This window comes from Labrus bergylta, chromosome 24, assembly GCF_963930695.1.
Source record: "Labrus bergylta chromosome 24, fLabBer1.1, whole genome shotgun sequence".
Classification (NCBI taxonomy): domain Eukaryota; kingdom Metazoa; phylum Chordata; class Actinopteri; order Labriformes; family Labridae; genus Labrus; species Labrus bergylta.
Genome location: NC_089218.1, coordinates 2,660,040 through 2,803,002, shown reverse-complemented (window position 1 = coordinate 2,803,002; position 142,963 = coordinate 2,660,040). Strand labels below are relative to the sequence as shown.

General features: G+C 42.3%; 6 protein-coding genes and 2 long non-coding RNA genes across 11 annotated transcripts in view; 3 read left to right on the top strand and 5 right to left on the bottom strand.

Annotated features, from left to right (window-relative positions):
- The window catches only part of LOC114921376 (uncharacterized), a 7,283-nt gene extending 5,419 nt beyond the window's left edge, over positions 1-1,864 (bottom strand). The window contains exon 1 of the long non-coding RNA XR_010665527.1: positions 1,602-1,864. This is a non-coding gene — a long non-coding RNA (uncharacterized lncRNA). The remainder of the gene's footprint in view (positions 1-1,601) is intronic.
- mcf2la (mcf.2 cell line derived transforming sequence-like a) overlaps positions 1-19,371 on the top strand; it is a 42,963-nt gene extending 23,592 nt beyond the window's left edge. Inside the window, exons 5-32 of the mRNA XM_065951901.1 lie at positions 5,503-5,616; positions 5,715-5,831; positions 5,944-6,093; positions 6,202-6,326; positions 6,400-6,514; positions 6,613-6,732; positions 7,485-7,676; positions 7,757-7,948; positions 8,442-8,595; positions 8,704-8,756; positions 8,885-8,964; positions 9,118-9,184; positions 9,317-9,432; positions 9,800-9,869; positions 9,991-10,083; positions 10,177-10,269; positions 10,361-10,486; positions 10,703-10,924; positions 11,539-11,631; positions 11,713-11,791; positions 11,967-12,039; positions 12,107-12,207; positions 12,401-12,493; positions 13,319-13,393; positions 15,259-15,368; positions 15,474-15,586; positions 15,702-15,805; positions 16,284-19,371. Coding sequence (XP_065807973.1) covers positions 5,503-5,616; positions 5,715-5,831; positions 5,944-6,093; positions 6,202-6,326; positions 6,400-6,514; positions 6,613-6,732; positions 7,485-7,676; positions 7,757-7,948; positions 8,442-8,595; positions 8,704-8,756; positions 8,885-8,964; positions 9,118-9,184; positions 9,317-9,432; positions 9,800-9,869; positions 9,991-10,083; positions 10,177-10,269; positions 10,361-10,486; positions 10,703-10,924; positions 11,539-11,631; positions 11,713-11,791; positions 11,967-12,039; positions 12,107-12,207; positions 12,401-12,493; positions 13,319-13,393; positions 15,259-15,368; positions 15,474-15,586; positions 15,702-15,805; positions 16,284-16,363 — 3,120 coding nt within the window. The 3' untranslated portion in view covers positions 16,364-19,371. The remainder of the gene's footprint in view (positions 1-5,502; positions 5,617-5,714; positions 5,832-5,943; positions 6,094-6,201; positions 6,327-6,399; positions 6,515-6,612; positions 6,733-7,484; positions 7,677-7,756; positions 7,949-8,441; positions 8,596-8,703; positions 8,757-8,884; positions 8,965-9,117; positions 9,185-9,316; positions 9,433-9,799; positions 9,870-9,990; positions 10,084-10,176; positions 10,270-10,360; positions 10,487-10,702; positions 10,925-11,538; positions 11,632-11,712; positions 11,792-11,966; positions 12,040-12,106; positions 12,208-12,400; positions 12,494-13,318; positions 13,394-15,258; positions 15,369-15,473; positions 15,587-15,701; positions 15,806-16,283) is intronic.
- Positions 19,372-20,263: 892 nt separating this feature from the next.
- On the top strand, positions 20,264-37,012 carry cab39l (calcium binding protein 39-like). The gene is made up of 9 exons (XM_065951725.1): positions 20,264-20,493; positions 31,075-31,201; positions 31,518-31,682; positions 31,943-32,061; positions 32,185-32,353; positions 32,436-32,495; positions 33,204-33,269; positions 33,491-33,634; positions 34,078-37,012. The coding sequence occupies exons 2-9, from the start codon at positions 31,100-31,102 to the stop codon at positions 34,255-34,257; spliced, it is 1,005 nt and encodes a 334-aa protein (XP_065807797.1). The 5' UTR covers positions 20,264-20,493; positions 31,075-31,099; the 3' UTR covers positions 34,258-37,012.
- On the bottom strand, positions 29,911-31,600 carry LOC136178135 (uncharacterized). The gene is made up of 3 exons (XR_010665489.1): positions 31,479-31,600; positions 31,307-31,392; positions 29,911-30,047 (listed from the first exon to the last, which is right to left on the bottom strand). It is a non-coding gene; the product is annotated as an uncharacterized lncRNA (long non-coding RNA).
- Positions 37,013-37,065: 53 nt separating the features above from the next.
- cdadc1 (cytidine and dCMP deaminase domain containing 1) lies at positions 37,066-42,627 on the bottom strand. Of its 2 annotated transcripts, none has more exons than XM_065951724.1 (11): positions 42,423-42,627; positions 41,236-41,339; positions 40,946-41,144; positions 40,555-40,834; positions 40,278-40,484; positions 40,086-40,192; positions 39,875-39,924; positions 39,218-39,387; positions 38,929-39,118; positions 38,670-38,718; positions 37,066-38,352 (listed from the first exon to the last, which is right to left on the bottom strand). In XM_065951724.1, exons 1-11 carry the CDS (start codon positions 42,520-42,522, stop codon positions 38,255-38,257), a joined length of 1,554 nt encoding a protein of 517 aa, XP_065807796.1. In that variant the 5' UTR covers positions 42,523-42,627; the 3' UTR covers positions 37,066-38,254. The 2 variants fall into 2 exon arrangements, with proteins under 2 accessions (XP_065807796.1, XP_020511031.2); XM_020655375.3 differs by having other exon boundaries at positions 40,946-41,123; positions 42,423-42,626.
- A 488-nt stretch (positions 42,628-43,115) lies between these two features.
- rcbtb1 (regulator of chromosome condensation (RCC1) and BTB (POZ) domain containing protein 1) lies at positions 43,116-50,408 on the bottom strand. Of its 2 annotated transcripts, XM_065951722.1 has the most exons (14): positions 50,330-50,384; positions 50,206-50,235; positions 49,274-49,562; positions 48,635-48,785; positions 48,197-48,363; positions 47,475-47,633; positions 47,269-47,376; positions 46,532-46,674; positions 46,332-46,395; positions 45,623-45,749; positions 45,408-45,534; positions 45,103-45,254; positions 44,872-45,002; positions 43,116-44,726 (listed from the first exon to the last, which is right to left on the bottom strand). In XM_065951722.1, exons 2-14 carry the CDS (start codon positions 50,220-50,222, stop codon positions 44,586-44,588), a joined length of 1,776 nt encoding a protein of 591 aa, XP_065807794.1. In that variant the 5' UTR covers positions 50,223-50,235; positions 50,330-50,384; the 3' UTR covers positions 43,116-44,585. The 2 variants fall into 2 exon arrangements, with proteins under 2 accessions (XP_065807794.1, XP_065807795.1); XM_065951723.1 differs by lacking the exon at positions 50,206-50,235 and having other exon boundaries at positions 50,330-50,408.
- Positions 50,409-56,978: 6,570 nt separating this feature from the next.
- On the top strand, positions 56,979-111,702 carry LOC110000187 (fibroblast growth factor 14-like). 2 transcript variants are annotated; one of them, XM_029281513.2, is made up of 5 exons: positions 56,979-58,299; positions 90,784-90,894; positions 93,667-93,770; positions 105,596-105,794; positions 106,036-111,702. In XM_029281513.2, the coding sequence occupies exons 1-5, from the start codon at positions 57,627-57,629 to the stop codon at positions 106,185-106,187; spliced, it is 1,239 nt and encodes a 412-aa protein (XP_029137346.2). In that variant the 5' UTR covers positions 56,979-57,626; the 3' UTR covers positions 106,188-111,702. The 2 variants fall into 2 exon arrangements, with proteins under 2 accessions (XP_029137346.2, XP_020511034.1); XM_020655378.3 differs by lacking the exon at positions 56,979-58,299 and adding an exon at positions 79,288-80,021.
- A 14,356-nt stretch (positions 111,703-126,058) lies between these two features.
- tubgcp3 (tubulin gamma complex component 3) lies at positions 126,059-141,315 on the bottom strand. Its single transcript, XM_020655379.3, has 23 exons — positions 141,126-141,315; positions 139,807-139,914; positions 138,485-138,552; positions 138,293-138,370; positions 137,863-138,071; positions 137,143-137,309; positions 136,624-136,736; positions 135,299-135,424; positions 135,156-135,224; positions 134,923-135,055; positions 134,643-134,809; positions 132,636-132,746; positions 132,043-132,151; positions 131,212-131,401; positions 130,984-131,119; positions 130,561-130,629; positions 130,303-130,438; positions 130,104-130,192; positions 129,307-129,438; positions 129,043-129,183; positions 128,843-128,959; positions 128,663-128,757; positions 126,059-128,478 (listed from the first exon to the last, which is right to left on the bottom strand). The coding sequence occupies exons 1-23, from the start codon at positions 141,199-141,201 to the stop codon at positions 128,412-128,414; spliced, it is 2,706 nt and encodes a 901-aa protein (XP_020511035.2). The 5' UTR covers positions 141,202-141,315; the 3' UTR covers positions 126,059-128,411.
- Positions 141,316-142,963: the final 1,648 nt, after the last annotated feature.

Sequence of the window (142,963 nt, the reverse complement as noted above, 5' to 3'; positions counted from 1 at the left end):
TCACCGAACGTCTGCACAGCTGCTGTAAAGATTCTCATTACCATACGTATGCTAATGCATGCTAATTGCCCGCTGATTGTCATCAAACCTGATGGACTTTCTTTGTCATCTCACAGAAAGTATCCCCACTGTGACAATAACTTGTTATGAAGCTTTGAATTCCAGCGAGTCTCTTTAAACCTGTGCAGACAAACTGCAGCGTGCTCCATGTGCCATGCAAACATTCAGGAAACAAATCAAATCAAGACAACATTTCTGCATTTTTCTATCAAACTATTGATGTTAAAAACAAAAAGTCCCTAAAAGAGCGTGTTAACTAGTAAGCCACTCGTGTTGATTTAATGCTCACCTTTTAGTGTTAATCTGTCTTTTCTCGTACATTGTGTAACAGACTTCCATCAGGAGAGCAGGGCATCTTAAATAGGAAGTGGCTACAAGCCTGCAACCAATCAGCCAATCAACAACTCAGACCTTTCCTCTCCTACACACCTATCAGCTAATATTGTCCTGTAGTGTTTATTTTTTTTTGCCTTAGATGGATATATCTGCTCTTTGCCTTTGCTTACCCCGACAAAAATTGAACTCAGGACGGACAAAAAAGAATAATGCTTCAGCTACAGTCGGGTATAATGAGTCTCACACCCTCTCAGGAGAAACCCTGTTACAAAGAGAGGGAGGTGGGAGGAAATCAGCAGGGTGTCCCACCCTCCTTTCACCTCTCCTCCGTCTGCTTCTCTGTCCATTACCTCTCCTTTCTGCTCTGCTTTGTATTTCTTTGTTTCCAGGGATACTTTTTTCTTTTGTCTTGGAGTACATCACAATGGAAGGTCAACGTAAAACAACGGGCAACGCTGCAGATTTATTTCTATCCTGTAGTTCTTTGTTGAAACGTCTGTTTGCTGTTCTTACTGTCATTTAATTTCTCTTAAAGATCTGTTGATCATGAGAGGACCTGAGAGGATCAAGGGCTTTTTTGTGAGGTGAAAAGGAAGCAGCACTTGACATTTTTTTTGGAGAAGAAGAAACAGTCCAAAATACTCTTAACGAGGAACTGTGAAATCAAAGAGAGAAAGCAAGTGAGGGATAATGAGCAGAGAGCGGTGATTATTACAGACATGAACGCTGAGTGGGTGATGATGCTTATTATGCATAATATACGTCTTATTGCATAAAGAACACGGTACATTCTTAGACTTTTCCTTAAATAGAACCATATGCAGCCTCGACCCTTTGCTGCATGTCGTCCCCTTCTCTCTCCTGCCAACACTTCCTGTCTCACTTCAGCCATCCTTATCTAACAAAGGCAAAGATTGCTCCTCTAAAGCGTGAGTTGATGTTGTATTTGCACTAAATAGAGCGCCACTCCTTCTTCAGTTGTGTGCAGAGCTTAGACTGACAATGCAGTCATTCTGATCCCAGAATAAGCAGATTACAGCGACATCTTGCTTACTGTGATCAAAAACACTTTGCAGCTGTATGAATCAGAACGTTCAGGTGACTAAAGACCTTTTTTTAAACTCTCAGTGTATCAGTGTTAAATCCTGTAGGAGGAGGAGGAGGAGGATACAGAAATGTGTCCGTGTGGTGCACTTAAACTTCACCTGGAGGCAGGAGCAGGTGGTGAGAGCGGCGTCCCTCCTCCTCCTCCTCGGCCCCCTCGGCTTTATGTTTCATGGTCGACCCGTCTTCTCGGGCATCGCCGTCGTTGTCCAATCCCGCGCAGGTTTACTGACGGTCGTTCGTCTTCCCGTGAGACGCCCGGCTCGTGAAGGCCGTTCAAGGTCGCCTGCTGCCATTTGCTGATTCCACGCTGTAAGAGGGAGAAGGAAAAAAAAGAAGAGGAGCGGGCAGCATTGTCATGTAGAGGCAGAGATTAAAGAAGAGCACATGTACGGACACAGATGGAGGCGGACATTTGACCTCTTGTTGAGACTTGTTGTGAAATATGCAACAAGAAGGGGATAATGAGATATTCTTGTGTTTCTTTCATGCTATGCGCCATGCTCGATTTGTTCTCAGTGTTGTTGTTTTTTACGATAAAAAATGCAGCTCACCGTAAAAAACAACCAAATACAGAATCTTTAGAGGGGGTTAGGTTTCTGTATACTGCAGTAGACACCCTGTATCCACAGACCAGTGCCAGACCAGTATGGGGGCCCCTGAGGACTCACAGACTTCCAACCTCAAATTTGTGCACATTAGGCAACAACAGTAGGAAACCTCCTTAAGGGGGCCCCATCTGACAGCAAGTGTTGCATGCATTATTTTTCTAAGTTTGTTCATGAAAGATGAAGAGGAACGATCAGTCTGAAGAGGAGTAAGCGTCTGGACGGTGGCAGACATGACGGTGATGAAGACTGGCTGGAGGGGCCCCGAGAGACTCCAGAATCACCACTGTTTGTATTTCTATCATCAGCATCCTGATAAGTGATTCAGCCCCAAAGACTAATTAACATTGCTGTGTAAAAAGTTGGAGCGAGACTTAGAGAGACTTAAATGAATCTCAGTCCTTTCTCTGCAACTTTATATTTTAGATGTAATGTCTTCAAAACATAACCGTTAAAAAGCTCCTTGTAAAACTTAAAGCTCCTGTGAGGTGTTTTCAGCTGGTTATGAAACAGACTGAGATGAGCAGTGTCCTTTGTTTCATTTCTCGCCATGCTACCTTTTTGTCACTCCTGCAAATCTGACCAACTCAGTGTAAAGTTCCTGTTTTTCTCAGGGAAATGATCGCTACTCTTAAGACTTAAACGTGCAGGCTCCCCTGTAACCTTCCACATTACAATCCAACCTCGCTCTACTGTCAGAATAGCAGAATTTCAGGAGGGTGAAGGGGGTGAATCCTCATGCTTTGTATCTGTTGCAGCCCGGGTTAGTGATTTATGATAAACATGCAGCCGTTCAGGCATTAAAGGCTGCAGGGTCAAAGCAAACTAACAGCTTAAAAAGGCAGAAACACTCCTCTTGTGTGTGTCTTTGTCAGAACTGGGACACATTTCATGTCCAGAAGCGAAACAGGAGGGTTGTATCCAGAGGCGGTTTGAGCGTTTTGAGGGCGGTCCCAGGGGAGCCACATGGACGTCATTAAAGGACACGAGTGGAGAGAGAGAGAGAATATAAATCACCCTGGTCAACAGAAAATCACATCCTAATCCTTATCATTTATTTATGTCTGCTTTTTTTAGAAGTGTGTGTGTGTGTGTGTGTGCTTCTCTTTCATGTTTGTCCAGGGATGTGTATGCGCATTAGCATGTCATCTGTCGGGGGATGCAGGGAGCAGATTGTGTATTGTCATGTTAATGTGGAGGTACAAATTAAACCAGGACCTCTCAGGGTTTATTGAATTTAATGGGTTGTAATCACAGATTTATTGCATTTATAATTATTCTCCAGTTTCTCCAGTTTTATCATGTCAGCTGAGGAGTCTTCTTAAAGCCGCCGTCGGTTTTGTTAGAAATTGGAAACGAGCTGAACGAGCGGTGAATTTTCCCGACCTGGCTCTCTTTCATCAACATCACAGCAGGTGGAGGGTATGCATATGTGAGTGTGTGTGTGTGTGTGTGTGTGAGAGCCAAAAATAAATGGCAGGAAGAGACGAGTGAAGCTGCAGAAGCATCGGCACTTTTAGAAAAAAAAACAACCTCTTTAGTTTGTCTCACACACTCTGTGTCTGTATCATCGCTCTCTCTTGCATGACGTTATGCACACTCTCTCTCTCTCTCTCTCTCTCTCTCTCTCCATGCAGTTTTTTTTCCAAGGAGAATGGTTTCCATGGCGACCCAGTGCAGGCATTTCATGACTGATGTATGTGTGTGTGTGTGCAGCGCTGTGTGAGTGCAGATTAAATTCCAGCCATGTAGAGAATTTTTATGATTTTTTTTAAAAGCATTCGTTTTGTTTCTCTTTTTATGGGATGTTTCTGATGCATTTCAGCTTTTTTTTATAACAATGATGGATGCAGCCAGAGGCCATTTTGTAGAGATTGAGGACACCCAGTGGTGTGGGAAATGGACTTGAGCTTGTTTAGATCAATCAGAGTCCATCAGAAGTAACTCATCCATTCATACACATTCATATGAAGCAGCGGGAGCAACTTGGGGTGAAGTGTCTTGCCCAAGGACACATCGTACATGTTGCTGCAGGAGCTGGGGATCGAACCCCCGACCTTCAGGTTGAGAGACGACCGACTCTACCACTGAGCCACATATCTTGAATATTTTTTACGTTTTCTATCAGACTCTTCAGACTTTATTTACAGCAACACTAAAGATTTCATGGGCTTGTCACACATCTCTGAGCATACCCCTGCTCCTGTGTGTGTGTGTGTGTGTGTGTGTGTGTGTGTGTGTGTGTGTGTGTGTGTGTGTACGTGTACATGTCGGCCTGCATTGATGTATGATGCCTAACAGGGTGGAGCAATCCACCCAGGGTTTTAGAGGAAGCTATAACCAATATATCCTTTCATCTGAGTGGCCTCCTGGGCTGGTGTCTGTGTAAAAGGCAATTCCACGGGTTAACATGCGTGTGTGTGTGTGGTGTGTGTGTGTGTGTTTGGAGGCGGAGAGTCCCAACAGTCATGTTGCTTATTTACCTTTTAGTCACAGCTGTAAAGAAGTTGCGGCAACAAGGGAGTGACTGTGAAGAAATGTGTCCGTTTAGTGGATATTAAATCCCAGAAAACCCTCTCTTCACGGTCGGTTCAGGATTGCAGCAGCGGGGCAGCTGATACACGTCTCAAAGCTTTATAGCTCTCCAGAAGGATTCACCATTCAACATGACACTTGTTGTTTTGACAGAGGAAATAATACAAGCTTGTGCTGCAGCATGGGACTGAGCCACAGCAAAGCGCAAAAAGAAAAATAGCCTTAATGTGCAGTCTATGGTAAAAGAAAACATCACTTTAGCTGAATTTAAAGGGTTAAATAATGACTTTATGATGTATGAGGGTATTGGTTAAGTGTTGTCCATATGACTAAAGATTCAAAGTGTCAACAAAAGTTTTGTTTTTAGGTTTTAGCAACACGTAGGTCAGGAGTTCAGCACTCACTCTGAGTAGTTATACACACTAACATTTTTTCTCATATTTCACTGCACAGCTTCTACATTGCACATTTTGTACATTTCGTTTTTTTTTTTTTTTTTAATTTAATTTAATTTAATTTAATTTAATTTAACTTTATTTATTTATTTATTTATTTTTGTTTTTTTTATATTTTACATTTTAAATTCTATGTTATATATTGTAATAGCTTCTTATTCTGTAGTATTTAAGTTGTTGCTAGTTTTGCTTTATTTCCTTGTTAATTGTTTAGCACCAATACACCAAGTCAAATTCCTTGTATGTGTAAATGTACTTGGCTACCAACCCTGATTCTGATTCTGATTCTGATGATAAGAGAGTTTGTTTTGTGCTTGTTTGACGATACATTTTGATCCTTTAATGAGGAAGAGTACCTGCACTAGATCGTCTGTGACCTTGTTTCTTTTCTCTGTGTTTTTCAGGGTTCATTTCCAGGGAACTTACACTTGGTTCTGGTGTTGCGTCCCAATACTTTGTTCCAGCGGACTCTGTCAGACTTCTTGTTCAAGTTCAACAAGGATGAGTTCAAGATGAAGGTGACGTCTGATTGTTCCTCATTTTTATTTGCTTTGATGTACTGTATTTATTTCCATCAGTGTCAGGCGTCTCAACACTCAGTTGATGATTTTATCAGGTGGTGATGCTGAGTTCAGTGACTGAGCTCCATGCTTATATCGACCCGGGACAACTGACCACAGAGTTTGGAGGCACGCAGGAGTACTGCCATGAGAGCTGGATCTCACATCGCACTGTATGTTCACGCAGAAAACTATCCATGCAAAACGTTTTATATAAATGTTCATATTCCTGCAACGTCTAGTGAGCGTTGTGTATTTAATCGTACCTGAATGTCTCCTCTGCAGGCAATCGAAGCGTTCGCCCTCATGGTGAAGACGACGGCTCAGACCCTGCAGGCGTTCGGCACGGAGCTCGCAGAGACAGAATTACCGAACGACGCCGAGGCCACCACCAGCCTGCTGCACACACACACGCTGAAGAAGGACACGATGAAGGTCACATATTTCACCTCTATATTTTCTGCAAAGTAGTAACACAGGTTTATCACATGTTCAATCAAATGCAGAGTCAAGACACTGAAAATAGTTTTGCTCACTTTCCAGGAGGACTTGCAGGTGGCGCTGTCTCAAGGGGGACGCCTGTTGGAGTGCATAAATGAGCCTCTGCAGACAGAACCTGAGTACAGCATGACCTACGATGAACTGGAAAACTTAGCGACTGTACAGAGGTAGAGGAAGGTTTACATGCATGATGCCTTATGAGGTGATAATAGAGATAATAATTCTCCTTTTCCTCCTCAGACTTCTGGGCCAGCTGGACGAAACAGAGACGGCGTTTGACGACTTCTGGGAGCGCCACCGCACCAAGCTGGAGCAGTGTTTACAGCTCCGACATTTTGAGCAGCACTTCCGTGAAGTGAGTTGAGCCGCCGACTGGTGGGAAATGTAGTTTAAACAGATCTAATGTATGCTTATGAAGCAGTATTGATTATGAGTGTGTGTGTGTGTTTGTAGGTGCGAGGCCAGCTTGACGCAACATCAGAGCGTTTGTCCGGCTTCTCAGAGGTCAGCGTTAACCCTGCGCACGCCGAGCACGTCCTCCGAGAGCTCAGCGGCCATGAGAGCAAAGCCTGTGTAAGACACACACACACAAAACACACAATGACACACACACACACACACACACACACACACACACGGTACAGAAAACACATACTCAACACTTTCATCTTTACAGCATCCTTGAAGCCGCATGGTTAATGACATAATCAATGTGATGCCCTTCGCTTTCCCCCACTCACAATCAGTGAACGTGGCGGAGACAGAGAGGTACAGGGAGCACACTGGAACACATTTTGCACAGTTTGCAAAATGATAAACATTTATTTTTAGTGATTTCAGCGGTGTGGGTCTGAACAGAAAAAGAAAACAAAAAAAGGTTCATGTTTCCAGATTTTTTTGCATCTTTATGAAATCTATAAATCTGTAATCCTAAAACTTAGCATCAGATAGTTTTTCTTTGTGTAACATTTAGCCTCTATACCTGTGTCAGCCTGCATGTCTAAACTTTAACACATCTACCAAGAAAAGAGTCTGAGTGAGAATGTCTTGCAGATAAAGCATCACAGGTAAACAAAGTCGATGTTTGTAGGACGTTTTAGTCATGCATCCATCAAGATAGTCGTGCAATATTTAGATGTTAAACATGGAGATTATTCTACTCTAAGACGGAAAAGGATCTGGTTTAAATCTGGACTTCTGGAGGAGAAGGAGGGGAGGATTGATTTATCGTCAGGTTTGACTGATGATGTGTCCACTATCTGATAAGACAGTATTCTCTTTTTATCCTGATTTTAAGAACAAACACCTTCACTGTGTTCGAACAGGACATACTCGACTGCGCCCTGTCGCTGGCCAGTGAGGGCGACCTCCTGATAGAAAACTCCCACTACGCCGAGGACTCCATCAGGCCGAAGTGCAGCGAGCTGAGAGGAGTGTGTGAGGAGATCGGCTCCACTCTGAGGAGCAAGAGGAACCTCCTGCTCAGAGCCATGGAGCTCCACCAAGCTCTGGAGAAGGTACGAGGACGCTCAGTGAGAGAGAGCAACGAGACACCAGATTTAAAAACAACACTGAATTAATTTTATTATCCTCGCAGGCGTCTCGGTGGTGTGAGGAGGGGATCTTCCTGTTGGCGAGCCAGCCGGTTGACCGCTGTCAGTCTCAGGACGGAGCTGAAGCAGCTCTGCAGGAGCTGGAGCGATACCTGGACACGGCTGCACTGCACACGCTCGCTGACTGCAGCGCCATCTGCTGCCAGTACGAGCAAGTGCTCACTCCTCAGCTCAGGGTCAGTAGGAAGTGGATTTAACAGATTCATAACATGACTTTATCTTTGCAGAAAAAGAACCATAAACAGCTGCAACATCATCGTCTTCACAGCAACCAGACTCAATTTAAAAAACAGTCTTTCTAGAGTGCAGAACACAGAGGTTGCTCAGCTGTCACTTCCTACAATTCACACATTAATAATGCAATCAAACTCACCCACTATGGAAGTGTTAGTACACACACTCCTCATTTCTGCAAGCTTAAATTGCTGTTTTTGTGAACGGAGTTTGGTTGCTTTGATGGGAGAAATAAAGCTTCTGTTTCCGGTTAAAACAGCGTTTAATTCTTTACCAAAAAGGTCATTTTCTGTCAAGATAATTTCAGTAATGTTGTCAGAAACTGAGAATAATAATCTGAACCTTTTAGTGGCAAAAATAAGCACTCTAGCCCAAATCTGAAAATCCTGGAATCCCCCTGAATTGAGCTGTTTTTGTCTGTTTTTGCACCACCAGGACCAGGTGGAGAGAGTTTTCCAGAAGCAAACCTCCGTCCAGGAGATGTTCGAGAAGAGACGCATCAGTCTGAAGAAACTCGCCGCCAAACAGACCAGACCAGTCCAGCCAGTGGCCCCCAGACCTGAAGTCAAGTCTCCTCTCTCCTCTCCCAGTAAGACACTGATTTCATAAAACCCAGCGGCATTTTCCACCTTCAGAGGACTCTTTCTAAACTCGTCGATTGTTTAAAAGTCTAAAAATATGACATTGTGTGTCTCAGATCAACAGAGAAAAGAGAGAAGATACTCTGCGGATAATGTCATCTGCAAAAAGGTAAATACAGGACTTCCCATTATTATGATCAGCATGTCTTCCTAGTGTTTTAAAAATCACTGAGAGGTTCAGAGATGTTTGGTTAAAGCTCAGCAGATGTAAAAAAAAAAGTGATCGTGTGTTTCCAGGCGGAGTCTCCCGTGGTTAACGGCGGCACCAGACATGCGTCCCTCTCAGAAGAAGAAGAGAATCTGGCTGTGCTTCGTCGGTAAGAAGTCCACCTTAAAGCCACACATAGGAGAGCAGTAAACAGGGCAGTGAGCGTGTCATCACTTTCTTTTTAAAGTTGGATAAAAAGTCTTAAAAACTGGGACCTCCTGTTTGAGAGTTTCTGTGTTAAAGCTTCTTCTTCTGTGTTCAGCCACGTGATGAATGAGCTGCTGGAGACGGAGAGGGCGTACGTGGAGGAGCTGCTGTGTGTGCTGGAGGTGACTGAGTTTATTTATATTAACCTCAGCTGTATGGAAGCATCAGGGTCGCACTGTTCCCATCGTTAATCGACTCAGAAATGTACCTCTTTGTGAATCTCTGTCATGTAAAATCTGAATCTGAAACTCCAGGGCTATGCAGCAGAGATGGACAACCCGGCCATGGCGCCCCTCATCCCGAACACGCTGCTCAGCAAGAAGGACGTCCTGTTTGGAAACATGTCTGAAATCCACCAGTTTCACAAGAGGTGATCTTCTGTCACACACACACACACACACATACACACACACACACTTCACCTCGTCAGTCATCCACACTCACAAACCTTTGAAAAATGACATATCTATGAGAAAAGACTTCACATGTATTTTTGGCTGTGGGGGAAAGGGCGCACACAAACCACCATGTCCTGAACAGACACCTTACAAATACTAACACAAAGTGATTTTTTGCAAGCTAAGCATGATGGGAAATGGAGGCTGTTGCGACAATATCTTTAAACACTACAGCTACAGAAAACAGGACACGTTTCTGAGCGTACAGTGCTGCTGGAATCGTCTGAAATTCTCAGGGTATAAGAGCATATTTAACTTGATATTTGTTGTTGTCTGCAGGACGTTTCTGAAGGAGTTGGAAGCGTACACCGACTGCCCAGAACTGGTGGGCCGCTGCTTTTTAGAGAGGGTGAGCACTTAACGTCCTACTCAGGTCTCGACTGTTTACTGAGAAAGAGCCAATAAACAAATCTCACTCCTCAAGAAGTCAAAGGAGCAGCTTGTTAATGACTGATCTGTTGCTCCTGCAGATGAAGGACCTGCAGATCTACGAGGCGTACTGTCAGAACAAACCTCGCTCTGAGAGCCTGTGGAGACAATGCTCCGACTGTGCCTTCTTCCAGGTCTCACCTTTAACCTTTTATCAGCTCCTTCTTGCTTTCATGTGTTTTTAAAAGAGCTATAAGAATGAAGTCATTTGGTTTTTTCATAACCAGGAGTGCCAGAAGAAGCTGGAACATAAACTTGGTTTGGACTCCTACCTCCTCAAACCCGTCCAGAGAATCACCAAGTACCAGCTCCTGCTCAAGGTAAGACGTGTGATGAAATATTTATTCAGTACGTCTCGGTGTGTTTATTTAAAACTCACCGTTTCCTCCACTTCTCCTCGTGTTCCTGCAGGAGATGTTGAAGTACAGTAAGGGCTGTGACGGCAGCGACCACCTGCAGGAAGCTCTCTCGTCCATCCTCGGGATCCTGAAAGCTGTTAATGACTCCATGCACCTCATCGCCATCACAGGATACGAGGTCAGAGACACTATCACGCTGTTTTAAATGATTTTTAGAGAAACCAAGAGGTTGTTATTTAACTGGTTGACTCTTGCAGGACATGTTTTTTGAATTAGTTTAGAAAAAGAAAGCAGATTGTTGCATTTGAATCCATTTTTCTGGGAGAATCTTTTGCAGCATCTTCAGTTTTTTTTGCAGCCATGACTATAAATCTCTGTCTCGTCTCGTTTCCAGGGTAACCTATCAGAGCTCGGTCGCCTGCTGATGCAGGGCTCCTTCAGCGTGTGGACGGAGCATAAGAAAGGGCACGCCAAGGTGAAGGACCTGGCTCGGTTTAAGCCCATGCAGAGGCACCTGTTCCTGCACCAGAAGGCCCTGCTCTTCTGCAAGAGGAGGGAGGAGAACGGGGAGGGATACGAGAAAGCTCCGTCGTACAGCTTCAAACACTCGCTCAGTGTAAGATTTTTAATGTGTATGTTTGGGTCTTAAAGATTTACAGATACCTCATTTTCTGAATTCCACTGAGCTTTGAAAACGAGCTGAGGATTCGGCTCAGATCAGAGATAGATCTTTTCATTACAGGGTTTAAAGGATGTTAGACCGCTCCCCTCAAAGCCACCAGACTCCACTGACAAAAACAGTAACTTTCCTCAGCCGAATACAGTCAGTGCTGCTCCCCTGCTTAGTTACACTCGCTGAGCCTTTAAAACAACATGGTCAAACAGAAATGCAAAAATAATCTCACCCCTAAAGATGCAGCGCTGATTCAGCGACTCCCGTTTCCTGCGAGGTAGAATGTCTGATTTTGTCACACACAGATTTTGTTACTGGATAAAGAACAAGCATCTTCACCTCAAAAAAAAAAGAATCCTCTCTCTAAAGCCGTGATAATCAATCTGAGACTGTCAGTGGAAAAATGGAAAAAAAGTGTTTTAGTTGCAGCCTGTTTTGTTGTGGTCCGCTGAGTGCAGTAAAAACATTTCTCTTAAATACTTCTATAAATTCCTGTTTGAAGACTTTTTTTTTTTTTTGGGTAAATAAGTACCGACTGTTCTTCATTCTTTTCACAGATGAGCGCGGTGGGTTTTACAGAGAACGCGAAAGGGGACAACAAGAAGTTTGAGATTTGGTGCAACTCCAGGGATGAAGTTTTTATAGTGCAGGTAAAGTCAACGCCCCTGACTACTCTTTTCCAACCACAGAAGAAGAATCCACCTACATTTTCCATTTCTGTCTCCCCTTAGGCTCCGACGCCAGAGATTAAAACAACGTGGGTGAACGAGATCCGGAAAGTTCTGACGCAGCAGCTCAAAGCCTGCAGAGGTAACACGGACACACACACACACACACACACACACACACACACACACACACACACACACACACACACACACACACACACACACACACACACACACACACACACACACACACGCCTGTTTGCACTTCTTCTTCTCTGTCTTTTACACACATTATAACTGAACTGTTTGTGTTTCAGATGCCAGTCAGCAGAAGATCTCAGACTCTGTCTCTCCAAGTCCCACCAGCAACAACACCTCCATCTCCCTCAGGTTGGTGTTTCACTTCATCAGTTCATCCTTATTTAAACTCTAATAACCTTCTTCTTCTTCTCTTCAGTCCCTTTCGTAGCAACGGTCAGAAAAACCAGAAGAAGCAGGAGGAGAAGAAGGCAGAGCCGAGCACAATATCAGAAGTCAACTCATCGCCCAAACACAGAGGTAAAAGTTTGATCCAATCGAGCGACCGTCTGCAAACATCAAATGTTTCTCCGTCCTTATGGCTCTTCTTCCCTTCATCACCTTCACCTCCACGTCTCCTCCTTCTTTTCTCTTCATCGGGCTACATGTGCGCCCTCTCTCTCTCTTTTCTATTTTTCCTCCTACCTTCCATTTCAAAACCATCGTTTTCCAGATGAACCGGTGACCAGCCCGACCACCGACAGGTCCTCAGTGGCTAAAAAGCGTTTTACTTTGCAGGGCTTCAGCAATCTCAAGAGTCCCAAAGGTAACAAGGGGGTCACACGATGCTTTATCAACACGTTCTATCCAAGTTTATCTTTCTTAACTCTAGTTATAATTCACACTTTATGAGATTGTCCCGTCATTCTTTATGTGGAGTGAAATCATAAAAGGAAGACTCTCCTCGTTGCATAATGGACCTGATGGAGAAAGTAGGGCTCCGCTGCTCTGCAAGCTGTGCAGGCAGTGCCTACGTGTCCCAGGATGCAGCTGCAGCCTCCTCCTCTGCTTCATGGGGAAAATCTGTTTTCTGGAAGTGCTGAAAAACATCAGAAACAGAGTTAATACTAAAATGCAAAAATAACGACTACTTACAGTTAATAACCGTCAAGACCAAAGTCTAGAAACGGCGACCTTATCTGGGCTTATTTTGAGTTAAATCGGCTGTCACTTTTACACCGCAGGTCACACCTACACAGTCACACCTACACATTCACACACTGATGGTAGCGGCTGCTGTATAAAGAGTCCATCAGTATTAACTCATCCATTCATACACATTCACACACCGCTGACGTAGCAGTGGGAGCAACATGGGGTTAAGTGTCTTGCCAAAGGACACATCGGACATGTGGCTGCAGGAGCTGGGGATCAAACCCCTGACCTGCGCCACCCATGATGATTGTGCTTTAATGTTGTTCACACACTGCCCCCTGGTGGTAAAAGCTTAACATTGCAACTTGTCCTGCTGACGACGAAATCAGGATGTGACATTATTCTCAGCGTGATGATTTCCTGCTTCTTACCTTTCTTCTTCTGCTTCTTCTTCTTCTTCCTTCTCTTTGCGTTCCTCTCCTCTGTGTCGGGCCAGGCTCCACCCTGAGCCCCGAGCACACCTCCAAACGCCACTTGGTCAAGAGTGACCCCACCCCGTTTGGGTTCAAAGGTAGATTGTTGTCCCGTCACATGGAGTGTTTTCATCACATCTGTGACTCACATAGAAGCAGTAAACATTAACCCAGAGACGACTTGTTCTTCATCGTCACCCTGCTCACACAGACAATCTGCAGGTCCTGGAAGTCTTTAAATCATGACTATTAAATTATCATTATGACCTCGTTTTACATTCCCTTTGTCCTCTGTGCAGATTCACAAAAAATCTGCATCCGACCTGTAAACATTTAGACCAATGAAATGTCTTCTAAAGTCTTCTTTGATTTCCTGAAACATGCAGATGATCTGTGGAGTTTTCCACCCATTAACACGTGTGCTTACAATCATTTGTTCACAGGTCATCATCACTGAAACACTGTTTATGTTTTGTGAATCTTTTAAAGTTATTGTGCATCGTTTTGGAGGAAAAGGCTCACCTGATTTCTTGCAGTGATTAGCTGTGCCTTCATGGGGAACACTTTGATGGTGTCTGAATATGAACTTTTTTATCTTCTGATCCACATCAAGGACAAAATCATCTCACATGTTCTCTGAAAACGTCCTTTAAACGAGCGATAAGCTAACCCAGCTAACACCTGTCTGACTGATTGGCCGGCTGTTTGTCTCCATGCAGAGTCGGCTCCTCATGTCAGCCTGAGCAAAGTGAAATGGATGAGTACTTCTAGTCTGTTACAGAGCAGGCGGCGAGGTACACAGCCGCTCTGACGACGAGCCACTGATAGATGTTTGCTGTGGTTTGTGGTGGTCATGAGTGATTTATCCTCGAGGTAAAGTTTAGTCAAATGTGAGCTAGAGGGCATGATCTCAAATCAGTCATTCCCTTTTCTTCTACATTGGGTGATTCTGATTGTGTGGCGTTGGGAATAATAAGAGCGAGTAGAGAAAAGTATTTTCCTGACTGGCCATCATATCGGCCTCGAGTACATCGAGATGATTCAGAACTCTTCGATGGTTGTTTTCGGGGATCTGTGTGCTGTCTGCGTTGATTTTCTCTGGGATTTTTGGAGGAGTCTGGTTCGACTTGTGTGTGTTAATCATAGACTGTATACAGGAAGTGGATGTAGCTACTGCAACACTGTGCTTTGGTTTGGAGGCCGCTATTTAAAGCCCCAAATTTTGCATATTGACCATTTCCACCCTGGTCTTGGTGGAGAGAGAATTGAACATATTTGGACGAGAAGCTGCAGAGAAAATAAGCTTTCAGGATGCTGATTGTACTGACCAGAAATAAGAATTTAAACGAGAACAGAAAGCTCTAAAGTCTGTCTTTGGACCCCCACAACTAATTCATAAGACAGGCACGTTGAGGAGGAGTGAATCCATCAAAATTGCAGGGAAACTCCTGCACTCTGCATAAATTGAACAAAAACATTGCCAATCTTTTTTCCTGCAACTTTTTGTGATTAAAAACAGAAAATAAAGCAACATTGCCCCCTGCTGGCCATTAGAAAGAATGCACGTTAAAGGCACTTCTTCATTTGCTTCACCTTTCAAACGCAGACGCTGCGTCCACTTCTTCTAAACAGTTGTTCGATTCACTTCAAACATGTTTTGTCAGGAACAAATCTTGTGTTGTTGGTGCGCCCCCTTGAGGTTTCTATGTGTTACTGCGGCTCCCTTTTCAAGTGGCATTCAGCTTCCAAACATTCACAAACATGTTACAACTCTGTGTTTCCGTCCTTTTGATACTGATAATAAACATCCTGTCTCACTCTGAGCAGCAGAGTCAAACATTTTAAACTAGTTTAGTCGATCAATTTAAAAGGAAGCGCTTCAATGCCACATGGAGAGGGAGTAACGCATTTTCTTTTTTTTCTGCTTCTTATTGTTTCCTTTTGCTCTCTTCTCCTCATGCAGGCTGGAACAAGGCGTCTCTCTCTGTGGACGCCTCAGAGGAGAACGATGGGTACTCGAGCAGTGAGGACCCCATCACGTCCGAGCCCGAGGACGACGTGGGGAAGAAACTGGTGAGTCTCTCTCTCCGCTTCATTTCACTTTATGTTAAATGTTCCTGACTCTTTAAACCTCTTACTTACTGAACTCCTCCTCCTCGGTGATCTTCGACTGTTCAGGCTCCGGGGAAGTACACGGTGGTGGCGGACTGTGAGAAGGCGGGACCTCAGGAGCTGTCCGTCAAGAGTGGAGACATGGTGCAGCTAATCAGAGAAGGAGAGGAGGGACAGTGGTAAACATCTTCAAAGCTTATGCAGAAGAAAAAAAATGTTCTTAACATTTTCTAATTTGCAAAAACAAGTAGAAGTATACATTTATCAAATCACAGTGTTTTCATTTCTGTGCAGGTTTGTGAAGAACCTCCGCACCAGTAAGGAGGGCTGGGTGGCAGCAGCAAACCTCCTCAGCCTCATCTCAGAGTCCAAGTCGTCGCAGTCGCTCAGCAGCTCAGGTATCTTTATGCACATCTTTCTCTTCCCCTGGAGTCACTAACAACAAGTTCAGAGCTTGAGGAATATTTCTACTGAATTTTCAAAAGATACAGATCCTCTCATCCTCGGAGTAAAACTGGGACCATACCCGAACTCCAGCAGAAACTGAATTATTAGTCTAATTTATTGGCCATTTTTAGAAGTCTTACTTGAAGAAACTTTTCCCAAAGGGTCATCAAATCAAGCTGGAATTAAATCAAAGCAGAAGGGTGTGTACATTTATAAACTTGTGTGGACTTGTGAAATTTAAAACAGACACATTCAGAGATAAAGGGCCGAATGAAGATCTTAAGTTTGGCTTAAGATTGTGTACCTTTCTGGGATGAATCCAATAAGATGTGTTTGATTTTAGGGAGGGTTACATTTGGGCAAGTCTTTTCCTTTTGCAGAAAAGTGCAACAGAGTGTGATGGTTGCTGTTTGTGTGTTTGTCCTGCAGATGGCAGCGTCTCTGGTAACATCAGCACTTCTTCCAGCTGCAGTGAGACTTACACCAGCTACTCCGACATCAAACCCTGACACCTCCATCCCTCCCTCGACTGAAAATAAAACAAACATTTTCCCCCCATGGATTTACAAACCCAGAGAGCTGACCCTGACAGGAGGAGGAGGACGGGGATCATCACATCCACCTTACAGTTTGTCAGAGTCAAGCAGAAAAACCAAAGCTGCCCTCATATCTGTGAATGTTCCCAGTGTTTCAGTTTAGACTGAATCCTCTTATCACCTCCAATGTCCCTCTGCAGCGTTACTCTCCCTTCTCGTTCAAACCATTTCCTGTACTTCACATATTTTGGGATCTTAATTTTAAAACTTAATTTTTGTACTTGTCATTTAGATCCCAATACATGTACAACAACAGGTTTAAAAATAACACTCTTTAAATCTATGTTAGGTATTTTTTCTGTTCATTCCAGTGACAGAAAATTCAGATTCTTTAAATACCAATGAATACTACTTCCTCAACGAGCACGTTTAAGTCATCCGCCGTGTTTCCTCCTGTCAGGCCCTCCTCACTTACGTCTGTAAACGCCACAGAGAAGCTTCAATAACCCCTCGGATCATGTAGCATTGAATCAGACAGATTGAAAGAGTATCTGCATTAAAAAAAAAAAAAAAGCGAGCTGTCAGCAGCTTAAAAAACTGTTCAAACCTCAACCTTCTTGAACCTTACAAGTGGACAACATCTCGGCAAAGCAGCAGGTTGTTGTGTGAAACATCCTCTTATTGGCTCTCGTCACTCACACACTGAAAAGTGGCAGCTGGCTGCAAAAAGAAAAATACTTCAGAGTGGTGTCAGTGGATTTAATGCGTCAGTGTTCATCCCATTCATGATAGTTAATTAGCCCCTCCTTTCAGCTTGGTGTGCTGGTGTTATCTGAACATACACTCCACGAGAACGGCAGCTTGGAACAACTTCTAAACCTCCTTTTGTTTTCGCTTAGTGATTTAGCAACTGGTCTCTGATTTGCTCTGGAGTCACCTCAAGCCCAAGAAGTCGTGTGGGCAGGCAGGTGTGACTGCATGCCTGCGTGTGTCACCTGAAATGTCTTTGTGTGTGCGCATTCTTGTGTGTGTGTATGTGTGTGCTGCCGAAGTAACCCAGCAAGATTATGTCCCTGAAGAGCCCGACCAATATTTTTGTTTTACGATACAGCTCAACCAGCCACTTAAACGTAGGAAAAATGTAAACAACAAATTCCGTTACCTGTCGGCCTCTAACTGCACATCTTTTCCAACTGTATTAAAGTAAAACACACTTAATTTATTTTCACATCAGACAGAAAAAAAAGCAGCAAATAGACAAATTTTAGAGCCGTAAAGTAGGTAAGAACTGCTGCTGTGCTTACACAATAAAAAAACAAACAAAGGTGGAGGATTAGAGCCTGAGTGATATTTATCTTGTAGCCCATCACAGGAATATAAGCATCATCATGAGTGCATCCTCGCTCGATTTCATACAATCATGGCAGCACTTTCTGCAGCTCATGTAGTGTGGTGTTTAATTCTGCAGCACCTTTTGCATCGTCATACTGCTGCACAGTCCAAATGCGAAGATATTCCACTTCATTTTAAATTGATGCATTTCTGCCCTCTGTATCCATGTGAGTCAGGCTCTTATCTCTTAGAAGTTACACTGAAGCTAAAAGTTCATTCTCATAAATGTGCATGCTGGATTTCTTTTTGAAAAAGGTCAAGTTTATTGCTGACATGCCTCTGCGCCCCGAAGACAAACGCACATAAATCCAAACCTCTGCATCGTGATCAAGTTTTATGTGACGGCCTCTCCCCTCACCTGTCTTTGCTCTGCGCTGCAGCAACAAAGGCCGTCTTTGTCCTCTCCCTGCGCTCCCAGCCCCGCTCAGGCATGTGACAGTATCTCCACCTCTCTCTCTCTGAGCTAACCGGGCCCTGTCAGACCTTCAAGACATGTTTGCAGTGCACCACCAGCCTGAGAACAATATTTGCTTACTTGACACCTCAATGTAGCCGAGTAATCTTCACGGTGGAAGGAAGCTCGATAGCTGTGTTGTAAAAAAGAGGATGTTTATATAGTTTGATAACACAACCAGCTGCTGTGACTCTCTTCTTTATACACAAAACTTGTGCTGTTCGGATCACTGAATGACACCTTTTTATTACATGTTTTTTCCACAGTAAACATGTTTTTTATACCACAAAATTTCTACTGAATCCTGAAGGCCGCTGTAAAACAATCTCCTCCTTTTTTCCATCTTAAATGTTGAATGTTTGACTCTGTTATGAACTCAGCCCCACCTGTGTATTCCTTGGTTCAGATTGTATTCGTCCACTGGATTTACAAACTAAGTCGAGCTGTGGTTTTGGCCTCTTTGCTGATGTAAAACCAGGGTTTTAATCGAATGTGGGTGTCCCTGTGGAAGGAGAGCGTTGTAGAAAAAATAAGAAACTACTTAACGGGCCTCTTGGTGTCAAACTGTGGCTGGTATTATGTGTCGTAAAATCTGTAAGAATGAGAAATGTGTGTTATCTTTGTACAGATCTTATACCTCACATTGTTTTCCTCCAGCGCATGTATATTGTGAAGAGGATTATGGGGTTTTTGTGAGTCTTCTTGTCTCTCTGTACATCTGCATGTTCTTCAAAGATATCATTTAAAACTCTCACGTTATCGCCCCTGAATGAGATAAGTATTTTTTACCAGGCACTGTTGTAATGTGTGAGAGTTTATTTTTTTTGCCCTCTTGTAAAAGCTGACACGGGCACTAAACTTGTCAGTGTTTTGTCACGATCACATAATATTGAATTATTTGTATTTTCGACTTGAAAGGCCGGAGAAATGAGAAGGGTTACTATATTTTTTAGTTTCTTTTTATGCAGCACATTGCAGCAACCACTGTCTTTATTTTCCTATTGTATCTACTGAGTATGGTGTTGATATAAATATATTATAATGAGACATATCAGTGTATATTTGTACATATGTAATTCTGAATTGTATGTAAAATAAAATGCAGCTTTAATAAAGTCTGAGACAGTTTCCTCTATACGCTTTAGTCTTTTTTTGTGGGAAATAAAATTATTTTATTGCATTTACTGTTTGATTATAACTTGGAACATCATTAAGTAGCTTATTTTTAAAATTCTAAAACCATCTATAGTTTATTTGTTTCATAATTTGGATGAAAAATTAAAGATAATTAATAATAATAATGAAATTAATAATATATATAATATAAAATAATAATAATAATATATTATATAATGAATATATAATAGAATATAGAATATAAATGAATACTATAATAATAATAATAATAATTAAAGATTAAAGATATATAGGTAAAGCGTCAATATTTTGAATTATTCATATATATACCCAGAAGTGTAACAATAACCACGTGGTTTCCAAAGTCCAATAAGCTTTGCCCAATTTGGACCGTCATAATTTGACTTGGGGCTCGTTCCAAATCGTTCACTATTCAACCTTCAATCTCTTTCACCCTTACCTATTTCCTCCTACTGTTATACACAAGTAGAAGTGTATACCGTGACATATTTAATATTCAAATCAGATACATTTCATGTAATTGTGTTTGTTTTTAATCGTACATAATATAGTAACACACGAGGAAAGGAGGGTGCAGTGAGGAGATATGACAAAAGGTGAACGACACCCAGCCGTTGCTGGAAAGATACAGATGTGTAAAGCTACCAAGAAGGAGACGGACGGCTAGCGGAAGTGACGCATTTGCTGCGTAAAACATTTTTTAGTGTATTACATTTTAATAATGTCGGAATAGGCCGTATTATTGTTTGACTTAATGAGTCCGAGTGGCGTTTCATTTTGTAGTTCAAAAGTGAGTTTGAATTAGACTTTTTTTTTACGAACAAAAAAAAAGTGGAACGTCACACCGGAAGTGCTTACGCAGCGTGTTCTCGCCAGCTTGACATCAAAACTGGAAAGCGACCAGATGGATTTCAGCTCTGCCTTCTTTTCAGATTCCTCTGCTTTTAATTGGCATCACAGACATTTTTAATCAACTTTCCTGCTTACTAACAACCCTGGCGTGACACCAGAAGCTGATTCGGGACGGGAGCGCTGTGCTGTGAACCGGGACGGGAGCGTTGAAGACCTTTAAAGACCCCTGAACGTCTCCTCACTGAAGGTTTCTATCACACACTGTCGGACAGCATGCGCTAGTTGTTATCCTAACGGGGAATAAACACTGCCCTTGACAGTGTTTCTAACTTAACTCGGGGCTCATATGTAGAAATGTTTCAGGCTGCTGTGACTAAAATCTGTCAAACAAAAAGGGAGTTTATCCTGGAGGCGAGAGGAGGGGTGTAGCCTCTTTAAATCACATTGTCTGGGACTGTTTATGAGGCCTTACCTGCTATTTTAATATCGTCTACGTCATGAGCTTTTATTCATCTAAAAATACCATGTGATCTTTCCAGTTTAGCAATATTAATACAGTTTGTGGTTTTCGTTTTAGTTATTTTTCCTGTTTGCTATGTTACTTTAGACGATAAGCGTCAAGCTGGCCGGTTAGGAAAAGTTTAGCTTCCGGTCACGTATTTCAAAATAAGATAAGATAAGATGTACTTTATTCTCTCCAGCACGGACATTTAGGTGTTCCAGCAGCCAGCATACAAACACACAACACAACACAACACAACACAACACAACACATATATACATACAAACAACACATATATACAAACACACAACACATATATACAAACACACAACACATATGTACAAACACACAACACATATATACAAACACACAACACAAACACGCAACACATATATACAAACACACAACACATATATACAAACACACAACACATATGTACAAACACACAACACATATATACAAACACACAACACAACACATATATACAAACACACAACACAAACACACAACACATATATACAAACACACAACACGTATATACAAACACACAACACATATATACAAACACACAACACATATATACAAACACACAACACATGTATACAAACACACAACACAACACATATATACAAACACACAACACATATATACAAACACATATATACAAACACACAATACAACACATATATACAAACACACAACACATATATACAAACACACAACACATATATACAAACACACAATACAACACATATATACAAACACACAACACATATATACAAACACACAACACATATATACAAACACACAACACATGTATACAAACACACAACACAACACATATATACAAACACACAACACATATATACAAACACACAATACAACACATATATACAAACACACAACACATACATACAAACACACAACACAACACATATATACAAACACACAACACAACACATATATACAAACACAACACATATATACAAACACACAACACAACACATATATACAAACACACAACACATGTATACAAACACACAACACAACACATATATACAAACACACAACACATATATACAAACACACAACACATATATACAATCACACAACACATATATACAAACACACAACACATGTATACAAACACACAACACATATATACAAACAAACAACACATATATACAAACACACAACACATATATACAAACACACAACACATGTATACAAACACACAACACAACACATATATACAAACACACAACACATATATACAAACACATATATACAAACACACAATACAACACATATATACAAACACACAACACATATATACAAACACACAACACATATATACAAACACACAATACAACACATATATACAAACACACAACACATATATACAAACACACAACACATATATACAAACACACAACACATATATACAAACACACAATACAACACATATATACAAACACACAACACATATATACAAACACAACACATATATACAAACACACAACACAACACATATATACAAACACACAACACATATATACAAACACACAACACATATATACAAACACACAATACAACACATATATACAAACACACAACACATATATACAAACACAACACATATATACAAACACACAATACAACACATATATACAAACACACAATACAACACATATATACAAACACACAACACATATATACAAACACACAACACATATATACAAACACACAACACATATATACAAACACACAATACAACACATATATACAAACACACAACACATATATACAAACACACAATACAACACATATATACAAACACACAACACATATATACAAACACACAACACATATATACAAACACACAACACAACACATATATACAAACACACAACACATATATACAAACACACAACACATATATACAAACACACAATACAACACATATATACAAACACACAACACATATATACAAACACAACACATATATACAAACACACAATACAACACATATATACAAACACACAATACAACACATATATACAAACACACAACACATATATACAAACACACAACACATATATACAAACACACAACACATATATACAAACACACAATACAACACATATATACAAACACACAACACATATATACAAACACACAATACAACACATATATACAAACACACAACACATATATACAAACACACAACACATATATACAAACACACAATACAACACATATATACAAACACACAATACAACACATGTATACAAACACACAATACAACACATATATACAAACACACAACACATATATACAAACACACAATACAACACATATATACAAACACACAATACAACACATGTATACAAACACACAATACAACACATATATACAATCACATATATACAAACACACAACACATATATACAAACACACAATACAACACATATATACAAACACACAACACATATATACAAACACACAATACAACACATATATACAAACACACAATACAACACATGTATACAAACACACAATACAACACATATATACAATCACATATATACAAACACACAACACATATATACAAACACACAATACAACACATATATACAAACACACAACACAACACATATATACAAACACACAACACATATATACAACACATATATACAAACACACAATACAACACATATATACAAACACACAACACAACACATATATACAAACACACAACACATATATACAAACACACAATACAACACATATATACAAACACACAACACAACACATATATACAAACACACAACACATATATACAAACACACAACACATATATACAATCACATATATACAAACACACAACACGTATATACAAACACACAATACAACACATATATACAAACACACAACACATATATACAAACACACAACACATATATACAATCACATATATACAAACACACAACACATATATACAAACACACAACACATATATACAATCACATATATACAAACACACAACACATATATACAAACACACAATACAACACATATATACAAACACACAACACATATATACAAACACACAACACAACACATATATACAAACACACAACACAACACATATATACAAACACACAACACATATATACAAACACACAACACAACACATATATACAAACACACAACAAACACACAACACATATATACAATCACATATATACAAACACACAACACATATATACAAACACACAACACAACACATATATACAAACACACAACACAACACATATATACAAACACACAACACATATATACAAACACACAACACATATATACAAACACACAACACAACACATATATACAAACACACAACACATATATACAAACACACAACACAACACATATATACAAACACACAACACGTATATACAAACACACAACACGTATATACAAACACACAACACATATATACAAACACACAACACAACACATATATACAAACACACAACACATATATACAAACACACAACACATATATACACACAACACAACACATATATACAAACACACAACACATATATACAAACACACAACACATATATACAAACACACAACACAACACATATATACAAACACACAATACATATATACAAACACACAACACATATATACAAACACACAACACATATATACAAACACACAACACAACACATATATACAAACACACAACACATATATACAAACACACAACACATATATACAAACACACAACACATATATACATACACAAACACACAACACATATATACAAACACAAACACACAACACATATATACATACACAAACACACAACACATATATACATACACAAACACACAACACATATATACAAACACACAACACATATATACAAACACACAACACATATATACAAACACACAACACAACACATATATACAAACACACAACACATATATACAAACACACAACACAACACATATATACAAACACACAACACATATATACAAACACACAACACAACACATATATACAAACACACAACACAACACATATATACAAACACACAACACAACACATATATACAAATACACAATATTTGATATATGATATTTGATATTTGATATATGATATTTGATATTTGATATTTGATATTTGATATATGATATTTGATATTTGATATATGATATTTGATATTTGATATTTGATATATGCAGCTCAGGCTAAAGTTTAAATGTCTTCTGTCCTTACTTAAAGGGGAGTTGTTATAAAGTGCAGTTGCAGTAGGTAAAAAAGTATTTCTAAATCTGAATCCCAACCCCAAAGATTATTTTGTTGGTTTGAGTATTTATGTTTGGGTTGTATTATCATCTGTATTAACTCGAAATCACATTTTTAAAATGACTGACACTTACCCAAGTTTTCTTAGATAATAAAGTCACACCTTTTGACCATAAAGAATCAATTACATGAATAATAAACAGATAAATCAATACAGAAATTGATTGCGTATGACAAACTGGTTCCTGAGTGTTTTGCAGAGTAGCTGTAGCTTTGTGTTTCTATAACAGATTACCAGTGTTGCAATTATACTAAATGCATAACAATTAAAATTATTCCAAAGAAATTAATTTGAACTTGCTGCTGGTTTCACATAGAAACAAGAAGCAGCAAGAAATTTTTCAAAATAAATATTTGGGGGCACTTCATCGAGCTGCCCAAGTCTTTCTTAAACGGTGACATGGAGCACCATCAGTCCGATATCCGATATGTAAATAACGATCTGACCCGATACCGATATTAAATCAGATCTGTCCCATCTCTACTCTTTATCCTGATTTTTAACAATTACTAGTGTTATTCAATCTTAAAAAGTGATACTTGTTGATGGATTTGTTGATTTTATCATAATTCAAAATTGATAAAACAAATACTTTGAAGTCAGTACGTTTTTATCATAATTCAAGAGGACGATTCATGTCCCATTCTGGTGTCTCATGTCGTTAATTGTAACTTTGTGGATATTTTATACGACTATTTTATTGGTCAAAAATGATCAATAAATGAATCTGTCGATCCTTCAACTGAAAAAAAAACAGTTTAAGGCATCGCCCATAATCTGGATAATTTAATGTTTTATTATTCATTCATGATAAACTGAAGAGTTTGAATAAGTTCGTCTGTCAGGGTTAAATATGTTGCTGCTCTGGTGTTTTATTTTGGAGTGAAAACACTGAACATCCTGCTTCTCTGGCGGCCTCTCTACCTTGACATACAGACAGACCAGAATCAGATACAGTAGAGTCTCATATCCTGACAGGACGGGCCTGTCTGTCACTGGTTCAAGATATTAACCCTTCATGATCCAGCACTAACATGGGCACTCTTACCTCAAAGCATATTTACCAGATTAGATCTGTGAGTGTGCGAGAGGCTGCTGCTAAAGGACCTTCATGTTCTGTCACCTGCAGGAACAAGCAAGTGAATAAGATCACAGGTTTATTCACCTTTTAACTGATCCCAAAGTTGTGCATTCTTTCATTTAGAATAATATTGTGCCTGAGTTGTCTTAGCGTTTTAGAGAGTTGAAAACACTGTGTGGCTTCCCCTGATTCCCCTCTGGGAATTCACCTGCGACTCTTCTCTCGTTGCCTGTGGCTGTGATCACCGCCTATGCCCAGGTGCACAGGTGATACAACAGCGCTGCAGAAGCAATGTTTACCCGATTTACCACACACACACTATAACACACATCAAATTGGCGACAACACCCGATATTGTGAGAATTTGACGTCTGTTTTTGTTGCTGTTGTATCAAAACAGGATCCTGTTTCATTCCATTTTTACTAGAATCATATCAAAGTTTAAATTCTGTTACCGTGGTAACCCTAAGGCTCTGAAAAAGTCGGTGGATTATAATCTAAGTGCTGAAAAAGTTCTAAATTCTAGCCTATCCCGAACCCAACACTGCTTTCCAGTAATAAAGAAACCCAGTCGAGATGTTTTTGTTATATCTATTTCTCTCTCAGACGTGCTCTTCTAGAAATACCAGATCGAATTAATCACAAACAGTCACCTCTGCCGGGTGTCTGAGTGAGTTTAGGAGGGTTAAATCTCCGCCCTGATCTCCTAGAAGACTTTAAATTCCAGCCACATGTGTTACAGTGCATCATGAATGGCTGCCTCTGCATTCCAGTCAGTCAGAAGAAGTAATGTTTAATTAGAGGCAGACACCTCTCTCTCTCTCCTGACTCCTTCTTCACATTCTTTAAACCCTTCAGGACTTAATGAAAAGGATTAGCGAGCGTTCCTTTTAGAAACAAACGTTATCGTCACCCTGAATACCCTGAGGAATAAAAAGTTGTCTGCAGCAGAATTGATCGTTTTTAAGCTCTGTGTCGAGTCTGAAGTGTGCGCTCTGTGAAACCAGTTTCTCTCCCAGTCTCTCCACAGGCTGATGTGAAACCTGTTCTCAGTGCGAGCCATGAAAATGCCCGAGTTGTATTCAGTACCTTGACACGTAGGTGTGACGGATCGCTATCGTACTACACTGAAATGATGAAGTCACTGCGTTGGCTCCTCAGACATGAACAGGAACAACAAATCAAAATCAAGTCATGATAAGATGTTAAGTTAGTGATTAACCTTCTGAATACAGACTGATTCATTCTATAAACCAAGGAAGAATGTCGGAGAGTAAACGTCCAGCTGTCAGTTTAAAAAAAAGCAGAAAGAGGAATGTGGAGTTCAGGATTGGTCGACCTGAAATATTTCTGAAATCCTAACTAAGTGACTGTTCAGTGGAGCTTGTTTAGTCTTCTAACTACTCAAAGATCTTTCACACCGCAGGTCACACCGACACATTCACACCCTGATGGTATGAACTCATCCATTCATACACCGACCAAGCAGCGGGAGCAACTTTGAGTCAAGTGTCTTGCCCGAGGACACATCGGACATGTAGCTGCAGGAGCTGGGGATCGAACCCCCGACCTTTCAGTTGAGAGACGACCAGCTCTACCACTGAGCCGCAGCCGCCCCTCAGTGGCGTTATGGCGATGCGTGTTACTGTATGCTGTTACGTTAAGCCGACATGTCACAGTAAAGGTCACGCTTACAGATAATCTGCTTCCAGCTGAAATATGTCATCACTCTGACATACACACACATGACATGTATGTGCTGCGGTTATGTCACCGACCGGGTTCTGTAAAGATCAAACTAGGAGTGTCACCGTTTGTAAGCTTCGGTCAAAAGGTATTGAGACGACGGCAGCAGGAGTAGAAGTCCTGGGCTCCAAACAGCTGATTTAACACACATTAACTTTATGGAAAGATTAGTGATGATAATCAAAGAATGAATGAAGAAGCGTCAGAGCGTCCTTTATCTTCATCCTGCGTATCGTTCTTTATTTCACTCGGCTCTCTCTCTCTCTCTCTCTCTCTCTCTCTCTCTCTCTCTCTCTCTTAAACGGAGCAGCTCTCTGTGTGTGTGTTCGATCCCACCGGGCGCCGCATTAATTCCATTACATAACATTTGCTCAGTCTTAAGTAGACTACAAGTTGAAAAAGAAGGCTTCTCAGTCACCGGGAGCTTAACGGTTTCCAACACCTCAGGAGGAATCATGAGGTGATTAAAAAAGGAACTATTAAGTAATCTTTAATAAACAGAAGTATTCAGCTCCAGCCCGACCACAGAGGACGGATATGAGACTTTATCGGACACAGCAGTTTAGAATGAGATGGATTACAAAGCAGAACGCTCCCCATGGACGGAGGCTGTAGTCCTCCAAGTGGACAACCCGGGTTCAAGTCCAGCCTGTGGCTCCTTTCCCACTTTTCCTATGTTTTGATGCACTTCGTCTCTGAGTCAGAATGCAAGACTTTGAAAAACATCACATTAAGTCATTGAAAAGTCGTTCTGAAGATGATTAAATAATCTTTTTACGTCATGGCTTTGGAATATTAAAACCGTTTAATCAGCTGTTATTGACTGAACTAAAAGGCCCTCAGTGTTTCAGCAGAACGAGCTGAGAGTTTGTCTCAGTCAGGTGAAAACCTCCTGATTCTTATTGGAGCTGTGTGTTTGTTTTGAGGGCATTTTAAAACTCTGTTAGAAGTCTGTTGTCCTCGGTGAACCCTTCAAGAAGTCTCCAGTTGATCATATCTGGTCAGCACGTTTGGTTTTAAGTCACATTGTTTGATTTTTATAATGGAGAAAAATGGCTGTAATAAATCTGCTGTACAGCTTTGACTTTACTACTTTGTCTGAGGACCATCGTGGGAAATATGTAGCGCTCCACTCCTCACATTGAGCTCTTTTATTGCCACAGATCTTAATTCTCTGTTGTTTTGTTGTTGTAAATCTGCAAGTTCAAGGGAACATACTAATTGACTGTTGTTTCCCCCTTAATCTCTGCAAATCTGTGTGATCGGTGGCGTTGATTGACGGGGATTCTGTTGGTTAGTTTATACCGATTAAGAGGCTATCAAAGAGTTGTTTAGATGTTCGAGAGATGGAGAAGTAGCCCTGACTGTACAAATGTGTGATCGCACCTTTTCATGCGTCTGTAGTCATGCTTACAGAGATTTGTCGTGGAGCTGTGTCATGGTCGCTTCTGCAGGAAACGACCTCTAAACCCAGCCAGTGTGAAGTCCTGTTTGTAACAATAGAGAAATAAAGGAAGTACAGGCGCTAAGCTTGGTAGTTTGATTTAATGCAAAGTGTAATATCAGAATCATTCTGTGCAAAAAAACATGCAGAAAGGCAGAGAAAGAGGACGATTAGCGGCGGGTTCATCTGCATAAAATGAAAGAAAAGTAATCTCCTTCTTACATTTTCACCTCAGAGTGTAATAAGCAGACATCCCTCTGCAGAATCACTTTTTTTTAATGGCTGCTCTGCTGTCTCCTCTGTGATGGTAAGAAGTCTATAACCCTAATATTCAAGCTTTTATGGAGCTACTCAGCGTGTGTGTGCAGTATTTATCTCTTTGTGCAGGCTGGAAGAAGTAGGCGAAGGTGGAGTGTTTGAACGGAGTAATGATCGCCGAGTCGGGTGGAGGAGAGGAATGAAGGTTGGAGTGTAATGCCCATTAACATTCCCAGATGAGGATTAGCAGTCACAAGTTCTCTTCCCCGTTCATGACCTGGCCTGGATTGTGAATGCCTCCACTTCCTCCAGGATCCTTTTAAATTCTCCACCACACTCCGGGTCCTGGACTGGAACAAATCCTCCTCATCACGCGTGTCCTGCAAATACATAGAAATATGCTTGGGTGTTTGCAGAGAGAGCTGGATTTGTTTTATACGGTCTGCACTGATGTGATGAAGACGGTGTTTGAGTCTCCTGCAGGTTGTGAAATGTATATGTATGGCTCTTACGTGATCGCGGCTTCTGTTCTTCTGTGCTTAAAGTCTGGTTTGAGAAGTAAGAATCTCCTTCTCAAACGAGCAGGATGTTAGAGGTTATAAAGTGAACATTTCATAAGCATCACAGTGTTATTTTCAGGATGTCAAAATGTGTGAAACAGCTTTAAAGCCTGATAGACAAACACTCCCTCTCCTCTGACCACATATCCTGCAGACATTGATTAGTTATACAACAAACGTGTGAAGTACCTGCATGATGTCTGTTGTGCAAGAGACAGGTGAGGCTGTTACTGGAGTCTGAGTCACTTAAAAAGTCAGTTTTTGTTTTGAGTCAGAGGCAGAAAATCAGTCATGCTTTAAATCCCTGTTTTGACCTCGAACTTTCCACAGAGAGTGTTTTTGGAGCAGCGCTGCCAGGTGATGTCACACGGCAGGATCACTATCAGACCTGTGTGTGTGTGTGTGTGTGTGTGTGTGTGTGTGTTTAATGCATGTTGAGCTGAAAAACATTGTGGTCTGAGTCTTGATTTATCTTGCATGTCGACGTCTTGTATAAAACAGGACAGCGGCCGAGGATACTATGAGTTATCAGTAAATCTTAATTACATTAAAGGAAACAACGACATGCTGAAGATGGTGAGTTTGTCTGACCTTTGACCCATCACGTTTCAAACAGTGTTGGCGCCACTTAGATAGCCTTCAGTTCTTTATCGGAGCCTTAAAAATACTGAAGCAAGAAATGACTGTAAAATGTTTCCCGACCTTAATGTCGTTCTTGAAATAAAAGCAGCACATGGTACACAACAAGTATGCAGGGTCTATAAACTACTGATCTTATTGAAATGGTGCCACCATAACTGATAATTTGTGTGTGTGTTGTTGTTGTTGTTGTTGTTGTTGTTTACAGGTCCCAAGGCGAGTGTGTGTCCATCATGCCGCTGTTTGGTAAATCCCACAAGAGTCCAGCGGACATCGTCAGGACTCTGAAGGAGAACCTGGCCATCCTGGTCAAACAGGACAAGAAGACAGACAAGGTAGAGCAAGACACTGTGTCCCTGTGTGTCCCTGTGTGTCCCTGTGTGTCCCTGTGTGTCCCTGTGTGTCCCTGTGTATGTGTGTGTGTGTGTTTGTGTGCATACCTGTGTGTCCAGGGGCCCAGGGGTGACAGGACTCTGTGAAATGGGATCAAGGAACAGCCTGGCCTCGGTCGTTTCCTGGCACTTCTCTGTCAGGACACATCACGCTCTCTCACAGTTCAGGATACAGTCACATTTTGTTTGGTTTTAGATGCATATTTATTTATTTATTTACCTGATTGTTCCTCGACTTCTCCCCCCATGTGTCCTGCAGGCGTCTGAGGAGGTGTCCAAGTGTTTGGTGTCCATGAAGGAGATCCTGTACGGCAGCAACGACAAGGAGCCTCACACTGAGACGGTGGCTCAGCTGGCTCAGGAGCTCTACAACAGCGGCCTGCTCATGTCACTGGTAGAAAACCTGCAGGTCATAGACTTCGAGGTGAGGAGTCCAGGGTCACAGGGGTCACAGGGGTCACAGGGGTGTAGGTTTCTGGATCTGAAACAGTTTGATTAGAGGGTTCATTTTACTGACATTTTGAACGCACAAATCTTAAGAGAAATTATGTCATACATCACACATTTTAGGGACGTGAAGTATTTGAGGATACTGCAAGAAAGGACATGAGAGGAAGGAAAAATTAGTGTATTTTTTATGTAAAAAAATACCTTGTTTAATATTGTGTGTGTGTGTGTGTTCAGGGGAAGAAGGACGTGTGTCAGATCTTTAACAACATCCTGAGGAGGCAGATCGGCACGAGGAGTCCAACTGTTGAATATTTCTGTTCCCACCAAGAAGTCCTCTTTATCCTGCTCAAAGGGTGAGAAAGAGACACGCACACGCACACGCACACGCACACGCACACGCACACGCGCGCACACACACACACACACACACACACAGGATGAAAACACACTGATGATGGTTTCCCTCTCGTGTGAAGGTACGAGACCCCTCAGGTAGCGTTGAATTGTGGGATCATGCTGAGGGAGTGCATCCGCCACGAGCCGCTCGCCAAGATCGTCCTCCACTCGGATCGCTTCAACAGTTTCTTCAGCTACGTGGAGATGTCCACCTTCGACATCGCGTCCGACGCCTTCGCCACCTTCAAGGTACCTGGGAGTTTTGAGTTTTGAGTTTTGGTCACGGCTGCTAAGTTGTTGTTCACTAATGTTCTTCGGTTTTTATTCACAGGATCTCCTGACGAGACACAAAGTGCTGGTGGCCGAATACCTCGAACAGAACTACGACGCTGTGAGTGATTCTTCCATTTCCCAACAAAGTCTGACAACACATGACGGATGACCTCACACATCACGTAGCATCAGCCAATCAGAGCCGTTTAGAGTCCCAAACGTAAACAGGGCTGACCAGGAGGAAACCCCAGAGAGCAAACACACAAAGATACACAACCAGATCAGGTGTCGCTCACTGCAGAGCTCAATGGCCCAGTCACAAATCCCCCCCCCACTCAAAAAAAAAGCTGTGTGTCATCGAACACGCTGCGGTCACACACAGCTCTTAAAGAGACGATTCAAGAAGCAGGAAAACAGGGCAGATAACAAATCAAGTTCCAGGAAAGTAAATCAGTGGAAAGACGTGTGAGTGTCACAACATGTCTGCATACAAAGATCCAGTTTGTGCGGTCAGAATCCAGAGAGGGGGGGGGGGGTCTCTTTCACCGGCAGAGCCCCCCCCCCCCCCCCAACGGGTCCCAGGCTTAAGAAACATCTCACACAAACCTGCCTTTTCACCCCGAGGTTAAATGTTGACAGATGTCAGGTCGTCGCTGTGAAGAAGCCCGTCAGCTCAGTAGAGTCGATGTAATTCAGGAGCAGGAATACTGAATTTTGATTGGACTAGAGAGGCTTGTCCGTTTACATTCGCAGCAGCTTCATTTGGATTCATTTACAAATGCTTTGACGTCCCTCCTCAGACTGCTCTTTCTTTATGTGCTTGCAGGTGTTTGCAGACTACGAGAAGCTTCTGCACTCTGAGAACTACGTCACCAAGAGGCAGTCACTCAAGGTTGGAATCCTCTACAATCCATGATTCTCGGGTGGGTCGGGACCCAAAGCTGGTTTTTTAGTGGGACGCAGATGTGTGCGGATAAGAAATTTAAGTCCATGCTGGGCTTTTCTTTGAACCGGATTCAGACTTGTGTCAGTAGTTAGTCTCCAGGCCAGCAGAGGGCGCTGTCACACCCTCACACAGTTTAAACTTTTTTTTTTTTGTTATCTCTCCTGCAGCTTCTGGGCGAGCTGTTGTTGGATCGACATAACTTCACGGTGATGACGCGCTACATCAGCAAACCGGAGAATCTGAAGCTGATGATGAATCTGCTCAGAGACAAGAGTCCAAACATCCAGTTTGAGGCCTTCCACGTCTTCAAGGTAAAACACACTCCACCCAAACGTACGGCGAAGACATTAAAAAAAACAGTGTTGGATCAAGAAGTCAGTACCAACAGATGTAAAAAGGTTTGGCACATCTGGCTGAGAGGATATGAAAGTGGACAATTTTATCAGAATATTTTGGTGGATTAGAGAAACAAACATCAAGAAAGAATTCAGCAATGCTCTAGATGACAAAGCTGCTACATCACTTGAGTTTGCTCACACACAGTTTGGTCATTTTCAGTTATACAGTTTCACCACTAGATGTCACTGTTGCTGTTCAGCACTAGATTGTAGTTTATGTCCTGTGTTTACTGATTGGGCATCGATGAGGTTGTATATTTGTACACCATAAACCTTGAATCAGTAGGTCAATCCTCTCGTTTAGTATCTGTCATGATGATTAGAAACATCTGCTCTCCTGCCTTCCCCGTTCTCAGGTTTTTGTAGCAAACCCCAACAAGACGCAGCCCATCGTCGACATCCTGCTCAAGAACCAGACCAAACTAATCGACTTCCTGAGCGGCTTCCAGAAGGACCGCACGGACGACGAGCAGTTCAACGACGAGAAGACCTACCTAATCAAACAGATCAGGGATCTGAAGAAACCGGCGTCCTAGAGAAGCCCCCCTCCCTCCCTCCCTCCCTGACTTTTTATCGATAGGAAGATGTACGGTAGAAAAAAAACACCTTAACAATAATATTTAAAATCTTCAAGACGTTATTTGTCTTTCTTCTCTTCTTTGTTCATTTGTGCAGACGTAGTTCTCAATCACTGATCGTTTCTTTTGTAATGATTTCTCATGGATCTTTTTGTTTTTTAATCTGTAGCATGTCGTGCCACATCTCTGCTGTTGGAGGCAGCTGATTCGCTCAGTTCAGAGAACCAGCGTTTAACAAAAAACAAAAAAAATGCTTCAGATAAAATGGTTTAAAGGCTGTCTGACGAAACAGACCTGACCATATCTGTGATCTGTCACTCACAGGCTGCAGGAGATCATTCCTGCTTTGATTAAGTCGCTGCAAATCGGAAAAAAAAGTATAAAGAACAGCAGCTTATTATTTTTTTTTTTTTAAACGTGCTCCTTGTGTACTTCATCAGTCAAAATGATGTAAAAACATTGAAGGTCAAACTAAAACACGCTCTCAGTGGTTACTCAAAGCTCAAAATCAGCCACGTTTTCTCTCTCGGGATACAGACATAAACGTGTGAGACAGAGATTTCAGATATAAACAGACGTGATCACTTCTTCTGAAGGTATGCCATCTGATCGGCTTCTTTCTAAGAAGAGGCCCCCAAGTGGGAAAATCAGGACCGATTCATTTGGTGTCAGACTTCCACAATGCCAATATTTTCTCTCACATTCGACCAAGAAAAGAAGTCAGAGTTTGTCCTACAGCTGACTTCAGAAACTCCTCTTCTCTGAATCAGCAGTCGGGTGAATTAGATGTCAGCATACAAGAAGAAGAGGAGTCAATCTGGATATAAGATGTACTTCCAGTTTTAGAATAACCCGTGTGTGCAGTTTGGATTGAGCTTTAGTAACGCTGAGATTCAACGTGTTTTTTTACAGAATCAGCTGTTAAATGAAGGGTTCTTCTTCTTCTTTGCGGTGTCGTTGAGCTGCTATTGGTACAGTCAGCTTCAATCTTTCACCTGGTTCTCATGGCTGGTGGCCGTTAGCACTTTCTGTATGATACAAAAATAAGGATTTTTTTGTTGTTGTTCAGCTGATCACTGTTTTTGCTCGATGGTGTTTTTTTTTTAAATATCTAGATTCATCTCTTGTCATGTACAGTTTCTTCTTTGTTCACCCTGAAGTGAGTGCCATTTGTGAGTGAGAAGAGGAGACGCGTGTGAAGACGGCTGTTTGTGTTTCTCTGTTCTGTAACTCGTGTTTTACTCTGATGTGTCGGTGTTAGACAGGAAACAGTGAGACGTTTCAGAGGTGCCTTTTTCTTTGGTTCTCTTCTTTGTTTTTTGTATTCGCAGTCTCTTTTCTAGGGGGAGCTTAATTATGACCTTAATGAAAATATGCTCTGAAGGATAGAACATATTTGTTGTTGATTAAGCAGTGAACCTCTTAACTCGCTATATTTGAGTTACGCTGTCGAAGAAACATTTTTACACTTTTTTTTTTTTTTTGCCGTTGTTTACGGACACGAGTCACAGTTTCACTATGAGATTTGTCGCGGAAGTAGCGGAGAATACGAGCTATGAACTCATGAAGAAACAATGACTGCAGTCAGGCTGGATGGTGAAATGTAACTGTGAATGAAAAAAAAATCCACATGTAGTTCAAAGGGAAGTCTGGTATTTTAACCCTGGGCTCTGCAATGTGATCTTCCAGGTAATAAGCACCTGATTCAGATTCTGTCCACTGAAAGTTGTTTGAGTCCTGGTCAGGCTCAGGAGGAGACCTCTCTGTTAACGAGGAAGTTAATTATAAAAACCAGAAGCAGCTGTCACGTTTCTCTTCTCAAATCCACACTCCATTGACAAAAACATTCATTTTACAGAGCAGAACATTTGAGTTTCTGTTGGACTGCGGCCTCGATTGGTTTAAAAGTTTGTATTGTTGTCCCACTTTTGTGTTTTAAATGTTTAATTCAGATCCAATCCCCTACTGGTGGAATACAAATCAACACGACCCGAAGGAGGCGACGAATGATGAACAACTTGAGCGAGTTAAATTGCTGATTTTGTGAATGGAGTCTGGTGTGTTTGAAGAGCGTGATGGAACAGCTGTTTCCTCTCAAACGAAGAGGCCTCTCTCTGTCATCACTTGTTGAGCATGTCAGCAACAAAAACAACTTCTTGTACCAATTCGTCTTCAAATGATGTAAAAAAAAAAAACAACGAGGGATTTTGAAAGTACCTGACTTCCCTTTTTTTAGAGTACGATAAAATGTGCAGAATCAATCATGTCAAAGCACCATTATGATAGTGGTGTCGGTTTTATATTTGACTTCAAATTAAAAGAAGCTTCCATTTTCTAAAAATGTTGCACTTAAGTCTATAAAAATGTAGAATTTATCTCCCAATCAATATTTGATTCTGGTTTAATGAAACGATCCTCTCTGGGTTTCCATTCGGCCTTTTCTTTTCACAGAGCGTTAAAGAAAAAACGTGAATAATTTCTTGTTTGGGTAAAAACTGTGACAGTATAAGGGCAGAAGTAACGTGTGGGGGGAAGACAGAGCGGCCAAACATCTTTGTTTCTGATTCAGCCAACACGTCTTTGCTGCGGCTGGACTTTAACTCTTCATCATCGTGGTCTCAGTTTCCCCTCTGAAAGCAGCAGCCACCACATCCTCTCCACAGTGATGCTATCAGTGTACCACATTCACCACAAATAAACGGATGGGAACGCACGCCTTGTGTGAGTGTGGTCATTTGTCGCATGTAGAACAATCACTGAGACCTCTTCTTTTTTTACATCTTTTATTTCATTTTGTGTATTTTTTATCTCGGCCCTGCCGCCTTTAAATGAACACTACAGCACATTCTGTTTTTTATTACAGAAACATTCGTACCTCCTTAAATTGTGCAGATGGTTTCAAACATTAAACCTAAACACAGGATAGAAAATGTGATTCTGACGCGAGTTCCTGCTTTCTTTAAGCTGCTGTAATTCAGCAGTGAAAATGAATCAGAAGTGAATAAGAGAATGAATTAGCTGCAGTGCAAATCATGTTTGTCGTGCTTACTTTCATTTAAAGAGGGGGCTAAAACATGATCTATACTCAAGAGATATCATCTTTTTTAGAAGTCTGGGATGCAAAAGAGTTATTGTTTTTTATGGTCCACATCAAGATTTAAAAGAACATTAAAATATAATTGAATAGTAAGAAAGATATTGTCACATGAAGCGCTTGTAGATTTAAAAAGTGCAGAGAGAGGCTGCAGTGTGCACAGCGTCTGCACCTTGTTTTTTAACCTGGAGTTACAAACGTAGAGAAAAGGTGACACAAACTCCCTGCATTCACGTGGTGACGGAATAAAAGAAAAAAAGAGTTTCAACGGGAATAATGTCTCAGAAATGTGGGAAAGAGAATCAGACAGTCGTCTCAGATTTATCACACAACATTGGAGCGATGGAGGAGCTCAGGGATCGGTTCATACATGAAGTATAGATTAACGTCTTCACACAACTTAAACTATTCAACATTTACATTAAAAAAAAAAAAAACACACTTAATATAACTCTTATATCCTATCTTAATCTATTCCAGTTTTTTTCCTGCATTTCTGATTGTGCAAAATCAACATGAGTTTATTACCTCTTCATTCATCCGTTATCTGGTTTTTCCTCCGAGGTCAGCGGGTTTCCCTCCCTCCACCTTACTAACAACAACTTCTTCAGAACTTGAAAAGAGAGAGAGCGTGGGATAAAAGCGTTTTAAATCGGGATTCTTTGATCTCCAACAGAGAAACTCCAGAGTCCATGCTGTGGATCTGTCGACGCCCACAGAGGTATAAATCCTAGAGATGCAGGAGCGTCAGTCATCCAAAAAAACCAAAAAAAACAATCCCACTTCTGCACAAAACATTAAATAAGTAACATGGTTTGGAACGGCATAGATTTGATCTTTAAGGAGGAAATCTTTTGATGTTCAGTTTGTCGGAGAGTCTTTGAGTCTGTTGGTGCAAAGCTTCTTGCTGCTGCAGCTCTCCGGCTCGGCCTCTCTGCTGTGCTTTCCGATGTGACCGTCTGCAACAAAAAGAAAACACAAGACATTAACTTATTTGTTCCCCCTGATTATTTATTCAGGGGATGATGTTGACATAGCTGTTCAGTTCTACAGACAAAATGAGTCTACGGTGAGTAAAGCCAAAGAAGCTTTTCCTTTAACTCTACTGACTCCATCACATCCAGTTCTTTTAAAGAGATGTGCGGTTACATTACTGCACCAGATAGTTCAATAAGGTTTCTCAATTTCAAAGCAGCGGAAAAAAAAGAAATGAATAAAAGAACACAAAAGACAAAAGTTGAAACACTTCTGCAAGGTGAAATCAGAAGGAACGTACTGACGAGGCGAGCAGAAGACGAGGAGTAGAGTGACGGGCTCCTCTGCCACTGTGAAGACAGAAAGAGGTCAGATTCTCAAACTGTGTGCACGTCCCTTAAATGCACCGAAATAAAGAAAGCTGATGAGATGATTAAAGTGTTAAAGAATCTTCTAATCTACCATTCAAACCTTTTTTTTTTTTAAGAGCTTTAAATGTGCTCATAAAGAAATAACTTTAAACAGGGAGGAGAACCATGCAGCTCCTTCACTGGACTCACGATGAACTTGCTGACGTCCTTCAGGCTGCTGAACCTCAGGTAGGAGATGTCTCCCTTGTCTTTGTCTCTGTCCTGGTCGGTGGTGTAGATGTGTGTGACGCCGGCTCCTCTGATCAGCGGGACACACTCGTCACACGGACATTTAGTCACAAACAGCAAGGTGTGCTCGTCTGCTTTTATCTCTCGAGTCCTGGAAGCATCCGGAGGAACATTTAAAACAGTGGGACGGGGGGGTGTGTGTGTGTGTTGTGAATTTGCGACGCTGTTTTTCACGTCTGAATGTGCTGACCTGAATGTGAGGGCGTTCTGCTCGGCGTGGATGATGTATCTGTATTTGCGTCTCTGCCGGTCCTCCTGCTTGTTGTCCATCTGCGGGTACTCTGCGTACTGAGAGCCTGCTGGGTACGCGTTGTACCCGCAACCAACGAGGTAGAGACGTCCCGTTCCATCACTGCCGGCCTGAAACAGAATAGAGGACAGATCGTTTTATGAAATCATCAGCTCACTTTAACCATAACATCGACTCTAGAGAGGAGGGAGGAGCGGGGGGGAGACAGCTCTCTCTAATGTTTTGAATTTAGACTGCAGTACATGTTTTTAAACACTAGGTGTCAGAGTTACATATTACTATTACCCTGTAGACCAGGGATGGGCGGCAAGGGCCACATTCAATTAATTCTCCCTGCCAAAGGGCCAAATTTTGAATCAATCAGTTATGAAAAAAATCAATTATGTCTCAAATTTAACTCAACAAATATCATTATGGACATATTTCTGGTTTTCATGATTTCATGGCAGATTTTGTCACATTTTCTTCATGTTTCCAATTCATTGATATGTAAAAATTGACCTGAGGGCCACATTGAGGGTTGGTGGGGGCCGCATGTTTTTTTCACCCCACAAAAAACAGCTTTATTAAATGAAGGGGACAGAAAGATGAGCTCACCGTCTGTCGTTTGGCCCAGATAACAGCGCCCACACCCACTTTATGGTCCTCTGGAATAAAAACAAACACAATGTTGCTTGTAAGAAACTTTGGGAAAGGGGGGGGGTGCTCAAATATAAGCAGGAACACTGTTAAAATAATTGTGATCTTTAAGATTATGATTCAGAAAATAATGTCTCATGAATACATGAATCAGTTGAAGAAGTCCGACCTGTTCTGCAAGCCAGAAGTCTGGCTTGGATGACACAGTGTCGCGCCTCTTCCTGGGACAGAAGAGGAGGTGCAGACTTTGACAGATCCGATGTTGGATGCTGCTCCCTGTCACACAGAAAACACATTCACATTCAAGGAGAGGGAGATTCCCTTCAGAAGAGATTAAAAGTGACATGTGTGTGATTGTAACCTGTAGAAGCCGTAGTGTTGCGTTGGCACCCCTGCAGCCACCGCAGACAGGACCTCCACCAGCTCCCTCATGTTGTTTCTCAGGTTGGAGAAGTACGGCTCCACGCAGAAGTTTTCAAGGCCCATGTGGGTTAAGATCTCTCTGTGCTGCTGAGACGTCTCCACCAGGAAGAGCCGGGAGAAATCCTTCAGGTGTCTCAGCCGCTCTCTGGAAAACAGACAGAAAAAAATCAAACTACTTTTAACGATTCTGGTACTTTTGAAGAGTCTAAAAGTACCTGTTGTAGAGCTGGTGTGTGTCCTCCCCAGGTTCATCGTCCCTCACTCTCTCCATGAAGTCACACTCTCTGGACGTCTCGTCGATGAACTGAGCCAGGCCGGGAGCCAGCGGCTGCAGCAGCACGCAGACGTGAGGACGGCTGTTGGACTTCAGCTTCTCTGACGCCACGGCGTCCAGCGCAGCCTCCTCTGAGATGCCGCCAGGTGGATTGTGGGAGTTTGACCTCAGCATGCTGATTTCAGGGTCTCCTGGCCAGAAGGAGATCTGACTGACTCCAGCTACAGACGCACAAACACAAAAACCTTTATTTCATGTCCCTCTTTCTATTCTGTGATGAAACAATAAACCTCATCGGGATAAAAAACTACAGATGTTTAAAGTCAGCTCACTGTTGATGATCATCTTTAGGCAGGTAGCGCAGGGTCTCCTGGAGAAGTATAACTGACAGTCAGCGAGGCGGGGGCCATGTTGGATGATGGCAGACTGTCCCGCGTGGAGCTCCGGTCCTGAACAATGGAGTCCAACAACTTTACCGTCCCGCACCACCGCCAGACCCAGCCTGCGGATCTGACACACACCAGATTCTAACTACAAGAGAAGACGCTTCACTTTAAGTCTTATGTGTAGAAATGTTTAAAACATGAACTTCATTCTGGATAAAATGAGTTTGTACAACAACCTGAGTCTGGTCTTCTTCTTCTTCAGCTTCCTCCTGTGGATAAAGCTCCATCCACAAGCTCAACAAGGTGAACAGGTTTACCTTTGACAGCCTCGGGCCATGACCTGTGATGGAGACAAAACGTCATCTTTTAGAAATACTTTTACTTGACTCTTACACATGAGGGCCGTAAACGCAGCGGTTCAAATCGGGGGAAAAGAAATCGTACTTGACTTTGCCGACAACACAGCAGAGCTTCTTCAGCTTCACAGAAACAACTTTAGCTGAGCTGGAAACTCTTCCTGTGTGGCAACATTTTCCCTTCCTTGTAAAACTCGATATAGTCTCACGAGAAACGTTATAATTACTACGTTTCTGTGCATGAATCATCACACTGATTGAAACGGAGTTACTAACACATAAAGCAATCTGTCAACACCACTGAAGGAACTTCAGGGAGCGGGATGCTTGTGAGTGAGTGAGTGGATTTTAAATAGACATGGGAGGTTTTGTTTTTTAAATCTTACATGTTCTTCAATTATTAATCATCATCACCTTCAAAGCCCTTCACTACCTGGCTCCCCTCCCACCCGCACTCTCAGGTCTGCAGATGCAAACCTCCTGCCCCCCCCCCCCCCTCCTCCTGCAGGACAAACCTTCGGTCCTGGAGGGGACAGGGTGTTCTCCATTGCAGCTCCCACCCTCTGGAACTCACTCCCTAAAAACATCAGAGACTCCCCCACACTCACTTCCTACAAGAAATCCCTCAAAACTCACCTCTTCAACACTTCCTACAACCACTAACTCCTTCCCTCCTACAGTACTTCTTCATTGTACTGTCCTCATCGTTTTTTGTTTTGTTTTTATGGTTTTATATTTTGTCAAAGTGTCTTTGAGTTCCTAGAAAAGCACTATAAAAAAACAATATATTATTATTACAGTTTTTCCTAGATGGTTGTTATTAAATGAATACAGCTTGTATTGATATCCTGTAAAAAGGAGGGTTACTTCCTACAGGATGTTTGATAATGTGCATTGCCCTCTGTAATCATGATAATAGATGCAGACATTAGAAACACGCAGCTTTTATATTAATAAATCATAAATCAGCTGTTCTCTTAATAAATCAGCTGTTTTATGGTTTTGGCAGAACAGAAACCTACGCAGCTTCCCCATAACAACGTCACCACTACCTCCAGCTGGCTCACCTTGTGCTCTGCTGTCAGTCTGAGTACTGCTGTCACTCATATCCCGACCTGGCCTTGTTTGGCCCGGTTCGGCTCGGTATCGTCCCTCGGTTTCCTCCATTCAGGACACCCGTCTCCTCCAGGGGTCCACTAAAACCGGAACAACACTGGGAGGACAAGAGCTCAGCCAGAATTAACGTTAACCCGGTGAACACTGTCAAGCGAGACTGTTTAAAATACTAGGATTACCGGTCTAGGATTTTCGAAATAAAAGCACAACTGACATTTTTTTTTTCTCAAAACACTTTAATAAATAAAAACAATATATATTGAATAATGCTCTAAAAGTACATCCTGACAAATTATTTTTAGATAGTTGCGGATTTTTTTTTGCGATTAGCAGTCGTCAAAACAAACATAAAACGAATAAAACAGTTACTACTACACTTACATAATTTTAAAATTAAAGCGTGAAAACTACTCCAGATACTCTTTATGCTCTACATTCACTGTTTAAACTTCATCATTATAGGTGAAAAGTACTTACTTTTGTGACTAACACGGCTGACGGTCAGAAACTTAACGAATTTCCGGATTACTTCCGTAATAACATGTGACGTCACAAAATGAGGCGGAGCAACGGTGGACGGCAGCTGTAGTTTAATTAAACATATTAATTAAATAAAAACACAAAATTAAATGAAGAAAAAATAATAATTTTTAAAAAGTTTTTTTATTTATTCACAGAAGAAAAAAAATGTCAGCCCATAACTAGTACAAAAACAAATTTGAAATAATATTTAACAGTTTGTTTAACAGCAAAAGAACAGTCATTGTAGCGCTGTTTACCTCATAGTTAACTTTTAGGCTATAAGCTGAGTTTATAACAAATTACCTGCAGTTAAATAAGTTTCCTTTATAATAAAAGGGCTAACAAAGCACAATACAAATATATATTTTCATCCTCAAACAGGAAGCAAAACAACATTGTTTTCCCCAGTTTGCATTACACATGAAACAAAAAGACAAACAGTAAACCTGCTCCTCATTCTGCCACAGAAACCCAAAATAAATGAATTAACAGTTTGTTTTCTGATCGAAATGAAACTGACCTCAGCAGTCAAACTGAAAACAAAACATCACACTTGTCTGTTGAAGTTATTATATTGCTTAAGCTCATTTCTGATGTAAGAACTGGATGAAGCTGCAGTTTCTTCAGCGTTTACAATGAAAAACAGGCTAAACCAGACATCTTTAATGAGTTTGTTAGAGCTTCCAGTGTTATCAGGGATATCAGGTCATTCCTGGATTATAAAGAGTCTGTAACATATCGCTACATCACCCACCTTAGACATATATCATAATGTTTACACCTGCATGGAAGGAGAGAAAGCAGCGGTATCAAATGTTTACTCTTAACTTAACACATCAGTTTTCTCCCACAGCATTGAAAATATTCTGACATATTGTTGTTTCACTGAGCAGAGAGAAGAAGACTTAGTTTCTTAAAGTGCCATAGAACAGAAGATTTAAATCAGGCAGAATGAATATTCCCAGAGCAGAGTATAAAAACACTAAATACATCCCACAATGTTTCTTTGACTGTAGAAATGTGCAGCTCACAACATGTAAGAGCTACTTTTGCCTGAAAACAAAGACCGCACACTAAAAATGACAGGAAGCATAAAGTGGTAGTATAATTCTAAGCATTGTAAGTGACTACTTAAGCTTATCTCTTTCATTTGTATAACTAAGACACAGATAGTTCATTAAAACACTTTGCTGTTTCTCAGTATTTCTCCTCCTGTGTTTACTTTCCCCAGATGTTAAGGAAGACCTGCTGGAACATGTAACTGCTGGCCGAGAAAACATAAAATTCAAGTATGCAGACAGCATGTAAAGGACGTCTGGAGAGGCGTCAGGAATCTGTCGAGTGACTCCACAGGAATTCACCAAAGTGCTTTTGTTCTGCAGATAACAGAGCTTCACATCCAGCAGCATCTTGTGAGTGATGCTGCAGATTTTCTGACATGTGCCGCAGGAAAGGCTTAAATAATGTATTTATTTTAATAAAGGGATGCTTTCTGAGGAATGTGATGAGAACGGCTACGTGTGGAGGAGTGCAAACACGTCCACTTCAGCGCGAGTGCAGTTTATAAAATCAGAAAAACGTGCGTGTACCGCTCAGTTCTTAAAGGCCCCGCAGCGGCTCGCTCGGCTGATGAACTCCTTCAGCATCCCTCCGTCCACCTGCCAGAAGGCTCCGGTCTGAGTCACCTGAGTCAGGTGGTTCACACAGAACCTGAAACAGAACACTTCCAGGTCCTAGAGAAATCAAACAAAAAAACAATAAGAGGCAGAATAAGAGGCTACAAATAGGTTCTGTCAGCCCCGTGGTGCGCCCGGTCAGATGGCGCCTGACCCGCCAAGATCCCGCAGGGACAAAGAGATGTGATGTGTGTTATTGTACCTCTGCGTCGTATCGTATGGCAGCAGACAGCAGCGTGAAGGCGTTCTCCACAGTGATGCCTCTCTTGATGATCTGCTGACACAGACGTTTCAGTCGGTTTTCACAGTACGAGGTGGCCAAGTCCAACAGGCCTGCAGCCAAAACAAAGCCATTTAGCATAAGCACATCTCCATAAAGGTCTTAACTCATTAAACTAACGAGGGAACACTATCCCACGCTGCGTGTGCTAACCGATGGCGTCCTCGGGCGGAAGGTCGACTGTGTCCGTGTAGAGAAACTGCAGGAAGGATCTGTAGACGGGGTACGAGAACTGTCCGATCTCGATCACGTCCTGCTGATCCTCCGTCCACTGAGAGCGAAACATGGAGCGGAAGTGCTCACACCTATTTCAAATCAAGAACAGAATAAAGATAGTAAACATCGTGCGATGTCTGGGTAAGAAAAACACAAATCTTTTAAAAAGCAATGCTATCAATCACTTAGCATGATAACTTTTGATATACACCAGTGTCTCCTGTGCACGTGATGACATGTACCTGATCTTCAGCACGGCCTTATGAACGTGAATGCATTTGCCGTCGATGCTGAATTTTAGGTCAGCTGTTTCCGGACTGTCGAACTCTTTCCTCAGAGCCTCGGTGACAGTCAGGAAGTCGTCATGCTCTGCAAACAAAACGCAACACAAACTCGTTACTTTAGATTCTTCACGTTTGATTTGAAATCAAATGCATTTTAATGGGTGCACACAGACCCATAGACGTGAGCCTCCACATGACGGAGGGCGTGGCAAAGCAGGCGAAGACGTCGTCCGTGCTGGTGAAGTGAGTGAGGTGTGGCGCGACGATGGACTGACCCCGACACTGACCCCACATGTACACCTAGAGGACGATTAATGTTACTACAATCCCAACTCAGACATGTTCATAACAGGTCCCTAGTCTGTCTACAAACCCCCCAAATCATGAGAAAAGTCCATCCTCTCCACTCTTTAGAAAATGTGTGATCAAACAGGCCGTTTGGAGATGTTCCCTTCATGACATCACAAAGGGCAGTAGCCCCTCCCCCAGGTGGGTGACACTCCCACAGCTAGGTGTTTGTTCTGAACCTCTGAGTCTGCCTTCTCAGCGTAAACAATAGGACATGGAGCGAGAAAGACAGAGACACCCAAGCACCTTCCAGAGAGGGGGCGTGGTCAGACACAGCTCATTTACATATTTAAAGGTACAGACACAGAAACAGCCTGTTCTGAGCAGGGCTGAAATAGAGGGGTTTATAGACATGATCAAATACAGGATCAGAGTGGATTTAGAACAAGAAACTTCACACATGCTTTGAGGAGCTCTGAGACTTATTTACACTATTTGACTTGTGAAACACAGCAAACTGATCGTTCAATTAAAATCCATTCAAGACTCTGAAGAAGCACACACAGAGTTATTGTAAATGAATGACATAAATACCTGCCCACTTTGGGTCTTGGCTGCTGAGGTGTGAGTTGAGTGGCATGCTGCGACCTCTACAATCCTGTTAGAGGATAGATGAATTAAAGAGTGTTTTGCACCCAGATGTTGAGGTACAGGAGGAAATGAGGACAGGAAAAAGGAAGTTTACGTCTCAACAGGATGGCCGGTCTGTTCTGTGTCTGAGCACGCTCTCCTACCTCTCTTTGTCAGTCATGATTTGCACGGGGCTGAGCTGGTTGCTCTTGTTGCCGGTTCCCAGTTGACCGTAGGTGTTTGCTCCCCAGGCGTACAGCAGACCCTCGTCTGTTTGAGCCAGGCAGTGACCGTAACCGCATACGATCTGGAAAACAGGAAAGACTTGAGTCACGAGTGAATCCCACATTGGGACCTTTAAATGGAGGCAATCACATTGAGCTCAAACTATATCATCAGTGTCCGTTAAAGGGGAATCCTGGCTTTTTAATCTTGAGTCTTATTTTTGCACATTTTGGGTCAACAGGAACTAGAAGTTTAGAAATATCTGCAGTAGATATTTTTTTTGGCATCTGATGAATCAGCTAAAAAAAATGTTTTTTCCGCCGACAGGCTCAGATTGTTATTCTAAGGGTTCGGCAACATTACAGAAAATATCTTACTGAACTAGAGCGTGTTGTGAAGGATGAAGAGGCCGTTTGAAGAACAGAAACAGCCTTTATATTACCAGCCTCCACTGATAAAAACAGTTATTTTACCTTCCAAAACACGGGAGTGGCTGCTTTACAGCAGACTACACCGACTAGTTATTAGATGCATTTATATACAGAACAAATACAGCGTACAGTCACACAATAACACAAATAAACTGAATGATTCAGCCGGCAACTCCTTAGTTCTGACATCAATTACCATTCAGACGTTTTCTTTATGATTCAGCCTCATCAGGTCATATTCTCACCTGTGAAATACAAAGCCCTTGGAGTGTAGTGAGGCGACACGGCTGCAGCTGGTTTCCATTGTTACCAATACCCAGCTGTCCGTTACCGTTGTACCCCCAGCCGTACACCTGCACAGATTAAAAAAACCACAACAGTAAATCCTCCTGGTCAGTGCAGGAAGTAAAGATAGTATAACTGTCAACGTTGGGACTTCATGTGTGTTCACCTCTCCGTTATCGATTAGAGCCATGGAGGACGTCTGTCCACACGTGATGCTGACTGTGGTCTTTCCCTGCATTGAGCCGGTCACTCTGCGGGGGTACGGCTGGTTGGCTGTGTTTCCTGAGCCCACCTGGCCACAGTTATTATAACCCCACGCGAAGACCTGGAGGGGGCGGGTCAGAACCCGAGTTGCAGCACAAGTCAAGTTTAAGTCAACAGTCTTCAGTTTTACAATTATCACTTGATGTTTTAAATGTTTGTTTGTTTTGAATTCCAATCTGTTTAAGTGTACAAAAACTAGAGCAGACGGTGCGACCAGCGTTAAGATTTGAATTAGAAAGACTTCAACATTAAATCAGTGGAGAGGACGATCTGACCACCTGGAAAAAGCCAAGCTATTCAGAGCATGGCAGCCACCTTCCCTGCTATACACACACAGCTGCACACACACAAAAACACACACTAATTAGCTTTAATGCACATGGGTTGAGAGTAAGCTGCTTAACCTGAACGTGACGGAGTGGGAGGCGGCATCACTGAGGCTTTCATCATGAAGTGTGTGCAAACATGCCGCTCCTGCTTCAAAAGCTTTTGTTATTCTGTTCTACTTAAATTAAATTAAATTAAATTAAATTAAATTAAATGTGCATTAAATCAAGTCTTACAAAAATCACATGACAGCACACAAAATCCCAGAGTAATGATGATGAAGCAGTTAACCCCTACCTCTCCATCGTGAGTGAGGGCCATGGAGTGATGGGAGCCACACGACACCTCTTTCACTTTCTTGTTCTGCAGGTTGGAGGTGACGAGCACCGGGGAGAGTCCCTGGTTGGCGGTGCCGTTCCCCAGTTGGCTGTATCCGTTATGTCCCCACACGAACAGCTGTCCATCTGCAACACATCCACACAAAGAGAAGACTACGGGTCAGTGTCAGACGACTCAGGTGATTGTGAACCCAGACTTTTACCAGCAGAGAGAGATACACCTCGTTTTGGAATAGGGCGTCCTGCCCCTGATCCGCCATCAGAGTGAGTAACAGAGATGTAAGAGGGTGGAGGTGTAATGATGGAGCTGGCAGCACTGTGCGTGTGTATGTGTGCGTAAATCACACACTGGGACACCCTTATTATCAGATGTATATTCAGTATTTAGCCATGTTACCCTCTGTAGCTAACAGGACGTGTGGACCGCTGCCGTAGCTCAGGCTGACCACCTTCTTCCCGCGCAGGAAGTCCAGTTTCTTCGGCACAACGGTGCTCAGGCTGTCTCCTGTACCGAGGCAGCTGCTGCTGTTAAAGCCAACCACAAATACCTACGAAACAACAACACATACAGGGACAATGATTAACACAAACACAGAGATAGGTAAACACAGGTACAGAAAAGGATCAGAGAAATCTGTGAAGAAAATACAATAAAATACATCCTAAGTAAAGGGTTTTCCTGAAAGTTTGCGTGCGTTATTGTGCGACTTTTATCATTTTAGATCCACCAGTGGCAAAAACAAGAGCTTTCAGTGGAAAATGTTGCAGCTGTTACAAGCCTGGTTCTTTACCTTTGGCCTAAAACACCAAAATAACTCATTATTTTTTTAGCTCCTGACCTATAAAGCCTTCAAAGAAATATTGTATTCACCTGATTAAACACAGCAACCTCAGATCAGCACACAGATTGCAACAACCGCAATATGGTGAACTAATATGCTCACCTATTAGAGCGTCTAATCGCTTTTAAAGAAATGATAATCAACCTTATGAGTAAAAGTTGGGGGTCACGGGGGGTCTCTTCAACACGACTCACCTCATTTGCGTGCGTGATGTAGATGGCTTCATTGGCATAGATTCCAAACACACACGCCTGTCGAATTGTGGACAGTTCCTCGTGGTTCAGCAGAGAAAACAGGGGCCACTTACTGACGTCCACCATGGCTCCCGCAACACTCAACCGTCCGTGTCTGGGAGAAGGAGGAGTCAGAGCTGACCGGGGCGAGGAGGGAGGAACGGGAGGGGGGTGACGAGGAGATGGCAGGATGGGAGGAGGAGATGCTGTAGGAGGTGGGGAGCGAGGAGCTGAATCATCCCTGCTGACACTTCAGAAAGAACAGAAACACAGATGAACTGAAGAACAGGGTGGACATGCAGAATTACATGCAAAAATAAAACTTAGTGGTTCTTTAAACCAGAGTTACAAACAGATCTTAAAACCTCCCTCAAGCTCTAAATTAAATGAGGCATGCAGTCAAAGCAGAAGCATGTGGGATCTATTAACAGCGAGGCTTTATGCTTGTTGTCTCTGGCGGTCCCTCACGTAAGCCGGATCCAATACAGGATTTTCCACTTATATGCATTCTTGCTCATCGGCGCGTTTAAAATGACTCTTTTAACAGCTGTGACATCTTATTTTGCTTACACAAATCCGCCCTTTAATTCGGCATACGTGCCAACATCTGTTGACACTTATTGACTGCACATTTTTTAAGTATTGGACACCACTGCAGCTACAAAGTAACGCAAGAGGTGCTCTTAAATTGCCCGTTTTTAGAGTGGAGTTCGGCGCAGCGTCTCCTCCGTCAAAGCTAGCAGAAATTACAAAACTGTCAAAAACAAACAAACAAAAGCTTCTTGTGTCATTTTATTTAGAAAGGTTAAATAGGCAATAACAGCGAGCTACCTAAAGCAAAGGATAAATATGGAGAAGCTAGTAGCTTAGTTAAGATCCTGTGATCTTCATACCTAAAGCATCGCTCCATGACAACAAGCCAACTGAGAAAAGACAAACAAACAAATATTACATTAAAACATCACCTTATGTTACCGATTTCTACAGTATTTAAACAAAAAAAAGGTGCAAAGTTACCCGAGTGAAATCGCCTGCCCCGGTGTTGTCAGGTGGAGCAAATTCTTCTTCTTCGTCTCGCAGTATCGTAGAAGACGCGTGTGGGTTCTGTTGCCCCCCTGCGGCCAAAAGGTGCAACAGCAGTTTAAAATACATTATAAAAGCTGTAGTTCTGCATTTGAAAAATTTCGACTTAACCTTTAGATTTTTCGGGGATTATTTCCAGTATTCTGTCCCTTTATTAGTTAATTAAACAGTGGATAAAAGAAAACCAAGTCTGTGACCACCTTTAACCTTTAACCTCTATTATTGTCTTGTGTCACTTGTGTCTTTGTATTTGTATTGTTGTCGCCAATTTCATGCGTGTTGTGGTTTGTGTGTGTGGACGTTTCCTGCTGCAAACGTCACCTGCGCACCTGGACATAGTTGGTAATTACAGGTAGGTAGAAAGGGGAGACACAGGTGAATGGGGAGAGGGGATTAGTGGAAGCCACACAGTTTTTCAACCATAAGTGTGTGAAGATGTTGTCTGTTGCGTTTACACTTTATCTATGTTTATGAGCTGTGATGCAGAATAGGCCTACACTCGTGTTTTTGTTGGTGTTTTTAAGATTGCTGATAAATAAATACTGCTTACATAATTTTTTTTACCCACCATGAGTTGGAAATGACTTAAAATTCCCTCCAGTGTCACTTTTTGTTGTTAGATTGCCACTACGTGTATTTTATTTGTAATGTGTCTTTCTCTGTTACCTGCCTGTAGGGACAACAGGTGGAAACAAGCACTTCTGCTATAATCTGGCATTTTTTACAGCTGTAATTGTTCATTAATATGCACTGTCCATAACAAATAAATAAATAAATAAATAAATAAACAAAAATAGGAATTAAACAAACAAAAATAAATGAAAATAAAAATAAAAAATGCTGAATTCAACAGTAAATTCAGGTTTCATTTTGTAATTTTGGACTGTAAAACAACCACAAAAAAGTGGGTACACAAAAAAAAAAATAGCCTATAAGAACACAAAGCTCACTTTGCAATGGAGGAGTCGCCCCCTGCCGGTTGTCGCAGAGAATGCAGCTTTAACATATAAACAATTAATAAAGTTCCTGAAAAGAACAGGGTTGATAGACAGAATTAAGTGTTTTATTTATTTATTTATTTATTTATTATTATTATTATTATTATTATTATTATTATTATTATTATTAATAATACTAATAATAATAATAATTTTCCTTTGTTTATAAAATTATTGTTTAGCTAAGCCAGAATTCTGATCCACACTCCAGTTCAACAGGTGGCGGTAATGCACCAATAAGCTGGTTTGCCAACCTCCATAAAACTCAAACGAAGAAGAAGAAGAAGGAGTCGTCCTCTGCTGGTTGTCGAAGAGAATGCAGCGTCAGCGCACTTTCCCGTGAGTGTTGTTAGCGTCTTCGTTTTTTACTTTTACACAGTACGAAGGGAGCAGTAATATCTACCACCATGTGAAAACTGTTTAATGTAACGAGAGGAAGCTTAAAGGAGTATGACATCATGTAATTAGTCAGAGAAAAGTAGTGTGAGCACGTCCGGGGAAAATGCATACAGGTGCAGAGACAATACTTAAAACCACCACAAGAGGGAGCCAGGTGTTTGTCTGTATAATACCTGATTTATATGTCTCCCTCTTGTGGTGGTTTTGTGAATTGTCCCTGTTTTGGGTTGTTCAACAGGTGTTAACTATTTTCGCTGATTGCCACTCACTAATTGGATCTTGTAGATGGAAATGTTGCGCTGTTTAAATTAAATTGTCCACTAGGAGCTGAACAGTGTGCGGACACTTTTCTTTCATTTCTGCATTTATTAGGCTACCTTTATTGTCCTGCTTGCACCTGTGCGGTCCGTGTATCTTTTGGTAAATGGATTTATGATTCTGAAACGGATTTGAACATAGAAAAAAAAGTAATGATTTGATTTCTGTTAAAAAAAAAATAAATAAATACAAGATTATTCTTTTTCATTGTCAAAAATGGACGAGAGAAAGTAAAAAAAGTGTATTTTAAATGTTCTATAGCTGAAAAGAAAAAGGGAAATAAATAGGTCACACTTGCATCTACAAGATCTCCCTCAGACAAATGGAGCAGGAGAGAAACTTTTCTAGTGTGGCAATCAGTGAAAATCCTAATCACCTGTTGAACAACATAAAACAGGGACAGTTCACAAAACCGCCACAAGATGGAGCCATATACCTGCACCTGAATGCACTCTCCCTGGAGGCGCTAAACCAGCACATGCATTGATTTAATGTAAAATGTGTTAAGAAAAAAAATGATTTAGTAACTTTACTACCTCATAATTAAATTTCTGAATAATATTTATTCATAAATTGCCTGAAATCTCCTGTCTGTCTCCTTTCTATTTCTTTTTCTTATGAAAGATTTTGAGTATATGTCGGGCTGTAAGGAGGAAACATTATAAGAAAGTTATCTCAAAGTGAGGAAAAAAGCACAACATTAAAGATAAAGACAACAAAATAATATTTAATTATGAAAACTCCTCTTATGCATCCATCTGTAACGCACCTGCAGTTCCCCCTGACAGCCAGCAGGTGGCGTACTGCCCCATATAACTGAGTTTATGAGCTTGAATTTGCTGCATCTTTTTGGGAAGCTTTTCAAAGACACAGTGCCAGAAAAACAAGCGTTAGAGTTTCACATGGGGTCAGTTCAGTGTTTTGATTTAACATAAGCATGTAAGGAATGTTTGCAAATATTCAGCTTCAGCAAAAATGATTAATTTCTCAATCTAATCAACTTTGTATGAGCATCAGTATCTGATTTTTAGTTCAGATTATGTTGTAAACAAGCTGATTTTAATAGCAAGAGTGGAAGGATTTTAATGATTCTTAACCAAAATGATCCTGTCTGTCTGCTATAAACCGTGTTTTATACCGCAGAGGATCAGATTAAATTCAAAGCTCAGTTAATCAGGATTATCCAGGTTCAATCTACTCTGTGGTTTAAAGGGTGCTCATAGGATATTTCCTGGATGCAGGCCATGTTGAGCTTCTCTGTCAGAGCTGCAGCTAACAGATCAATACACCAGCAGGCTCAGTGCTATCCCACTCTTCAGGCGTTCAGTCTGCAGAGCTGCCATTCAGGATCAAACAGTAATAAAGGTATTTAGTCAAAGTTAAAAACAAGTGCACACCAAGGGCAGATATTCTTATATTTCTTGCCCTAAATTTGGCCTCTCATGTAGTGCTTAAAGCATCCTGAACAATAAGTTACACTGATGTAGAAAATGTTCCCTAATAATTAGATAAAACTAACAGTGTCTCTTTGTTTCTTTATCTTCGGCGCTGAACCTGCAGACGAGGAACGGAAAGGAAAACTACAGCGAGTGTTTCCTCTTCATTCTCTTGCCATGCGGACAGGGATTCAATTCAGGTAAGGGAAATGTTTCAAATCAAAACTCTGAGGAGATGTTAATGTCCAACATGAAGATGTGAGGCCAACACAACTTTTTCTATTCAATAGTAGTTTTTTTATTTTATTTACAGAGGAACAATTCAGATTAAAATGCCAAGTGTTAATCCTTTAACTCATAAAAACAACGGCCAAAAGTAAACATGCTTTTGCAGAATTAAGACAACATTTTTTATAACACAAGATGGATACGGAGTGTGCATGTACTGATTGCAAAATGTTGCATTTCTTAGCTGTGTCGTTCTTTTTCCTCACCTGTGCTCGCTACCTCGCTGAAAAATGTAAACAAATGGAAAGTTGACCCCTGACCCTGATGAAGGCCACAATCCAAACGCGAAGGTCTAATTTGTTAATGTAAGTGTTGCTGGAGCAAATGGAAAAATAACAGAGTGAAAAGTTAGTTTCTGATTTGAGTAATCTCTGCAGCTTTTTTTTAATTATACTCTCTTCTCATTTGTGTTTCATGAATTTCAAGCTTCCTGCACTCTTCTTCCTCCCACTCTGTTTTTTATCTGCTTTCCTGCACATCACTACTTTCATGTTTCCTTCATTCCTACTACTCTTCCTCCTTCCTTTTTCTGCTACGGTGTTTGCTTTGTGACAAAACACGCACACAGCTGCGCTCTTTGTGCACACACACGATATTCTCCCCGCTGATGACAACGTTTGAATGCTTCAACCTTGAGCTCCTGCAAACAATACGAGTCGTGAGCAAACTAGCGCTCGTCGCCCTGCAGTAATGACTCTCTGTGTGTGTGTGTGTGTGTGTGTGCGTGTGCCTCTTATTGGTGTAATGATCTAAATGTCACAACACACACGAGGAGCAGGAGAAGTGGCCGTTAGCGAGGATCATTATCCAGGACTCATTGACTGCTGAGAGTGATTTCAGTGTGTGTCTGTAATCGGTTGTTTGTGCTGCGGGATGATTTCATTCAGACAATTTAAAAAGAAATGGAAATATCTGACACTGGAATGAACACAGCTCTGGCTGACTGTTTAGTATCAGGCAAAAGATTTTTTTAAAAAGCTTCTGTTAGAGAATTTTTCTGGTTTATGTGGCACGCCGGATGTTGCAGATTTGCAATTTCTAGGAAATGAAATGAAGTTCTCATCATCATTCCATATTTTCTCGTCCCTCTGTGACTCGTTCAGAACACGACTTAGTGATCCATCATGTTTCCTGACAAGTGTGACTCTATCTGCTCCTCAGTTTCGACTTCATCCTCATGATGTTCTCTCGCCTCTTTCGACCACCTTACCATTTGTGTGTCGCCAATTCAAAACAAGTGTTATGTCAGGCGGTGGTTGTGCATCTATGTGCAAAGATTCTTTACTTTAGTAATCCTTTGCAGGAAATTAGCACAGCTGTTGCAATCACAGCCAAGACCTTACATAAAAACACGGACAAACAACTTTTATGCTGATAAAAACACGACATCACTAAGACTAAAATGTACAAATTATAAATAAAATAAAACCAAGAAATGTGATTAACATCAGAGCATCTTCTTTAAAAGGGTTTTAAACGTCTTTGAGAAATAAATACTTCACAGCTTTCCTCAGTTTCTCCTCTAAACACAAAGTCCTGCTCTCTTTAAGACTCCATGGCTTTGTTGTGTTGAATTAGCTTCTTAATTTTCCAGGTCTAACCCTTTATGTGAGCTCAGAGAAAGGGTTGTTCTTACTTTGCAGACATCAAGCCTTTCCCTTCTCCTCTCTGCAGTTTGGGGTTTATAAAGTGGCTGCTTCACAGACAAATGAGCCACAAAGCTGTCTCTGGAGGATGGATGTTGTGTTTTAAAAAGCCTTTCAAGAAGCCAAAAGCACTCAGAGGGACTTGATGCTGTGTGTGTGTGTGTGTGTGTGTGTGTGTGTGTGCAGTCTCTATTTAACGTTTTCTATCATTCACTGACATTCCTCAAGACTTCTTCTGGTTAAACAAAGAAACATGATCTGATTTTACCCGCAAAAGTGGCCTCGGTTTGCTGCTTTTCCACGTGGGTTCAGTTTGTTTCATGGGCTTGTGATGTCACAAAACCGCATGCATGTCAGCACAGTGATGAGGTTGTGTGTTAATGAGGTCTTCCCGCGCTCACTGTGTGTGTGTGTGTGTGTGTGTGTGTGTGTGTGTGTTGTTGGTGATGAAGCGTGAGTTTGAGCTGCCACTTGTAGATTCAGCACCGCGGACAGCTCCCGAAAACACTGCAGCATTTTTACAGCTGCGGTTTGATCTGAGAGAGAGAGACAGTCTGTTTCCTTACACTGTAACAAGAAGCGTTTATTTTCCTCCCTAAACATAAATATAATTCGTTTTTTTTACTGTTCTTCAAAGTGCGATAATACGAGTTAAAACCCCCTATATGACAAGCCGGACTGGTTTCACACCAGTATAACAAGGCAGTCATGCAACAGGTGTGTGCGTTCAGTGTCCACACTTCTGCACAGGGTTTGGCATCTCTGACACAAAGTAAAGCAGCAGTATGCTTCAGTATGAGGTATGTTGTTGTGGTGATTTCTTCTATATGTCAGTGACGCCACCCCCCCCCCCCTCTTACCCCCCCCCCCCCCCCCCTTACCCCCCTCCCCCCCCCCCCCCCCCTTCACTAAATGTTGCCGGTTACGGTTCCAGTCAGTCCAGATATTGACGGTGTGGGAACCACGTGTCTACGTAACTGCAAGAAGCCAGTTGTCTGTCAAGCTGCGTCACGCTGCACGAGAAAAACGGAATAAAGGGGTTCCTTCAGAATAAAAGTCGAGGGCTTTTTGTTTTCAAAGAAGAGTTTAAGAAATCAACATGAAAGGGAAGACTTCCTTTTAAAAAAAGAGGGTGAAGGAGGATTGTTGTTTATAAATTCTGAAATTTTTCACAAATAAGAATGTGCATTTGGGGTTAATTTTATTCCCATTGATTTCTGCCATTTCCAATTTGTAGAAAGACATATAATAATGCTTATTAAACACATTAAATAGGTTGTGTGTGTGTGTGTGTGTGTGTGTGTGTGTGTGTGTGTGTGTGTGTGGGAGGGGGGGTGCACTGTAAGAATAGAACTACGTGATAACTTGAATGTGTGCTTGATTTAAAAAAAAAAAAAAAAGTCAAATGCTCTTATTTTGGAGGGGCAACCCGGAAAAGCGGTTTGGTTTAATTGCTCTGATTTAGTCGCTTGTTGGGTATAGATAGTCAGTGCACCTCCTCGCGCCCCACCGGCCGTCGGTCGTCTCGAGCGCTGCTGAAGAAGCTGCTGAAGCACGAGAGGAGCGCGAGAGGAGCACGAGCCAGTCCTCTTCTTCTTCTTCTTCTTCTTCTTCTTCTCTGTAGTTCCGGACTATTTGAGACAGCAGAGTGTTGAAGTCCAGTTTCTCCTCTTCATCAGCAAGGTGAGGAAGAGGAGGAGGAGGAGGATCAGACAGACAGCAGTGTCTTGGCGCATTGGAGCTTATGGATTATTGAGAAGTGGAGGCCGACACGCGGGTTAAATATTAATAAAGACTTTTTAAAAGAGGAAAACACAGAGTGGGCGCGAGCTCAGATTCCCTGCAGTGATTCACCTGCTCGCTCCACGCGCTCCCACTGACCACAGACCACCTCACACCACAGAACAGAGAGCCGGCGCTTCTGCTGCTCCTGTAGGATCCTGCACCCAGCCTGTGTGTGCGGTGTGTGTGTGTGTGTGTGTGTGTTTGGAAAGGAGCCCCCCTGCTGCAGCACTTGTCTGTTGTAAGGAAACAGGGATGCCACCGACTTTCTGACGGACTCCCGGTGTATCTGCGCCCCCTCCCCTCCTCCTCCTCCCCCCCTCCCGGACGGACGGACGCACCGACCCCTGCCATCCTCACTAATATGCAATGGTTTTTTGTGCAGAAGCCGACAGCTGCCGCGTACCGCCGACTTCACGCTAGCGCCGCCGCATGCCTGTCCGCCGCTGCCGCTCCTCTCTCCGCGCCGCGCGGCAGACGACGCAGTTTGAAGAGGGGGCTTTTCACGCCGCGGTGGCCGGGCGGCAGCAGCAGCAGCGACCCTTCCTCCGCCGCTGAGGAGCACCGGCCGCTGGGGCAGCCGGAGGCGGAGACCGCGGAGAAAAGCGCTGCAGCGGTTGCTCTTTTCCTGCCGCACGAGGACGACACCGACGCGGAATACTTGCGGTTGCTGCTCTCTGGGCTCGTCGGGGAACCGGGCGAGAAACCGGGCGACGAGCCGGGCTACCTGCTCTTATTCTTGTCTATGGTGCAGATTGGGGGGCCGAAGCACCGCCGAACTGAGCCCAACACCTGGCCGGCTCTGCTGGCATGCAAACAGGGGGGCGGATTAGCCCCCTTGCAATGGGTGAATTTTAGGCTGCCGCATCCGGAGCGCCTCTCGTCCCCCACCTCCTCTTCCTCCACCTCCTCCTCCTCTTCCTCCCCTGTCTCGGCCAAATCCATGCGGTTTATTTGGAACAACATTTTCAGCAAAGGATCGCATATGCTGCAGTGTCTTTGTGGCAGGAGCCTCAAGAAAAACAAGAACCCAACTGGTGAGTTTTTTGTGTGTGTGCGCGTGTGTGTCTCTGTGCGCGTGTGGGTGTGATACAAATAGACTTTATTGCGTGTGTGTGCGTGGATTCCCTCTCGAGACTGCACTGTTCGACTGCTTGCTGGTGTTTCTCTGCAATCGCAGTTGTGCAGCAAGTGAGTGCAATACAGGGAGGGGAGGAGGAGGGGGGGGGGGGTGATCGGGGGAGGAGGAGATAACTTATTAGCACAGAAACTGACTACAGTGGAAGTGCGTGAGAAAAAGAGTGCCTGCGTCCTGTGCGTGGCAGAGATGCTGCAGAAAATCAAATCTAATGCAGCATGTAGACCCGTTCAGGCTCCAGTAACCTGCATGATTAAACAGCACATGGCCTTATTTAGACTTCAGCTGGAGGAACAGAAACTGTGTTTTTCTTTTGGCTGCAGACTGAATTTGATGCAGGGCTGATTTTACACGTTATACATTTTTCAATGCAACTTTTTACAGTCAGATCATCACAAGCAACACGTCAGAAAAGTTGGATTTGTGCACATAGACCTTCAAACAACAAGTTGGGACACCTGTCTGCTTCATGTTCTGAGCTGTTTTCAGTGATGCCATTATGGCAAGCAAACTCTTTCACGATGTCTTACTTGCAAAAAAAACACATTTATTTACATCTTAGCTCAACAACAGGTCTTTTAGTTCTCGCAGAAACAGTTTGATTTTCTCAGCTTTTTCTGAACCCATGAGTTTGATTTGTTTGTCTTCTGTTCTTTGTGTGATGCCGCGGCAGAGGTTGAGATTTAAGTTGCATCATGAAGTGCACATCGATGATCGTTTTTGGCAAGTTTACAATGCATCAGTACACTAAAGGGTCCAGACTTTGGAGCATGAAAATATGACCGCCTTATGCCTAAAGGTAACCCAACTGAGGGTTTGTCAGAGTTTGAAAAGACCACACTTAAACACTTAGTAACAGCTATATTAACACAGTTTCCAAAGGGTACATTAAAGCTTTGACCCCACTCAACAGTTATCATTATGTTCTCCTCACTCTGACTGAGTGAGGGCACAGATTGATATTTGCATTGCAACAGGAAGTGCACATTGTTGACACTATTGGCATATTGACACTGCACCAGCAGAGAGCCGGAGAACAACTGCAGGCCACAAGTGAGGCAACTTTTTCAGAGTCAGGCGTTGTGTTTTTTTATGAACATATGAGGCCAAACTACTATAAGAGTGAGAACATATCTCCACACCTGAGGGGAACCACCTGATCTTTTCTGTCACTGTTTTGATTCTCATTGGGAATGCATCCATTGGGAAGTTGTTGGCCTTGTTGTCTCACTGGTTCTATGTGGAGTTTGCATGTTCTCCCTGTATCTTTGGCTTCCACAGACAAGCTTGTTCAGTTAGTAGCTGAATCTAAAATTGCCTGCAGGTGTGACTGTGAACGTAGTTGGTTATCCGTCTCTAAATATTGACCCTGTGATTGAGCGACGACTCATCCAACGTGTCTCTTGTACAGTGAAAACAGAAATCAACTCCAGCTCTGCAGAAACAAACGAATAGAGAACATGCTGATACATATTTTTTACCTACTGACAGAAGGGTTGATGTTGGATGTCACAGAGACAGTTGTACAGACCTTGCTGCTCTTTATTTTAAAAGTTTAGTAGGCATAGTGATGTGTACTATTTTCACAACAACAGTGTTTCTCTTTTTAACCCTTTCATCGGGCAGCATGCAGAGAGACAGGAAACTATTTGCAAAGAAAGATTAGGGGTTAACATGCACCAAATGGTCGCAGGTCAGGGGTCAAACCAGCGAGCATTCCTCTCTACAGGCTCAGAGTTACAATAATTAGTTTTGAATATCCAGGCTATCACCCTAAGTCCTCTGTGATCAAGGGTACTTCATCAGGCCTTAATTAAAGGAACAGTACACCACTTCTCCAAAGTCATCCATTTGTGAGCTAGTCTTGATTTTACAGGGTTTCTCCAAACATACAGCCTCACATCGTAGAAAAGCATCGACGTGGTGTCTGTGAAATTTGGCAAATATTTATGAAGCAAAATGTATTAAAAATAGTTTCAGCCTGTGGCTCCTTCCCCGCATGTCATTCCCAACTCTCTCTCTCCCTGATTTCTGACTCTATCCACTGTCCTATTGCTCCATTAAAGGCACATAAAGCCCAAGAAAAAAATAGTTTCAGGGTTGGAGCAATATTTCATTTTACTTCTGAGCCTTAAAACCTATTTGGGCAAGAATTTGAAGAACTTAGATAAAGGGAACGTGGTGTTAGAAAAGTGAATTCCTGTCCTGCAGTAGTCTCAATATGCCGACGCTTCTCTGTTCATTAACATCGTAATCTTTCTCCAAAAAGTAAATATTTGAGAAAGTGCAGACAGAAAACAGTCAGCAGGGAATATTGTGATGGAGCGATGAGGTCAGAGACATTAATGCTGCGTCTTCTCTCGGTGTCCGAATGCTGAAGAGTCATTTTTTCAGCTGTTTGATTACAAAGCACTGTCCCTTCGTTTGGTGACGCTGATGTGTGAAAGCGACACACACATTTTGAATCTTCAGTCCCACACTTGGAGATTAGAGGCATATATGAAAGTTAAAGCTATAAACTCTCGGCTTTTCTTGAGAAATCTTTTTTCTAATTAGTCCACAAGCATTTCAATAAAAGAAGGCGTGTGTCTGCCATCTGTGATTGCAAAGTAATCCGTGGGAAAACACTGAAGCGGGGCGTCTCTAGCTCCACAGATAAACCTCTAATCTCGCAGATTAAAGGTGAAAACAAAGAAAACACAATCAATATTGATGTGCTGGCACAGGTGAAAGGACTAATTTGCTCCACAGAGCTCAACAGTTGTACGCGCTTCTAAATGTTCAGAGATTCTTTTCAGCGCCTGCCAACACACAGACACAGTGTTTGTGTTTTTAAATGTCCTCTGGGCTCAGTGTTTATGCTTTAATTCATTTTTATTATGCTCCTCCTGGTTTATTTGATGAATTGGCCAGAAGCTAGCAGGCTGCTGGAGAGGACGTGTGCACTCCTGTGATATACATGCAGGGATAGAAACAACACTGAACTCATTTTCACCCTGCAGGATTAAAACTCCCTCTTTGTTTGTGCCGTGGTCGGACTTAAAGATGAAATGTTTTTTGTTATATCCCTATCACTGTCAGTCTTTTCAAGTAGACAAGACGATCATTCTTGACTGAAAAAACAAAGATACAAACATCTCAACGTCCTGGAGCGTCAAACAGTTCCCTACTCTAAATACCAAAGCTTTTTTTTTGAATTTCTCTTTGACATATCAAACAAAGGCACAAGGTACGCTAAAGGGAAATAGAAGGTGAACCTTGAGTTAAGTTGATAACAAAGTTGATGAAATGTATTTTTGTTAATTTAACCTTAAAGCTCTCTACTCATTGGAAACAATTGAAAAAGATGCTCAGAAAAAATGCTAGGGCCTAAATCATAAATATATCGGGCAGAACATCCACAGTCACTGTGTCTGATGAGTCATTTCACATCCTCTTGAAAGCATCCAATGAGAGGAGCTCGTTAACTTTCAGGTCTTTTTGTAATTGAGTCGTAAAACCCGGAAATGAATTAGCCCTTCTGGTTCCATCGCCTTGAAGACTACATAGTTGATATTACATTTATTGGCTAAAGTAGTAACATCTTACACACAGAAGTAATTTAAATAAGATCTGCTTTACATTATCTTTACGAGAAGCGACTCACTTCCCGTCATCCTGCAGCCCGGCGTGTAGATTTCTAGCAGCTTGCCCGGTTTAGCTCTCACTTTCTCTTCTAATTAAAGGAGACGTATGAACTCTCTTCAGTGGCGTTTTAAGTGCTTATATGTGAGCTTATGTGTGATACACACCGCAGTTTGTGGTGATATATGGACCTGCTGCAGACACCGAGGAGGCAGAGTGTTGCTGACTCAGCATTTGTTGGCGTTTTTTTTTCCTCTGAATTGCACAATTTATGTGGCAGGTCCACCGGGCCAAATACAGCTTTGTTTAGTGTGAATGGATTTAAACATGAATCAGAATGTCTAAGGGAGACTCGAAGGGTAGCACGATAAAAAGTTCAGTTTCCGATTTGTTGGTAGAAAAACAGTTAAGTTTAATTTTACTTTACATACAATTAAATACATTTTGATTTGATTTGCAAAGTTTGCAAAACAAAACACCTTGGTCTTGGTCTTGACTCGGTCTCGATCCCTAAATGTCTTGGTCTTGTCTCGGTCTCAGAGCACTCTGGTCTTGGATATGTCTTGGTCTAGGTTTGTGTGGTCTTTACTACAACTCTAGTTCAGACCAAAAGTAAAGCAAACGTCACCGTGTTTTACTCACACAGGTTCTGTCAGGAGATCATTCACAGGTGTTTGCTTGGATAATCAGAAAAAGTAAATATCTCTCTGTCTGACTTCATGAAATTACCAGAAAGCAAACATAGAACATGCATGAAACTGAAAAAAAAAGTGGACCAGTGCGTCTCTTCTTTTAATGGCCTTTTTATTTATCAGCCCATTGAATTAGCTTAAACACAGTTATTTATTTTAAATGTAGGTTTTATGAATCAGTAAAAGTCAGTGAGATCAGTTAAATATTGGAATTGATGCAGTTAAATCAGAGGACTCAGATTTTAAGGATGGTTACAGACGGGTACAGTTGATACTCTTCAGAGGTGCAGAGGTCCCTTCACTCAGAAGAGTTTTTCTCTTACAAATATCTGAAAGTGTGTGAATGGAGTTCCAGGGTTGTTAATGGGACTCGGCATCAGTATCATTCATTCTTAAAAGGAATAAAGAGCAATGTTACTCGATGTCTTCTGTCCCGCGTGGGGTTCCGCAGATAGAGACTTTCACCATTTATAGCACATATAGGTGCAAACACACACACACACACACACACACACACACACACACTGCTCACCTTCTCTGGAGGGCTGCCATTAAGGCCTTGTACTTTATATTTTATTCAAGCACTGGAGTATAGCAGTGGGGTTGGTGCCAACTCCGATCTGTGTCTGCAAGAAAAATACACACACACACACACACACACACACACACTGCAAATTATTTATTAAACGAAATATATTTAGATTCTATTTTAGTCTCCAACCTGCCAAGAAACTAATTAAGCAGAAGTCAACCTTCAAAATGAAAATGAATCATGTTTTTTTCAAGCTTGCAAAAAATTAACTGCAGTGTTTGTGTGTGTGTGTGTGTTTCTGCGTGTGTGTGTGTGTGTGTGTTTGTGTGAGAGTGTGTGTTTCTGTGTGCGTGCTGTTACAGTGTGCAAAGGTGATGAGTTGACAAAAAAGTGACACACATCAACGTGATGTCTGTCCTCTAAGGTCACATGGAGGGTGCTGGTGCAGTACTTATATGCTCCCTGTGTGTGTGTTGTGTGTGTGTGTGTGTGTGTGTGTGTGTGTGTGTGTGTGTGTGTGTGTGTGTGTGTGTGTGTGTGTGTGTGTGTGTACATGCATGTGTGTTTTTGCATTCATTAGCTCATGGCCTCATTGTTCAAACACTGACTCTGCAGAAAGACTTTATGACTTTGTCTGCTTTTACTGAACTTTCATGTACGTCACACACACACACACACACACACACACACACACACACGTATAACACACTCCCGAGCTGTCAGCTAATCACACACACTGCAGTTACTCAGGTCGTTTATATAATCAGAACAAACCTAACTGAACTTGGCACGTAGAAAAACGATCTTGTGCATTTTTCCTTTTCCTAAATTTGTTTGCGATAACGTTTTTTAAATTGTGTTAAAGTTACTGGGATTACTCACACTTTAAACTTTTCCAACATCTCTGTGCAGAACCATCACCCAGAATCCACCGTGCAAAACATGGATTTATTTCTGCTTTTCAGTAAACAGGCGCAGATTGAATCGTGTCAGACTAAGAAAAAAAAAAAAAGCGGGGGCTGCTGATTAGTGCGACTCTGAGTGAAAACAGTAATTTTCTAAATGAAGTAATGAGCAACAGAGGAAAGGTGAGGAAGGAGGTGTGTGTGTGTGTGTGTGTGTGTGTGTGTGTGTGTGTGTTTGGACAGCTCTCGCTCCAGGTTTCTGTCAAGAGCGAGTGAGTGCTGAGTGTTATTTTTCCAAGTGCTCTTGAAAAGCAGCCGGGCATCAAAGGCTCGGCTAAGAAGTGTTTTCACAGACTGAATGATAAGAAGCAGAGAATCCCTCGACAACAACTCTCGCCCTCTCTGACTCTTCAAAACTGTTCAACTGTTGGAGCTCTGAGAGTCACACACAGCATGAGGCTCCTTTCTTTGGGCTTAACGTGCCCCTTTCTATGGTCTTGGTCTTGGTCTCAGTCTCCCTCTGCCTTGGTCTTGGTCTCAGTCTCCCTCTGCCTTGGTCTTGGTCTTGGTCTTGGTCTTGGTTTGACTCTGTCTCGATCCCTAAATGTCTCGGTCTTGGTCCCCCCAGTCCCCCCCTGCCTTGGTCTTGGTCTCAGTCTCCCTCTGCCTTGGTCTTGGTCTTGGTCTTGTCTCGGTCTCCCCATGCCTTGGTCTTGGTCTTGGTCTTGGTCTTGACTCCGTCTCGATCCCTAAATGTCTGGGTCTTGGTCTCAGTCCCCCCTGCCTTGGTCTTGGTCTCCCCCTGCCTTGGTCTTGGTCTTGGTCTTGACTCTGTCTCGATCCCTAAATGTCTCGGTCTTTTCTCGTTCTCCCCCTGCCTTGTTCTTGGTCTTGGTCTTGGTCTTGGTCTTGGTCTCCCTCTGCCTTGGTCTTGGTCTCGGTCTCCCTCTGCCTTGGTCTTGGTCTTGACTCGGTTTCGATCCCTAAATGTCTTGGTCTTGGTCCCCCCCCTGCCTTGGTCTTGGTCTCGGTCTCCCCCTGCCTTAGTCTTGGTCTCAGTCTCCCCCTGCCTTGGTCTTGGTCTCAGTCTCCCCCTGCCTTGGTCTTGGTCTCAGTCTCCCCCTGCCTTGGTCTTGGTCTTGGTCTTGACTCGGTCTCGATCCCTAAATGTCTGGGTCTTGTCTCGGTCTCCCCCTGCCTTGGTCTTGGTCTTGGTCTTGACTCGGTCTCGATCCCTAAATGTCTGGGTCTTGTCTCGGTCTCTGAGCACTCAGGTCTCCGGTACGTCTCGGTCTCGGTTAGTGGTCTTGACTACAACACCTAGCTGCACCAGTTGCCAGGTTACACTCTTGTAAAATTAAATGTTCAAATCAAATATTCCTCCGCCGGCCCGTCAGTAGTTTTATTTTCTTCCACCAAAACGTGAATCTATCTTTTGAAAGTGTAAAAATAAACATAGGTTACATCATGGATGAGCTCTCACTCTTTATCTCTGTTTCCTTCTGTTCTGCCTCTCCATCACAAACACACTTGAGCCCACTTTTAGTCTTAGCTCATCTGCGCTAACCTTTAGCTTGATGACAGCCCAGCATGACATAATCGCCATATCTGTCCCACTCACTGTGTGTGTCTGTGTGTAAGTGTGTGACCCTGTGAATTTAAGAGGTTTGTTTTCATACAGGAGTCGAATGTTCTGGTGTCAACAGGTGTGTGTTAGTTAGTTATGGACTTTGAGTTCATACTGAGCGTAGCAGAGAGGAGAATAAAGGCTGCTTTGGGCAAAACTGAAGCAGGTAAGATGGGATTACTTATTCACTTAATTAAACTTGTATTAGGCTTTTTTATTTCTTAAACACACCAATTCTGTCTTTGAAAGTTTTCAAAAGTTGCCTGAAGTTAATTTTAGAGTTTGCAGGAAACATGGCTGACAGGAAATAGAATAATTAATGTTTTGAGGTTGCTTGAAATGCTAAAACTACCTAAAGTGTAAAACAAACAAAAAGAGCTTTCAGAGCAGAAAGATGGCTGAAGGAGACACCACGTTCTCCAGCTGTGCTGAATGAAACAAAAACATCTGCATTGTATTGAATGTTTTTTTTCCAGTTGAGTAACATTTGTTTGGAATTTAATATGACTGACAATGTTATAAAAAAAAACCATGATGTTACACTTTATGGCAACATTACGATGGTTGGGAAGTGCAAAACACTTTTACAAAGTTTGACACAAATTTACGTTTTGAAAAAACAAAATTACAAAACCAAAAACACTTTAACAAAAGACAAAACTTAATTTACAACATGTGAAACACCTTACAAGCGCTGAGACAAATTTACAAACGACAGAATCTTGACGGAAAGGGAATGTACCAAATTCAGTGTTTCACATCTTGTAATTTTGTTTTTTTCACTTCCCAGCCACCGTACAACCTCACCAACACCAACTTTAATGATATTCCTAACAAAACGCCATAATTCTGACACAGCTGGTGATAAAGAGAAACACACTGAACAACATGAACTGACTCTCAGAGCAGCTGATACGTCAGGCGTCACTCTGTCACGCCTGTCTGCAGGACTGTATTGTACAGCTGTCAGTGATGGAGTCTAGGCCCTGGTGGTGATGGTGATAGATAGAAGAATGCAGGATGTGATGAGGAGTGGGTTTCTTAAGTTGTATCTGAACTCTGCTGAGCTGAATGGAGGTGACCGGGACATAGAGGGGGGGTCACAGCGATCACACAGACTGTGAAGGAGAGAGACTTCCTGCTTTCTAAATTTCTCTAAATAATGGAGACGATCCTAAAAGTTTGAGAATAAGTATTTTTTGAAGATTAGGGTGGGTGTACCCCTCCTCTAGTAACCCATGTACCTTGAAGTGTCACTCTTACATCTGTATTTTTACACAGCTTGGAACAGAACTGCTTCCTTTTTGAGTTACTAAAGCTTTTATTTAGATTGCTGAGTGTTTCTTTCTAGCCTCTTTGACTTCCTTTGTTCAATCATAGCAGTGCAAACATCCTTTTTCCAACGATCCGCCATCTTACTTACTAACTTTTCTTTGCAGAGAAGTGTCGAGAATAACGAGCGTCTTCAAACCAAAACAGCCTAAAATAATAACCAATTGTTCCGCTCAGACAAAAGGGTTTAGTTCTTGCTCAGCATGTGAATGAATGTGGGTTGCAATAAAAAGAAAAATGTCTTTGTTGAGTTTTAAAAGCCGAACAAAGTTTTATCGCTTGTCGTATAATTAACCCGCCCACTCTCTTCCCGTTATTCAGAAATAATTGAGTGTCTTATTCAGTTGGCCGTGCAAACAGGATCTTATATTTGTAAAAAGTTGACTTTAAACTTCTCCTTTTTGGAAATATGGAGCAGACAGTTTAAATTCTGTCGTGTTATTTCATGCAAAACGTTGTGTTAATTATGTTTTTAATCTGTGATAGCGGTGTTCAGTGTGTTTATGCCAGTGTTGTGAATGCAATCAAACAATAACCCCCTCAAGACATGACGGACTAATTACAGAGAGATCAGCAGGTTACAGTGGTGTACACACACTCAGAGACGGGAGAATTAAACCACTGTGATGCTTCATGAAAGGGCTGTTACACTGGAAAATACCTCTGGGAGTTGTGGTTTAGCAGAGCTCATGTGAAACCATTTAATTCTCCTCTCACTGTGAGAGCTTTCAGATCCATATCACTGCACATAACAGAGACAGAGTGCACAAACGAGTATCGACAGACGTATTCGATTTCTCTGACGATGGCCCGGTCGCGGGGGTTTTCCAGGGGAAGCCCGCAAGTGTAACTTACCAACGTGAAAGGACCGGCACCAAGGTGTTCAAAGAATATGCCAAATTATTTTAGATTTTAAAAATCAAACTTATGAGGACGGCCGTTTTAAACATCCACCATATTTGATTGCATTCAATGTGTTTAAATACAGGGCTCTTATACAGAAAGAATGTACAGTGTTTAAATATTGGTAGAAATCAAGCAGCAACCTCCGGTGTTGAAAAATTAGGAAGTGTAAAAAACTGCAGTTCCCCGAGTGTCCACTTGAGGCTGGTTCAAACAACGATATTGGTCTGATTAGTTATTGTCCTCACATGCACACACTTCCCTGGGAGAATTTCAGTTTAGATTTTATGAACGATACGAGTCAGGCGCCTGGTCGACCTAATTGACAGGCGGGCGCTTTGTAACAGTTCTAAGTAGGATTAAAACCCGCTTCAGCTCCAGCTCTCAGCCTGTCGTTATGTCGACTGAAAGTTAGACTGAGACAGGATTTCCAACATGGCGGCGGCTGATGAGCCTCCAAAGCTCCCTGCAGTAACCGATGGGTGACGTCACTCAGGCTTCATCCATTAACATTTACAGTCTAAGTGCATGCATCGTTTTGCATACATATAAACACAGCTGTGCAGCATGCACCTTGACTTTTATTTCACGTGGGTCGAACCCTGGTCTCTTGGATGAAAGTTCAGTGTGTGTGTATGACCGATGTATCTCCCCTGACTGCCTCCTTTAACACTTTTCACCACCATAGTTCCATAGTTTGCAGCCCTACTTAAAACAGATTTACGAGGTAGGTAGAAATAAGCTGTTTCACTGACGCTCTTTCCAGACCAATTTCTCCTGCGGACAGTCCAGAAAATAAAGCGGTACCACCCGTTCTCCCAGAAATGATCGTATTCCATAGAAAGCTGCAGCCTCATTGCAGTCAGGTATAAACTGCAGCCATGAAGAGCAGGTTAAGTGGAGAGGACATGTTTGGATTATAGAGAGGGATAAAGAGGCTTCACGGCAGACTACTTGACTGACTGCACGGTGTAATCCATGTAAAGAGAGATTTAGATAACGCGCTTTTGACACACTGCTTCAAAAATAATGATACCTTTCTCTCTGTGTCTAATGTATTAGATTCATTTTAGCCTCAAGATGTTTGCTTTACTGTTGTAGCTGCATGTGAAATATAATATAAACTAAGATAAATGTCACTGAAAACATCTTATTATAGCGCCTCACTTTGCCTCAGTCTGTCCCACTTTTTACATTCTCCACATTTGCACATTATATAAACATATTTTCAAACTCTCCTCCACCTCCTCAGACTTTCAGAAACTCCTTTCATCAAACTCCTGCTTGCAGCATTTGTCTCCTCTGTCTCTGTTAACTCTCCCCCATCCCATCCCTGCAGTTCCTCCCCTCTCTCCCCGTCTTCTTCCCTCTCCTCTCCTCTCCTCTCCTCTCCTCTCCTCTCCTCTCCTCTCCTCTCGTCTTTGTCTGTGGTTCAGACTTTTTTTGGTGGGGTAAAGATCTGGAGCGATTATGTAAGCAGTCTGACGCAGACGTCTCCCATTTTCATCTGTCATCATTTAGCGTTGAAAATTGCTACTGATTAAAAAAACCTCCTGCTTAAGCAGCCGCTCTGACCTCAGTGGGAAGATCCCAAAATGGAGGAAAAACAGAAAATCTATAAGAATACTTTCCTAAGAAATGTGCCGAGAGTAGACAGTTTTTTATTTTTTAGAAACCTCCAGCAGACGGTCACGGAGGGGATGACTAACTCAGATTGACTTTCACTGTTATTACTTCACACTTCAAAGCAGCAACAGCAGCAGAATTATTAGAACGACACTTTCAGGAAACTCCCCTTCAAATGTCCCCAAAGGCTTCAAAACAGGAAGCTTTCAAAAGAGGATCAATAGTAAATATGTGAGGTGTTTAGAGGAGCACAAGCCTGCATGTGCAGCCCCTCACTCTGACAGCTCTCCATTAGTGTATTTCCTCTTGAGGACAAATAAAGTCTAAATCAACTGAGAGACCTTTAAGGGCCTGTGTCCACGAGGGCTGCACGGCCAGCGATCATGACCTCAGTGTCAGAGCGCTTCTCTGCCCGTATTGTTGCTAGGTTACTAAATTGAACCTCAAGTTCCCTGGATAGAGACTGTTTGGTGGGTTTGATCAATTTTTAAGCTTTAAATTTGCACAAAGAAGTTTAATTTATAAAGTTGCTCTCCTGGCTTCGCTGTTTCAGACTCACTTGTTCCTGATTTGGAAAGTGTAGCATGTTGAAGCTATTTTTCTTACTTTCTGATGTTTAGATTCTGTAGAGTAAGAGAAACAAAACCACATTTCACATGTTTAACTCTGCCTCCTCTTGTGATACATATACTGTATCCTTGGGAATTTCCTGATACCCCGTAGAGATAGAGATCATTCCCGCCTGCTGTGGAAATGTGGGATTAGAAAGACGAAGGTATAAGGAGGAGAGAAAGAGAGGAGGGGGACTCAAGATGCCAGAGACAGCAGACAGACATGAAGAGAGAGGGAGGGGGTGTGAATGAATAATTTAGTCCCTCCATTCCCTCTCTCCTCCTCCCCGCTGAGTTAGTGACGGTACAAAGAGAGGCGACGAGTAGGGAAGAAGATGAAAGGGAAGGCAAGAAGACGAGGAAAGGAGATAAGACAGGATGGGAGGAGGAAAGCTGACCATAGTAGAAAAGGGAAGGAGATGTATAAGTACACTAGGAAAGGCGGGGAGACAAGACGAGAAGAGTCCATAGGAGACAACGGAGGGGGAGATAAGAGAACAGATCATGGGACAAGGAAAGGAGGAGTGAGGAGACATAGAAAGGAGATTAAAAAACAAACAGGAGAGGAGACAAACAATTTAAGGAGAGAGGAGCCAAGAGGACAGGAGACTAAATAAGAGTAAATGGAGAGGATAAAGGAAAGGAGGAAGTAGACCATAGGAGACAAAAAAAGAGAGGAAAAGATACAAGGAAATAATACAAGAAAGAAGACAAGGATAGGAGGCGACAGTGAGGATAGGAGACAAGGAAAGGAGGTTAGAGGAAACAAGAGGGGATTAGGAGATGAAAAAAAGAGAATGGACAAGATGTGAGGAGACAAGGATAGGAGGTTAGAGGAAAGGGAACAAGGAAAGGAAAAGATGGTCAGCAACAGTGTGTGTCTGTGTGAGTGTGTGAGTGTGTGTGTGTGTGTGAGAGAGAAAACCCTGCAGACCGAGCGGAGATAAAAGTCAGAGACGCAGCATGATGAATGTAATTGATGCCAGGTGTGTGTGTGTGTGTGTGTGTGTGTGTGTGTGTGTGTGTGTGTCTGTCTGTGTGTCGTCCTCTCAGCATTCAGCAGGTGTTTCCTCCCCTCCGCTCGGAGATCCACCTGCGTCACTAATCGTTAGTTACCTAGGTAACAGTGGACTTCCCCCGTGTCTGTGACTCAGTGTTAGCGTGTGTGTGTGTGTGTGTGTGTGTGTGTGGGCGGGTGTCTGAGTGTAAATTATGACTCATCCTGCTCGCTTCAGAGTGGCTATCCTCACACTCCTGTCTGGGGAACACCCACCCACATCTGTTCCTCCCTTTCTGCCTCTTCTCCTCCTCCTATCTCTCCATTTTCTCCATTTTCTCCTCCTCTCTTCCTCTCCACATGTTTACTCCTCTTTTCTAAAAACCTAGCGCATGAATTTTATGTTTACCTGTTGCTTTCTTCTACATGTGATCGTGAGCAACACCTGCAAAGAAGCTGTTTGATTGACAGGTTAGCCCAGAAAACGACGCCAAGCTGCTCTGTCAAAGGACGTTTAAAAGAAATACAGATTGTTGTATAACAGTGTTGGCATGCACGTCTTTAGTTTTAGGGAGTAGTTCATCATGAGTCATGTTTGCAGAAGCTTCTTTAGGCGATAGAGGAGCTGTATGGAAACAGAAAACATTGCTCTTGTGTTTAGGTTCACATTTCAAGTTAAATATTGTATCTTTAATACATTGGTCCGATTTAAATAAACACATGTTAGGGTCTAAATTATTAATAAGTAGATAAAATTTGGAGGTTGCTTGAATGATGTGATGAATTGCTGATCAAAGTGCGTTGACTTCAAGTTGTTTTTGTCACCGACAGGCTCTGATTGTTATTCTTAGTGTCTGATAACAACATAACAGAAAGGATCCCTGCAGAGATAGACATTTTTGTAAAGCAGTAGATGTTTTTTTTTGGACCCAGAACAGCTGATCTGATGTAAAAACAGGCTGAATGGGTGTGTATGTGACTTCTGGTGATTCTGCAGCCAGCCTCTAGTGGACACCTGATGAACTGCAGGATTTTTCACTTCTGCAACGGCTTCTTTTGTCAACACCGGATGTTGCCGCTTGGTCTACCCCTGTCTCCAGTTTGTAGTTTTTGTAACTTTGTATGTTCTAGGTGATTCGTTTCTTTATCATCTGGCGTTCTGTGTGCATGCATTCTTATTAAAACAGGATATAATCAAGCACCCTCTGGCCTTAAATATCTTTTATTCAAAGTTTGAAAGAGCTCAAAAGTTTATTAACAGCAGAGATCTTTCTAAGAAAACGCCGTCCCCCATCTTGCTCTTTTCTAACAGCCTCTCTATTGTTGCTGTATTTCTCTGCGCTCCTTGTTAAACACTCAGAAAACAAACAGTACTCATCACCATCTTCATCCTCCCACACCCAACATGTTCTCTAAAGGTAGTCAAGCAGTGTTGGTGCTGGTACTGTACAATAACTTCTTTATTTTCTCCTTCTTAGCGTGGGCAGGACGACTTTCTCGCTGTGTGGGAACAAGCGCTTCACAACTTTCGTAGACTGTCTCATTTTTCGGCAGCCCGGTGCTTTGGTTTTAGCAGGTTTGTTGGTTTACTCACAGTTCACACCTATTGATGGTTAAAAGTGATGCTTTCAGTTAAAAAAAACCCCACCTAAAATCGAAGATGCACCTTGAGGGTGTGAAAACAAATATAAAACATGATCAAGGAGCACCTCAGTTCTTTTTGCATGTTGTTTGTTTGAAACCTTACTTTTATAACTTTTTCCTTTTTGACCTAATGTCTCACCTAAAGGACACTTAGTGCGACACAGTTTACAGGACAAAGTTTACCTCAACGTGCATATCAAAGGCTTCTGCTTTACTCATTTTGTCAGCGCGTTTCCAGATTTAATACTTAATAAATCTAAAAACTTTATTTGCTAACAGCGTTCTGTGCAAATGTATTTAATGAAGTTTGTATCCTCACCTGTAACTTTGCAAACTGTTATTAATTTGATTACTTATTCTTTTTATAGACTACATTTCAACTCAAGTTGTACATCTTTGTCTGAGTGAGCAGACTCATAAAGTGGAGTTTGTGTGCAAAGAACAAAATGTTTAAAACTAAATGTACCGATGCAAACTCCTGATGCAGTTTACAAAACTTTGGATTTAAATACAAGCATAAATGTAATAAGTTTAATAAAGTTTGCAAATTGCAGACTATTAAATGTACTTTGTATCCACAACCTTTACTTTGCAAACTTTTTGTAACCTTATTACATTTCTCCTTTTTATTCAAATCCATAGTTTTGTAATCTATGGAAACTGCAAAATTTGTTTGTAAAGGAGATTTAAAGCAGGACAAAGAGCTTGCCAGTCTCCTCAGGGAGGTTTTTCCAGAGGGTGGGGGCTCTGATGGAGAAGGCCCGGTCACCTTTAGTCCTCAACCTTGATTTCTGAGGACCTCAGGTTAAGACCGGGCATGTAAGAGGACTTTGATATATCTGATCTATTAGCATGTTTTACTGTCTCTTAGTTTTTTCTAGATAAAACTGAACAAACCTTGGAGAGTCTTCTGAGCTGCATAGAGCAAGACTGAACAAAATGGTTGACATGCAGGTCGAGACTGAGCTTCTTGTCAAATATGACACCAAGATTTTTACAGTTGGCACTGATCATTTGGGTCAGGGAACCCAAAGTGTGAACATTTTGTTCTCTGCACTCAAACTCCACTTTAGAAGTCTGCTCACTCAGACAAAGATGTTCAACTTATCCATCTTATTCCCACAGTTACTGCAGTTTTTCTTGGGATCCTTATTTAAAGCATCTTCTGTATATTTGTTCTATTTGATCCCAAATTTGGACATATGTTTTGCAGGCGTGAACAGCTTTACATTTTTGATTCTTTTATACTTTATGGGAGAATTTTAAAGACTAACAAAAGACTGCAGAAATTACTGAATGAGGAGTAAAGTGAGTAAGTAAGCAGTGCATAAAAACAAAGGAAAGCATTAGAGATGTGGATGAGAAAAGAGTGCAGTAACGTTTTGTTGCCTGTAGAGGGAGCTGCTGCCTCTGGACTGAAAGAAGAACATAGTGCACACAGAGAAGATTCAAATATAAATGTAGAGAACAGGAGTGGGTGGAGAGATGTGGATGTGCAGAACAAGCAGTTTCTTTGGTATTCTTAGGCGTCATTTCATATTTTTGTTTTCTTGTTTTGGGTGCATTCTTGTGTTGATCCGTGCGTGAGTGTGTTTTTATGTTCTCATTGAAATCATGAAGCAGAAAATTCGGATGGTCCGAGGGTTTCTCTTTGTATCTTTTGCTTGGCTGGATAGAGAAAGAAGTGAATGTTAGGAGGGATGGAGCGCAGAGAATTTCCCTTTTGAAGTTTAAGAGGCGGCGTGTCGTCTTCCTCCAGTGTTATAAAAAGAGGAGAGAAGAGATGAATTTTAATGTAAATGTAGCTTTGATTTATTCATCACTCCTTCACTTGGAGCTGACCTGGATAAAAAAGCTTACACGTTCGCCTCCTCACACACACACATCTTTTTTTTTTGTTCTCTGCTTTTTTTTACCATCTGGGAGAGAGACAAGTAAGAGTCGAGTGTCAGCAATATCAAACACAAAAAGTGAAAGCGTGGGCTCCTGCAGTGGAGTTCTTGTGCTGAAATTGACAACTGTATGTGTCTTAATTTAGGCCATGATGTCAACAAGCAACACAAAATATATCAGAGCAGAAATGATGAAAACAAAATGTTCTCAAACACTCTGATGATCGATTCTTCACTCCAATCATTTGGTTTTAAAGCGTTTTAACAAGCAGGCTTTACGTCTTGTCTCTGCAGGGTTCCCCATTTTAACAGATCATTATGCAGCACGCACAGTGACCTACCACTGTGTTATTGATCTACTCCCACTGTTACTGCTGTTGTCTATGAGGGAGCTCCCTATGCAGGGCTGATAGACACACTCTGGCGCCACCTAGTGGATGTGAGGGCAGAAATGCACCACATTTCTGTGATATCTTTTAGGAAACTGTGCGGGTTAATCTCCCTCCCTCCCATTCTTTTTCTCACTCTCTCTCTCCCCGTGAGTGTTAAAGTTTCAGCACCACGGACAGCGCACATGCTCTCTCTTAGACTGACTGGCTAAGAGAGAGCATGTGCGCTGTCCGTGGTGCTGAAACTTTAACTCCAGGGATCTGACCTGCTGCTGATGTCACGAGGTCTCAAAGCTACATCTGATTATTTTTTCATTACATATGAGTCACCTTCTGCCCGTCCACATCATCTTTTTCCAAACTATACAGGGAAAAAAAATAGAAATGCATTGGCTTTGTTGTTTTTAAGCAACACTCTTATGTTGTGCAAAAAATAAAGTAAGAAACACACAGCAAATGACGACTACAGATACAACAAGTGCTCTTTTTATTTATATATTTTGCCAAAAAAACTGCAGAACATAATTCACATTTTGGACTTAAACTATTTTTTCTTTGGCGCGTAATAGCATTGGGTTAATTAAGATAACTACTACATGAAGTGCAATAAACAAACTAATTTTAAAGAATCCAGATTAGCTCAGGCCATTTGCAACCGTTAACAACAGTTGACATCTTATCAGAAAATGTAATAAGAATATCTGATTGTGCTTAACAACAGGCGTTAATCATTAATATAGTTTCTGCCTTGGTTTGAGCAACGTGTTTAAAGTATTCTCTGACTCCGCTGTAACTTGTACATGTTCCAGATAAAGAAATATAAACAGATGGAAAGTGGAAGTTGTAAAGCTTGTGTTAATTAAGAGTGTGGAAAAACAAAGTTGTAAATGCTACGCCCTCTCAGTACTCGATGGTAGGTCTGCAGATCGACACGGCTTTGGTTCTTTACATTAACGTTGGATCCACAACTTCTGCTTCTTCGACTAATTGTCTCGGTCTTTGGCTCTATTGAAACCCCATGTGTGACGTCACTCAGGATTCAAACATTAATATTAAGAGTTCAAACAGAATCAGAGGGGGAGACATACCTGACTACCTGATAATCAGCTGACCCCTGATTGCGACTGACATTAATGGAAACGGTCTAACCTACAGGGATAAAAAAAAAAATGCAAATCTAATTCATTCTAATGATTTTGATATATTTCTCTACAAAACAAAGGAAGAAATCATTGTCCTTCCCTGTAATCACATCTGTATGCTTGTTTCTTCTTCTTACTACAGTACTAAATGCAGCTGCCTTTACTTTGCAGGATTTATAACAGCAGTTTGGCCGCACTTATTCTTCACTACACTGATCCTGAAACTTTTCTCCTCTTGCTAAAACCTCTCTCTCTGCTCTTAGTAGATTAGCCAAAAAAAGTATGCAAGCTTACATAAACATGTGACTGAATATATTTTGTAATCTTGCTTTTGACACATGCAGGTGAAATGGGACAAACTGGATTTTTTTCCTGAATGCTAAATATTGCAGAAGTAGGACTTTTGGACACAACCAGGGAACTCATAATATTCATATTTAAAAAACAAATAAGAAGCACACATTGTTCCTGAGACTTGTAACATTAAGGTCAGAAAATCCGGAGGGGATGAATTGTGTCTCTGTAATGACGGCCAAACCCTGCTGTCCATTATTCATGGTGAGGTCAGATAAATTGGAAAAGGTTTTTTTTTTCTTTCTTTTACATCACTTTCCCCAGAAGAAATGGACATTTCATTTTAGTTTCCTTTGTGTCCAGCTGGGTCCCTGCCCGGCTCTTTCTTCTGGAGAGATGGCTGACCTACATGCCGCGCTGGAAAGACAAATTTATGCTGGCTCGGGAAATTTAGGCAAAACTTGAATCAGAGCAGCACTTACAACTTTTAAAACTGTGTATGTCTTCTCAGTACAGTGGCCACACCTGACACCTCCGCACATACTGTTACATCATGGAGGAAATCTGAGTGTATCCAGACCTACAGTATAATCTTACAGTTTACAAAAGGTACGCACACGTGTACATTCAAACGCAACATGTGAGGCAGAGAAGCCTCCAGTTTATCCACCCGTCAATCGAGCCCACCTCCTGCATTTTTAAACCATTCAGACAGACAGGCAGGCGTTCTTTCATAAGCTGAGTGCAGACAGTAAGGGTTGTGTGAGATGAGGTTATAAGTGGAGCAGCCTTCATTGCCACTCTGAACCGTAATTAGTATATTAAACACTTCAAAAGGTGTTGAAGAAGCAGGGTCCCTTAGAACATTTCATAAGTCTGCTAAACAATTTAAAATACACATTTTCTCATATTTATTTCTTCTCCTTTCCACTTACTTTAATTGTTTTTTGTAAGCCTTAAATTACTCAGATTTAAATGTAAATGACTGTATTTTGAAACCTGGGTCCAAGTATACTTTGAGACTTTTACTAATGACTAACACAGAACCAGGAGATCACTGCAGACCTGGAACTACAACACAGGCTGCAATGGCTGCAACATCGTCCTTTGGGGGAGCAAAGTACATCCTCTAAAAGTGCCTGTTTTCGGCTCAGGTTGTTTTAATAATCTGACAGCATTACAGAAAGGATCCCGACAGAGATCGAGCTTTTTGACATAGAGAACAGAGCTTTACTTTCCAGACTTGGGAGATGCTGATCTCCCAGCGGCATCCTTCAGTGAAGTTGTTTGTATGGTTTGTCTCCCACTAGTATTTTAAATGGTTAACTTGGATCCAATAAAAAACAAGATAACACAAGATAATCTAACCAATCATGTCAGCACTAAACCAGCAGCTGCTGTGTTCTGCCAAAGGGGAAATTAAAGATTTTGTCAGTGGAGTTTGGTGGCTTTGAAGAGAGATAGATAAACAGCTGTTTGAGTATAACCTCATCGAAAGGTTTATCTTTGTTGGGATCTTTTCTATAAAGTTGTCAGACATTTAGAATAACAATCTGAGTTTATCAGGGTCCAAACAAAAACTTTAAGTGGATGAACTTTGATCAGGTGCAGTTCTTCTCCAACTGAAGCAATCTACTGAATAAAATACAAAATGAGACCCCAAGATATGAAAAATACAAGACCATTGTTTTTGCACAACACACGAGAATAGCTGCAGATAAATGATTATTTCATGTGGGGGCAGTTTAAAACATTTTGAAGGGGCAGCAGAACCTTTTTTTAAACGTATCTTTAAGCCCGTAAATAAATTAAATTAACCTTTAAACGCAGAATATTTAATATAAACTACAGAATAAATATATTTAATCACCAAAAAACGAAATTTTCAGGAAAGACAAACATGATGAAAAAGGCTTCAGAGTCCCTCTCGCTCCGGTTCCGGTTCCATCCGACCACCAAACCATGACGTCGTCCTCCACACCCGAAACACACCTTTTACCTTACAGGTTGTTTTTGAGAGGCTGCTCGGTCGGCGCGTGGCTCCATCACCGGTTGGTTTCCAGAGAGCGCTCGCGCTTGTCAACGTCAACCAAACACAACGACCACCACAGGCACTTCCGGTCATTGCTTTCACATTAACAACGACACGTTACTGATCATGTACGATTTAAAAAACTATTCCTGAGGCTATCTCTTACGTCTCATGTCATCTCCCCTGTCGAGTTGAACATGAGGAAGATTAATCTTGTGGATTATGCAACAGTTTGACACAGGAAATTAAAAGTATATTATGGTTATAAATACAAATATAAAGTTAAAAGTGGTGCAAACATTAAATAAAACATAAGGCCTCCTATTAAAGAAATGTCACTGTGTAGAAGCCAATATAAGTCAGTAGTGCGATATTTAAAAGCAGAAACATTTAACACATTTTTTTATATGAAAGGCTTCAGTGTCATTTTTAAATGGTGATTTTTTTGGGGGGGGGGAAGATGTAAGCTTTTTTTTTTTTTTTTTTTTTTTTAAATAGTTGAGATTTGGCTGGAGGTGTTGACCACTTGATGGCAGCAACAGGTTGCATGATAAAGGAAGTATAAAAAAAAAAAACCCGCCGTGCATGAGATTGAAGTAAATCTCTGATGTGTTCCTTTCGAAAGGGAGTGATTGAAAAATAGGATACTTACTTACTTACTTACATATAGTGCTTTGACTTTGAAAGGCAAACCGCCCCGTTTCCGGTGTTGCCCGTGGTAACTGCCGCTAGTTGCACACAGCTGGAGCGCATCTCCTGCCTGTGGAATATAAACGGTGGTTTTGAAAAGAGAGAGGACACAGACAGCAGCTCTGCGGAGCTCCAGTCTCCTTTTTCCAGACACGTCCATTCACCATGGGGACTCAAAGTGACAAACCGGGTCCGGTAAAACCGTTTTGGGGAGCCGTTCAGTGACAGCAGCTGTTGTTTGACTGACAGACAGACCGGTGAGACGTGACGGACAGGTAAACCGTTTCAAATCAATGGCCTGGGGAATACGGTGTAACGTTAAGTATTTATTTCGGACTTTGCGTCGTTGAGGCTGAAGCATGGGGCGGTTATAGCCGGTAGAAGACCGGAGAGGCTTTGCGTCTGGTTTTGCGTGCGCTCCGTCCCCTCCGGTGGACACAACCGAAGACACCGGAGACACGGACGGAGACCGTGTGTCGGCTAGTTCGGCGGAGACATGGCAGCGGCTATCGCCAGCGGTTTGATCCGGCAGAAGCGGCAGGCGAGGGAGCAACACGCCCACCGACCGACGACCCACCGGCGGAGGAAGAGCCCCGGCAAGAAGCAGGGGTTGTGCAACGGGAACCTGGTCGACATCTTCTCCAAAGTCCGGATATTTGGCTTGAAGAAGAGGAGGCTACGGAGGCAAGGTGTGCAGGGGAAACGGGAGGGGGGCAGGGGGGGGGGGGGGTACACAGACGAAAATATATTGAACTGCATGCATATTCGCGCGCTTCCACACTTTTACATGCTTACACAACCACCTTCAAACATGCACACACACCCCAATCATGCACAAACACACTGTCTCTCTCCCTCTTTTTTCCCCTCTCTCTCTCCTCTGGGGTGACACACACACACACACACACACACACACACACACACACACACACACTCACTGTCATGTCTTGTAGTGCCCTATGGTTCAGTAGTTTCCAACTACATTTATTATTGAAGCCACAGATTAGTCTGTCTAGCCTCTCTCTCTCTCTCTCTCTCTCTTTCTCTGTCTGTCTCTCTATGCATCTCTGCCTCGCTCGCTCATTTCCACCTCATGATTTAAAAAGCACCAGCAACCTCAGGAAGCCAGGAACAAAAGTAACACCTCCATTTTCATTTGACCCCAAGGTTTTAAAAAAAAACCATTTGATGAATCTAAATTCACTCTTTTTAAAAATGAGGTTTTTCTACATTTGGAAGTGAATGCAGATGAATGAGTGTTGTGATTGTGTGCTGTGGTAAAGTAAGCGTTCAATAGCAGAGGTGATAAGTGACGCTGTAATCAATTGATTGTGTGAGAAACCAGCAGGTGATGGTGTGTGTGGAGAGAGAGGGATGAAGGAGAGAGGAAGGCAGGAAATGAAAAGGAGAGAGGAGGGCGTGACGGAGGAGGAGAACGTGAGGAGTCATGTTGATGGGGATTGGTTTTCACCAGTTTGGTCTGGTGAGTGCCGGGGGGGGGGGGGGGGGGGGGATCCGAGGGCCCGTTTCCAGCCCTCAATCCCTTCTCCTTCCTCCCCATTCTTTCCTTTCCTTCCCTTTGTCACCTCCTCTCCTCTCATCTTGGCGTTAGCTCCTCACTTTCCTCCCATTTTGAAGCCTTATTTTCCTCCCCTCCTCCCTCGTTGCCTTACAGCCTTCAGTCCTTCAGGATGAAAAAGGCAAACATCCACCTCTCTTCTCTCCATCTTTCATTCTCTTTCCTTTTTAGCACGTCGTCTCCTATATCCTCTGTTTGCTCCTACACTCTTCCTTTTACCCCCTCACCTTTCTTACTTGGTCCCTAACCCTTGGTTGTCCTCCATTTTCTCCTTTTTCCTTGCTTTACATTTTGATCCACCTTCAGCAGCTCGTACACTTTCTATTCTCTTACAGTCACCATTCTCCCTTCATGTTCCTCCCGTCCTCCAGCTTCATTTACTCCTGGTCCTTCCTTGTTTCCTTCCTCCTTCTCCCTTGCCTTTGCATCCATTTCCCTCGCACATCACCCTCACGTCACTCTTTTTTTTTTATTTCTGCATGCTTTAAGATGCTTCATCTTCCATCTGTCTGTCATCCAATCCCCCCTTCCTGCCTTAGGTCGTCTGTATCCCTCCTAACAACCTTTCCTTCTTTCCTTTTTGTCAAGACAAGCCTCTTGTCTCCTTTCCTTATTTCCTCCAATCCTCATTAGTCCGCCTGTTTTTTGTCACCCTGCTCCCTTGCCTTCTCCATTTCACCTCTTTCCTACAGCTTCCTCCCCTTTTCTCTCCACCTTTCCTTATTTCCTTTCTCACCTTTTCTCTGTTGCGTCCTTTTCCCTAAAGTATCACCTTCAATTTCTCTTCATTTTTCTTCTGCCTCCCTCTTAAACTGTTTTAACCTATTCTCCTCCTCCTCTCCTTCTTTGCCACCTTCCCATCTCTTTCTTCTTCCACCCTCCTCCTCCTCACCCTAATCTCCTCTCCCTATCTTAGATCGCCTCCTCCCCTCCTTCTAGCCTTGTTGCCTCTTTTCCTATTTGACAACAAAAGCCTCCTTTCATCTCCTCTCCTTGTGTTCCTCCTCTCCTTTGATGGCCTCATTAGTTTCTTCTCTCCTCATCTCTCCTTCTTTGTCACCTTCTTTTCCTTCATGCTTTCTCCACACCTCCCACCTTTTTTCCTTTTCTCTTCTTCTCGCCTCCCTCCATCTTTCTTCATCTCTCTTCCCACCCCTTTGTCTTTTTTGCATCCTCCTTTCTTCTCCATTATTTTCTTTAGCATATCTTCTGTTTCTTAATCGTTTTTACAGCTTCATTTTGATGTTTGTCTTTCCAGCCTCTTACTGCCACCTTCTCTCCTCTTTCATAGCTTCAGTTCCTCCACCTTCTACTCCTCCTCCTTCTCTAAGCTTTTCCTCTTTTGTCATCTTTCTTTCTTAACTTCCTCTTACCTGCTTTTTATCTTCCTCCTCATGTCATTTATTTTAACGCCCTTCCTTCTCTCCTCCCATTATCTAGATGTTTTCATCCTTCCTTTCTTTCCCTTTCTCATTTTCTGTCACCTTCCTCTATTACCTAACCATTCCTCCTCCTCCTCCTCCTCCTCCTCCTCAGCTAATCATTCTATCACCTTTCCTCCTCTTCATCCTAATCCTCCATTTCAACCTTGCATCTTTTCATTCTGCCATCCCCCTTTTCTTTAGGAACAGACGACAACGGCCTCTTTTCCTTCTCATTATTCCTTCGTTCCTCACCATTCCCATTACGATCTCCTCTACTTGCCGTCCTCTCCAACTACTCCTTCCTTCTTTCTTTAGATCCTTTCATTCTAAATCCCTTCTTTCCTATTTTTTGGGAAGAATAGACAACACAAATGATTATCATTTCCTCCCTTTGCTATCTTACTTGCATCTTCCACTCCATATAGAAAATCTGTGTTTCCTTTCCATTTTGTTCCATCTTTTTCGCCACCTTTCTCCCTTACCTGTCACCTCCTCCTCCTCCTCCTCCTCCTCCTCAACTCAATCATAATCGTCTGTGCATACCTCACTTCATTGTATCATCTCTCCTCTCCTTTCCTTTTGTCACCTTCTCCCGCCACCATCTTTCGTTTACTTCTCCTCTCCACCCAAGCCCCCCCACCCACGTACCCTTTCATCCCTTCTTCCAGCTTAACTTTCCTCCCCTCCTCCCTACACCTCCTCCTATCCCTCCTTCCTTCTGCCACTTCTTCCCAGCTGTGAGAACTGTTGGTGAAAGCTTGGCAACGACCTACTCTGTGCTCGTTGTGTGTCAGTGTGTGTGTGTGTGTGTGTGTGAAAGATTTGCCAACATGCCCTGCAGTCTTCCAGAGGTTTTGTGAAGGAGAGACAGCCCCGACTCAGGCTGATCTGAATTCATCATAACTCGATCAAAGATGTGGTTCAATACCGCTCACATTTGCATGCTAGACTGAGACTGACATAGAGGGCATACCGGTTCTTATTAAAAATGTGATATCAGTCTGCTTCTGATTTGATGGAGGCTGCTCTGAGTTAATTGTAGTGATGCAGGAGGACTTTACTTAACAGCCATTAATGGGAATTAGATGATTAGATATATAGACGGCTTCAGTCACCTGCAGTGAAACAGGCTGCAATGGCTGCAAAATAACTTTTTTAGGGCAAACTTGACCTTGATTGGGAAAAAGGCAACGTTTCAAAATTGTGTACATAATTTCTTCTGAGTGAATGAACTACGCATCCCACAATCCATTGCGATTCCAATGAGACCCAACAAATGATAGTTTAGCACGTATGTAGTTTTGCATGTTGTTTGTGAATATAAAGTGTGCTAAACTTTCATTAACTTCAGCAATTGAAGCCAACACCTGACGTTATCAGGGGAGGTCAACATTTCCATTGTTACAGTGCGCTCCACCAATCAGAGACATGGCTGTGACACTCTAGGATTGTGGATATTGTAGTTCTTTTCACCGACATTGAGAATAAAACTGTTTTTTATTTTAAATTGATGTTGACATCCTACAAACTTTTGTCTTCTACATCGTTTCACATTCAGTCAGCTCGTGGTCAGTCTACCTCGGGTGGTTCTGACATCATGGCTGATAATCAAATCTGCTGTGAAGAAAATGAACAGGATTTTTTTACTTCAGGATCCACGCTGTTGAGCTCTGTTGGCAGGCAGTTTGAATGATGAGCTAAGCTTGTTAGTGACAACAAAAAGCAACTTTAGGTGGACATAACTTTCTTTGAGTGCATTTTTCCTTACAGCCCGTCTCGAACCTACAGGCTGGAGAAATTCCAAAACCTTTCTGTACCTGTTGGTCATTTAGACACCAAAATATGTCCAATTAGTCCCCATGTTTAAAGATATCTGAATTCCCCGGCTAAATAAACCCTCCGTCTGATTGTGACATGACAGCATTTCTCTGCCAAAGAAAATCTCAGCCACAACATATAGACCTTTGAAGGCTGTGATAAGAAAATAAATCAGAGAAAATTCCCATTGGCTGAGTCACAACACCAGCTAAGAAACATGTTTTGATCTTAAACGCTGCCACTGAAAAGCACCTATCAGACAGCGTGTAAAGCCAACAGGAAGACGGGATACGTAGAGGTCAAATCAGCAACACTTAGGAAACAAAGCTATCCATGTAATGTTTTACAAATCAGACAAAATTCAAATGACCTGACAGGTTCTACCAAAAAGATCAGAGTGAATCAGTGATGTTCTCGGCACCTTCCTCTGTTTGTGCGTCACATGAAAAAGGACGGATAGATTGAGCTGTGGTTGATTTCAGCGTGGCTGCGTGTGTGCTGGTTCTGTTCTGACAGGCGGATGCTGGGCAGGTGAACTGTTCTTTTGAATAAGAGAGCAGCAGAAATATCACAGCTGTCAGTCGGAATGATTTTTACTTAATGCTAGAAAATACAGACTGTACTGTTCTTGCAGAAGAGGGAAAAAAAAGAGCCTGCTGTTTCAGGGAGGAGGACTCTGTGATGGTTTTACCAAATGATAAATATGTAGATTTATTTCAATGAAGCAGTATTTCCAAAGCCTGTAGAGAGTTCTGAAATCACCCCTTTGGGTAGTTGTTTAAATATTTAAGTTCCCAGCCTGTTGGTTTGGTCCATTCCTGCTCTTTTGCTGCCTTAAAGACATGACAATAATCAGAGATTCACGATGCAGATGTAGACGATTGATGCATGGATGCAGGGACAAGGGTTATAAAAAAAGCGTCGGCCAATCGCGGTTGTGTTTTGTGCACCGTCGAGTGTTTGTTCATTCTACATGGTGGTGAGTTAACTAAAGTAACGCAGGCAAATAGAGGGACAGAGAAAAACCTAAATGCTGACTTGATGAGCAGAGCAAGGCGGTCCTGCACGCTCAGACCACAGGGCCCCCCGCTGCTCCTCGTGTCATCCTGAGATAGGAAAGCATTCTTTGTCCGTGATTATCACAACACCGTAATAAGTCCGTCCAGTCAGCTGTTTCATTCTGACCAATTGAATTAACGACTCTAAGAGACACACCTTGAAACGGCTCCCAAAGCGTGCATTGCTTAGATTTTAATAGATGGCAAAAGGAGGCTGTGTATTCGACTACCTTGGATAACTAACTGTTGCAGCTGCATTTGTAACATCAGCCAGGAGAAACTGTGCATCAGCTTTTGTGAAAAAAATCAGAACCCGCTTTTACCAGCAAACCTTTTCTCCAAGCGCCTTGGGGCTCGTAAACCTCTAAACCACGATGATGTGGTGTCAGTTCCAGGAAGGCTTTTGTTTGTGAAAAGGTGGTGGGAGGCTTTTTAAGTACCTTTAAGTGGCGCTAACGAGGAACACGAGATTGACTTCTGGGAAAAGTGCTGTGGCTAAAGAGCGAGCTGATCCACAAGGCTGATTTGTTGATTTGTTGTGTCACACCTTAAGACATGGTCAGTAACTGTGTGTAGTGAGCAGGAGGGTGATTATAGGTGTGCCAAGGTAAGGATTTAAGGATCTGTGCTCCTTACCTCGATAGGAACCGACCGCTCATTTTTTAGGCAACTTTGACCGGCTAGTTAGATATTACTAAAATACAGAGTGAAATTATATTTAAACTACCAATTATGTGATGGCAGGGAATAACACAGGACTTACTTCCAGCAGCTGCCCTCTGGGCTCGAAAATGACTGGATAGAAATTCAGCGATATGAAAAGGGGGTTTCCTCTCTGCTCAGAAATCCGAAGCCAATATTTTTCACATTAAACCGAGAGCCGGCGATGATTGCTTTTCAGTGAGAGTCGAGCTTTTAGACTCTGTTTGTCTATATGTTGAAACTTTGATGGACTGGCTATCTATACAGGGTGATCCCTCGCCTTTCTGTCGATGCATTCTAATAAGCGAGCATAGAAAATCAATAGTTGTCATCAATGTTTGCAGGAATGTATTCATGTCGATGTAATAAAGACAAGAAGGTGCAGACTTTAAATGATCTGAATTGAATCTCTCAGTTCAGATGAATTCCTGTTAAATGAGATGATTAAAAGAAGATTTTAGACATGAAGGATGTTTACTGTAGCTGAATGTAACAGAGTTTATATTTGAACTAGAAAGCCTCTCCTTCTCCGCTCTGTAAGTGTGTCTCTAATCACTAATCACTGTGATGTTAATGAGGATGAAATGGGTTATATTCTGTTGCTGCCGTTTGGTGTGTGTGTATTTGTGTGTGTTCAAGGAAATAAAAAGGAGAGGCAGAGAGAGGGACTTTATCTTGTGTGAGACACCCATGTTGATATTTCATCCCGTGTTAAACACCGTATTTAGACTCAGACTGAGGCGAATTAGCAGACAATACGACGTGTCAAATCAGCTCAGCGGTGTGACAGGCTGACTGATTGAATCAGATCACATTATGGTGGAAATACAGCTTAGTGTGTGTGTGTGTGTGTGTGTGTGTGTGTGTGTGTGTGTGTGTGTGTGTGTGTGTGTGTGTGTGTGTGTGTGTGTGTGTGTGTGTGTGGGTGGTTCTGTGAGGATGGGGGAATACCCTTTCACTGGAACAGTCTGGAATCACGAGGCTGTTGCTGTGGCAACCGCGAGAATGGGAATTTCCCTAGTAACAGACGGGACGTTGGCGGTGCTGGGAAGAGTGGGAATGAACATCCACTTGACGAATGCGGGAACGTCGCAGCGGGAAGCGTCAGGTCGGAATATGAATAGAGGGATAAGTGGACGAGAGGAGGATGAATAGGAGCTGATGACGAGGTGAGGCCGAGTGGATGCAGCAGGATAGTCCCCCGAGCAGCGTCTATTCATCTGTCACAGCAGGGATTTACACAAACACCAACAATGAGACTTTTATAGAGCTGCACATTTCTGTTATTTTCCTTATCCTCTAATCTGCAGATAATCTCCAATATTAACTGTTTCATCTTTTAAAAGGCAAAAATGACTTAAGAGCTACTCATCACCATTTCCTAGAGCTTAACATGAAGTTTTCCTTTTGCTTCTTTTGACCAACCAAACAGTCCAAGACTTTTTATTCACGCTCACCAATGATGAAGAAGAAGCGATAACTCTTGAGTTATTTTCAACACTTTGAGGGATATAAATGTTTTTCTAAATTATACCGCCTGGAAATTTCCCATCAGCTGAGTCACAACCCCGGCTGGGACAGGTGCAGCGACTGAAAAGCACCTGCAGCGATACGTCAGAAAGGTTTACAGCCGAGGTATTAAGCCACAATCCTTTTGATACCTACGGGTCGAATATAGGCACAGTAAATATTTAAAAACACATTTAACGCTCTGTTTTATTCATCAACACGTCTAAAGAAATATAAAGTATCTATAAGTATCTATGGAGAGACATGTTAGAGACAATCACAGCCACAAAATATTGGCTTCTGGCAGCTTTGATGAGAAAATAAATCACCAGAAAATTCCCCATCTGCTGAGTCACGACACCGGCGAGGAAAGGTACTCTGATATTGCATGCCGCCACAGAGAGCGCCTGCTGTAATATGAGACGAGTCTAAAACCAACAGAAAGACGGAGGAGTAAAGAGAGGGTCTTACTCAGGAACATTTAAGAAACACAAAAACATTTTGTGTTTTTACAAATCGGAGTTGAATAAGTGATGTGCTCGGCACCTTCCTCTGTTTGTGCGTCACATGAAAAAGGACAGAAAGATTGAGCTGTGGTTGATTTCAGTGAGCTTGCGATTCGCAGCTTGTGTGCTGGTTTCTGCTCAGTTCTGACGGGCGGATGCTGGGCAGGTGAACTGTTATTTTGAATCCGAGAGCAGCAGAAATATCACAGCTGTCACTCGGAATGATATTTGAGGAAATGCATGAAAATACAGACTGTACAGTTCTGTGTTTGGATTGAAAAGGACAAGACGACAGGAGGGATGTTTGTGCAAAACTTAAAGAAATCCAAATATAAATTATTGTGCCGACATTTCTATGTCACAGAATATGAGAAATCACAGTTACTCATACAAGTTCACAGACATACAGGCATGCAAGTAGGAGAAAAGGAACAATGTGTCTACTGTATTAACAGTAGATAATGTTGATGCACAGGTAAAAGTAGCTTGCCGCAAGTAAAGAATATAAATATATGAGGCTGTGAGCAATTAATTCTTTGGAGAAAACAGACAAATGAGACGTTAAACACCCCCATGTTGCTCTAATGGTTGTTATCCTCTTGCTTGACCGTGAGATGTGCAGTCGACCGAGGCTCTGACTAACGAATCATTGAGTACAAATTCTTTGATTCTAACTTATCAGATGTATTTTCTTGTTTCCTCCATGACGGTAAACTAGGACGTCATTTTGGGCTTTGGGAAACACTGATTGTCCGTCTTATTTGCAGATCAACCAGCCGGACCATCAGTTGAGAAAATGATCCTTATTTGCAGCCTGAAACAAGACGTCCAGCAGTTTAAAAAGTCTCTTATTTTCACTTTCAGGTTGTCATTAGGGATTCCATCTTTTTGTTTCCGATATCCGATTTGGTGCTCGGATCAAAAATGGACAAAAACAGACAACAAGCGTTCTTATCCCATTTAGTGTTTTCATTTCATGTGAATGAACAAATGATACAACAGATTTTTCCAGCAGATTTAATTATGTTTTAATCCGAGAGAGATTTTATTATCGACAGCACAACATGACGAGCAGTCTGAGGGGAACTTTGTCAAATTGGGCGCTGCAGGATGCAAAGCTCCACTGCTCCTCTCTGCTCCTTTCTCCCCTGCTGCACAAGATGGATCCTTAACAACGATGGAAAACACCCCTCCTCTCTCCCTCTCTCTCTCCCTCTCTCTCTCTCTCTTTTTATCTCACACACACACTTTAAAAAAACTGGGTCAGTCTTTGCTTTTTTCCCGTCTCTGTGCATTAGGGTATACCTTCACTCATCCACTCACACACACATGTTCAAAGGGGATTCCCACCCTGTTTTTTGCTGAGCCGCTGCCGAAGGCGAAGTCGCTTGATTTTATAGAGCGAGAACGGGTGTGGCTGCATGGAAATGTGTGTGAGGACAGAGCCTGGTTAGATAATCAGTGCCACCAACCAACGTGACTGTGTGGAAAAGGTGTGCAATCTACAGCAGGAAGCGTCATGAAGGTGATGGAAAAACACCTGTCTCTACCTGCTGAAGAACCATAACTGTCTTAGCACCTCTCACTCACTCACTCTCCATCTTTATCCAGTGACTCGGCCAGTCTCTGTCACTTCCTTTCCTTACTCTCTCTTGTAGTTTTTATTACAACAAGAAAATTGGGAAGAATTCACAAAAACCTGATTTATCGGACAATATGAAGACATTTTTTAGGCTGGATTGAACGTAAACCTTTTTTTTTTTTTTAAAGTGGATTGTGCACTGATACAACACTAATATGTCTGTGCAATCATACTCACAAGGCTGCTTCCTTAAATTAATAACTTAATCCAAGAATCTGCAGTGCTGCAGACGGTGCTGAGGGCATTAAAGGTTTAAATATTAAAGCTACAGTGAGGAACTTTTTGATTGTGTGGATTCTTTCGCCCCCGGTGGAGAAAGTAGTCCCTCTTATCTCTGCTGATTTTGTCCTGTGACGTGTTTGCAAACTCTTTTACTTACAATACAATCTCCACCTGTAAAATGTCACATCTCCAGAATCTCTATGGAAAATGCAAAAAAAAAAAAAAAAGAATCTGATTCTTCATCTTACTGTTAGTCCCTTTGTCTGAAACCTCCACCCCCTGAACTGTATGGAAATAATTCAACTTTATGCTACTGGTATGGGTCACTTTTGTAGCTTATAGAGACATCAGTGTTAATTTAAGTTTGTTTTTAAACCACACAAGAACTCCTTTAAGTTAAAAACATCCAGAACCTCTGAAGTGAAATCTCTGCAGACTGTCACGCTTTTTCTAATCTGTAATCCGTCTTTAGAGTAAACTCAAAATATATTAAAATCTGTTTCACATCATTAAAGAAACTGTTTTACGTTTGGTGACACAACAAGAGATGAATCTATGTTTCAATGAAAGGAATCAAGCAAAGAACCAGCGTATTGGTTAATAGATATGAAGTTAACAGCATATGGTGGATAAAAAAACGTGTTAAGCTGCTCTACACCATCAAAGTTTCAGAAATTGTTTATCTCTGTAATTCAAGTGGAACAATGACCATGAGGGAAGGATTAGTCCAAGAATCCTGTAATGGATTGGACGTGCCTGACTAGTCCCTGCACAGGAAATCCCTCAGGATGCAGCAAGTGGCCACATTGTACTCTAACGACAAACTGCGTCCCAGATGTGCTTAAGACTTAATCATTTCTGGGCATGAATTTGTAGATAAATCATAAAAAAAAGCATTCTGCATGAGCTGGAGAAAATGCTTTATAGTGTGTACCCTGTCCTGCTTTTATGGCTCACTTTATTTTAACTCTCATTGTGTTTGTGTTTGCAGAACCACAGCTGAAGGGCATAGTAACCAGGTTGTTCTGCAGGCAGGGCTTCTATCTCCAGATGGGCCAGGATGGAAGTCTGGACGGGACCAAAGACGACAGCACCAACTCATGTAAGGACAAACAAATCCATACCATATATGATATATTAATAGGAAACAAGAAGGGATATTAATTTATAACACAAAAGAATACAGAGAGCTTCCGAAAACACGAGTCTGTTTTTAGTGCCCAAACCATTTAGTATATTATAAGAGGACATAGGTACTGGTGACGTCAGGTGTCAAAGGTGAGTGCACAGAGCCCTGCAGATATTCTATGAGGCAATCACCATCATTACTATTCATCAAAAACTGTCAAAAAGGACCGAGCCCAGAATTACAAATGTGACTGGCTGCTTCAGCACCACGGACAGCTCCATGAATTTATCAATACCCAGCACAGAGAGGCTGCTGATATTTCAGAGCAGAGGTGATAGATTACGACCTCCACAAACGAAGTCAGATAAACGATCAATGAGTCAACTCTCTACACTGACATAACAAACTAAACAACCCCCCCACCCCCACCCCCCTTCCTACAAGCACTCTCTCTGCCACAAAGGCTTGGAGGGCAGGTTGAAGGAGATATTTTTACACCAAGTTTTTTAACTGCTCAGGTAAATTTCTTCACCTGGCATCCAGGAAACATGTCCTAACTAATAGACTGGCATTGTTGTAAGTTTCTCACAACATTTCAGAAAGGATCTGAGATAAATCTTTTCGGTAAGTTTTTTTTTTTTAACCAGGGGTGCTGTTGACCTAGAGGTTAGGCTGGCACATGTACGGAGTCTGAAGTCCACTTGAGCGGGCAACCTGTGCCTGTGACTTCCTTCCTGCATGTCGCTCCCTACTCTCTCTTTCGCTTCCACCTGTTTCTGACTTTTTCCGCTGTTCTATCTCTAAAAGAAAGGTAGAAAAGAGAAGAAGTCTTTTTTAAAGCTACCAGACTCCTCTGATAGAAAACAGTCATTTTGCATTCCAAAACTCGGGAGTTGCTTGTTTTTTTTCGCTAACTAGATCTGTAACTTTGTTTGTGTTGAACAAATATTGTGTGGCATCTGAGCTAATCCTTAAAAGCACCAAATCCACATTTCAATAAAAAGAAACTAACTGCTCGAGGTTACAGTATTTCAGCAATTACCCGGCTCTGCAAGGTTAAATTTTTTGTAACTGGAGTCTGGTGAGTTTGAAGAGCGATGTTACAGTTGTTTAATCTTTTAGGGAGTTTTAGGGATCTTGTCTGTAATGTTTCCAGATAATTAAAATAGTAATATAAGCCTGTTAGCTGTTAGGGAGATAAGAACTTTAAGAGGAGGTATTTGAATTTACAAAGTTGCCCAGAAAGACGAAGTTACAAATAATTCAACCGGTTTGTGTCTTTCTGCTGAAACAATCTACTAGAAAAGTCATTTTGCACAAAACTTGAGTTCCTCCAGTTATGAGGGATTAATTAACATATCATCTGAATTCGCCATCAGTCATTTAAGCACCTATATGATCGATAAGAAAGCCTATATTGGTATCAGTTGAGCTGGTGTGCTATCAGAAAGATCGAGTTGTGTTTTCATATTGGCTCCATCTTGGATGTTTGTGCAGGCAGTGTGTGTCAGACTGAAAGAGCTACAAGTGGCTATTGAGAGGATTTTATTTTTTGAGGGGCAGTTTATTGGACCTCTGCACCCGAGGCTGCCCTCAGGGACGAGCTGCAGATGGATGGTTTATTGATTAATGTAGCCTCTGCTGTATTCTGAGAGAAAATCAAATGCTAATCACTACAGCCGACATCTCACTGGTTCGAAGTGTCCTCAGCATATTGGCTGAGCCGTCCTCGTGTTGTAGCAATGTCCCTCTTGTTTACTATGGTTTTCTCTTTCTCCTTTTGGCCAGTGTGGAGATAAATCAGTCTCTGGCAAATGTCCTTACATCCATTTTTTTATTTTATTCCACAGCCAAATCGGAAAGAATGAACGGCAGCTCCGGCGTGTTGCAGAGATTTCCATTTGTTTTTTCTGTCTGAGTGTTGTGTGCAGCAGAGGGGAGACATCAGTGACATTTCTGCAGCATTTAAACACAGGGTTGTTACCACCTCTAATCAGACGCCTGCATATCTTTGTGTTAATTAAAGCTGTGTGTGAGTGTGGCGCTGCTTTAAAAGTGTGCTGTTTATTGAGGATGATTACTTGCAGGTGTACTTTTCGCACATTCAATACTTTTATTTCCTCTCATAATACTGTGAATGTTTGTTTTAAAGAGAATTAACAGCGATTTCTATGCAGCCTTGATTAGCGAGGATGGGGATGTTATGTGTAGTCAACACTTGGAATAAGAAGTCCTCAGTCTGTACTCTTCACTACAGGTCATTTCTAAGTCAGAAAATAACATGTACTTAAGTTCATGAATCAAAAGATTTGAATAATTCATTCATTCAGCCTGTCCTAACAGAAAGAGACGAGAGCAAGTGTTGTTTTTTACCTCCTTGCCCCTTTCCTATTTCCTTGCTGTCGCTCCCTTAAAATGGACGGGGAGCGAGGATGGAGGGGGCTCCACAAGGCACTGACATTCCCTTTTCTTACTCTACAACATACATACTTGGAAACGGGCCTCACCTGGAAACATTTTTATAAAAAGTAAAAAGTGCAATTCTGAAAATGTAAAGTGTGATTAGAACTAATACTTAAAGCTCATTGTTCTGCAAACATCTTAATTTAAAACATCCTGCATGAAGCTCTCTGAAGGCCTTTTATATGAAACCAACTCATAAACAGACATCTCAGCTCTTACTGGGACTGTTTGGGTTTTTTTTTTTGTACAGGTCAACTGAGTTTGTTTGTTTTTCGTCCTCAGCTCTGTTTAACTTAATTCCTGTGGGTCTGAGAGTCGTGGCCATCCAATCAGTCAAGACCGGCCTCTACATCGCCATGAACGGGGAGGGTCACCTCTACTCATCGGTGAGCAAACACCAAGAAACACACACACACAAAAACACACACACACACACGCAGACAGAAACAGTATGCAAAGTTTTATTGCTTTTTTTTCCCCCTGCAAGGATTCAGATTGGGAAACCAATGAAAAGCAACACGGGCCCTTTCTTTGCATATTCTGTGTTCCAAATCACCGATAGGTACACAAAGTTTTAGGATTGCTTCGGCCTGCAGGCTGGAGAAGTAATCTCGCTGTGCAAAAGTGGCCAATCAAAGTGAGTTAGCTAAAAAGGGCGTGTTCTTGTTTCTGCCACTGACAGGCTCAGATTTGTTTTTCTTAGTTTCTGACAACATTAGAGAAAGGATCCCAACAGATTTCACCTTTTAAAAAGAGTTTCTTTAACCAGAGACAGCGATTACATTGCCCTTGTCATCGCCACCAGACTACAATGACAAAAACAGTAATTCTAACTTAAAAGCAAGGTAATGGCCTGTCTACTGCTGCCTAGACAGTCTGATTAATTCCCCTTTTAAAATGATTTTTCTTTGAAAACTATAACTGCAATAAAAAAAGCAGAATTATTCAGTCCTCCTTTGTCAAATCATTGACTTCAATCAGACATAGAGAACAAAAGAAAAGACATGATTGAAAAGAGGGAAGAAGGAGACGGTGAAGAGCAAGTGGAGTGGAAGTGAGATGGAGGAGAAGCGGTCGGCTGCTTGTAGATCTGCTTGTGAGGAATATGAATTATTTCAATGCTGACTCTTCAGAGAGGGTTCACACTCTTTCTCTGACGTCTCCTCTCCCTGGCATCATCCCTCTCTACTCTCCTTGGTTTCTTTTAATGCTGGGGATGACAGGAGAGACAGAAAAGGAGGGGCAAAGGAGGTTATGGGAGGAGAAGAGTGGTAGAGAGAGGGGACGAGGGAACAGTAATGGAGGGGAGGAGATGAAACGGAGGGTTGAGAAGGATGAAGGTGAGGCCAGGACAAATCAGGAAAAAAAGTTAGAGTAGAAAAGATTAGGTGGGAGGGGAAAGAAAAAGAGGTGAGAGAGGAATAGGAAAAGGACATTGAGAGGGAGAGGAAGAAATGAAAAGGGCAGTCGACAGGGGGAAAAAGACGGAAAAGAAAAAGGATGATGTAGTCAAAGAGGAGGACAAAACATGGGGAGGGATTAAAGGTAGACAGAAAGGAGAGACAAATTAAAAGGAGGACAAAAATTCAGACAGAGGAGAAAAGAGATGGAGACTAAACCAAGAAAAGGTTGAAGATAGAGGAGGTCAACGTGAGCAAAAAGGACGTGTGGGTGAAAGAAAAAGGACCAATAAGACAGCAGACGAAGAGGATGAAGAAGAAGAAATGTTGGAGACACAGGAGGACAAATATGCAATAAAAGAAGAAAGATGTTGAAAACAGGAAGAAAAGACGGAGATGAGAAGAGGAGAGGGCTTTTCGATAGAGGAGGAAGTGTGAAGACAAAAAAAGAAATGATTAAGAAGAAGGAGGCATACAAAAGACACAAGAAAATAAAGAGAAGAAGAACATGTTGTTGACGGGGAAAGGTGGAGATACAGGAAGATGACAGTTGTGTGCAAAATTGAAAAAAAACTGGAGAAGGAGGAGGAGACAGGGGACAGAGATATTCGGATGTAAGAGAAAAGAAGGCAGAGAGGGAGGTGGATTAAAATTTAAAACAGAAACAAGATGGCGACGAAAGAATGAAAAGGTAGAAAACAAGAGAGAAAAGGGAAAAACGGACGAGGAAGAAAAGTCAGTACCAAAAAGATGGAGACAAAGGAAGGACAATAAATGCGTAGAAAAAGGATGAAGGAAAAGGTTATAGACAGAAAAGGTGGAGAAAATGGGAAACTTTTGGTTGTAGGAGAAGATGAAACGAGGAGGAAAAGCCGGAGTTGGAGGAGGACCAAAATTGTAGACAGAGAACCAAGAAGATGGAGACTAAAAAATGAAAGGATTGTAGACGTGTGGAGAACGGTTTCAAAACGATGGAGACAAAAGAAGTGAAAGGTTGAAGAGAGGGGATGGAGAGAGAGGAGGACAATAACTAATGAGGCAAAAGAATGATTGTAGACTTAGAGAAAAGGAATAGAAAGGAGGAAAAATGTTTCAGAAAGACGAGAATAAAAGGTGGAGAAGAAGAAGAAGAAGAAGAAGAAGAAGCTAAAACACTGTAGACAGAGGGATGAGAGGAAGGGAGAGGAGTAATCGGGAGGAGACAGAACGGAGATCTGTGCTGCTCTGCTGGGCTTTCTCAGCCTGTCTCTGAGAGTCACAGATGCATGAGGGCTTCCTGTAAATAATTGAAGAGGGGGAGTCCCCCCCTACACACACACACACACACACACACACACACACACACACACACACACACACACACACACACACACACACACACACACACTGTGGAACTAGAAATCCCCTCTAAAGCTGCATTGAGAGAAAGGGAGTCTGTTTGATCGTGCTCCAGCTCTGTCACTGATTTGCAGGCAGCTACAAGATAGCGAATGTATAAATTACAAACAGCGTGCTCGATGTATCACGGCGCCTTGCATTTAATTGGCTTCCAGAGATTTTTCCGACAGGTGTAGGGTGCGATGTAGTTTGTCGTAGAGTGTTAAAAAGGATGGCGCCACTGTGCCTGAGGAGATGCTCATTAAACATTACGATGGTGTTATCACAGCTTTGTTTTATCCCCGGGCTGAACCGGAGCAGTTACCTTACATTTATGCAGACTGCGCCGTTGTTTATCGGACACAGTTTGGATTGTATTTCATCATGACAGGTTAGTTATTATGGAGGTGTCAGGGAGTCGATACAAAGCAGATTCTAATCCTCTAACGTACTCGTAAAAATGTCAGGAGCGTTTGCTGGAACATTTTGGAGACAGCCCTGGCTTTGTTTTTTAAGTTGTATGTTTAGGCACCTTTTTGTTTATGTATAAACATTTTTGATTTAGCGGGACGTGTCTTGTTGAGGCAGCAGCCACGATGAGCCGCCATGACAGACAGAATGTTTTTCGTTGCCGTGGAAACACTGGATGTTACGTCAAAGGCGCCTGGGCCGCTGCTGAACGCTGTCGGTATCGCTGTGACAAAAACATCATTTGAATTATTACTCTGATACGTTATCTCGTCGGTTTTGCCCGTTCTTCCCGCGTTGGCCTCGACGTCATATTTTGTTATTGTCCTATGAATCGGGAGACCCCTAGCGGCAGAATCTACATATTGTATCTTTGAACATTTTGTAATATTCAGAGAATTGCGATACGATATATTTATTTATTATTTTTGAATCTGCATATTATGTCCCCACTAAATCAAGAACTGTTTTAAAAATAAGAAAACTTCACTTCAGTCTTTTTTATCTCTACACAATGAGAGTCCAGCCCACAGACTGACCAACACTGTGATTAAAGTAAAACCCTGGAGAAGGCTGCATGCTCCTCACAATCTGAATCTTTATCCTGCTTTTATCTACATTTCACTTCCCTCTGTTGAGCGTCGGCTTGTTCTTAAATTCACGCTGCTCTGCTCTCACTGACACTCTTTATCCTCTTATTGCAAATTGTTAATGATATGCTGCAAACTTAGTTATACATGGAAGAACTCTCTTATTAATCCCAGATCCTGAGCATCTGGCGGTGTGTGGTAGTGCTTGTACGTGTGGCGCGTGCGTGCGTGGGTTTTTGGGTGTGTGCGCGTGCAGCTAACAGATGGCACCGTGTGCAATGAGCTGCTACGTGATAATTATGGAGCATGCTGGGGAAAGTGGGAAAAAGTGCTGATGAGTTTGGGACTGTGTATGTGAATGAGAGCGGAGTGATGAGTGTTGGCATGTTCTGTGTGTGTGTGTGTGTGTGTGTGTGTGTGTGTGTGTGTGTGTGGGAGCGTATCAGGGTGTTTGGGTGGGTGTGGGTGTGAAGATGTCAGCTGGGAGGTGAGACAGGAAATTGACTTTTTCAGTCAAAACGTTGCACGCTTCCTGTGGCATACCACTAGTTCTGCTACTCCTCCTCGGTTATTATTAACTTCTCCTTCTACTTCTTAAGAGCGGGAAAAATGTAACATCTGGCTTTACAAATATGTAAATCTCCTAAAGGGACAAACAAGAGAAACATTTGAAAGATAGAAAGTTGAAATGTTAAATAATATAAAATGACTGGGGCTCGTTTTCAGCAGTGTTCTAAAATCTGTTTGTTTTTAAGAAGTGCTGACTGTCCAGCAGCCAAGATTAGAAATGGAAATGTATTCCTTCATGCCAGCTCCTGTGACTCAGACTGTTAGAGCCCCAGTCTGTCTGCTGAAGAGGCCCCGGGAGTCTGAACAGCACCGTGTCTGTCTGTCTGTCCTCCATCCAAATTTGTCATCCTTTTATCAACGCTCCTTTCTTTTCCCTCTTTTCTTTTTGCTCCTCAGGTCATAAAGACAAGGGGACAAACACCCTGGGGTCATTTGAATCAAAACTGGACAAAATCCCTGTTTGAAATCAGAAGTGTACACATGATTCAGAAAGCAGGTACCACAAAATCTAACGGCCGCTTAAATCCCCGTGAAAATATGTGCAGAGCAAACAGAGTCTAGGTCGTACTGTGAAACGTTTCCAGAGCTAAAAAGAGGACTAGTAGCCACTTTGAATATAAAAGAAAGATGAATGCCTGCACTGCATTATGGCAAGGTCCAGATATTAAGCAAAAGTTTCCATTTTCAGTGTTTAGTTTGGAGGTTATTTTTGTTTCAAACACAAAAACTCAGACAGCAGACGGGGAGGATAATTGCAGTAGAAATAGATGGACATCCTGTGAGTCAGACTGAGTTTAAAATATTAAAATAAAAAGGTCAAATTAACTAATATTGTAAGAATGTTTTTTTTTTATTTAAGCATGGTTTTGAAAATTATCTCCAGGTGTTTGATTTTTTTACAGCGGTCCTGGCTCTTACTTAGGTCTAGCTGTAAGGCACATGTTAAATAAGTCTAATATTATCATTTCAAAATAAAAGCAGGTTTTAGTTCAAACAGAAAGTAGAGTACTCTCAGCAATACATGAATTCAAAATAAAAGCTGAACAGTTTTTACTTTTAAATGCAAACAAATAGAATCTCAAACGTGGGAACATTTCTATCGTTTGGCATCCCTAGTATGGACACATGTAGCTTTCAAAACCTCCAGAAAACTTCATGACAATTTCTCTGTAAACAATCAAAATACTTTTTTAAGACTCTGAACAAAACGTGCCGATCTGAGCATCAAGCCTTCGTCTACAATGTCATTGTTTTAAAAGATCGAGATAAAGAGACTCGACCTTTCAGCTGTCTTTTTCCATCGTTGGTTCTGCATCACAACTCAGATGTTCTTCCCCCCTCTTCCTTTGCTTCATATTTTCTGACAACAACATGTTTTTGACAAACATAGTGTTTGTGTGACTAACATGTGAGTGCCCGTGTGTAAGTGTGCAGCGCTTGTCTGTGTACGTAGGCGTGTACTTTCATTCATAGCACAGTCGGTTCAGCACTCAGACGGAGCGAGTCCTGTGATGTCTGCATCCACAGAGATGAGAAGGAAGAGGAGTGGCAGAGAGAATAAATGTTAGCCATGTGAGTCACACGCAGAGAAACACACACTCACAGTTTCTGTTGACAAGAGACCGAAGTTGTTTCTGGTGAGCAGCGGAGCCTCTGTACCGCAAGGCTACTGCACCCCGTCAATACAAGTCGACTATTTTAGACCAAAATCTTAAATGTCTCGACAAGCAATAACCAAATGAGATGTATTATGTGCAGATTTGATCCCAGCCACATTTGATTTGATTGATTCAGATCAAATTTCCGCAGATTTGTCTCTATTCAGAAACTCAAGCTGCTCAAATCTGAGTTTTCTGTCACTAAAAAGCGCTAATTTCATCAAATCCAGATTAATGGAAGAGCATCAGAGCAGCTAAGCAGAATCAATGCTGATACTAGTAGGTCGATTTGTACAGCAGCATTCTGCATGTTTCTCTGCACTTATGTGACATCATCAACCAATCAATGAATCATTATTTGTATAGCGCCAATTCATAACAAGTTTTATCTCGAGATGCATTTGGGATAATATGCAGGAAGGATTTCTCCTTTATGCTCCTCTCGTTCCTGTTGTCCACACTACTTGTCGCTGAGTTGGAGGTCGGAGCAGGCCGTGCATGAATGAGGACGGCGGTTCTTGTGGGGACGACAAAGTCCGATGGTGGCGGCTGGTGTTGTCAGGCGGTAGCCATGGGAACGATCAGAAAAATGCAATCTTTTACTTGAGAAGTTGACTTGAAGGCCCTCTTTTGTATCAGGTTGTATTACCTTAATCAGTCCTGAAAACATATTCTGTTGAAGCGTCCACATTGTCTCTCCATGTTCAAAGCCTGTGATCATACCAGAGTTGAAGGTAAACTCCTGCTCAATGTCTGACGTGCAAACAAACATTTCAACGTTTCAGGACTTGACCTTCAACAGGCACAGACTGTTTGTCTGATGAAGCTCCAGTGTTGAAAACGTTGGCAATAAATGTTTGTTTGCAAGTCAGACAGGGTGCCGGAGTTTAGCTTTAAGTCTTGATGGATACAGTGTTCTCCTCAAAATGGATGTGAGAAGGTTCTTTTTGTATTTTGAATATACTGTGTTTGTAAAGGGAAGGGGTTTATCTGGTGTGAAGGAACATTTCTGTGTTGTGACTTGACGACCTGATGGCTCTTAGGTTGGGCAATCATTTCTGTGTTGGAACATGCAGGTAGTTAAAGGCAGGGTGAGTACATTTCTTTTAAAACTAGCATTCCCTCAGTGCTCCGTCTGCACCCCCTCCCCTCTGTGCTCCCTCATAAGCCACGCCCTTCACTTACAGGCACAGGCACCGTTGCTGCAGAAGCAGATCACTGCTGAAAGTCTCTTAAAGATTTTGGAAACTGATTTGTCTGCAGTTTGAACAAAGCCTTCGTCTCAGGCGGTGTATAAACCAACATTAGTAATGCATTAAATACTCAGCCCTTTGATACATCGAGCTGAAACCACTGTGTTTGCAGTAAACGGAGGTTTGGTAATTTGCAGAAGTTTTCTCCTGAAACAATCCACTTTCTTTCTTTCCCTGACTGTCCTGAAGAAGCACCTGTGCCGTGAAGCGTCGCTCCTGCTCGAACACACCTGATCCAATTATGTCCCACACAATTTCATAACGGCGTAATTGGATCAGGTGTGCCGGTCTGGAGCTGTTGAGGATAACGCTGGTGTTCCTGACACCCGGGAGTGCCGCCGTGATTGGAGTCAGATTGGTGCTTTGATTCTGGGCTGGAGGACATCTTTTCAAGTCGCCTCTCAAAGCAGCCTCTTCACTTTTTTTGGTTTTTCATGCGCCGACACTCCTCCCCTTCCTTCTTCTCCGTGGGCTTCTTTTCTTTAGAATGATTTGTTTACCCACAATTCCCCTGGGTAATTAGTGCCGTGATAATAACTGGTGTTGGAAACAAACACACCCACTCAGTGAGCAGTGCACACAAACAGAAACACACACACATGCATACACAATAGGATGAAAAACAGCTTTCTTGAGCTTAGTCACATTAACTTGCGCTGCATAGAGGAACTGGAACTGTTCAAAGTGAGGAGGAAACAAATGTGGACGATGCTGTTCCATATTGATGTCATGAGGTGGATATTACTTTGGCCTCGTCAACTGAGCTGAGAGTTTGTTAAAGTTAAACGAGGCGCAGAGGGGTCTTTCTTTTCCATCACTGTGACTACAGGGAGCTGTCAGTGTGTATGGCTGCAGCCTGGAGCCTCTCGTCTCATGCCCTCTCCTCTGTTGCCCTGAAGCCACGCCCCCAGGAGCTTTGCAAGCCTATGATTGATTATCAAAATAAAAGCTTGTACTATAAGCTGCATGGACGGCTTAAGGCGAGCGTGCACGAGACGAGAGGTCTCCAGGCTGCAGCAAAACTCGACTCCCGGTGCCGTGGCTGAGCTAAGGTTCACCTTTATGGACAAAACATGTGATCAATGCAATTAAAAAAAATGAATGCATTACTTTTTGAGCTTAAATGCAGTAACGCTGACAGCCATAGTGCAGACCTCCTTACTCTGCATGGGTTGACTTTTATTTTTCAGCACTCCAGATCTTGACAAAAAAAAGACAATATCCTAAAAAGAAGTTGCATCAGTGTGTGTTGCCATCGCTAATCCTCTGACGGTGGAGATCTGGGTGGATGTTGGTCAGTGGTCAATGTTTTCTTGTGACTTTGATCTCGTCAGATCAATGTGTGTTTACTTTCATACATGAAGCATTTCAAAGAGTCAATAAAATATTTAAACTTGTAGAGCGAGACACAAACAGCCGATCTTTGAGGAATGTTTTCCTGTGAGTCTCGCTTCAGGCAGTCAATCAGTCTGTTAGCCCACGAGGCTGCAGAGTCAGATCTTGAAACTTGAACTTGTGGCCTTGCAGTCATTCAGCAGCTGCCCCGGTCAGCGTCGCGTGAACTCTGTGACTTCCCCTCAAAGCGTACTGAGATGTGATTCATCCATCTTCATTCAACAGGGCATGCTTCTATGCTCACTAAACAGGAACGTTTTATCATTGTGCATTAAATTCATTGTACTGGGAAGCTCACAGTGAAGCTGTGGTTGCACTGGGCAGCTATGAGTTGAGACTCTGTTTTTGAGTTTTTATTTTTAGCTCTTTAATGGAAAAGGGACAAAGTGCTGCCTGTATCAATTTAGTATACCAGAGCAACATGTAAATGGGCGCCGCTCTATCTGATGACAGCTGCTATTCATGCAGGGGAGAATGCACGCATGTGATGAGCGTGTAATTCAAAAGATAACAATGTGCATGCATGTTTGCAGCCTTTTCGCTTCCAATAAATCTCTGCAGAGAAACGACAGTGAGGAGAAACAAAAGAGAGAGAAATCCAAGATAAGAGAAGGGAGAGGGAGAGAATCCCCTGCTGTTTTTCCAATCAGGAGGCGTCGTCCTCCTCGTTGGGTGATTTATTCTCCCTCTTCTCCTTCATGTCCCAATTTTCAAACCACCCCATCCTCCGTTTCTTTCATTCATCCTTTCTCCCCGTCTCCCTTCTGTGGGCAGCTTGTGAAAGCAGCTATTTAGAAATGACGACAGAAACACATTCAGGCGGGCGGTGTTGTTAAAGTGACTCACCTGAAAGAAAGGGCTGAGGTTTTCATTTTTTACAGTGCACTTTTTCCTCTCTAAATCCAGTCCAGAATAAATCTCCAGGCGAGGCTGAGAGACGCCTCGACATCAAACATCTTTTATTTTAAAAGCAGCTTTAAATGATGTATGACCTCACTGGCCAACATTAATAAGTGTCTGGCACCGCTCTGAGGATCATCCTCCCGAACAAATGAATAATGAAACAGAGGTGCGGGTCAAGACTAAATATATTATTAACTTAAATTAATCCTGAAATGAAAAATATGAAGCGCTTTTGAGAGCAGCCTCACTGCTAAAGGAGGATTCCACTATTTTAAAACCTTAGCTCTGGTTTTAAAAGATCTTCCACCCAAAGTGACTAAAACTGACCAAGCTTTGTTTTCTATTTGCTCCTCTTGACTGCTTCAGCCTGCAGCCACGACCTAGGCTGCAATGTTATCCAAAATCCAATCAAAGTACGCCCACTTAGAGTGCTGTCGTTTTCCCCTTACAGGATGACAACGTTATTTAAAGTGTCTGATATTATAGAGGAGAAAAATCCGACAAATATAGACCTTATAGGTGTTGTAAGATTGTTTGTTTACTTTGAGTTACTGCTCGATTTATTACTACCAGACTCCATTGAGAAAAACAACATTTTACCTCAGAGAACGAGGGACCTTTAGGCTTCCTTGATCCGTGAAGATGTGTGTGTTTCTAGTGTTTTAAAAGGCAGATTAAGATCAAGCAAAGTCCTTTTTTAGATAACACAAAATATGCGTCAATCTAGACAGTGGTAGACAAGTAGTTCCTGTTTTATGGGAGATTAATTATTGTTTTTCTGAAAGTGAAAGATGTAACAGGTAGACTCTATGGAATCATTCGGTTCCTGTCTGGTGGAAATAGAAGGAGCGTTTCCAAAAATCTTTTGTCTGTCTATCCCACAATTTGTAACATTTCCCCTCTAATCGAAACCATGCTTATCAAAGGAGAACATTTAATTTGTCAGGTTTCTGTCGGCGCCAATAAATAGAGCATCCATTCATTAAAACCTGTCTTGTTCGTTTAGTCACATTTCACATCCCATAAGGTCGTCCTGCACCTCCCTCCATTCACCCCCAAAGCCACAAGTGTGTGTGTGTGTGTTGGTGTGTGTGTGTGTGTGTGTGTGTGTGTGTGTGTGTGTGCCGGTGTCTGATGCCTGTGCAGCTTGTGCCGCCCTGCTCTGCCTCTGAGAAGCGTCGTCCTGTGTCAGCAGGAGTGGATGTGGCAGAGCATGAGATATGGCACATTATATGTAAAATTAACCATTCAAGTGTTTGGGTGTGTATTCCTCTCTCTTCGCTCCCCACACACACACACACACACACTCTTACAGCCCACCCACCCACTGACCCCTCCCTCTCAGCGCTGGTTGGTTGCCACGGCTACAGTGTCGCCTCTCTTCCTCATGTTGCTATGAGACTCGGACCGACAGACCTGAGCTGAATGACAATGTGTCTGTGGCTCCGGCAAGAGGCCTCCATCAGCCAATAAGAGGCAGTCTAGACAAACACTTCCCAATCTGGGATCTGGGGACCTCGGGGGTGATTGTTTGGGTTGGCAGGAGCCTCCTCCACTGTCTGAGGAGTGGTTTATTATTAACTCCGCTTTTTAATTTCCCCCAGCAATCATCGCAATGAGAGAATGTGTCCGTCATTTTAAGATAAATGATTGTCAGATTTTTAAAAAACGACAGGAACGTCCTTGTTAAACTAAAGAAGATAAGATTAAAACAAGCTTCAGTTAAGTAGAGATAATTAAAGCTGAGTTAATCAATATATTTTATATTAACTATGGATTGATTACTATGTTAAATACAAAGTAAAGCAGTGGTTTAGGTGGGATGTCAGGTGGGGTTGATTTAAGATGAAATGGAAGAATGGAAATGCATGAATGTTATTAAAGGGGACATATTGTGAAAAATCCACTATTACAGTTTGAACATATATTTTTTTTTGGGGGGGGGGGTTTGTTTCTTAATTGGATAGGACAGCTGAAGAGAGACAGGAAAGAGTAGGGGGTGTAATGCAGCAAATGGCCGAGGTCGGATTTGAACACGGCCACTGCGATGAGGACTAGCAGCACAACCCATTAAGCTATCGGCACTCCGCCTCCCCGTCTCATTTAACGTATTTTCACAAATTATTAAGTGTTTGACTAAAAGGATCCCATGTTTTGTTTTCAGTCTCTGCAGCCTTTATGAAGGGAAGCTGACATATTGTTTATAAAACTTCTCTTATCCATCGTCCTCGACCTAAGCTTAAGGTGTTGGGTTGCTGAGATATTGCCGCTCTCTGATACAGTTGAAGAATTTTATTAACTTCTCAGACTGCCTGGATTCCCAAAACAAAAAAAAAAAGTTTTATGTCGAGCTGCCTTTTCCTCCTCGCTGTGACTCACTCGGGAGGACGATTTCTCACCCGGTAAGAACAACACCTTGACTCTGAGCTGAAATATGCTCCACTGGAGGCGTCGGTGAAACCACAGGAAAATACTTTTTGGTTTGTTGCTCGATGTAGAGAACGTCAGAGTGACACGACTTAATGAAACACTTAATGAGTCAGTCTGTGAAAACTCAGTGTACCTAACATGCCTGAACTCTCCTTGTGTCTCTGCAGGAACTGTTTACAGCAGAATGTAAGTTTAAGGAGTCGGTGTTCGAGAACTACTACGTGATCTACAGCTCTATGCTCTACAGACAGAAGGAGTCGGGCCGGGCCTGGTTTCTGGGCCTCAACAAGGAGGGACAGGCCATGAAGGGAAACAGGGTCAAAAAGACCAAACCAGCTGCACACTTTCTGCCTAAACCTATAGAAGGTAACGCACCTTTGAACACATTTTATTTCTACTTCAGATGTCGTTGTTTGTGTTTAAAATGTTTAATGGGAGTGAAGACAAAACTTTTTCTCTCTTCATTTGTTTCCTTCATTCACTTGTCCTTGACTCCTCCCCTCACATCCCATTTTCCTCCATCATTGCCCCCCCTCTTCCTCCCCAATGTGACCCTTTATCTCTCATCCCCCCCCTCCTTTACCCGATCATCCCACAACATTTACAGTCGCGATGTATCGAGAGCCTTCGTTGCACGACGTAGGGGAGGCGGTGCCTAAAATCGCTGCTGTGGGCCCGCCTTCCAAAAGCACAACCAGCGAACCGGTGGTCATGAACGGCGGGAAACCAGTCAGCAAACCTGACAAGGAGGAAACATAACCCCGCCCCTCTTTTGACCCCCCACTGCTGCACAATCATAAACTGCAACAAAAGGTAACAAAAGAAGTTCTGACTGGTCAGCAGTGGGGCAAGTCCCGCCTCTCGTCTCTCCCTATTGGATGGATCCAGCATCACTGGGGGGTTGGGCCGGAGGGACAGATTGTGTGCGGCTTGAGGCGGGGGAAGAGGAGGACGAAGACTCAGGCCAATGCTAGCCAGATATTCTGACACAGGACTATGGCGTGTGGACTTCTTCAAAATATAAACGAAAGAAACAGAAAATGGAACAAAATGTCGTCTTCGCCCGTTTTTTTCTGTGACAATCTGAAAGAATGAGGGCCCCCCCCCCCGTTTTTTTCCTTTCCCGATGTTTCCTGTTAGCAGGTGTGCTTACTCGACACACACACTCAAACGCACACACTCCTTTTCCACTCGTGCTGAAAAATCGACCACTTGGTTTTAATTTTTGAGCAGATAAGAAACAGATTAAAAACATCAGCGAAACAGCAAACCCTGACACTTCAGAGGTTGCTTACTCATCAATCAATGAAAGAGTAATTATCCTTTTTTATTTCTTTTTTACACTATTTTACATATTATTGGGTCTAAATGACAAATTGGTACAAAGAGTTTGGGGATTGCTCCAGTGAAGAGCAATTAAGAAATGAATCGTTGCCCATGTTTACGATTATCGGATTCACACTTTTGCATTTGTTGCAGGATATTCTGTACAGAGCAAACATGTGACGGCTTGTCCCTCATTTGAATCACGTACTACTTAGCTTTTAAAAAGAGAGAAATCACATTGGACAGCACTTAGCTCAAAGCATGCGTGTCCCTTTACTTTGCATACAGAACACTAGTGACGTTATTGTACAGACACAGAACAGACTTAACTTTCTTTATTCATAATATTTTTCACCCCTTTTGCAAATATTTTGATTTCTTAACGAGTAGCTCAAAAAAAGGACACGATTAACGGGCGAGTTTTGGCGTCGTGCCGCTCGATTTAGTGTGTAGCTAAACCCGGACGGATTTCCACAAACTCCCCGTGTGTAGCATCAGGCGGCACGCTGTTGTGTAAGCAGCGTGGTAGCAGTCAGTGTTTACATGGAGTAGCAGATAATGTAACAGACGGAGGGTCACGCCTCAAGAGAGCAGCAGTACTGTTTGTTTCTGTTGTTGTTCAAAGCACTTGTAGTTAAAGGTATGCATGAGGGTAATAGTCAACAGGGTAAAATATGTAAAAGCCACGATGTGTAGAGAAAGATTTCAGAGCTGGGCGAGTGGATCGTCCTCTAAACTCTGACCACATGAATTATTTATGTAATGAGAAGGTCCAGAAGAAATACGACTACACAAAGTGGCTTTACATCAGCACAGAGGCCTATGAAATAAAAAAAAAAGAAAGTATTACAGACCACCAAAAAACAAATAGCACACATCGATTTCAGTGTCGCAAAAAGCTGTCATCAAATCAACCGGAACCATACTTTTTTTTTTTTTTTTTTGTCTTTTTCTGTGAGACATGGAGAACTACAAGGCGGAAAATCAAAAAATGTCTCGAAACTGAAATGAAACCAAATAGATTCCCGTGCTTTGCCCTCTCACTGTGACAGACAACATGGCACCGATCTGTTCAACATTTAGGCTTTCTGTTTACTTTTTTTTTTTTTGGACAGCAAAACTATGGTGGTTGACATCCTCAAAAAGTTCCACTAATATTCCCATATTACCGAGGAGATATTTAAAACTGTGACACGTTAATGAGTCTATTCAAGTCAGGAACAGAAACTGTGCGTCCCTTTTAGTTTGAATTGTAATTTTTTCGGGCAAAATCACCAGTTTGCATTTTAATTAGATCACAGAATCAGTGTCAGAATGACCTCCTCTTCAAAGTGAATCCCCCTCCTAGAGAAACACAAGTCTGCGTGATTAATCCTCACTGTTGTTCCGACATTAATCGAGCTGGAAGCGGCTGAATCGGCGCCTCAGCAACAGGTGTGTGTCTGTGAAGCGCTGCTGCACACAGTGAAGAGCCAATCTGACGTGCTTCATGTCGTCCTGCTGTGTTGTACAAAGGATGCTCTCCACCGCTGAAGAGACTGTGAAAATACGAGACAGCTGACAGAGTGTCTAATTGGCATTTCTCACATTTGTTCCTCACATACACCACATGTTTGTCTCCCTCTCTGATCTCATTAGCTGTTTTCAAACAGATGACACCGACCAGCTCGCATATTAACTCCAATGTGTCCTTCCTGTAGGATTGTTCTGAAAGAACTCTAAAACTAGTGATTCATGATGAAATGTGTGTTCAAAAGAGAAATCACATCACTTTAGGTGTTTTTTCTGGGTATTTTTTAAACCTGGGTCTTGCTTAAGGGGATTGAAATGTGAGAAATGTACAAAATCTATTTTGTACAAGAAGTTAAGGGGTTGCTTTAGTACATTTCTTCAGTCAGCAGCCGTAAAACAGGCTGCTATGTTTTAAGTCAGGGCAGCCACTAAGAGCAAAACCAGGTGAAAACGTTACTGACAGAAAACCTCCAGAGAGAGACTAAGATCCTTTTTTTAATTCCAGAAACACTACTTATATCTGTGTTTTCAAAACCACCAGACTCCATTAACCAAAACAGGACTTTCATCATCTCCTGTCTTATTAGTTTTTTGTTGTTGTATGACTTTGTTGTTTAAAATGTTGCATCAAACACAACTCAGTATTTTTGTAGCAAACACAATTTAAGAAAGAAGAAGCAGTGATAGACCAACTCATGTTGTGTTCATGGCTACAGTAAATTGCTGTTTTTTTGTTCATGGAGCCTGGTGGTTTAGAAGAGACTGATTGGATGAAAGTTGCTGGTGAAAATATTTTTTCCCTCCAAGTGATCTGTTCAGTAATGTAGTCAGACTCTTACAGTCTGTCCTAACAGCTAGCAGCATGCTACGCAAGCTGGCGTGTTTCAGTCGTTGCAGCGTTTCTTAGAAATATGACCGAAGATTAGATGTTTTTTTTAAGCTTCTGTAGTTTTTGAGACCATTAAAGTAATGTTTTGAAACACGTGCGTATATTTTTTTAAAAGCCCAGGTTTGAAAAATACCAGAAATACCGTCATCCCTACCCTTAGAAAGATTTCACAAATCCTCAAGTACAAGTGAAATGTATTGCTGCTGTTGGTTCATCATCAAAGTGTAACTTTATCTGGGTGATACTGTCGATAATTGTTATATGAGTGCCTCTCATTCATGCAGGGTGGCTGCAGGTTTACACTAAAAATGCAGCCACTCTGAGCTCCAGCAGGGGAGAAACAACATTTCCAAATAATCCACTTGACTTCATCCCTGTCCTGAAGAGCAAAAATGGGACGAAAGCCGTGAGGAAATGTCTTTTTGTTGTGCTTGTTTCACGTCAGAGAAATGTGGATGTAACATTTATTGACTGCTTGTTGTGTCACGATAGGGGGTTACAAGTAAAACAGTAAAAAAAAAAATAAAGCCTGACAATCAGGTCTGTAAACTTTTATTTGTTTTGAAATGTATCCCGTGTTGTCTTAACTGCGTGAACCTTCCTCAGACTCCACTTTAATTACAGTATAGAGGACAATGTTTGTGCCTGCCTGAGCAACCATTAGCTGATCCAATCAGTTACAAGACTCCGGGACAGCGACTCTTATTCTCCGAACGATTATCAAGCTGCTTATTTATCCTGCACTGCTGGTAGATGGAAAAAAAAAGACAAAGCAAAATGAACATGTTTCTGTGTTCACGGAGGCTCTGCTTGTTATGTTAGCCGTAGCGTCTTGTTAAAAATGAAGATCTGTGGCACATTCTCAAGATTTAATAACAGCTGAGGCCAGAGAAAATGGCCTGGTTTCCTGGATACTGACCAAAAAACACTGCTAGGATAGTGTTTCCAGGCTGGCAATCACGGTTCAAACAACGAAAGCGCAATTACTTTCAGCGTCTCCGGAGAGATCGCTCTCCACTGGTGTTTAGCCAGGTACCAAGGCTACAATTATGAGATATCTAACAGCGGGTTCTTCTCAGGAAGAGAGCGTCTGATTTAATTAGAAACAAGCAATCACCACAGCCTGGGTCACTTTTTGATTTCCACATACGAGGACCGCTCGTGTTGTCATGGCAGGCACACATGTAGCCATCTTACTTCAGACTGTAGCTCTGAACTCAGACATCAGAAGGCACAAAATGGACACAAAGGATACAGGACAGAAAAGCTGCTGTGACCTGGTGCACTTTAGAGACACAGGGACATGTAATGGTTTAGCACTGTTCTCATACTGTAGCTCGTCTCCCTCAGGTTTTTCTTTGCAGCTTCTTCTTTCCGTTCCACTTTATTCCTCTTACAAAAGACTGCCTTATTACATCTGAATCAGTAAACGCACTCTCCTCCAAGCTGTTTCTTTCTTTCTCCGAACACTCATCCCACACAGCAGCAGAAACTCCTCATCCTATTTTACTTTTCAATTATCCTTTGATCCCCAATCTTCTGTTCACTGTAACTATGCTAGCTTTAGCACTTTGCTCGTTTTGTAATCATGCAGCCAGAGAACTTCTATTCCCATCTCTGCTTTTCTCCCTCCTCTTCCTCCTCTCTGTTTGGACTGTTTCCCACTTGTTGCATGGAATAAAAGAGGAAAGATGACTGGGGCTAATGCATGTGGTAACGTAGGTAATGTGTTATCAAAACAGAACAATCATTTACAGCATAGCACCCGTGACATTTTGCTTATGGCTCGTTTCTGCAGATGGTTTGCACCCGTCAAGCTTATATTTTTACATCATACTTCATTGAATTATTCAAAATGACGTCATATCCTGAAGACTATTTTGTTCAGAGGGTCGTTGTCTTTCCAGACTGAAAGCAGGAAAACTAATTAGAAAATAGAAAATAGAAACAGATAATTGGATGAATTCTGCTTCTTTTATCAGTGACAAATACAAAGCATGATGTCGTTGTATTTGCTGGTGGATTTAGAAACAGATGGAGGTATTTAGGACCAGAAAAGAGTTCAGTGGCCATGAAAATATCAAAACAGCAAACTTGCAAAAGTAGCTTTTAAAAATGTTCAAACTTGGAAACAAAAAGTTTTTTAGCATTAGTCTTTTGTTGTGAAATGCCTGAAGTCCTGCAGGGGGTGTGCTCAGTGCTGCCACTGGTGGCCAGAAGCTGTATTACAACAATATTATAGCTTAATCTTAATACTTAATTCAACCCCATTTTATTTGTAATAATTTCTATTTTCTTAAATGATAAGACCATTTGGTAACACAGTGCAAATAGTTTACAAATTATACTACATAATTATTAGCTCGTGCATGACTAATGATGATGATGATGCATCAACTAAAGCAGGATATATAAATATAAAGTCATAATGACTTCATGATATCCTTCATGTTGTCCCTGCATTGGTTAAAGTAGATTATTTGTACTCTTATGTGAATTGATTCAAACATTTCTTCTGTTGAATAAATCATGACCTGCTGCTTTTTTTTGAAACTTTTTAATCCACCAACAAGTCACAAGTTTCTCATGAAACATGTAAAGATTGACAGAGCAGGAACACACTAAACAGAAACTACGACACACAAAAATGACAGGCTTGCTTTCAAATTCAGACTTTGGGTAATTGCAGGAACGTTTGGTGATAAATTAGCATACAAGCAACATGATGGAGTCATACCTGCGATATCCTCCCACTGCAAACTGTGCGAGCAAACTACGAGCCAAAAGCAGAATGTCACTGCCGCTAACCTTAAAGGATATCTCTCTGTCTGTCAGTCAATGTACAGTTACACTTTACATACATATTATGCAAACAGAGTTTGTCTGCACTGTACAGTTTGTGTCCGATCCATTGTATACACACAGAAAAAATAAAAAGATATTGAATAAAGGATTTATAGAAAGGAACTGTGTCCAGAATTCATTTTGATGTTTACAGATATCATTCATGACTACATTTATCTGCTCAACATTTGCACTCTCACTCGTATGTGTCACCTGACGGATCCCTCAATAACTCCTTTTCATCCTTTGTGTTGAGCGCAGGGCAGCCTGTATTATGAGCCAGAGAAGGGCAGGAAGGGACTGACACTGCTTAGAGAAAGGATGGCAGACTCTTCAGCGCAGACATCCAACCAAATAGTAGGTGACAGAGTAACAGCTGTTTTCAGTTAATAAGTAGAGTTATGTTAGGAGCTGCAAAAATCAGTCCCAGATATCATTGAGGGAGAGGCGGGGTTACACCTTTGACTGATCACCAGCCAATCACAGGGCTGACATATAGAGACAGACAACCAGCCTCACTCACATTCACACCTACGAGCAATTTAGACTCACCAGTTTACCTAACGAGCATGTGTTTGGACTGTGGGAGGAAGCAGGAGAGAACATGCAGACTCCACACGGAGAGGCTCCTGACAGACGGGGATTCAAACCAGGAACCTTCTCGCTGTGAGGCAAAAGCGCTAACCACTGCACCACCATGCAGCATGACAACAGTAGCTGTTTTATTATAATGATGATAATGATTACTGCTATTGCTATGGAGGCAGATATACTGTATGTGTGCAGCAAAACTTTTGGTTCATTTTAACTGTTTCTAAAATGTCACCCAAACAAATTACCACCCGGTGAACCTCTTGTGACCACAGTAAATCCGCTCGCTTTGCTCTGTTGGTAATCCAGCCTCGGAGACACACAGAGAAAAATACCACGGCTCAGTTTGCAGAGAGAGCAGAGAGTGTGATGGAAGCACCATTAAACAGTTCCATTATCACACACAGATATGTACAGAGAGACAGCTCTGCAGGTTGGCAGGCAGGAGGAAACATCACACACAAAACCACACATCTCCTGGCCTCCTTTAAGTGACGGATGAACCAGCAAGAACTGTAATTAGGTGGCAGTAATTAAAATCTGCATATGTTAATGTAATGTAAATGAGGTGTACTTTGAAGGGCAGCATGATGTTTAATTAGCAAGAAAGAGGTTATAAAGAATTCAAACTTTAATTATATCTGGAGAGCTGCATCCTTCATATCTCATTCCACCTGAAGATCTTCATAATGCCAACTACATTTACTTCATTACTTTTATTAAGTGAGTGATGATTTCATTTCCTGCATCCCTTTTCTTGAGCATAATTTGTCTTTCTTGTGCCACTGGGCTACATTTCCTGTTTTGAAGTCCGTCTAGTTTCGCAATTTCCTGCAAAAAAGAGAACTTCAGGAAGACTGACCCTGAAATTCTCCTGATCTGGTCGTTCACACATGCTCCTCACAGTGGCATGACCATGAAAGTGAAGCATGACCATGAAAGTGAAGCATGACCATGAAAGTGAAGCATGACCATGAACGTGAAGCATGACCATGAAAGTGAAGCATGACCATGAAAGTGAAGCATGACCATGAAAGTGAAGCATGACCATGAATGCATGACCATGAAAGTGAAGCATGACCATGAACGTGAAGCATGACCATGAAAGTGAAGCATGACCATGAACGTGAAGCATGACCATGAACGTGAAGCATGACCATGAAAGTGAAGCATGACCATGAATGCATGACCATGAACGTGAAGCATGACCATGAACGTGAAGCATGACCATGAAAGTGAAGCATGACCATGAACGTGAAGCATGACCATGAACGTGAAGCATGACCATGAAAGTGAAGCATGACCATGAATGCATGACCATGAAAGTGAAGCATGACCATGAACGTGAAGCATGACCATGAACGTGAAGCATGACCATGAACGTGAAGCATGACCATGAACGTGAAGCATGACCATGAAAGTGAAGCATGACCATGAATGCATGACCATGAAAGTGAAGCATGACCATGAACGTGAAGCATGACCATGAACGTGAAGCATGACCATGAACGTGAAGCATGACCATGAAAGTGAAGCATGACCATGAAAGTGAAGTCAGGCTGTATTGAAGAAGATTTGAATCTGGAGATTGGGAACATAAACTCATGAGGAACATGTCCACAGAGGGAAAAGACAAACTGAGAAGTAGCAGCACTTTCTCAAAGATCTTTAAACTTCACTTTGCAACAATTGGTGTCGCCCCCTGCTGGCCATGAGACATAAAGCAGATTTATTTAGAAAACACTTCAGCATTGGTTTTTTCCTTTTAAAAATAAGTGTCCACTTCTTCTGTTCAGCCTGTGGGCCTGACTAAACCAATGAGATCACATTCGCCTGCAGCTAAAAACTAAAAACTCTATTATGGACAAAGCAAAATGTCTGCGCGGTAATCTCTTATTAAAAAGCAGCCAATTATAGCCGCAAAACAAAATGACATTTTGTTATCAGAGAGCACAAAATGTTTCGATTTCCCCGTCTTTTTTGATTAATTTCATTAAAACAGCGTCGAGTTGGGATTTTTGGGTCCCTTATCTGCTACACACTACACACAGACACACACCAACACACACAGACACACACACACACAGATAGTATGCCCATGCTGAAGCGATGTGTTTGAGGTGGCAATGAGAGCTCACTTGAGAGCCTGTTTCTGTCTGCCTCATTATCATCAAACACAACAGGCGCTCCAGCACTCTCACACACATACATTAACACACTAGCATGCATATACGCACACGCTTCTAATGCACACACACACAAACACACACATCATAGTGTCATAGATGGTTTTCATAGTAATGACGGCCACTTCAAGCATTTATGCCCCTTGCAGCTGCTGTTACCGGAAAAATGTGCAGCTCCAAACTGTCACCAAATATAAAACTAAAGAATGTGCAATACATGTTGTTGTCTTTTTTTAATGTTTATGTTAAAAACATTTTAATACATGTGTCACAACTGACCGACATCTCAACCGAAAGCCGTGATGTATAAAAAATGATTAACATAATTTATTTATGATTTTTTTTTCTTCTGGAATTTGGTTCACAAGAATTTAAAATCTGCCGCAGCTTTAACCTCCTCTGACAAAATGCAACTACTCGTTCTTCTTCATCTATTTTCCTCTCCTTGGTTCTTCTTCTACTCCTCTATTTATCACCTTCAGTTCATCAATCACTTCTTCTTCTCTCCTTTTTTTGTTCACAACAACAGGAGGAGGAAGAAAAGGTTGATGGAGAGCAGAGACACGTGAAGGCAGGAGCAGAGAGGGAGAGGAATAATTTATCTCTCAGGTGATAAGTGACATTTGATGGACACACACACACACACACACACACACACACACACACACACACACACACACACACACAGAGTAGGGCTGAGCAGCATCCAGTCGGGCAAACACACCGTCTGAATACTGATTAACCAATCAGAGCCCATTTCTGCCCGGCACCAGAGACACTTGTTGGCTGCTATGGCAACCGAGAAAGCATCATAGATGAGGGGAGAGGGATGGAGCGTCCAATGTGTGTGTGTGTGTGTTTGTGCGTGTGTGTGTGTGTGTGTGTGTGTTTGTGCGTGTGTGTGTGTTGATGCTGGATTTAAAAAAAAAAAAATACAACTTGATCTCCTCCAGATTAAGAAAAGAGGAAGAATGAATTTCTACATTTGCTGCGATAAATATATCTGATAGCTTTCTCCATGAATCATATTTATATTTAAATCGAATTTAACAATTACATTTTATTTAATCTCTACAGATTCTTCAGGGTATGAGAAGTGTTCTTGTTTACGTTTGTACCACGAGAATCCTTCTGATTGACCTCCCGGCTCTCATCGACGGTAATCTGACGCAGTTTATTTGACTCTATGAACAGATAGAACAGATTTAGTGAATACAGCTGACGATCTTTTCTAGATGAAACATTTCGACTTGACTCTGCTGCAAAGACAATCAGTGTTTAGATTTCCGGACGTCCTTGAAGTCGTCAGAAATGATCCATCAGACCTCCGTTCAACAAACAAAACTTTTGAAAAGATGTTTTTTTCTCCTCTTAGAAAGACTCTTTATCGTCTTTGTATAAAAGAACGCAAGGAAACTTTGTTGGCAGCGCTCCTGTACAGCAGCGTTTACAAAATCTCCTCTTAAGGACAAAGCGGCTGTGGATCAGTTGGTAGAGTCGTCGGCTTCGATCCCCATGTGACCTCGGGCGAGACTCTTAACCCCATGTTGCTCCCTCTGCTTTGTCTGCAGCGTGTTAATGCTAATGAATGGGGTTAGTTGTAATAAGAAGAACAGTATTAACACTCACACACTCTGACCGTGTCGTCGTGGTTACGGGCATTAATAACTTCTCTAAAGAAACTCTAGCAGTGGCGTCGTTTGTTTTTGTCTTTTTTTAAAAGAGACATCAGTCTGTTTTTAAACAACCTTAAAGTCTCTGCACAGGAGCTTTAAATCGATTGATGTACTCATCCTAACAAACTCAAATATTCTGAGTCAAACAGGGCGCGAGGTCCCGTCACACCTGGGATGTTCTTGAGTTTTTATTTGATCATCCATTGCCCCTGAGTGTTCGCTTAAACACACTTTATTGTATTGAAACTGTTCCACCTTACGTCCCTTTTTCTTCTGTAATAACTTCACAAGAGGTCACCACTTAACTTCAAACGTGAATATAGCTCGTAAAGCGTTCTAGCACATGATATCTTAAAGGTTATGTGAAAAGTCTCCGGACTTGGAGGTCAAAAAGAGTCTCTAGGTTTTTGGTTTTTTTTTAGCCCTGCACATTTCATGGAGAGAATATTCTTCACAGCAATGTTGAGTAAATTTAGCTCTTTCTCTTCTGAGCAGGGCTTTGAGAAGTGGGTTTCTGACACACTTATGAAACATTTTATTATGCGAGAGTCCCTGAAAGAGAGAAAAGAGAACAAAATTAAAGACGGGGGCAGCCTTTGTCTCGCTGCTTTGGCAATATTGTTCTCGACTGTCATGCAAATGAGGAGCAGCGGACTGAGAAATACAGGGAGAGATGGGGAGAACAGGCAGAGATAGTCACTATAAATCCTGCCCTGCTATTCCACGCCAACAGCAAGGAGGCCACTTTAATTCAATCTAAATTAAATCTGAAATGTCATGCATTCACATTTTATACATCATGACACAATATTTTCCCGTAAACTATCCGAGAAAAGGTGATAAAATACTCATTAAGAGCCTTATATTCTGCACGTTTAGACGATTTTGCTTTCATTGCACACCATGCTCTTACTGGCACACATACACACACATACACACACATACACACACACTGATAGCAGACATGAGTCACGGGGCGGTTTTTCACAGTAATCACATCCACTTCAAACGTCTGCATCTCTTATCGTCTCCGTGGATCAGCTCTGTGTTCAGCTTGACCACTGCACAGACGCAGCACAGTCTGATCTGAAACGAGTTTATTGAACATAAAACGTCCTGAAGCCCCTAAAATCCACAGACTGTAAATATGAATGTTTGAAGCTTGAGTGACGTCACCCGTCTGTTCCTGCAGGGGGCTCAGGAGGCTCATCGATGGCGGTCTCCATGCTGGAAATGCTGTCTCAACCTAACTTAACTTGGAGGTGGCCGCTTGGTACCCACACTGCAAGCTAATGAACGCTCGCACAAGCTTACCGCTGATGTTTGTCACCTTCCTGTCCAACAGGAAGCAGACCAACTCCCCGTCCTCAGGTGAAAGCCAACACAAGGTTCACCCTCGCTGAAACAAGCTTTATCCGCTTTGTGTTTCGCCAACATTTGCATGCTAACACAACAATTGCAGCTCGAGGCAACCATAATTTTGTCCACTGCCATAGCGCTAAATGGTGTTTAATTGTGGTGCGTTCCATTTCATAACTCCTTCATGTGAACGCGAGGGGAGAGGGGTTGGAGTCAAAAAGTTGCACATTCCTCTTTTAACTCTGCAGCCTCACAGAGGGGTCAATGGTGGCCGCTACTTTCCTTAATTTGCCCTTCAGGCCTCTGCGACGCTCACCTGAGTGAAAGCTATGAATCTCTCACCGTGTGAAAGGAGAAGTTGATCGTGAGGTGAATGAAATGCTGGTTATGTCACAGTTCAAGCTGGACCGCTTGTGATGGGTTAAACGCAGAGAACAAATTGTTCCTTCAAGAATCAATAAAAGATCACGCTTAATAAAATTAACTGAAGTGTGTCTGAACAAAAGCTGCTGTAGTTAAAGTGGCTATCACAGGATAATGGGCCCATTGTATTCCTCTCAATGACACAGATTCTCTTCAGTTATTTTCCCTTAACGACATCATCGTCCTCTTTTCGGAGACCTGAATGAGCTCAATGTGCGGTGGAAGGAGAAGAAATGTCATTACGGTGCGTTCACAGTCTGACGTTAACCGGCTCTCAGTTTCACAATGTCTCTGCTGATGTTGTACTTCAGAAACAGATGGATTTATGTGATCATTTAGGGATGTATAAATATATCTATCTGTCAAAAAGTCAGAACAAAATAAAAATCAGCCTTTTCAACCTTTTGACCCTCTTTCAATAAATACCCTTAAAGGCTGAGGTGCTTAAATCACTCATTGCCACTTCTTTACAAAATGTAATTGCATCCAAAGCAGCAACAAATGACATCTTTGCAAATTAACTGTTTAGTTTCTGTGATTTGATTTAACTAAATCTTTAAGTTGAGGTTGTTGTTTTCAGTGTTTCAGTGTTTATTATTCCCCCTGTTTTCACAGCTGAGAGGGGCTAGTATTTTATTTTGAAGGAACACGTTTCTAACTATCTTTAAGTTGAGGTTGTTGTTTGTAGTGTTGTTTACCCTCCTTACTGTATTATACTCAGAGACCCTGTTGACCTATCTGAGAGGGGGCACACTATTTAAACACCTCAGAACAACATCACCACCCACCCCACTAGGACCTCAGTAAATAACAGTTAGTGTTATAATTACTTTTTAATGCAGTGTCAGCAGAATCCACAGTTTTTTAAAGTTTTATTGAATCAGATCAATTTTGCTCGCACAGGTCAAATTTAAAAAAAAAAAGCCAGATGAGTTTATTCTAACGAAAGGAGAAAGTGTAGGGACATGTTTTATCTACTAAACTGAACGAGTGTGTGTCGACTTTGTGTTTAATATCTGTGTGTAAATGACATTATCAGACAGACAGAGGGGGAGAACAGTGAGTGCATTATTACGAGATCTGAAGGGCACCTCGGCAGCTTTAATATTGAAGTTAGACGAAAGAAGCCTTCAATATCAGGATTCATAAATATTTAATTTCATATGAATATGATTTCCCTGGCTGGCTCTTATGTGACACACACACACACACACACACACAACACATATCCTGTTAGAGTTTGGGACGTTCTCGTGTTTTATTATTAAGCTGCCTCAGCAGAAATAAATCACAGCGGGCTCAAAAGAAGCAGTATTCCTCGGACTAACAGGTAACTCAGCGTGTTGGTTCATTCACAAAACAGACCCACTATGCCAGAGCAGGAGCCGTATCGAGCGTTTTTTATAGAGTGGCTTTGAAGTCACTGCTCCACAGTTTGACAGAGAGAGAGAGAAAACTTGTTTTGGAGATTTGTGGGAATGGTCTGCTTCATTTCTGTCCACTGTTTCGCGGGTACAGAGGGGAGAAAATGGACTGGAGCAGGGAGAGGGAAAGAGTCGGGCAAGACAGCGAGATCAATGCTCAATGCTGCACAAAGAGCAAGAAAAAAGAATGTGTTTTTCTTCTGCTTTTAGGCAGCCGAAAGGTGTGCAGGTTTGGTGACCTTGGCAACCGGCGGTGGAGCAGAACATTTGATTGGTGTGTGTGTGTGTGCGAGTGAGTGTGTGTTCACATGCAGGGGATGTCAAGATGTTCAAAAGGAAAAAATCAATGCATTCTTTGCTTACAGATGCACATCAAAAAAAAGGTGCTGTTATCTTTTCGTATAAAAGCTGTTTGGTCCTCCTTTTGAGCCGTTAGTTTAGCAGCACAATAGAAAGCTTTTTAGTCTGATGATGAGTCAGACTGTTTTGTCTGCTGATCATAGTGTGAGACGTCTGGCCTTCAAGCAATTTCACCCGTGGTTTCTGCTGCCGACACTCAGCCATTTCAGCTTTCAGAGTCGGTATTTGTTCAGATGTGGACCAGTAGGTGTAACAGGCAATCTCTCCAAATTGTAGAGGGGGAAAAAAAGGGAATAGTCTAACGCTAAACTTTGTTAACCTGCTCTGGATGACATGTTTCTAACCTCTCAGATAAAGTGGTGTCAAGAGCACGAGAAGAGCCAGTCCATCGGAAAGTGTCAGTCTAAACCACATCAGATGCAGTGAGAGAGCAGGAACATGTTTTTAGTTTAAACTAAAAATAAGAAAGAGTTATACTTTAATTAACTACCTCATTCATTTTAGTTTTTTGAGAGATAGGACATTGGATAGAGCCGGAAATCATGGAGAGAGAGAGAGAGAGAAAGAGGAATGACAAGGGTTGGACTCTAACCTGTGCCGCCCGCCTCCATACACAGGGCGCTCGCACTAACCACTGCTCCACCAGCGCCCCAACCTCATTACTTTAAAGACATCATTCTGGCTGCTGTGAAACAGTGAGGTCTCTGAAAGGCCACACAGTTTCTGAAACTCTCGACCTCGCCATTGTTAGTCTGATTTTAACAGGTTTTTCTTTATTAGACTTATTGGACTCTTTATCCTTTAGGTGCCCGTCGTTAGGGTGACTGAAAGTTAGGGTTAGACATCATCGTGGGACTCGCACGTTCTTCCCTCTTAGTCGTCTACATGGGACGAAATGGGAGAACATAGTGTTGTTGCTTATATTATAAGAATTCAAAGTGTTTCCCTCAAATATTAACAAGTCTAACAAACAGAAACAAACAGCCGCTCCCCGCTGCCTCCTGACGCCCTCCTGTCTCTCTCTCTCTGTTTTCGCTGTCTGTCAATAAGAGGAGACGGTGGCATTTCCAGCCTGCCGACAGCTTCTCCCATCAGGCCTCATGACTGACGGCAGAACTCCAGTGCATGGGTATGAATGCAAGAGCGCCAATAAACTATTCTTTGCTCATCCTTTAATGTGTCCATCAATCCATTTGACCGCCTCAGCAGAATAAAATATCTTTTAAGCGGCCGCAGTTTGCGATGCTAATGTGACAAATTTAATAACTGAGATCTGCAGGTGGCGAGGTCAAACAGCTGCTGGTGCAATCACTTCATTACACTGGCATGAATGTAAAGCTCTGATCTTTCTTTTAGTTTGAGGCAGGAAGTGAAAACTCTAACCCTGGGAATGTATCGGGGAGGTGTTGATCCTCTGTGGAGCATGCATATCTATTTCTAATGCATCACTCTCTGGACTAATTTAAAAGTCAAGATTCATTTTGTGGCTTTTTACGCCTTTATTGGCGAGACAGGACAGTGGATAGAATCCGATCCCCAGCTCCTGTGGCTACATATCCGATGTGTCCTTGTATTATTGTATTATTGTATTATTGTATTATTTTATGAGTTTATTTGAATCTGGGATGACGTACAACATACATCAGTCTCAGAGGAGAAAGGATGCTTTGTACCAGATTTAGCTAACTAGTTTATTTCTGTCTGTTGTCTCTGGACATGTGAGGGGAATCTTACGCAAACATAAGATTTTCCAGATGTTATCTGCTGCTTAGTTTGTTAATTTCCAAGAGACAAACTTATGGAGGTTTTTCAGTGTCTCAAATGTTGCTTGTTACTGTTACTGCTCTTTTAGTGTTTCATCTAAAAGACATGTAGTGGATAAATTGTGGCTGTATGTGCATGAAGACTGACTGACTTTAGAAGAATTTACATTTTCAAGCCCCCGCCCCCCAGGCCGTCTTCCTGACCTTTTTGAAGGTGTTACACCTGGAGAGTTCAGAAGATGATTTGTCTTCCTGCACTTTACTCTGGAATATTTAAACAGTGAAACTGCGTCATCCTCGTGCGAGCACATGCAGCAGGTTGATAAAGCACAGGCAGGAAAAGGGCAGCTTCAGGGGCAATGGCAGCCAAAATGTCACACAGTGCTGCAACTAAAGGCAGGGTTGGGTTTTTACACGACTGTAGAGGGGGATTTTAGAGGAATAACCAACGATTACAAGCTGCTGAAGATGTTTCAGACCCCAGAAATTCATCAAAATACAAAAAAGGGCATGACTTTTATTCCTGATTAGAATCTGAAAAAATCCTTCTTTGTGTTTTTTTCTTTTCTGGCAGTCTTATAGATGAAAATCCTCTCACATGAAGCATAACGAGAGACAACTTCCAGCTGAGGCTGCAGCCTCGTGTCTCTGTGCAGCTTGTTGACGGGCAGCTCTGCTGTCCTGCGGACGCTGAGGAGCTGCAGCACCGTGCACAACAAGAAAATCATTTGATCAGAGGGACGGCAGCTCAGCCGGAACTGTGAGCATGTTTTTCTGTTTCTCCTGTTGAACACTCCCTCTTGTCTGCACGCTTCACTGCAGAATACCTCCAACACGCTGACTTTTCTAACTGTAAACCTTTAAATTCTTTACTTGTGTCTTAATTAAAACATTTAATTTGTTTAATGTATCAGGAAACACACCAGGTGACAGAGACTAAGTTTAGACATCTGAGACGAGCAGCAGTGGATGCTTCCAGTGTGGAGACCTTCTTGAAATTCAAAAAAGGGAAAACTACAGAGCCAAGCTGTCAAGATGTGGATCTGCGGAGGAGTCGGGTAAAGCAGAGGAGAAGGGGAGAGAGGAGGATTTAAAGTAAGAACGCCTGCTGCAACATCAGGAAATCCAGACGAGCTGAAGTGAACTCACCTGCCCACATTTATGAAGGTAGAAGTAAAGAGAAGGGAGTAAACACAAGATATGAGCTGGTGATGGAGGAGTGGTTTCTGGTGTGGTCAGCATTTATTCTGCACTCTCTCTGGAGTCAAACAGAGCTGAGTGATGAGAAGGACATCTGCTCAAAACATTATTATTTTTATGTTGCTGCAGTGCACTCACATTGCTCCAGGACTAACGGCTCTGAGCACGGTTACCTCTTGTGTCACAAAAGGTGAAAATTTGGGGTTGAATGAGTCGAAACTGTTTCCCAGCTGTGAGTGCTTTTCTCATCTTGTTTGGTATCCGGGTAAAAACTACAAGACTTACATACAACTGATCTCCTGCCCTAATTAGCCTCATTAACATCCAACAAATGCAAATGTCCAATTAATGCCGCACGTAGTTACCCTCAGGACTCTGGTTAAAGCGAACTGAGAACAAAAGGAGGGTGGAGGTGCTGACACAATGCAACATTTTAGTGCAGAAATAAGTGTTTTTTCTTTGCCTGATTTATGAGCTACGACTTAAAAAAAATAAAGACAGCAGACTCCGGGTCCAGCTGGCAATCAGGAGACACACAGAGATGAAGAGAAGAAACTAAAATACATCATTTTGATAAGATTCTCTCAGATACACCTGCTCCCAGAAATGCCATTAAATGTCAGCTGTCTGTTCCTGATTTGACAACACACACACACACTCACACACACTCACACACACACTCACACACGCGCTGTCTCACCGTCTGGAGGTCGCACTAAAGAAGTTCAGAGCCGGAGTCAGTAAAAAGAAACGAAGCAGTTTGTTTTTAAATGACATTCACAGAGGATATAATGGGGAACAGTGAGGGGACAGATAAAGACGACGACTCTTCTTCACGTGTTTGCAGCGCGGCGTTTATTTAGCTTCCTGTCAGCGGCCTAAAAGACATTCCTGACTCTTAAAGGTTTTTGGGTTTTAATATTTTTGTTTAATGCTTCCTGTGTTGAAAGCCCCAAAACATCCAGAAGAGATCCTTGACCTTTCGACCTCTGTGGTATCAGGAAGTCCTCGCCCTCACCGTGCTGTGTGACCACGAGGCCCGAGGCGAGTCGGAGTGCAGATGTGTCCGTGGTGGGGCAGCTGGATCGGATCCTCAGGTATCAGTGAAGGTTCACCGCTCACAGAGAGAACAGAGCGTCCAGAATGACTTTTGAAATACACTTTGTCAGACCTCCAACAAATGATGTTTACAAAACACATCACATTTATTTCTCCATTTTTCTTTTTTAATGATCTAAATAAAGAAGAGCGAGATCTCAGCAGGTTAGTGAGATACTTTGTGAGTTGGTCCCTTTTTAAGGAAAACCCTCTAAGATGTTTAAGTCTACTTTTCATTAAGCAAACGTTTTTATTCAAAGAGAAGAACAACAGAAGAGAGGAGAGAGAGAGAGGGGAGGAGCCAACGTCTGGAAGTGCAATCAAACAGCTTTAAGTCTGATTGGACACACAGGTGCTGACAGGAAGTGACCAGAAGAAGAGCACAACATCGACAGCTGTTCTTAAGAGTTCATCATCATCATCATCATCATCATCATTAAGGTGAGACCTGCAGAGTCCGTCCAAAAACGTAAACTCTGTGATTCCATTTTCATTTGAAATCTTTGATTCTGCTTTCATGTTTGTTGTGAAGCTCTTCTTTTGTTTATCCGTGTGCTGTTTGGATATTGAGGTGAATGACGTTCACAGCAGGGTTAAAGGTCAGCGTAGGCCTACAGCAGGTTGAGGTAAACCTTCATTTCTCTGCTCTTTTGTCTGCAGGATACAACAAGTCAGAAAGTCGGATCGTGTCGACCCCTCTGAGTTTGTCGAGGAGTGTTGCTCACATAAAGGTCAGCAGAGCAAAGCTATTTCTGCAGAGGAGCAATGACATGAGGGATGTTGGGAATACTGGAAAAACATGAGTCACTTCAATGTCTTACCCTGACAAAAACCTCTGTCGTGTACACTTAAACATTCATATGAATCACATGCAGACACAGCAGATAAGACAGAAAAGAAAAAGAACATCTCGGGTTTTCTGTCTGTTCCAGCTCAGCAGTCAGGACTCTCGGGACTCCGGCTTTCTAAATTGACAATCTTCTCTGAGTGTTATCCACAAAGAGGAGAGGCTGTTAAAGTATAAAGGCGAGGAGAGACGGCTCTCTACACAAACAAACAGGTATTCACTCTCACACACACACACACACACACACACACACAGCAGTAAATCAAACCCTGAGTTGACGGTTAGAGGAGAGGCTTTTGAGACAGAAATGAACACAGACTGATCATTCTCTGCAGGAACAGAAGACATGTCCTCTCTCTGTATCACTTCAACAATGTCTGAAGGCTCCACAGAGATGTGACATAAGAACAAAAGACACTGAGATTTACTTCATCAAACATTTTCTTTTGGAGCAGGTTCTTCACACAGGAGTCTAAAGCCAGACAAATCAGAGTATAGGAGACGGACAGAAAGGTCTTTCACTCCCTCTGGTGGTCAAACTCTTGAACTGCAATCAGGGGAACATTTCTTTCACCTGAAAGAATATACAATCCTCTTCACTCTGTTTATTCAAATCACCTGTAGAGAAATGTAGAAAATGTCACAAAGAAAAATATCCTGAGGGGATAAAAAAAAAAAAACCCTCTTTCATTATTTTTATTTAACCCACAAAAATCTTTGTAATGATGTGAAAACTTGACAGTAAAACGTCCTGCAGGTGATCCTTTATTATTTTCTGACACCTGGTTTGGGGCCGCAGTAGCTCAGTCTGCGGGGACGTGGGTCGGGAACCGGCTCAACTCCCGGAGTGGACCAAGTCTGGAAATTGGTCTGGTAGCTGGAGAGGTGCTAGTTCACTACCTGAGCACTGCTGAGGTGCCCCTGAACAATACACCGACCCCCCCCTATACCCCCCTTATGGAACCCACACATGCACGGGGAGAAGATGCAAACAGAGAGGCTCCTGTCAGACGGGGATTCAAACCAGGAACCTCCTCGCTGTGAGGGGACAGCGCTAACCACTGCAGCACAGCCCCGTTAAAAAGATCAAATAACAGAATCTCTGAAGGTAGCACAAGAAGTCAAACACTGGTAAATAAAAAACCTTTTATTATGAAAGAAGAAGCAGGATGGTTGGTTTCCCTGTATTCTATACATTATGTGCTGTACAATGGAGAGGACAGACGGGCAGTGGAGGAGGGCTGAGCATGATTTCACTTCACTCTAACACATGACAGGAAGCAGGTGGAGTGATGAAATCCAGCACCGATTTGTTTCATGGACAAACCAAAACACAGAAAGTAAAAACCAGAGCGTCACATGTGCTCCTGAACTCGATGAACCTGCAGCAACGTGGGGGAAAAAAAGTCCACGCAAATCAACCGGTACCTCAGAGAAAATGTAAATGTCATCGGGTTTGTAATCCTGATGTTTGGGAGCCTCATAGACCACAGTAAAGGTGTGACGTCGAACCAGGTGCACAAAGTTACAGACGTACATTTATAACCTGTATTTTTAAGCTGCCGTCACCACTAATCTTTAAAAATGCTTCTTTCTGCTTCTAGAAACATGAACTCCCCGGTCCAGGATTACAGCTCCGACAAGGTGAGACATGTGATGATACCTCAAAGATAATCCAGCAAATGTGTATCTATTCAACACGGCTTGTAAGTCGATTATCTGGTTTTGATTTGAAGCAAAGTTTTTTCCCAGGGCTCTGATTGTACGTTTTTAAGTGAGTTCTGAAGTATAAAATCAGAGGGTGTAGCCATGTGGAAGTCAGGGAAATAAGTGTCCTAAACTGCATTTCTTCTAATGACCAGCAGGGGGAGACTCCACTGGTTACACATCGCTCCCTTGCTTTAACTCCTCAGTAAACATTTGATCGTCTCAGAAAAAAAAAAGAAGTACTTTTTATGTTGAAACAAAAAATCTGACAGAGTTTAAAAAACTGGACACTGTTAGCGTTTCTATGTCGAACTTTGTAACACTACAAACAAACAAACAAACAAACAAACACTCGTCCGTTACAGATCTGAGAGAAAATAACCTGCAGAGTTAATATATGTTAACTTTTACATTCTTTGAACATGTGTGGGGGAGTATTTACATTTCATAAAGACACGTCTGGGAACACGTCGAGAGTTCCTGTTGTTTATGCAGTGAGGTTGTTGAGGTTGTTGAGAGGATCGTTTCCGTGACAACGATCTGTCTCTCATACGGACAGAAAAGTGTTGAGCTGTGAACCGAGCAGAATGGAAACAAAACGTGCGCACACATTTAAATGTTAAAAAGGGAATTCTGGGTGTTTTTTTTTTTGGTGATTGATTTTGGAGTCGTGGGAGATTTGAAATTTCAGGACTTAAAACACCAGAATTCCCCTTTCAGCACATTCACCGTCATCAACGTTACAGCCACTAGGGTTAGACCGATACAGGCTGACGTTTACGTATTAAATACTCAAAGATTCCCGTCAGTGTGCGCAGCGTCACCGCCTCAAAGTGTCACATTTAACCCTTCATTAAATGCTACAGATACAAACATAAAAAAAAAAAAAAAGATCAGCCTCCGGTTGAACCCGGGTGATACGACACAAAGCCACGCACGTTGATGATGTTGCTTTTTGCATAAACTCTATTTACATACATTGGATGTTTATGAACCGCAGACTGTGTACGAGAAAGAGACGCAGCCAATCAGGGAGAGTCTTAAAGCCGTGTCATTTCTCTTGGCCAGCAGGGGGCGACTCCTGTGGTTTCAAGAGAAGGTCGATTTTATTCCTTCAGTAAACATTTTGGAGTTCTCAATCTGTAGTTTCATGTCGTCTTCAACACAGCATGAATATTCATTTAATCAATAAAGGTCGTGTTTAGAGTCTTGGAGACCAGGGCGAGGGGGAGGAGTCAGGGCGGGGCTATCGGGGGAAGCTTTAAAGACGACCCCGATGGCTACGTCCTCGTCTTATAAACAGTCTGCGGTTGGAACGAGATTTGGCAACAACGCTGAGCATGTTCTTGTTTTTTGTTTTTTTTCGAGTAAGGCATGCCATGTACGGTGGCCCTGTGGGACTCGCTCTGACAGCAGCTTTTGTTTCTCTCCTCGCCATCAGCTCCACACTTTCCACAACATCGAGCGGTCCGTTTAGATTGTAGCGTTAGCGCTGAAACTTTGTATTGACTTGACTTAATTCCCTTGTGATCCCGCTCAGCGGAGCTGTCAGCTGTGATGTCATCACTTGGCGACCGCTGCTTCTGCCGCCTCCCAACTTTTCAGAGCAGCGCTGGATTCGCTCCTCCAGGTCATGACATCATCACGACACGCAGAGCTTTAAGTCTGCCGGTCGGGGGGGCCTGTCTCTGTGATGTCACAACTGCCCACTGTGATGTCATAAACCCTGCGCTCCAATGTGTGGGAGCCTCGTCTGTCAACGCTGTGAGGTCGTCATGTCAGATGTTTGACGGCCGTCGCCCGCGGGTGGCGCCAAGCGAAGCTCGCAGCCTCGGCTCTCTGGCCCTGCGGATCAGACAGGCGGTGACAAAAGTAGAATATTTATTTTTAAACAGATTAAAACAAATCAGTGATGTCGGACGTTTTCTTGAAGGCAGGAAGAACATAAATCCCACCAAATGATGAAATACAAAAATGGATGGATACATTTTCCCTTCCTGTGCAGCCGGCTGAGTTTGGGAGGACTAACCTGTAATGTTCGTTGAAGTCGAGTCTGAAGCTGAGGAAACGCAGACTCTCATCTTGGCTGGTCATCAGCAACAAGAGGAACTGCTGGACGATGCTCTGAGAGAAAGAGAGGACAACGTGTGAGGCGGAGAGGATTAAAAGAAGTGACGCGTCGCTCCAGGAGGGGTCTCGGGTAAGTCACCTGGTAGAAGTGGGTGAGGATGCGGAGCTGGGAGCGCATCTTTGGTATCGTTTCCTGGAACTCCTGAACCCTCTTCTTCTCCTCCGCCTCTTGTTCGGCCGTCACTCCCCACTCTCCCTGAAACAAACAAGACAGGACAGTATCACGCCTAGAAGTTCTGTCACAGTAAAGAAAGCCTGACCGTCTCCTGCCCGTCTTACCTCCTCCTCTCGTCGTCTCTTTGTCTCCTCGAACTGCAGTCGGAGGGCGAGTTCCTCCAGAGCCGAGCGGTAGAGGGAGTCCTGAGCGCTCTGAAACTCGATGATCTGGTCAAAGATGGCCCTCAGCTGGTTCAGGAGGGACTGGACCGACAGATGGAGACAGGAGTGAGTTATTTTATGGAGATTAAGATGCAGAAAGGATTGATTGTGTGTGTGTGTGTGTGTGTGTGTGTGTGTGTGTGTGTGTGTGTGTGTGTGTGTTACCCTGCTGTTGTTGTCCAGCAGACATCTGGAGATGATGGTGTCGAGGAAGACGTCGTGGGCGGCGATGATGTGGTCGAGGTCCTGAGCCTGCTGCACTTTGTTCCACAGCTCGTCCCAGGAGCACTCCAGCACCTAAAACAAAACCAACACATGACATATGAGTGAGATTATCCTGAGGTTAAATCCAGATATGATACAGTATTTAATGCGATGGTGCCACTTTTTGTTTTTGATTTATTATGAATATTTGATCAGATTTCGGAGTGAGCGGGGTGGTGATGAGTGCTTAATGGGAATGGTTATGGGATCGCTACATGCTTAAAAAAAGTTGTTTAATCAGAAACAGCTGACGCACCAGACTCCATTTCTTCTGCATGTTATCAGACACTTAGAATAACAATCCTCACCGGTCAGTGGCAAATAAATAAATAAGAACTTTTACAGACCTATATTTGACCTTTTTGCCCTAAAATAATCAAATGAAATCAAGTTTTTCTTTTCATAGCTGCTGGCTGGAGCGATCGACTCAAAGAACCCAAAATATGTAAAGACAGAGCTCAGGTTTAAAATATTAGACCGGCCTTTAAAAGAACGGCTACTTCATCTTTTCAGAGCGGTTTGAGTGTCTCAGAAATGAACTTCTTCTGCCTTTAGTTTTCTTTAAACTGAGTTGACCTTTCTGTTGATCCTGTGTCACACTTTGATCAGACGCAGCAGATCGCCTCCTGCTGTAATTACTACGTTTGTGTGTTTTTGTTTCCAGCCTGTGATGGTAACAGCGCTGCTAATGGTCTGACCTCAAAGGTGATGTAGTACTGCATCTGGTGGATGAAGTGGACCATCTCAGACGCCAGGATGTGACACTGATGCAGCACGCCGGACAATTCTGGAGGAGGGAAGAAAACACAACAAGCAGGCTGCAGGTTAGAGCCTTAATCAAAAAATAATATAGATGCAATCAAATCTACAGAAAGATGTTTGTGTTGTTTTATTTACCCGGCATCGTTTTGAGCAGCTTGGCGTTACACATCTGTCCTTTCCAGATGTCCGTCAGCGTGTACTCCATCCTCTTGGCCCTCCACAGAAAGTTAAACACCCTCAGGTAGTGTCCCATACACTCTCTTGTAAACAGCTGAAACACACACACACACACACACACACACACACACACACACACACACACACACGTGTTTGAACATGCAGCTGTTCTGCAGAGACAATGTGTTGTTTTCAAAGTGTAACTGTGTGTGTTACCGTAGCGATGGGTCCTTCCACGTGGTAGTCCAGACTGAAAACATCCCAGCCTGTATCACCTGGAGACACCTGGAGAGGATTAAAAACAACATGTTAAAAAGGTAAGAACACCTGAAACACAGCATCCTCAAACTACAGAAGCCCGGAGAGGTCAGTGAGGAGAGAGAGAGAGAGAGAGTTTTTATTAATCTAGCAAGTGAAAGGTGAGCCCTGAAACGTCCAAATAAAAAGTTCAACTTCATCTCTACTCTCTAAAGTTATTTGTATTCTACATAAATTTGTTCCTTGATCAAATGTTCCAACCTATTGTCGGTTAATAAACACACAAGAGAAAACAAATGTCAGATTTGATCTGTAAAATGTATTCCCCGCTCTCTTTACGGCTTCCGTCCATCCTCCACATTCACACGCATTAGGCATCACCTCTAGGAGGCGCACATCCAGCCTCTTGAGGATCTCGGCGTTGTCAAACTGAGCGTTTGTGGCTCTGACCGCCGTCTCTAAGATACCGGTCAGGTTGTGTTGGTACAAAGTGGTGGCAGGGCGCACCAGCTCTGGTCTGAGACAAAAAAACAATGAGATTATAAGGTGTGTTTAATCATGCTTCACACAAAGACTTTTATTTTGAGACGTATTTGAAGTGTTCCTAACTTGAGCAGGTCCATGAGATGTCGGATGAAGTCGCCCTGTCCCAGCAGCAGGTATCTCCTCATGGCCTGCAGGTGCTCCAGCAGCAGGTAGTTCCTGTTCAGGACGTCCAGCAGGTATTTGCTGGTGTCAAAATAAGCGGCGTCGATCTTCTCCTGAAACGCCCCCTCCAGGTCAGAAAGCAACTCTGCAGCTGTGGACCAAAGAGAGGGGATTCATTTAAAGAAAAACCTTAAAAACAAAGATTGGAGTTCGTCTTATTTGAGCACGTGGAGACGAGCGTGACGCCCTTCAGCTGATCCAGTAAAAGCTGAAGATCAAACTGGTCCAGGTGGAGTCCAGCAGGATGGATCAATGGTCTAAGTATACCTCTTTGTTTTTAAAACAGAGGCCGAGGCCGGTGAGCGGTAAGAGCATCGATCACTGCCAGTCAAGAAGCTGACGTCAATACAACATCAATAAGAGGAGGACACCAAACGAGGCGTCTTATTGGCTGATGATGTCGTTACAACACAAAACAAAAACAATACAGAGTCACAAAGATCTGTCTCTTTTACATCCTCAGCAAGTTCTTCTTCTTCCTTCATCTTTACATTCAAATATGGATTCTTCTGCCGCAAACATTTGAAAACTTCAAGCGTTCTGCTGTAACGTTTACTCCCTCGTTCACTTGTCTGGCCCGCCGGAAGAGTGGAATATCAAAATGAGGAAGTGAAGGTTACACAGAGCCTTGTAATCAAATCTGAGAGACGATGACATCACTCGTTATGTGCTGATCAGTGAATTTTAAAAGACGCATATACTACAAAGATATGTGGTTCTTCAGGCTCTTACCGTCTTTGGGAGTGTCTGCAGACTTTGATGCTGGTGTGATTTTGCCCGGAGGCGTTCTGTCGTGACACACCTGATGCAGGAAGTTGATGGATTTACCGATCAGCAGCACCTACAGGGAGAAGAGAGAGAGCAAAGGAGTCGATACGGTAAAAACAGCTTCAGAGAAACAGAGTCCTTGTTTCCCTCAACATTAACTCACATATGATGACGTCTTAAGATCAAATATGTCCCCAATAAAAGCATTTTGTATTGAAGAGTAAGATGCTTTTTTAAAAACTGGAGATAGATTATGTCACTTTCTTCTGAGCCGCCAAACCCCATTGACAAAAACATACGAGCAGCTGGTCGAGTGGCGCCTTGATTGGTTTCCATTGTTTGTATTCATTTGGTGTTTTTAAACGGGAAACTCGGATGCCTCAAGTTTTTCTGTGGCATAAAATAAAATATAAAAAATGGAGCAGCTGAGTCAGCGGAAACGCAGCAGCTGCAGTGATCTGTGCAGTAGAAGAATTCAAATTTTAAATGGAATCTGATGGTTCTCCTCCGTCTCTGGAAGCAAAAATCTGAGCTGTGGGTTTTTGTTTTTGTTGTACCTTGCGTGCCTGGTCCATGGTGATGAAGGAGGGGATCATGGACTTCCTGAGGGAGTACTTGTCGTGCCACAGACGATCCGTCTTCACGTTGGGATCCGATGCTACAAAAAACTACAAAAACAAAAAGTTACAAACATAATTAAAAAGGTCTTAATTTACTCAAACAGCGTTCAATGTGATTAGAGTTATTTTCCTTGTCCAAACAAGTGATGCATAAAACTCAAAAAGCCAAGCCAGGGCAACAATGGAGGACGTCTAGCAGAGGTCTGCATCTCCAAGGCCGTCCATGGGGCGGAGCTACACGCTGACATCAGTCGCACAAAACAGAAACAGCCTTTAAAAGGACTCTCTTCAAATCTACAGGATTTTAAACACGGTGCCATTTTTGTCTAACTCCACCCTTTAGGGTCGGATCAGGACACTTGGCACCCCAACAGAAGGGCTGCTCAAAACTAGGACGGTATGGATCTGTTATTTTGGTACCATTCCAAACATCTAACAGTGGAAACAGCAATAAATGTGATGCGTACCGAACTGAACCGCATTGCTCGGTGGAAACGAACCCAAAAGTCATTTAAAAATGGAGTCATTGCAACGTTTGTCCAGCAGAGGGCGCTATATCAACCACAATAAGTCAGAGAACCGTCTGTATTGGTTTAAAAACTCCCGTATCCGTCCTGCTCTTAATGCGCCGCACGCCATCCACATCGGGTTCGATATGATGCTTTTTAATTACTTACACATTTATTTACTGCAGAATTGATTACACCGAGCGTCTCCAGGAAGCCCTCAGGCTGGAACTGACTCCAATGAAACTTCTGATGAGCGTCAGACAGAAATAGCTCTCAGTCAATGAAAGAGGCTTTTATCCTCGGCCACTTTCACTCAGACTGTCGATAAACTTCAGAGGATACTACAGCATCTTCCACTCGCTCTCTAATGGCACGCTGAAGGCTTCTGATATGCTCGCTCTCTAAACGTCAGCCGTACAAAGACGTCTCAAACAAGCACTGTTACACGATCTATCAGCTTCGTCCAGCATTTTTCTCTGAGCGTTTTTTCAGTTGTTTTCAATGAGTAGAGCGTTCAAAGCAGGAAGCGGCCGCCTGCAGAAAAAGCCCAGCGTCTTTTTTTCAGAGCCTCTGACTTTTCTGTGCGGCTGCTCCGAGCTCTCAAGTTGAAAATCTTTTCAGAACAAACGCTCTTTTCCAAATGTATAATCCCCGTAGTTTTGCCGTCTATGGATCGTGTCTTGTACCCACATCGTCCTCGCTCCGTGTCTGATCAGGAAATAAACGATCTCAAATTAAAAAACATGCAGTAAAAAGTAACAGAGCAGCGTCGGTCATACTGCAGCCGTTGTCGACAGACGGTTGTCATGGAGACTAGCAGCGCTCTTACTCTCTTCAGTGCTTTTCTGTGCAGATCAAATTCTAGATGAACACGGTGGCCTGAGGCTCTTCAGTGCAGTTTACAACAAGGCGGTGTGTTTAGATGTAAAGACTCAGTGGAGCGCCCTTTAATAAAACAAAAAGTGGCGTTCCATTAGTAGCAGTGCTGGATTCAGATGTGATTCCCCCGGGTATACTCCCTCCTGAAAGGCCCAGTAACTTTGTCCCTGTGTTCTTAAACTCTGCACTTAAGACCGAATCACTGCGACAAGAAAAAAAGTGAATCCTAGACACATAAATAAATTCTGTAGAGAGAAAGAGGGCAGGAGGAAGTGAAGGAGAAACATCCGTCAGTGAGCTTCCCATTACACTCCTCCCATCAGTCCTCATTTCAGGAGCTGTCCTGTCTCTCCCCGTCTCTCCCCCTCTCTCCCCCTCTCTCTCGCCCCTCCTCCTCTCAGTGCTGTCCTCTCTGATTGGGGTCAAACATCGGAGCAGTTAAACAGAACAGAGCTCCAGTAGTGATCAGTAAATCTTTGCTGGAGCTCTGTGAAGCAGAAAACATCTCTTTGTTTAGAGGCTGACTCCGGGGGCAGCCCTGGCCTCGTGTGTGTACCTCGTGGTAGGTGTCCTCCAGCTCTCCGTCATAGATCCACCTGTACAGGAAGTTGAGGATGGGGTGTGACACCAGGCTGAGGATGTGCTGAACCAGCGCTCTCATCTGTGGGTCGCCTGTTTTCCCGTAAGAGTGGACGGCCGAGGCCAGCTCGCCTCCTTTACGACCTGACCGGCAAACAGTAAGACGCAAAAGCTCAGAGTCACCCAACACTGTAAAAGTTTTAAAAAAAAAATACTAATTCTAACATGCTGACATGTAATCAGTGCACAAAACTCACCTTGGCAGAAGTCGACGAGGGCAGCCAGCGTTTTGAGTCGAACTTTGGGGTCGTACATCCAGACCAGGAGCCTCCTGAGAGTCAGCGTGCTCTCTGTGAACACGGTCACACCCTGCTCATCCTCCACCTGCAACTAACACACACACACACACACAGTTCAGGCGCTTATCTGACAAAAGAGGGAAACATTTTCAGGAATGCGTACATATTTATCATTAATGAGTTTCATATACCTGTGAGTGGAGGACTGACAGCAGCCTGTAGTACTCCTTCAGCTCCTGGTGGAGTGCTGCACAGAAGCTCTGAGGACAGATTGAGCTGGATTAGATATCAAATTAAATCATCTGAACACGATATATGTCCAACGCAGACGCACCTGCCCGACCAGCCCGAAGGCCCGGTCCAGGCTCCGGGTGTCGGTGTACTTCCTGACGTTGTTGTGGAGCCAGCCGAGCTCGGCCAATCTGCTGCATGTGTCTCTGAGGGACTTACACAGCACCACCTGGTGGGAAACAGCAGGTATTACAACATATGAGGTATCACATTATGTCACATGATGTGTGTGGAGTGATCTCATGCAGAGTTCTGTTTCCAGCTGTTTAATGATCGATCAGTTTTCATCTGTGCAACTAAACCTTGAATTGAAAGAGAAGAGAGGTCTGAAATATCTCCCTGACGATGTTTATCTTTGGTCTCAGTGTCTCCTCCTCTGACAGCAGACTGGCCACAGTCTAAGTTTAGCTCCAAGTTATTTCATATTGATAACAACAGAGACGAAGAGGAGGAACTGACAGGACAGTGATAAGACAGTCAATGTGGATCGGAGCCAAAGAGCTTCATATTGATCTGTTGAATCTTCAACAATAGAGATCATTTTATAAACTCTGAAAGTACTTTAGAGCGACAGGCTAACATTTAACTCTAAAAGGAGACACTGGACAGCTAGTTCAATTTCAGGAACTGTCACTCTGGCCTCTCTATGTTTGATAAAAATACAGTTGAAAGGTTCAATCAGTGAGATGTGTAGAGAGTGAAATGATAAAGGTATCTTACTATCTGATCATTAAGGAAACATGCTATGTTGAAGTGCTGGCTTCTCTGACAACAATGCAGCAGCCAGTATGTCCTCCTTCTAACTTTAGATTCTGCTCCTGAATGCTCTGGATTTGTTTGGACCAGAGAAGGTAGGCGCTTTTAAGACACCCCCACACGGCCGTTTTGGACGCCCCTCGGTTTGTCAGATATGAGAGCAGTTATCAGGTCAACAGGTGTTGCAGCGATGGAAGCGGGTCAAGAGAAGTGGTTCAGATAGAAGTGATTGTACCCGACCTAAAAAGCCTCTGCATGTTTCTAATAAGCTCCACGAGCAGAAACGTGCTCAAACTAGGATCAATATTGGAGATGCTTTTGAGAAATGGAGAGAGGTTAGAACACAGAAAGGTTTACAGACCCATGCAGAGCTGGATAAGCTGGCTGTCAATTTGTTTTAGCTTTTAAAAAAAACGATCTGACAGAGTTAGAATTTCATCTTTTGTGTCTCGTCCTCACTTGACCCTCCCTCTGTCCTCGCCCTGCTGATCTGAGGTGACGCTGACCTGATCTGTCCTTTCAGGTGACTCGGGGTAATGCGTGCTACCTGCTGATCTAATCGCTCTAATAAAAATAAAAAAACTTTACAGGGCTCCATGCCGGTTCACGCACCTTGCCGTCTATTTTGTAGCAGTTCTCCTGGGCGCTCATCTTGATGAACTTTCCATCGATTCCCTGGAAGACGTAGAGGATGTCCCGCACCAGCGCCGCCTCGCTCACCTCTCCTGCACTCACAGAGGACGAGAGGACGGAGGATTTAGTGAACATCAGGGACACAGGAGGACACAGATTTTATAGTCTCTAGAGGGGACTTTCACTGAGTGTGCGTTTATCTTTGACTTGAAATTAAATGAACTTGCACAACTTCTGTTGTTACTGTGACTCCGTCCTGAGGGGAGGAGTTTGTTCAACACCAAACCAGTATTCTAGAGGATGTTCACAAGTCCAATAAGATTCAAATACTCAGAGGAAAACCTTTGCATTAAAACATTTTGGGTTTCATCTTAACTTTTATAACAAGCCGAACAACCCAGAAAGTTTGGAACCAGGACATTTTTCTTCTTAATCTTTAAATGGAGAAATTCACACACAGAGCACCTGTCCGGCCTGTAAGTTTAACATGTCCCTTACCGTCTCTACGGGGTTGGACCGCTCTGCTGGCGGGGACTGGAGGTCCGAGTAGCGGTCGAGTGGCGGGCAGAGCCAGAGCGGAGGACGAGGAGCAGCTGACAGGAAGAGTCCAGGCCAGGCGGGATCCCAGAAGCTGAGCGCCCGCTGCTGCAGCCTGAGGAGGTTGACTGAAAAAAACACGGAAATAAATAGAAACATCAGAATGATTCTCTGATTTATGGTTTTAATGTCGGGGACGTTTCTTCTTCAGAGAAAGATATCCAGTAGCTCACACTGAGAGGTTTCTGTTGGGTCATGTACTCTTTAAAAAGTGCGCCTTTGCATAATTAAAGAAGCACTGCTGTGTGTTTTCAGGACATAAATATAACCTAATGACGAGAAACCTTTTTCAGATTTGCCCTTAATTCAGACTAAAAGGTGACTCAGGACAGCTCCATGGTCGTTTGTATCTGACGACCTCCTGCATTATTAAGTAGGACGTGAGGGGAAATGGATTTTAACAGCCTCGTAAAAGAGATTTAGGAGAAGCTGAGAGGCAAGTTTATTTTCTGGTGCTAATTGATGCTCTCTTGATTTAGCCTCGAGCGTTTTTACAGGACGGACAGCAGATAAATGACCTCCAAAAGAAAACTGCTTACCCACAGCTGACCGAGTGAGGCAAAGTATCACGCTCACACAAACACTAAACCCGAGGAGAACTTAAGAAACAATGTGTCTCACCCAGCCAGCAGTGACTGCGGCGTCGCTGTGGGTCCGTTCAGCGTGTACACTCCCAGGCTGGAGATGCCGCTGGTCCCCACGCTGGCTGACAGAGCGGCCGTTCTCTCCCCGTAGCCCAGAGCGAGGCTCTGAGGCCGGGTGCAGTAGAACGGGGTGGAGTGGGCGTCTCTGGGGAGAGCCTGAGCAAAGAGAGCGCCATAGTTTCCAACCTGAGGAAAAGACGAGGTGAAAGGTCAACTTTTAAATAACTTCAGTCAGAATAACTCTGAAATATTTAAACAAGAGACGGGAGAAACTGTAAACCTAATGAAATCCATAAAAACTAAAGTGTGTGAGTGTGTGTGTGTGTGTGTGTTAGTGTGTGAGTGTGAGTGTGAGTGTGAGTGTGTGTGTGTGTGTGTGTGTGTGAGTGTGTGTGTGTCTCCCTCACCCTGCTGGACGGTTTTCGGGGGTCTTCAGAGAGGCTGAGCAGCAGGTAGAGAACAGACCAGCGATGTTTGAGGACACTCTGACGGAGAGAAAAACATCAACATGACCTGCAGGACGTACCTCAGTGAGCGATCAGAGACTAACCTTCTTCTTCTTCTATGATCGTAAGCAGAAGCTTTACAGGTGAACTCACCTGCGTCTGAAGTTTTCTGTGCAGCTCAGAGAACAAAGCAGCGTCTGCTTCTCTCCTCTGCTTCAACACTGCAACAAAACAAAACCCGTCAGCTGGGACGTTTGAAAGACAAAGAGCCCTTCAAAACAGACGCACCTGAACACACACAGAGCCGTCTTAATCCCTGCAGAGCTTTTTAAAGTAATACATCATGCTGAAGGAGTTAAACTACAGAATGACAGAAACCTCCATGTTCTGCTCTGCAGCGTGAAGAAACCTCTTAGAAGAGTGGATGAAAAATAGCATCAACACTCAAGCAGTGGAAATAGTAAACAGTTTTAAATATCTCGGAGTAACATTAGACAACCGACTCAGTTTTGAACAGCACACCAGGGACATCCAGAAAAAGAGTCAGCCATACGCAAACTGAAAGGACTCTATGTTGCCCCCCCGTCTCCTCCTGCTGCTCTATCAGAGCATGATCCAGCCCATCTTACTGTACTGCTCCACCTGCTTCTTCAACATGTTACCTGTAAAAAACAAGGCCAAACTCACACGCATCACAACCACAGCTGCTAGAATAATCGGTCTCCCCACAACCAACCTAACAGAACTCAATAACAGGGCCATCACACACCCACTGAACACTCACCTCCCCCCACTCCCCTCAGGACGGAGGTATAGAGCACTGAGGTGCAGAAAGGCTCGCCTCGGGAGGAGCCTGATCCCCTCTGTAATACCGGTCCTGAACAAAAGGCCTCGCTGAACAGGCCAGAGTGGGAACTCCTGACTGTTGTCTGACTCTGTTTGTGTTAGTCTCTGTATGAATGTTCTTTGGTTGGACTTGTCTGTTGGACAGTAACGGTGCTGTAAAAAAGAATTTCCCCTCTGGGACAATAAAGTCTAAAAAAAAGACCAAGTGTCATGCTGAAAAAACGCCAGGAATTCCCATTTCCATTTCAAAGAGGAGGAATACACCGCTCAGAATAAACCCACTTCTTATCAGGCAAACAGAGGAAATGTAAATATCAGAAGTAGCTGCTGCATGATAACAGATTTCATACACTTTGTGAAAACACTTAAAGGTAACACATTCAAACTGGGCCCCCTCCTCCTCATCAGAAGCTCACACTCACAAAAACTCAAGAAAAGAACATCATCTTCATTTTGGAAAGGAGTGAAATGTTTGACTGCTGCGGCTGTTTGAGTGCAGCGAGGGTTGGACATCGATGTGCATGACACTCAAATGAAACGGTTAAGATGAACTCCTCACCTCTGCTGCAGTATTCAGTATGAATATGTTGTCATTAGGAGGGTTAGTTTTTGTCCTAAAGGGTACTTACGTTCTTTCTTGATCTTCTCTGAAACCAGGAACTCGTCTCGTTCGATGGTGGGGGCGTAGTTACTGCCAATGACTCGCACTGCGTACTGGAACTGGTGGGCGACTTCAGCTGGAGACAGGAAGGAGTGAAGATCTTTAAATCACCAATCAACAAACTGGTTGTAAGTGCACATTATGACAACTAAAACTTCAACACTAACAGTGAGTGTGTGTGATGAAGACTACAAAGTCAAATCGGCAAGTCGGGCACCTAAATCTTCAACGAGTTCTCGAAATGTTTGGTCTTGAGCAGGCGTCACTTTCACAACTCAGAATGTCATTTTGCCTACATGAGAGAGGCTCATGATTTTGGGTTTGCACCTTGAGGGGTGACCAATCAGATTTCAAGGCCACCTCTAGCTGCTTCTGGACTTTTGCTTCAGTAAAGGTTGTAAATAATGGGACCAGATTAGTGTTGCTGAAACTCTGAGTTTGGATTAAATAATAACTCTACTGCCAACATTACCAAGCTGCAAAGTTTAGGAGTCTTACATCACAGGGTTAATGCTGAAAACATGTCAAAGTGACTAAAGAACAGTGGATTATATTATTCTTTAACTGGATTCTCCATCATCTCTGCTGCAGCCCTCTTCTTCTGAGATGTCTGCATCCAGCAGGGGCCTGCAGCTAGCAGACATCAGTGCATCCTTTAAACATCTTCACAGAGTTTTGATCCAGGTTAAAGGATAATAAACACACCTGACAGCTCAACATGTCACCTCTTACTGATTCATTACATTAAAGATAGCGTTACACTGACAGCTGTTGAGCAGCATCCAGCCCCCATTGGCTGCTGAGAGCTACGCAGACCTAGCCCCGCTACGTGCCGCTGAAACCCAGCAGCAGACTCACTGATATTTCTGTTTTTAAACACTGTAATGTCTAAAAGTGAGCATCTTTACAAACAACTCAGTGAAAAGAACGGGCATTTATCTCTCTTTAATTCGGCGTATGTACATCAGATTAAGCATCTTCAATTTTATTCCAATTTCAACTATTTCCCACAAAATCCCATCATTAGGACGCTGCGAGATTAGCTGAGGTACATGGTGTAAAAAGTTGAATTATTTTAAAATCTAAAACTGCCTGCTGTGAAAATCGTACGCCGAATTGTTCATGAGGTGGATTAATATCAATACGATCACTTTACTTTGTGTTTAAAACATTAATAATGGATGAGTGGACACGCAATGTCAAAGTGCGGGATTTGTAAGTGAGGTTTGGTTTGTCGGTTCTTCACTGCCACAGACGGGCGACGGATGCTAACGCTAACTGATGTACCTTCGCTTTTCCCCGTGATCCTGCAGCAGAGGCTCTGGAGCAGCACGTTGGGTGATTTCTGATCCAAAGTCGCCATACTGTCGAGGCTAACGTCGCCGATAGTAACAGCGAAATAAATACCACAGACTAAAATGAACTAACTCAAGTCGCCCACTACGAACATCGCCATTTTGACAAGTCTAGTCAAGCTGGCGAGAAGCGGAACGGAAACTACCGTCACATCCGGTACTTGTACTACAAAATAAGAGCGCAGACAATCGCAGTCGGTTTACATTTCAGGACTGGAGAATACATTTTGATTAGCCTATTAATTAAAAATTGATATGCAAAAAGAAAAATAAATTATAGTATGCTCGATTTAACTGTTTATGTTTTAGTTGGGAGTCTTTTAACCAGCAAAGACTTTATTTGTGTTGTTAACCCGAGCCTTTAACTTTCTTTATAGCATTGTTATTTTTTATTCGTAAGGACAATTTGTGACTCTTTAAAGCACTTATCAATCAATGAGTTGATCAAAACTTTATTACAGACTCAGGGTTCAGAGAAGGCAAATGCAAAAGTCATCAAATACAAAGCATAGTGTAAGAACAAAATGCTATGCATGGTATACAATCACTAAAATAAATACAAATAACACCCTCAGAGGATATGAGATTATTTAAAATGGTCCATATCGTTATTATGCTATTGGAATTAATCGTCACTCATCAAACTTTCTGATGGAAGGCTAAATATTTATTAAAAATTCCTCTCATAGGTCAAATTAAAATCAGTAGATCAACTGTCTTTTCACAATTTAATAGACAGGTGTAAAAATGAAAGGCTGTTAATTAAAGAAAAAATAAGTTTTTGGATTTGCAATAGATCTGTGTTTGAAGCATAACCCACTAACTACAATAAAGGGAGCTTTGGTTTGAAAAAATCAGTGTGTTTATTAATGTATTTGTACGTATTTAAATGTTTTATTGTATTGCTGCAGGGCACACCAGTCACAGTCGGCTCTCCTAAAATAATACATAAATTAAATTAAATTAAAAAATAATCCGTATAGCTTTGTGGATTGGGACATAAAAATACTTCTAAAGGAACAAGATGAAGCCTTGAGAAAGTAACTGTTTTATTTTCAAAGGTTTAAACCGGATGAGGTTGTTGTCACCATGGTAACTTGGCGCGTGTGTTCAAAGTTAACCCGCCGAAATGCGTCTCCAGGAAACAGCGGACGGACAAACGAAGGAAAACATTTCCCTCCAGAAACAAAGAGACACGAACTGGAAGTTCTGACCCGGCTGACCCCCCAAAGCAAATAAATATTCACAAATCGATGGCTTTGAGATTTAATACAGTCATAAAATGTCGGCAGCAATTTGAAATATTTGTGTACATTTTTTTTATAATAGATTTATTTTATGTGATTTTAATAATTTTCTACACATTTTGTGTTCCATCCAAATATTCTAACCATAATATAATAATATAAAAATTATAATATTTTTTATTTTTTATAAAATGTAAGCCTTAAACTCCCTCAGTTCAGAAAGTCTTTAAATAGAAAACTGTTGATTATTAAAACATTTTAAAATAATTATTTGAAGAGAATACTTTGTCAGAGGTATTTGATATTTATTTAAATTTAAAAAAAACATTTGATGTGTAGTAAATATTAAAGGAGGTATTTGTGGAAATGTTTTGATTTGTTTATTATTTTTTCCTCGTTTATTTATTTTTATTATTTTATTTTTGTTAGTTTCAGCACCATCTGTAGTGTCCGAGCTCCCCCCCACACACACACACACACACACACACACACACACACACACACACACACACACACACACACA

Coding starts and splice junctions, on each gene's coding strand:
- cab39l (XM_065951725.1), top strand. CDS start 31,100: ATGCCGCTGTTTGGTAAATCCCACAAGAGTCCAGCGGACATCGTCAGG. Junction 32,062..32,184: donor CTCTTTATCCTGCTCAAAGG/GTGAGAAAGAGA, acceptor TCTCGTGTGAAG/GTACGAGACCCCTCAGGTAG. Junction 33,270..33,490: donor CCAAGAGGCAGTCACTCAAG/GTTGGAATCCTC, acceptor TCTCTCCTGCAG/CTTCTGGGCGAGCTGTTGTT.
- cdadc1 (XM_065951724.1), bottom strand. CDS start 42,522: ATGGAGGAAACCGAGGGACGATACCGAGCCGAACCGGGCCAAACAAGG. Junction 39,119..39,217: donor CAGAACGCCCTCACATTCAG/GTCAGCACATTC, acceptor GGATGCTTCCAG/GACTCGAGAGATAAAAGCAG. Junction 38,719..38,928: donor AGGACGTCAGCAAGTTCATC/GTGAGTCCAGTG, acceptor CTGTCTTCACAG/TGGCAGAGGAGCCCGTCACT.
- rcbtb1 (XM_065951722.1), bottom strand. Junction 47,634..48,196: donor CCCTCACTCACGATGGAGAG/GTAGGGGTTAAC, acceptor CGCCCCCTCCAG/GTCTTCGCGTGGGGTTATAA. Junction 46,675..47,268: donor AAGGGCTTTGTATTTCACAG/GTGAGAATATGA, acceptor CCTGTTTTCCAG/ATCGTATGCGGTTACGGTCA.
- LOC110000187 (XM_029281513.2), top strand. CDS start 57,627: ATGCAATGGTTTTTTGTGCAGAAGCCGACAGCTGCCGCGTACCGCCGA. Junction 90,895..93,666: donor AGACGACAGCACCAACTCAT/GTAAGGACAAAC, acceptor TTTCGTCCTCAG/CTCTGTTTAACTTAATTCCT. Junction 93,771..105,595: donor AGGGTCACCTCTACTCATCG/GTGAGCAAACAC, acceptor GTGTCTCTGCAG/GAACTGTTTACAGCAGAATG.
- tubgcp3 (XM_020655379.3), bottom strand. CDS start 141,201: ATGGCGACTTTGGATCAGAAATCACCCAACGTGCTGCTCCAGAGCCTC. Junction 138,072..138,292: donor CCCGAAAACCGTCCAGCAGG/GTGAGGGAGACA, acceptor TCTTTTCCTCAG/GTTGGAAACTATGGCGCTCT. Junction 134,810..134,922: donor CCTCGTCGACTTCTGCCAAG/GTGAGTTTTGTG, acceptor TTTGCCGGTCAG/GTCGTAAAGGAGGCGAGCTG.